Genomic DNA, 101,554 nt, shown 5'->3' on the forward strand with positions numbered 1-101,554 from the left:
GCAACAGGCAAACCCAAATTAACCGGCTACAGATGTAAAAATTAAAAAGGCTTGACAAGGTGTGACAGCCAAGTTTGAATAATGGAAGATTACTCATGGTTTCAACGTCACAAAAGTAATTAAAGCGATAGGATAAACGATTTGCACACTTTCACCCTGTTCAAGAAAATACCGCAAAAGAATGCTTTGATATTAAAACTACGGTTTAACTTGATTTCTGAACGTGTTTTATATTTTACATTTACCGTTTATTTGAAAATGGAGAATATTTTTGAAAAATCAAAGAAAAACATATTTTAGACAAGTAAGAAATTAAGGTAAACTGTAGTGATCATCCAAGAGTATTTGCATTACTTTAGATGTAAGTATCGTGTGCACTGAAATTTGAATCTTGACCTTTTCATTGTGATTTGTATGCAAAACACAAATCATCCTATATACAAAGTGTCCTATTTCAGTGTTATTTGCTGATTTTGTTTATCTTAACATTCTCAACCTTTCAATGCTTTTCTGAATAACAAAACATGGGAGAAAATCAACAACGAAGCTCAACTACACTGTTACATAAGCAAACAATGAAGGATGATTAACACTACATCTGCCATAGACATATAAATAGATTAAGATTACAAATGATATATTTTGTTTGGATTGGACACAACTTATAATTCTGTTTCAATGTTTATTTTGTACCTAGGGTTTTTCAGGGTATATGTTTTGAACATCAATTGACTTAATTGGTCAGTCCTTAGCTTTATGTGTATTGTTTTGAGACCGTTTGCACGTGTTTCATCGTTTTTCTTTTTGGCCATTCCTTGTCCGACTTTTGCTATACTTTTTTGTCCTTTTTGGTTTATAGCTCTTTATCTTTTTAATAAGCTTTGGATTTTCAAATATTTTGGCCTCGAGCATCACTGAAGAGACATTGATTGTCGAAATGCGCATCTGGTGCAGAAAAATTGGTATCGTTTATGTTTTTGGTTTTATAACTCCTTTGGTATCTTCTGTCTCTTTTTGTCCCTTCATAAGTATGATCTCTTTAGAGATCGGTAATCCGCAAAATATGAAGCTTTCTTATTTGTGAACATCGCTTCTGGATATGTAATATATGCTATTCCCCTTTGAAGTATATCAAATTGTGTCCAATAGAACATGCACATACTTTAAATACTTTCCCGAAAACGCAAATAAATTGAAAATATCAATCTTCAAAGGCAATTAATCGTTTAAGCAGTAAATTGGCGATTTTTGTCCTTAATTTATTTGTAGATTATGTCCTGCTGATCATGTTTGATCTTAAGAATTAAACTTTATCTATTAAGGTTATAGTGATAATAGCCAAAATCGAAAAAGGGGAAAATCGTCATTTAATGGAATAATTCCTATAAGGTAAAGTCTGAGTTTTAATCTAATAAATAGTAGGTAGATCTTGACATTCTTTACAATTTTGTCTTGTCAGATTTTCTCTTTCTATTATAATTTTTTTCAAAATAACAATAACAGTTTACAAGATAACAGACCGCTGTGTTCTATTTTTAGCCTTGCAGCGATGATGATTGGTAGGCGGAATCATTGGAAATGTTTTTTTCAAAACTAGATATCCTAAGGATGATTGCGGCAGGTTTGGTTTCATTTGGTCTAAAAGACTACTCAGACAAGATGTTTGTTAAAGTTAACGGCCACCAAATGATAAGAAAAGCACAAACTGGCCCTCTGGGCCATGTAAGCTTAAAACAAATATAGAACTAGTAGTGTATGGTATTTCATTGAAGAAAACATATGGAGTTATACAGGCATATTCGTATCATTTAACACAATGATATAAAAATGATAAGACTACACATTTCGTTCAGTAAATACGTAATTTTATTAAAATTTAACGTCCAACGCCGGAATGTCCTCCTGGACAAAGCTGTGTTTCATCAGCAATAAGGACAACCTTTTGCGAACAACGTCCATCAGGTACCACTTTACACTCAGCAGAATGGCTAGTGATGTACCCGCCAATACTAAAACCGAAAGTAAAGTTTTAAACATGTGAATGGTTTTTGGTGGTTAAGTATATACAAAGAGTGATTGTGCTAGAGAAGGTATATGACATGGGTGGAATTTAGATCGACAAAATTGTTAAAAAAATATATAATGAACAAAAACGGACGAAAGATAAGGTAGTTGTATGTATGTACTAAATGTCAATACTACATTTACCTTGACATATAACTGTAACAATCATCACTCAATTTTATCAAAAATTGAACATTTTTAAGTATTTAAAATCCGTTAAATTTTTATATTTTCGAAAATATTGCGAAATTTAAACCTCGCGAACCAATTGGCAATACCAAATTCGAAAAAATAAGTACACCAGAAAAAGTACATGTACAGTAAATTTTAGTATAGTATATATATTATTTGAAATGAATCCAGTATGATGTAAATAAAAACGACTTACGAGCAGCAACTTAGGGATCCGTTGCTACACCCACAGTCGATACATTCCTTGAAAGATTTATACCTTGTTCCATCTTTTATTATTTGTCCTTTGTAAACACAATCTAAAGAGAACAAATGATTGAATGATAAAATTACTGACGAAGTATTCAACTTATCTAATTCATAATATATCATTTCTTTTTTTAATGTAGTAACTAAGACTTAATTGGAATCAATGACGCCAGGCTTATAACTTTGTACGCTAGAAACGCGTTTCATCTACATAAGACTCGTCTATTGTGCTCAAATCAAACCAGTTGGAAGACCAAACTCAATAACGAAATTAAAGTTCGTTGAAAACAAAAAATTAAGGATGTGCCAACTCTTTGCCTGGGTGCAATAACTTTTATCATCTTATCAACCGTAAATGTACCGAATGTAACATATCAATGATATTTCCAGCCAGGAAAATAGCGCTTTCTCTAAAGTTAATGCATACAATTCGACCAAACCACATGTATTAAGGTAACACAATACCAAATGGCATATCTCCCGATTTTTAAAATGTTTGGTAAACTTGTACCTTGATTCGGGTTACATCGGAATATGAAATATAAAATGGGGGTCACCATTTTTGTTTTTTTGTAATTTTCATAAGAAAACGTCAATTTTGTGGCGGCAAATTTACATTGATATATAGTGAAAATGCCGTGTTTTTTACTTATTTTTCTAGATTGTTGATTGAATGGCTCTGTTCTCATATACGGTTGAAGCCTAAAACCTAATTTAATATCCAAGATTGTATACTGAATCCATGCATGTATAGAAACAAGTATGTCAACATCCTTGTTTTTTAGATAAATTGCTTCAAAGTTGACCGGAATGCTCAGAATTTGACAGAAAACGTGTGACGTTACTGAATACAGAATAACGTTTTTTATTTACTCAGGTGTTGAAAAAATATATAACAAGATCTGAATGGTGTTTGTTTTTTTATTTTCATTTCTCCTGTCATGTTTCGTAAATTTCTTACTATTCTACTGATCAAATTTTATTTCGTCCTAACCGGATGCACATTTAGCTTTTCAAAACTGAATCTGCAACTTAACCCTACTAAACCAGACAAAGTTGATGCCACCACTGCGTCCATGCATAAATGAAGTGCTACTAAAATTTGATTAAGTCAACAGTTATGTTGAAATACAATTTGAATTGATTGACTGGTGGTTGCTTAACGTCCAGTGGCAAATATTTCATACATGTTTAGGACGATACAATACAATTTGAAATAGTTGTGTTTAAAAAACACATATGATGCACCCGTCAAAAAAGTTTAAACATTCGGTTAGCTATGAAAATTACAACCGTCATTAACAAAAATTCTGACAGTATACATACCTTAAGTATATGTACTAACAGCAGGCACACAATTTAGAAAAGTTGGGATGTAAAACATGTAGTGCTAAGAGATTAGCCGTGTAAACCCTATATACCAAGTGCGGAACGGACGGTCGAAAGGACACGGGTAAAACAATATGCTCCCGCCATTTTGTCAAGGGACCAAAATTTATATTAGTGTATATGATTATGTTCTATTTTATAAGGCATTGGTGACAAAATGTATTTTTGAATATTTAGTTCATAGTGGAATGGTAATTGGGAGATCTCAAATGTAGCAATGTAAGCAAGCTAACATGTACGCCATTTGGTCTTTGATAGAAAGTTGTCTCATTGACAATCATACATACCACATCTCCTTATTTCATAATGATTTGAGTGTAATCTTGAAATACAAGAAGTTTAAAGGCTTTAACAAATATGTACAAGGACACTGAAGTATGTTACTGTTATAATTAAAATCTGACTATTGTTGTGAACATGAATGTGATGTTATAATTTGACAGATTTAATACTTACGTTACTAAATACACTTATCAACTTCCTATTTCAAGGGAAGAACGAATTTTTACTAAAACTACAAATTAGCAGTAAAAAAAACTACAAATTAGCAGTAAAAAAGTTCTTGTCTATGCTGCATTAGTCACTTGTTATCTAGACGTCTTTGGTTTTGTTTGTAGTTAATTTGCCAGTTGCTGTCTTATTGTATTTCCCACATCTGCATTTATTCACACAAAGAAATACCAACTCTTTTTTTACATACATACATACTTGTATACTTGTTAAAAAAAACTCCTTATAAGATTGTAAATACCCTCGGGTTTATTCCGACGCCTATGTGAGCAATATGCTCCTCCCTAAAAAAGCATCTTTATTTATCGTATGTGAATCATTTTGTCTCCCCACTTTGTGAATTGGTGTGTTTTTCATCATCAGTACTTGTACATCATGTCCAAACGTTTTTTTTTTCTGGCGACCATTTCAAAACAAAGTGGTCTCTTAACGGAGTTGCATTAATAGTGATACAATTCCCCGTAATTTCACACATTATCCTAGTTTTCTATAATTTGGATTTCTACTTTCAAAACAAAATTTCATTGGAAAACGGCGTGCATCATATTTAAGAATTTATTGCAAAAAAAAACAACCCAGAATAAAAAAAAACATCAGTCTGTTATGCATAATAATAGATATAGATAAATCGTACTAATGCTTACTTGTCAAAAGAAAAGAACATTTAAAAAGGATATATTTAATGTAAAAATGAGGAGAAGAACGAGAGAAAGACGACGAAGCAATCAATGTCAAATAACGTATTGTATTAAAATCTCTCCGCACTCTTCATCAATGCTAAATTACAATCAAAAATATTTTACAAAAAATTATCGTTAACCTCTAGAAACACGACGGAACCTGCTGCATTGAGTGGTATCTAGGAACTTTGTTCAATAACGTCAGGAACAATAAGTATAACGTAACGTCATTCGGTATCGTTTTATCCTAATTATGTTTGTTCAATAATTTAGACAACCTAATATTGTGAGAAAGAAAAAAATTGATAAATATTTTAATAACCTATTTTCTAATCAAATAAATTACTTTCACTTTTTTTAAAACAGACAAAACAATAAATCGTTAAATTACACAGAAGCAATAAATTTCAGTGGTCGGGGTACTCGAAAACTTATAAATTAGTAGATTTAGTAGAAATAAAAGATGCTTAGTACTACCACCAAACACTCTAAAAATTAATATATAGAAATAGCTTAAGATTCTCTGTGTATTCTTATTCCATATTTATTTATAAATATGCCGCAAAGATAAATATGAAAAAAATAGAGTATTAAATATTTGAATTCATTAATCAAAGATCTGAAACAATTACTCAAGGTCCTCAATGGTTTTTTTTTTTACTTTTTTATTAAAGCGTCACTGGCGAATCTTTTGTAGGCGAAACGCGCGTCTGGCGTACAAAATTTCAAGCCCTGTATTTGTGATGAGTTTATTTACTTTTTCCATTGTTTTCGACAATATCTGTGAACACGATACGAAAGCAAGTAATGTACAAATGTGTCCTTTGGTTCATTTTTCATAAGAGCAACAAAATTCGATTAAATTTTCCGTAAACTTTCGTAATAATCAGTTATATAAAAAAAAAAGGCATTTGACCAAAATGAACTTGGCTGATGTTGAAATCTTATTGTATATTCATGTGACAGGCACACCTGATCAGTTGCTGTGCATTTACTCTACTACCAATATTGAATTTGTCAAAAAGAAATTTACCGTATAATAATTACTCGAGGGAAAATTGAAATAGTATACTGTTCAGACAAAGATACATTGAAAAATAAACAATATTATTAAAAAATCTGAATTTTAATTCTAAATTTCTCAATAATTAAGTGACATGGTGATCTGTAAATCAGTGTGATTCAAAATTTATTTGCACACAAGTTGCGTTGCCTCTTTCGCCAACACCATTGGGCTTTAAAGGAGATAATCGGCCAAATGTTTGTGTTTGAGATACAATAAATAATCATTAGTTCTTTAAAAAGATACCATGTGCCCAGAGGGCAAATCGTATCTTTTTTACGAACTAACGCTTATTCATTGTGTCTCGTACTTACACTATTGTTGTGGCGACTTTACCCAATTACAGTTTCTTTTTTAATTATACCGTATTATTTGTAAGCTTAAATAACTACTTAAAATACACTCACATGCATGATTTTAATAGTAAATGAAAATTATTACCAAATCATTGAAATTATTGAATTATTCGAAACACTAGGGATTTTCTACGCCAGGAATAGATTACGATAGCTGTATTTGGTAAAACCTTTCGAAAATTTTGGATTCTCAATGCTCTCCAACTTCGTACTTGATTTGGATTCGAGGGTCACTTGTGAGTCTATTGTAGACGAAACGCTTCAGGCGTACAAATCATATGCTTGGTATCTTTAATAAGTTTTTTTGTTTTTTTCTACGAATATGTGAAATAATGCAGCAGTTGGAAACGGATGAAATTGACAATAAATTTCTCATGAATTACATGAAATGGTTTATAATAATAAAAAAAAAACAAATTATTATTTTTTCTTTTTGCTAAAATATCAATGACCTCACAAATGAAATTTAGGAAAAAAGGGAAATCTGAAATAGGGATTCGAACTATGTCTACAAGTGTTACTCTCAACTCATCCTAACCTTGCGGTTACCAACTTACTCCATACAAACGTCGTTTTTAAATATTTTAAGGCTCAAACCCTGTGAATATAGTGTACCGTATCATATTGATATATGTAAAATCGACAATTGAATATCATCCGATTAGCCAAGTGGTGTCATCGATGTGTTTATGAACAGTGACACATTGGTTATTTCAGGGATGGTGTTCGGACCGCAGTCGCGGCAAATAAAAGTTTACAAAAGTTCAAGGTAACTTTTTAGACTAATTCCAGATATGAACCGAAATCGAAATTCTACAGCTTAAGCCAAACTTCCTAACCAAATATTTGTATCTATGAAAGAATTGAGTACAAGTCTTAATTAATTTGTGATAACGAAATCCCTGACTTGCTAATTTACCAGTTATACATAAACAAAGCAACAAAAAATTACATAGAACACCAAAGACTGGCTGACACCAACCCCACCAAAATCTGGGGATAATATAAGATGATCCGCAAGGGTAATCAGATCCTGTTCTACAAGTGGCACCCATTGTGTGATGTATAATATTAATTGCAGCGTTGCTATAAAAGTATGGAAAATGATATATTTCTTTTTTTGAAGGGTCCCTGCGCTTGCAGAGAAGTCTTAATTACATTGACGAAAATAATTTCAACATATGAAATCCATTTATCAATTATTCATGTGAGTTATACTACAAATTCAAGTTTGAACTGTTTTAAAAGTAAAACGAAAATAGAAACTACAAGATAAATATTCGTTTTGTGTTATGATCAGAATGACCCTCATCATTATGACTAGATAAGAATATAAATTGTTTAAATTTACCTGTTGGTTGCTGTGTAAAACAGTACCCATCTACAGTTGAAGACAGCCCTACGATCAGAAAACACACACACAGTAGAATGTGCACCATGTTGCAAAAACGTTTGAATAGATAATCCAGATGTATGCTGCTATGTATTTATATATCAGAAAAGCTAATTGCTTTAACAAAACTTACTCGACGATTATAAAATTACGTGTTAGTCATCATCAAATTAAGCAGTATTTGAATGGATGTTTATTTCTTCGTACAAACATCCTGGACACATCGCTTTCGATCATTAAGCTATTTATCGTTTAAGGTTGTTACATAATTGATCAAATTTGGCATGCTGAATTGTACTTTTGTAATTCTATACTTTTAATAGTTTTAAACCTTTGTGTTGTATAAACAGAAAAACAGATAACAAGGGTGCAATCAAAAACTATAAGTGGAATAAAATAAAACACTTTTTGTCACGATCGAGCTAAAAGTTTGGATAATGATGTGAAAAATTGAACATAGATGTAGTCAGTGACTCATATATTCCATATTGAATTAGTAAAAAAATTATCTTAACGTCAGAATAAAAAAATTCAGAATATTATCTGTTTTATAGGGTTACTAGTTTTCCTGTTCTTTTATATTTGCATTTGTTTGCAATCCTCATCTTGCAGCACCTCTCCGTAGACAAAAAGAAGATTACTTGATTCGACAATTTGGAACTGCTAATCCATATGGTTGCAATGACAAATTTGATGGTATAGGTTTTCTATCTAGTCCTTCCTGTAAGTCGGTGAATGTGATGAACATTTTCACTCTACTCCTCGACGTAGACGCAGTCATGGTCATCGTCATTATACATCACATAATCTCCAGGATGTCTCTTTTTATGACCTGCTATCATTGAAACAAAAACCGTTAGGTATTTATCACATTCGCACGAAGCTTTCTTCATTACCCCTTTTAAAACTTCATTCGCTGTACAACTTATGTTTGGAAAACACTGTTACAATCCCCCATTCAAACCAATACAAACTTACAGCCATCACCTCGGATATTGCAAGTCACAGACTTTTTAAACCAGTTCGCATTGGAAAAGATGAAAAGGGAACAGATCCTTTCCAAAACATTCCTTCGCCAACAAAGGTCTCGATGCCATCAACTTGGGCAATATCTTTCATCATAAATTAGTTTAATCGAAAATACCAATGCTACATCAATCTTCAAAGACCCAAATGTTGCAAAACACCTGTCCTCCCACCATGACAAATATGTTGTTGTCCCCGCAGATAAAGCCCCAAGCAACATCGTTTTTGTATGTAAATCATATCACATTAACTGTTTGATAAATGAATTAGGTATTGACAATTCACTTGGAAACTCAAAATATACCCGCACGTATGTATGTATGTACTGGTAGATTCCTGCGTTATTCGGAGCACCCTTCAGAGCTGCTAGGGTACAGTGGAATCCGAGTACACTCTCTATCGGGATTAATGAAGATGTGTCACTAACGTATTTACAACAATATTTACATAGACAATCACCACCCCAACACAAAGGGAGTGCTAGAACACCGCGAAGTCTGTTATTATGGTGGAGGAAGCAAAAGTACTCGGAGAGAACCACCGGGACACTAAACGGGAACAGACAAACCGAAGAGATATCAGCAGATTGATCTCCAGGTCAAAGTAGGGGGCAACTTTGACCAACCGAGCTTGGATACCTAAACTACATATTTGTTCTTACAAACAACGTTATATTCCTGGGTCTTCCAAGTGCTCCACGAAACTTCTTTCTGAATTATTAACATCTATTTGATCAGCAATCAAAGCCGAGATGGAAAGTTATTGTGAAACTACCTACTCTAGAGGTGGCGTGAATCAAATGTGGATATTTCATTTGCAATAGTATTAGAACATTTGACTTTTTCTACACTTTCTACAAGTATTCCCCATTCCAAACTAAAAGACAAATTGAAATAGTTTTGAAATAGGTCATGCTTTGTTTCACAAAAAAGAATGGCTTACGTAGATACAAGTTTCTTGTCGTAGGGACGGATAAACTGTACTTTGTAAACCAACACTCAAACTAAAAAAAATCTCTAAAACTAACATAATGAAGATGCTTGATTTCCTCATTTTCAACATAATTGTTACGTTTGGAGGACGCCTTTTTCAACAAACAATCGGCATTCCCATGGGAACCAATGCGCTCCTCTTCTTGTCGACTTGAGCGTCGATTGAAAACAAAACTTTAAGAAAAAAGAGATGATTTTCTATGTAGCAACATTCAAACAGCTTCTGCATACGGAATATATATCTCCCAGTTGATACGATATTCCAGGGCTTTTATTTCTTATCATAATTTCCTTGATAGAGGGTTGCTGCTCACAAGGATATCTATTAAATTAAGAGTTTCAAGTGGTGAAGTTGAAATCATCCCTTCTTAAATTTTAGGGACGCCATCACGAGTTGGTTGACCGTTATGGAATATCTGTTTCACAGATGACGACGAATATAATATGTTCCAATTGTCGAAACTACAATCTCGTCCTCTTCCTCCGAATGTGATCTACCGAATTAGACATATCACTGTTTTTGTAATTACATGAGCAACACGACGGGTGTCACATGTGGAGCAGGATCTGCTTATCCTTCCGGAGCACCTAAGATCCCTCCAGTTTATGGTGGGGTTCGAGTTGCTCAGTTTTTGGTTTTTTTATGTTGTTTTGTGTACTGTTCTTTGTCTGTTTGTCTTTTTATTTTTTAGCCATGACGTTGTCAGTTTATTTTCGACTTATGAGTTTGAATGACCCTTTGATATCCTTCGCCTCTCTTTAAGGGCATTCTGTAATGCCTAATATGATAAAGACGTCAAGACTAAAAACGAACCTAACCTAAGGCTACCTGTCTTATTTGTTTTTCGTTTGTTGGTCATAGATTATATCAGGCTGTTGGTTTTCTCTTTTGGAATGTTTCATGTCATGCCGGGAAATTGATAGATTACTTACGTCATCGGGTTTGCTCATTTTTGAAAACTGCACAGTGTTCAATAGTTTTTTACGTCTTGTCTACAGCGCATCTCCTTGTTACAATATACTAAAGTTATAGCGTCCATTAAATCCGATGCCTTGTGTAAGGTGAGTGTCACACTCAATGCACATTAAAGAACATTTGCAACAATCTTCTGATGGATCATGTTGGATGTTCTGCTTCAAGAGAAAAGTTCTGCTCCTACATATAACTTACTTGCCTTCATTTTCCAGTGGCAGTCCAACTTATCAGCTGTTCAACCCTGTTATCAAAACAAATAACTTTCAATCAATCAATAGTTAGTTCGTGTATATTAAAGTAATATATAAAACCATATATATATATATATCGACAATCTGGTATCTCAAAAATATTATGACTTTGTCCCTCCTAGGAAATTGAGAACCTTGAAACATTTTGGTTTACGAATACTAGTGTGGTCGATTGGATAAAAGTGCTACATTTAAAATAAGTCGAATATGTCTCCTTAATAATGTTGCAGTCTCTCGTCGTAAAGGAGAATGTGCACACAATTTAGTCATGACTGTCTCCGATACGATTTAAAATGCAAAAAGCGGTTTACCATGAAAGGGAATTGGTGTTTTCAAAGCATAGTTACGTTAGTTTCCTAACAACGGTGACTTAGATTTTTTAATTACATATTGATAAAACATAAAACCTAGTGTCTATATAGGTGTAATACCACCAAATCATAGTATGTCACATCCAGTTGCATACGAAAATAGGTCGAAAAAAAATATTCCCTTGAATTTGACAGTTGTAGGTAATTGATCCTACATTTCATTGCAGTAAAACATTTCTTGGTCATAAACATATAGCTTGGGTGTTTCAAAGCACCATTAGGTTTTTATTTGGGGTTTCTATAGAATATTTTGGAAACTTGAGGTTACATGGTTACTAAAGCTTGTACACAGGTTAAAAAAGGGGGAAAATTTGATTGGTTAACCTTCAGTGATGGTTATTTTCTTATATGCAATGAAATGTTATGTGAAATTTTTTCTATAGTACTGGACAGGATAAAACTTTACTCTTGCCAAGTATTTCTTTATTTGAAACAAAGATAAATTCTGCACAATTTTTTGAAAAGTGCAAATTTAACAAAGACTAATAGGGGAAAAACAATGGTGGTATTACACCTATAGTACATTATGATTGTCATTTGTGTTCTAAAATGTGTTGCTTAGAATGATAATTAAGAAATACGTATTTTGTTCTTTCGGGTCAACAAAGAAAACTCGCAATATTTAGGGATTGAACATCAAAAGAAAACACGTCGTGTAAAAATGACTTTGTAACAACCCATATTACCTTTTTAAACATTGCCGTTACAAGAAAACAAGACTTTACATGTACCACTTCATTTTTTATAAAAGAAAAATACGCATTCATGAAAGTTGGAAACTCTTGCAGATTATCATGTGTCTAAGCTATCACAGAAGGTAAAATACTCCTTCTTGTTTAAACAAAAATTTCGGATCGATTCTCGACAAAACTGCGAACTTATCATCGGTCGCAGCTGTTTTCCGTGGTCTATGTCTGTGCAAGAAATGATTAAGAACTGTAAATGAAATGTAGAAACTAATTCAAATTATATCCTGGAAATTGTTCCATATATATACTTCTAACTTTCCTCTTATTTGAATATATGTTACCTTCTTCTGCTTCTCACAGATGTATAGGAACAGTCATTATCCGTTTGTTGGTTCAGCTGATATGATAAGTGTTTTGTTGTTTTTCCAAGGGACTTTGTTCTTACGTATTATACATAAAATAACCTTAAAATTAAGTCCACATTTAATTTATAATTCTTACTACTAGTATTTCACTTTGATATACCAAACCAGATATTTGTTAAGATAGGTATCTAGTGAAATAATTATTTTAACTTTTTAAAGTTTTACGGATGTCTACATGATTTGGTTGAATGTTATTGCATATCCGTGTTATAGATGATCACGGATATGTGTCAATGGTAGCCAAAATCGTAAGAAAATTAAGCTTTTTGTCCAACACATTTAAATTACAATAATGTGCTATTAATGCCAATTCATTCAAGACTTTTATATTGCTTTCCACCTATTTAAAAGGAGCAATGCGTTTTTTACAACTGTCTGTCTCTTTGTGTATATATATATATAGGCATTGCTTGTTGTATAGTTCGCATTTTTGGGCCAAGTGAGCTTTTCTCATCACTTGTCTTCCGTCGTCTGTTACTAGTAACTTTTACAAAAATATTCTCCGCTGAAACAGCTGGGCCAAAAATTAATCAAACTTTACCACAATCTCATTGTGTTATCTGGTTTAAAAACCTGCCTGTCAGCAAAGATGGCCGACGTGGATAAAAATATAACATGTGGGTAAAATAAAGATTTTCTATTTTTTTTAAAACTGCTTTAAATAGAGAATGGCACTGTTTTAACCCTTTTTTATGTTTTGGACTAAAACTAAAGATGGAGAGAAAAAAAATTACCAGGAATACAAGATCAACAAAAAGATAATTTAGTTATGAATTCTTTTCTAGTTTACAATGTTGGAGAGTGACCATTGTTGAAGATGCACATAGACCTAACTGAGCAACACAGTCTCTTTATAGCCTCTTGTTTGAATATTATAATTAAATTTCTAGGAAAAGCATGTCTGTTTTATTAGCACAGTACCTTTTTCTATTACTGAACAAGGCATGGGGTAATCGTAATCAGTACTCGCAATCAGTTCTAATCAATAACATTTTGCAATTTAATCACATGCAGTCAGTAATCTACATAATCTGATTACTATTAATCATTATTTAATCGATTACACTGCAAAGAACATGTGTAATCAGGATTACTTTATACCTAAGAAATACATCGGGATATAGATATCAAAAATTTGTCAAAACCTTTACTAAATTTAATCACAAATATAGGGATTTATTATAACATTATGATTCCAAATGCAGGAACTTTATGAAAAAGTTGTAATGTGCATCCATTGCACGACGGAAATATTTCTAATGAAGCTTACAGATTTAGGAATTGTCCTTCAAATCGATCTATGTTCTCTGTATATTAATAGACTTATTAATAAAGGACCTTAGTAGTTGTTTCATGGTAGCGTACTTGCCTCGACTGCGGAAAGTCGTGGGTTCGATCCCCGCCAGAGTCAAACCAAAGACTTTTTAATTTCTATTTTTTGCTTCTCCAAAAAAGCACGCGGCATTTAGAAGTAAGAGTAAAGCTTGGGAGTCAGAATAAAATAAGGTGAAATTTCTTCCTTCGGATAGTAAGCTTGTGAACTAGCACGTAAAAATCCCACTCAGTGTGTAGATGAAGTACAAAACAGGGCAACATCCATATTGCAATATCAAGTTTTCATCCTGAATCAGGCATGGGGTAATCGTAATCAGTAATCGTTATCAGATGTAATCAATAAAATTTTGCAATGTTATCACATGTATTTAGTAATTATGCAATTTCCGATTACATGTAATCGTAATTTAATCGATGACAATGTAATCGAAAACAGGTGTAATCAGGATTACTTTTAGATTACTTTTACATTACATTCATATGATTACTTGCTGATTACAAATTTTGTATATGAAAATAGTTCATGATATACAATAGATATAGATATAAGAAGATGTGGTATGAGTGCCAATGAGACAACTCTCCATCCAAGTCAAAATTTATAAAAGTAAACATAAAGCATGGATAAAAAAATTATTAAACAGGTATTTACTATATAAAACTAAGGAGATGTGGTATGATTGCCAATGAGACAACTATCCACCAAAGTTCAAATGAAGTGGATGTAAGCAATTTTGAGCAACCGTACGGCCTTCAACAATGAGAAAAACCCATACCGTATGGTCGGTTTTAAAAGGTCCCTACATGAAAAATATGAAATAAATCAATTGAGAAAACTAACGGCCTAATTTATAACAAAACAATTTACGAAAAAAAACAAATATGACAGACATGAACCAACGACAAGCACTGAACTACAAGCTTCTGACTTGGGACAGGCACATAAAGAATGTGGCAGGCCGGGGTTAAACATGTTTGTAAGCGCTCAACCCTCCCCATAACATAGGACAGTGGTGTAACAGTACAACATAAGAACAAACTATAAAAATCAGTTGAAAAAGGCTTAACCCATCAAATGGATACAAATAGAAATACATCTAACAAAAAACAGAGTGGACGTGGACGGGTACTTATAGATCCCCACAACAAAAAGATACTAAGTACAAATCTGAGAGTACTCGTAGTTACTGACAGCTATTGCAAAGCCAATAACAACTTATAAAAAAAATCATGTATCTAAGACGAATATATCAATCAGTACACATCCAACATCAATATGATTGATTCTATCCTCTATATTATAAGTTTAGTATAACCAAGCTTGGGCATGTAGATTGAAAATGTGTGATTTTTTTTTTAAAAAGTTAACTAAATGAATTTACCATCCAGATTAATCATTGTGAGATTGAGCCATTGTGATACCAGAATATGTTTTGAAAAAAATGTGTTTTCCCTAAAGGAACACTTCTGATATCAACTCTAATTTTAGTTTACACAACATTTTGTTATAACTACATGGACATTCAATAGCATAAAACATAAATTTTGGGGATTTGAAATCAATTTGACTTTGATGATCGCCATAAATGAGCCCACCTAATTAAATAATAATGGAATTTAGAACCAAATTCTTTTTTTTTAAAGTTAGTATAAACTTTGTTTTTCCATAAATATTTTCAAGATTATTTTAGATAACATGAATATAGTGATTTAAAAAAAACATAATTTTTCATAAAAAGTAGCTTTTTTATGTAAGGATAAAAAAGTTTTAAAACCAATCTTTAATCATGTTAATATTACAATAGAATCATAAGTAATGCAAAGTAACCATGATTACTTTAAAGAAAAGTAGTCTAAGGTAATCAATTACATTTGAATTTAGGTGTAAGTGTAATGTAATGGATAACATTAAATTAGCAAAGTAATTGTAATTTAATCGATTACATTTTAAAGTAATCGACCCCATCCCTGTCCTGAATATGCATTTAATTTGCCACTGGACGTTAAACAGCCATCAATAGCTGCAATTTTTATGGACATTCCAAGAAAAAGGTTAAAAAAATGAATAGAAAAAAAGTTCATAAATAGCATTCTGCATTAAAAATACATTTTGGACTATTTAAAATGTATCATTCTGTTCCTTACATGTATTTTTGATATCATAAAAACATTCACTTTTCTTTTTTGTTTTCCTTTTTTGCATTGGATGCCTGTTACAAAGAGAACAACCGGGGTATCAAAAACCTACATTTTAATTATTATCAATCATAGTCATAATTATGACCCTTGTCTGACGCATGTGCCAAACTAGAATCAAATTAATCTACTTTATATGAGAGCAAAAACAAAAATCTATGCTACATCATTTTGCATGCATGATTCATTTCTATCACTCAGAGAGATGCCAAGTTTCCAATCTTTGTAATGAAAATTTGTATATTTGCATTATTTAAAGCATTTTTAACAATCTACAACAAATGCATTTCACAAATCTAATAAATGTATTAACTATTCACTTTATAAAAGAACTGAATTTTGTTCAATTTTAATTTTCAGTATTAAAAATAAATAGTCAATTTTACATCTATAGATTGTACTCATTGACATCAATAACTTACTTTTTGTCTGTATTCTGTCAAGCCCCTCCCTCCCTCCCTCCTTCCCTCTCTCCTTTCTGTGTGCTTAAAAAAAACGCAATACATTTCAATTCCAAGAACAAAATATAAGAAAGTAAAAAAAAATTCTAGAAGACAATTTATCAAAAACCAAATTCTGTTCTCTTTATGCTGTATTTCAAGTCAATTTAATACACACATATATATTATTGAACTTTGAAGCTAACACAATGATTGATACAGGTGAGCACTTTTAGAAAGCCAAAAGCATACATAATATCAACCCAAAATAAAGAATGAAATGTTCTTGTCTGGTAAATTATACTTAATCTTCACTCAGTTATGGTTTGCTAATTAATCTGATAACAGTTTGCATCATTGCTGCAGCCATGCATGAGTGAGGCATATGGTTGCCATTCCTTGTTTCTGGTTCCATCGCTGTTATCTTCTATGCCTCGAATGCACAGGAAACTATACTTCCTGTTGCCAACAATGGATTCTAAGACTTGGTTAAACTAGGTTTCAAAACAGCTGATGTTATATTTATGTTAATTCTAGTGGATTCATTTTTGTGGACCGGTCTTTGTGAACCAATTACACCGTAATGAACACTGGGAACGCCTTCTCTGATGCTCTCTCCCTCTTCTGCTTTTAAAGAATGGTGCACCTCTATCCAATTATCTTCTCCAATGTTCATGTTTAACCTATCGCTTTCTTTAGGTGGCCGATTAAAATCTGCCTCCTGATTACGCAGAAGATCTTTACCTTCCTATTTTCCAAAGGTGTCTTATCAGCTTTTTCTCTAAGCTCTATCTCAGTGATTCCTAATTAACGTTCGGGTTTTGTTGCCAAAGTATACTGATCTTGATAAACAATCAACAAAGAAGCATCGAGCACGTAGAAAATAAGTTAGATGATTAATATGATTGAACGATGTTTATCCTTTTTGAATAGTTTCCATTCGCTTTCATTTGTTATTTAAACATTCTCATAACAATTATTAACTGATTTGTTGTATCAATTTTTTTTTCTTTCAGAATCAATAAGCACTATCTACCTTCCAGTGCACGTTTGTTTACCTTTTCTTTCATTACGGTTTTTCCCTCGCCCTCCCGTTGTACGGTTGCCGAAGTTATATCGAGAGTTCTCGTGGCCAAGGTCACTGCATATGAAAAAGCTATCAGCTTAGAATTAGAGTACGTGAAGATAATGATTCAATAACAGTTCATTTCTGAAGAATTTTATAAGATAATGGATTTTCGTATACAGGAAAGTTTTATAGTAAAACTTAGCCATTCAAGCATATAAAACATCTACAACTTTTCTTTTTTTGAAGTATAATATGATTTCAACTAGCTCTTTGCAATTAAGAGTCTATTTTCTTCAAAGCAGAGACTATGTGTATTATCCTTAGATCGTTAAAAAAACTGTATTAACCACAGAAATGCTTGAAATTTTCATATTTTCTTTACCTTTGGAAATATTTGAATAGAAGCATTATAGCTGATGTAAAGATTCTACAAAAGTGTTATGTAGCAAAACTGCCAGTGTCCATGATGATAACACTAGTAATTGATACATGCAAAAAAGAGGGAAGCGAAAAAGTGTGTTTCTAGTCTTTTGAGTTGGTCAATGGTAAAACAAATATTGCGGTAGTTTTACAATATGATGAAGAGAATTTATTAAATATTATTGTTAACGACATTATAACATGTTTGGTTTAAAAGTGTTATTAAAGGGGGATTAATTTTGAAACCATTTCCTTTAATGTATTAAGTTTGCACTTTAAGTATACCCTTGTTTACCATTATTCCTTATCCCGTTCCGTATAGGACAGTACACATATTGAAATACAGATGTTTTTAAACTCCAAGTTTGCCAAAATATTGGTCCATATCATGTTGTACCTTTTTACCTTTTGTATCCCAGCTATGATTTGTTTAGGCTGGTTTCATGTACGTGTCTTCATCTCTAATCATAGACTGTTACAAAAAAGAAAAGAATGTAAGAAGTTGATATCTATTTACATGCTGTTAGTAAGCAGCTAGCCTTTTCAATGTCATTTGATACTTACAATACTATAATAGACCTATCATCTAAAAATTATTGAGAGCATTACAAAAAAACCGGTAATGGGGAAAAATTCACTCCAATTTCATCCATATTATCGTATCAAGGGAGCATTTGCTTTGTCAAAAATATTTATTATAACAGAATAACTGGGTATTTTAGATACATGATATGACATAATAGTATTTTACTTGTACTTTACAGAGTTATTAGGAGACGATTATATACATTGTATTGTGAATTTCAAATATTCCGGTAATTATCTATCATTGTGAGAGGATAATTAATAATAAATAGCTATGCTCATTTTTTGCCGAATTCACGTTACTAGTATCAAATCGTGATGAAATGCAGAAGTCTGACAATTGCTTTATAAAATATGATTAAAAGTATATGTTGGAATACAGAATAACTAGTATTTTAAATACATCATATGACATAAGAGTATCTTTATTGTACTTTACAGAGTTATTAAGAGACGATTATATACATTGTATTGTGAATTTCAAATATTCCTGTAATTATTTATTATTTTGAGAGGATAATTAATAATAAATAGCTATGTTCATTTTTTTCGAATTCAGTTATCAAATCGTGATGAAATGCAGCAATTTGACATTTTGCTTTATAACATTAATTAAAGGTATATGCGGATTATATGTCATTGATAAAGCAACAAACGGTACAGAAAATAACATAACATCTAGAGTTTTTAACACAGTCTCCAACAACAGAAAGGTGCCAATACAATATGTCATTCTCATAGTCGTCCCGATTCTAAAACAGAATAGTTGGGCATGAATGAAACAAAAATTATTCAAGGTCAGCAAAACAGTAACATTTCTATATGACATGAGACAACCACTGACGAGATGAATGTGATAAGCACACGAATGTCTGAATAAACTAGTTTATTGTGTCATTAATGAGTCGTGTGTCTGGCGTACAGCACCTTAAGCTTGGTATCTTTGATGAGTCTTTACAACCTCAGTGTAATGCCACTGATGGTGGACGTTTCGTCCCGACGGTATAGGCAGCCCTGTAGTGAGCACTTCTGTGTTGACATCAAATATCATTAATCGGGCAATTGTATAAATTTGTTGTTTACAAGACTTTGAATTGTTCGAAATACTAAATATTTTCTATCCCAGGCACGGATAATCTTATCTGTACTTGCCCCAGATTTTGTTGGGGTTGGTGTCGCCCAATATTTGGTTTTATATGTAGTTTTTTTGTTGCATTGTTTATGTTTAACTGTTAATTATTAAGTCAGCGATTTCGTTATCACAAATTAATTAAGACTTTTACTTAATTCTTTCAAAGATACAAATATTTGGTTAGGAAGTTTGGCATTAGCTGTTTATTCTAATCAAAAACCAGATATCACATCCTAATTTTAATGGTGATGTTTGTTAACTAAAATAGGATCCATCTAAACTCATCATACTAATTGGTACTTTAGACTGTGTGAACAAGAATTAGTTATTAGTTGTAATTAGTTTTGAACTAGTTTTCAGTAACTGTGAGTACCGTCTTATCAGTGTTTTGTGTGTAATTTCACTGTGATCTCTAACAAAATTGTATTAGCTAACCTCATAAAAAGAAATGTTCGGAGTTTAATCATCCCTTTTAGACGTTGCAATTAAAATTCTACATTTTAAAGCTATATTCTAATTGTCGTAAGAACAATAAATATTTAAAATCACAAAGTTACGTTTAGTGATTGAGAAGACCGAACGTTGCAGATTTATTTTAAAATTTACGTTCTGTTATCAAAGTCAACATGTAAAGAGGACCTTTTCCGATTTAAAAACTATCATCTTCTGATGATTTTAATTAGTTACATTTACGGTCAGATCTTAAAAGGGCATTTGCTAGATTATATTTAATCGTTCCATTTGTATGCTTAATTTCATTATGTTTGAATTGTCAAATTCACTGATTTCGGTTCACATCTGGAATTAGTTTAAAAAGTTACCTTTATCTTTAAGTTGGCGAGAATGGGGTTCGAACACCCTTCCTGAAGTAAAAAATATGTCACTGTTCATAATCACATCGACGAAAGATACCAGAGGGACATTCAAACTCATAGATCGAAAACAAACTGACAACGCCATCCCAAAAATAAAAAGACAAACAGACAAATAATAGTACAGATGACACAACATAGAAAACTAAAGTCTAAGCAATACGATCCCCACCAAAAACTGGGGGAGATCTCAGGTGCTCCGGAAGCGTAAGCAGATCCTGCTCCACATGTGGCACAAATGTCAATTTTACATATATCAATATGATACGGTACACTATATACATACGGTTTGTGCTATAATACATTTCAAAACGACGTTTGTATACAGTGAGTTGTTTACCGCAAGGTTAGAATGAGTTGAAGAGTTAAGGTTGAGAGTAACACTTGTAGACATAGTTCGAATCTCTGTTTTGGCATCCTTTTTCATAAATTTCATTTGCGAGGTCATTGATATTTAAACAATACGAAAAGATATATATTTGTTTTTGTTTGATTATTATCAACCATTTCATGTAACTCATATGAAATTTATTGTTAATTCCATCCGTTTCTGACTGCATTGTTTGAAATATTCGTGGAATTAATAATAACTCACCAAAGATACTTGTGAACGCCTGACGCGTTACATCTACAAAAGGCTCATCTGTGACGCTCGAATCAAAACGCTAAAAGTCAAAATCAAGTACCAAGTTGAAGAGCACTGTCGATCCAAAATATCTGAAAGATTTGGCCAAATACATACAGCTGAGGTAATCTATTCCTGGGGTAGAAATTCCTTAGTTTTCCGAATAATTCAAAGTTTTTCAAGAATTAATTGGAAAGTGTAATTCGAGAAGTGGATTGTAACTATTTTATATTCATTGTTATCATATTTTACTGGAAAACTAGTTTAATTATGCTTTATTTTGTCAATAAAAGAGATACTTCTGAATCATATTCTTTAAACTGTAAGTTCCTACGATTTTGTCTATGTTTTCATTTACTATTAATATCGTAAACGTGACTGTAAATATCTAGTCGAATAGAAGTTTAGAGAATTAAGTGGTTATTTAAGCTTCCAAATAATACTGTATACTTAAGAAAGGAACTGTAATTGGGAAAAGTCACTACAATGATAGTTTAGGTACGAGACACAATGAACAATCGTTAGTACCTAAAAAAGATACAATTTGTCATCCGGGTTCAATTTTTCCTCAAGTAATTCTTATATAGTGAAAATCTATTGACAAATTCATTACGGGTAGTAGAGTCAATAGGTTGGCCGTCACAGCAACTGATCAGGTGAGCTTGTCGCATAAATCTACACCATGATTTGAACATCAACCAAGTTCATTTTGGGTCAAATGTCTATTACTCTTATATAACTGATTATTAAAAAATTTACAGAAAATATAAAATTGATTTTTGTTGCTCTTATGATAAATGAACTAAAGGACACACTTAAACAGTAATTGCTGTCGTAACGTGTTAATGGATATCTGGTCGAGAATAAGGGAAAAAGTGAATAATCTCTTCATAAATTCAGGGCTAATATTGTAAACTCGAGACGCGTTTGTCTACAAAAGACTCATCAGTGACGCTCGAATAAGTCAAGAAGTCCAAATATAGTACTAAATTGAAGAGCATTGAGAACCTTGAGTAACTGTTTTAGATTTTTCTTTAAGGTAATTTCTTTTTAAATATGTATCTTTGCTGTGTATTTATAAATGCATATGGAAAAAAAATACATAGAACATCTTAACTTCTTTCTATATATTAGTTTTTATAGTGTTTGGGGTAGTCCAATTATTCATTTCTACTAAATCTTCTTATTTATAAGTTTTCGAGTACCACGATCCCTGAAACTTTAAATGAATTAGTTGTATTGCTTCTGTGTAATTAAACGATTTATAGTTTTGTCAATTCAACTTTAAAAAAATTGAAAGGAATTAATTTAATTAGAAAAAAGAATATCAAAGTATTTAACTATTTTTTTTCTCACATTAAAAGGTTGTTTAAATTATTGAACAAACATGATTTATACTTGTCGGTTTGTCGATTTGTATGCATTAACTTTATAGAAAGCGCTATTGTTCTGAATGAAATATCATTGATATGTTATTTTCTTCAATAAAATGCCATACAATAATAGATGGTTCTTTTTGTTTTAGCTCACATGGCCCAGAGTCCCGGTTTAGCTTTTCCTATCACTTGGTGTCCGTCGGCTGTCGTCGTTTCTCGTCGACCATTTACTTTTACAAAAATCTTCTCTGAAGAATTTTCTAGGCCAAATAAGACCAAACATACCATAATCATCCTTAGAGTATCTAGCTTAAAAAACATGTACACCGTTTCCGCTTACCAACCATCATTGTTGCAAGGCTAAAAATGGAACATAGGTTTTAATGAAATTCAAGAATTGTCTGTTATCTTGTAAACTGTTATTGTTATCTTGTCAATTATTTTTAGATAGAGCAAATTTGACAAGACGAAAAAGTTTAGAATGTCAAGATCTAATTACCTTTTATTAGAATAAAACCCGGACGTTTTCTTATAGGAGTTATTAAGTAGTGTATGCCTTTATATTTTTACAGTTATGGTTTTTTGCTTTTGAGAGAGCTGTCTACATATTCCATTATACTAATGTTCTATTTCTTTTACTGTATTTTAATTTTTGTGTCATTTGGTCTATTGTGGAGAGTTGTCTCATTGGCAATCATACCACATCTTCTTTTTATACTTAATAAATGAAGTAAAAAAACTTGAAATTATTCAAATAAAGATTTCTTACTGTTGTGCAATACACTGTGCTGTTGCGCAATACTTAGTAAATCTGTTGTCAGACTATATATAAACAATTAAAGTTCAATTAATTCCCAGTCGTATTAGAAATTTATGAAAATGTAAAGGGAGCTTACATCAATAGATATAAACAATTCACCAAAGTTTCATGAGAATTGCTGACAGCATTTTTGAGTTATTATCCGAAAACTGGAAAATCCCCCCTTTTTTAATGAATAAAACCCCATAACTCAGACATGTAAAATGTAAAATTTATAAAATTCTAAACGGAGCTTACATCAATAGATATAAACAATTCACCCCAAAGTTTCATACGAACTGCTGCAAGCATTTTTGATTTTTTGTCCGAAAACTGGAAAATCCCTCCTTTTTTATGAATAAAACCCTGTAACTCGGAAATGTAAAATCTAAAATATATAAAAATCGAAAGGGAGCTCATGTCAATAGATATAAACAATTCACCAAAGTTTTATACAAATTGGTTAAACATGTTGACGACGGACAGACAGACAACGGTTTACCATAATATGTCTCGTAAACGGACGTATAGAAATGACAGGGTGTCATACCACACCAAAACCTTCTGAAGGAAACACTAAGTTGGCAAACAAATTGGTTTTTTTTTCATTGACAACCCTGTATAACCTTGCAGCAGTATCGAGTCTATATGCATTACCTTGTATATTACATGTACATTGAACACCAGCTGGGGCAGTGGGACTTCAGCTCGTCCCATATCAGATAGATGATATTTGCCCGTCCAAAGTGGATGTGCTGCTTCGTTGCTTCTGGAGGTGACTGGGTCCATATAAATCAAGCCTTAATTTGTTCATTTTCTATTTTTCTCTTCATTTAAGTAAGTTTGATCGACCTGTCACATGTTATCTTCTCATATTTGGACAGTTTTCATATTGACCAATCAATACTTGCATTTTAACTTTCACTTTAAAAGAATGTCACATGACCAACAGAAAAAGTAATTTACAATGCATTATGGGAACTGATTTATCCAAATGAACCTTATTCAATAGGAAAACATAATCCATATCAATCGAGCCTCAAGTTGTTCATTTTTCTCTTCATTTAAGTAAGTTTAATCGACCTGCCACTCGTTATTTTCTCATATTTGGACAGTTTTCACATTGACACATCAATACTGGCATTTTAACTTTCACTTTAAAATATTGTGACATGACGAACAGAAAAAGTAATTTACAATGCATTATGGGAGCTGATTTAAGCAAATGATCCTATTCAATAGGAAAACATAATCTAACACCTCGTTCATTTATGATGCAAATAAGCTGAATGGCCGAGTGTGTTCAATTTGAAAATAAGAGTTAAAATGCCGGACTCACAAAACAGACATGGACGTCCGAGTAATCTCGGACTATGAGTATGAGTTTTGGGCAATTTGTAGGGGAGGGGGCGGAGGAGGGTTCAACTTCAACGTCAAGGGAAGCAAATGCTCTTTATATTATGCGTGTTTCAAAAATTAAGGAAAAATTACACAGAGAGTTGAGTCATTTTTTTCAGAAAGTTAAATAATGACTTATGTAGACATTCTAATTCTATAAAAAAAAATTCACAACTACTGCAACTACTGAACACGAACAATGGTACTTTGTCTATGAAACTACACTATGACATCTGATCTGCAAAACCTACAAACAGACACAGTTATATCATCAAATAGTGAAATATAAGATTGATTGCACCTTGTATGGATAGTTCCGACACGTGTAACATGGGGAGCCCGTTTGTTTACAAATAATAATGTCACGTGATCACGCAGTGACGTCACAAATTTTTATCGTCCGCCATTATTCTTATTGCACAATTACTGTAATTACACAATTCACAAATGCATAACCAATTTATCTTGCGGACATGCAATGGGAATGCGCACGGTTATCAAAAACTACAAAAATATTGCATGTACAGTTAATGAAAAAGTTATTTCATCAAATAGATAAGATTTTCACTCATGACACAAATCGACTGGGTTGCCATTCTGTCATCGGGGATAATTGATAAATGGGATTAAATTGACCGCCAAGAAGGTCTAGAGAACTACCTCTGGAGAACCTTAACATTAATAAGTAATACTTACCAAAATTTCTCTATACTAAACGCTATATTCTATTGGAAAATTTCAGGAAGACGCTGATAAACTTATTTGGTGATACAGGTTATTTTCTTGTTTTGGCGCGAAATATTCTTATTCTTAATGCTTGACGCAACAAAATTTGTATAGAATTATATTTAACTAAAGCTCAGCGTAAATATGCAGAAGCATGACAATACATTAATGATTAAATGTGTAAATATTTCTGTAAAAGAATATAATTTTACTTTACCAGTATACTTCACTTAGAATTACATTTGAGCGCAAGAAAATCTCCTTGTGAATCGGCTGAATCCCGGGGTCGAAGGTCAACATATCAACGGAAATTTTTGCGTGTGCTTGCGTTGCTTTACATCGAGGCCACAGCTTTTCAACCAATCGGGAAATGTTTACTTGGGGCAAAAATCTATTTTTACAGCAGGTTTTGACATGTTTATATCGGGATTATAGAAAAATGGAATGTTGTTGATAGATACAAAACAGAAAATGATGAACACTTTTAGCAAAAGATAAATTGGATCGGGGGTCTGTGTATTCACATTATTTGTACAACTCTCCCTACTCTTGGGAAGCGTGTGCTTTACATCGAGACTTGCGTTGCTTTACATCGACGCCATAGTAGTTCATCCAATCGGGGAATGTTTATTTGGGGCAAACATCTATTTTTACTGCAGGTTTTGGCATATTTTAATCGAAATTAGAGAAAAATGGAATGATGTTAGGAGATACAAAACAGAAAATGATAAATACTTTTAGCAAAAGATGAATTGGATCGGGGTTCTGTGTATTCACATTATTTATACAACTCTCATTACTGATGGCAAAAAATGGAATTTCCGTGACCTAAATGGTTCGCAAAAATGAATAGTTTTATATATAGTGTAATAAATAACGATTTTCACCTTTTTCCGATTTTGGCTATTATTCATACAACCATAATAGATAGAGGGAAACTGTGAAAGTCAAAAATGATCAGCAGGACACGATCTACAAATCAATTAATTGCAAAATTCGTCAGTTGACTCCTTAAAGGAGTAATTGCCTTTAAAGGCTGATATTTCTTTTTTTTTGCGTTTTTTCTTGAAAGTATTTGAAATATTCTCATTGTATTGTTTCAACTTCATGTAAAATTAACAGGTGAACAATACAGGCTCATTGGAGCCTCTCGTTTTATTGTCGTGCGGTTTCATTCCTTTCTGCGATTATGTTGTATGGGATAGTCTCAATTGTAATCATTCCATGAATTCTTATTTTAATAAAAAGGTATGATAAGCACTACATCTGAAAGATTAAGATATGAATTCGAAAGCTCAAATCAATATCTAACTATTGAAACAACTCTATAAAGTAAAGAATGGTGAAATGGTTGCATCAACAAGTTATTGCACCATTCCATAAAGGTCTACATGCTTTTTGTGCTCTTGGAAACAATGTGGATATACTTTAAAGGGGAATGGCATATATAACGTATTCAAAAACGATATTCCGAAAAAAGAAAGCTTCGCATTTTGTGGATTATCAATTTCAAAAGAGATCTAACTGACGAAAGGGACAAAAAGAGACAGACGATACCAAAGGAGTAATAAAACCAAAAGACAAAGAATATTGACAACACCATGGCCAGAAAAATGACAACACCATGGCCAAATAGAAAAATGACAACACCATGGTCAATAAGAAAAATAACTACACCATGGCCATTAAGAAAACGAAATGCATGCAATCTGTCTTTAAACAATACATATAAAACTAAGAAATGACCAATTAAGGCGACCGATGCGCACAACATATACCATGAAAAACCCTAGGTACAAAATAAACATTCAAACTTGAAATTAAGAGTTGTGTCCAATGCAAACGAAATATATCATTTGTACTCTTAATCTAATAAAAGTCTTTAACAATGTAGCGCCAATGATCCTCCGTTCTTTGCTCCGTTTTACTCCCATGTTCTCTTATTCGGAAAATGAGAATCATTGAAAGGTTGAAAATGATTAGATAAACAAAATCAGCAAATAACACTGAAACAGGTCTATGGCGATAAGAGAGAGACTAAAGATACCAAAGGGACATCAAACGTATAAGACTAAATTACCTGACTACTCCATGGCTAAATAAAAAAAGACCAACAAACTAACAACAGTTCACAAACATAACATAGAAAACTAAAGAATGAGCAATTCAAAATTTAAGTTAGTGTACGGTTTCATTGCTCTCATATAGTTTGCAAAAACAAAACGCAATGCATTTCATTTCCAATATCAAAATATAAGAAAGAAAAAAATTATTTAGAAGATTAAAAGATATAGGATATAGGCAGCCCAGTAGTCATCACTTCTGTGTTGACATCAAATATTATTGATCGGGCAATTGTATAAATGTATTGCTTACAGAACTTTGAATTCTTCGAATTACTAAAGATTTTCTATCCTAGGCATGGATAACCTTATCCGTATTTGACACAAGGTTAAAAGTTTTGGGTTCTCAATGCTCTTACAATTCGTAATTGATTTGTCTTGAACACTATTCTGATTCGAGGGTCAATGACGAGTTCTCTGAAGACGAAACGCTCGTCTGGTACAAAATTATAAGCTTGGTATATGTGATGTGTTTGGTAATGAAATTTCAATTTGTCCCATTGTCATCTTGATCGATGGACTAACTAGAGTTAGATTTAATAATCCGTTCAGGAAAAGAACAAGCCTCTTAAATAATTGTATAATAATTAAATGCAAACAAAATAACACTATTATTCCATATCAATACATTTATCACAGTGTATGAAGACAAACTCAAATACTTAACCTCTTGTGATACAAAATCATGCCGTTCTACACTCAAATATCGTTTACTGCACTTTGTGGGAGATTTGTCTAGCAACTTAACATATTGGGCGACTTGGTCCTTTGCAATGATACCAATAAACTGTGCGGAATTTTTGTAGCGAAAAAAGCATATGCTGTTAGACAGATAGCTCATTTTACAGTTTTATCAATAACAGAATTTAGTAAAAGGAAGCAAACTTCATTAGATTTCCATCCGTGTCGACGTCAAAGTCTGTAGATTGCCTATGATAGGCAAATTCACTACAATAATAGTTAAGATACATATAACAAAGTATTGATCAATATAGGTGGAGCAACATCTGGCAAAAACATGAGAGATTATACACCTACCTTAATTTTCAGTGTTAGTTTTAGCCATTTACCATATATCATACAAATAAGAGTGAAAATTGTATTTGAACAATTGTTCATTAAGAATGATTCTGGTGATTATGTTATCAAGGGCATTAGATTCCTGGTAGACATTTCGTTTTTTCCACAAATAAAGCAATTTCTGAAAAATAAGAGAGTATTCAAAAAGAAAAGCCTTCCTCGTCGCTAGTGCAAATAAACAAATATGAGAGTTAACCAGATTTATCAGTGTAAAAATGGATAAAGTACATATATATTGTACATTTAAGAATGTGATATTATTTGACGCTTTAATTTAAGGAGATATATAGTAATAAGGAGATGCGATATGACTTTCAATGAAACAACCAACTACAAAACGGTGACCTATAGTTGTTAACATCTATGTCATTTGGTCTCTGGTGGGGAGTTGTATCATTGGCAATCATACAAAATCTTCTTATTTTATATATACAAAGGCCTCAGCCTAACCAAAATGTGAAACATTTCAAAAAAGAAAACCAACAGCGATCTAGAACCAACAAACGAAAAACAAATAAGGCAGACAGCCTTAAGTCAATTCGGTTCGTTTATAGTCTGAGCGTCTTTATTAGGCATTATATAATGCCCTTAACAAATGAAAACATAAAAGAAAAGGATAACTAGCAACTCTATTAAACAGATAATATACTGAATTTGTTTTCAGACTTCAAGATAACTTTTAATACCAATACAATACGGAATATAGGAATCACTAACTACAGATATGTTCAGTTTTTCGTACCACAATCCCCTCCTCTTTTCTCAATCGTGTAAATACTGAACGCAATTTAACAAGCTATCTTTACTTTCCATGAGCAACACAAGGTGTCAATTTTTGGCCCAAATCTTTAGTCCTTACGGAGAATCTATATTCTAACCTATTTTTTTACGAGAGGCTTGTGTTGTCCAAAATCTAGTTTTATTTGTAGTGTTTTATGGATTGTTAGTGTATTCATCTTTTTGTCTTTTGGTTATACTGCTTCTTTTATTCCACTTATAGTTGTTGATTGTCATTTTGATATATTTATAGTCTTATGTTGTACTGTTACACCACTGTCCCAGACTAGGGGGAGGGTTGGCGCTTTCAAACGAGTTTAACCCCGCCACATTCTGTATGTGCCTGTCCCAAGCCAGGAGCCTGTAATTCAGTGGTTGTCATTTGTTGCTGTTTAACATATTTGTTTTTCGTTAATTATTTTGTACATAAATTAGGCTGTTTGTTTTCTCGTTTGAATTGTTTTACATTTGTCATTTCGGGACCTTTCATAGCTGACATTGCAGTACGGGTTTTTATCATTGTTGAATGCCGTACGGTGACCTAAAGTTGTTAATTTCGGTGTCATCTGGTCTCTTGTTGAGAGTTGTCTCATTGACAATCATACCGCATCTTCTTATTTTTATTTTTTGTCATAACACTAATGCTTATGTTTTTGAAACTGACTTTGACCCAAGCGCACAAGGTAAGTGATGGCGACTAGTCTGCATAAAGCACCAAGATACATGAAGAAAGTGCATGTACGATGACAGTGATGAGTTTGTTTAAAAAAAGATAAACTCTTGTCACAAAATGACACGGCAAACCTTTAAAAACTATTGTGTATACAGTAAACTTTCGTAAAGTGTTGAACTTTCTTCAACTTTATTTTAATATAACACCCTCTCCAAAAAATATAGTGTTTATTTAAATAGTTCGGTAACATCGTTTGATTGGAAAAAATATCCTTATGTTATTTCTTTAATCATGAGCTTTTGTTCAATTTGATAAAGGAGATTTTTCGTTTTTACCCTATGATATATATATATATATATATATATATATATATGTTTCATATCATAAAAAAGAGAATGGAAATGGGGAATGTGTCAAAGAGACAACAACCCGACCATAGAGCAGACAACATGTACAGATTCTCTAAATAACCGTGATAATATTTCAAACAAAGAAGAATTGTATGCTAGCATAACTGATCCATTGCACTAGCGTATACGTATAAAATGTGCTTCATTTAATCACCATTCTCTCAAATTTGGATAATTTATAAAATAAACTAAAGAAACTTTATAATATGCTAGAACATTAAACAAACGATCGAAAAGAAATCAACATATGATTCAAAAAGAACGCAAGATGGAGATAGAGTACTAAATAAATAAAATTACAGATGTCTGGTTGACATAGCAAGTCGACTTAATATCAATTATACAACGAGCAAACAAAGTGTTTGATGTCAAATAAGAAAAAACGAAACTTGATCCTTATACCGAGAAGTTAAGTTATAATATAATAGATATAACTACTTCATAGGGAATGTTTGCAATACGCAGGTAAGTTTCTAATTTAATAGCATATGATGTCATACTGGGTGCATATGGACCTCGTCCAATCTGATAAAGTATTACTGTATCTGGTGGATGAGCCTTCCTAAAAAATGCATGTACAGGTTGTTTGGGTGCTTTGCTTTTTATTTGTTTTTATTTTTTTGTTGCATCTTTTTTGTAACAGGTAAACTATATTCCCGGGCTTGTATTTCCTATCATGATTTCCTTGATAGAGGGTTGATGCTCACAAGAAAGCTATTAAACCAAGAGTTCCAAATTGTGAAGTTGAAATCATCCCTCCGTAAATTTTACGGACGCCATCACGAGTTGGTTAACCGTTATGGAATATCCGTTTCACAGATGATAGGGGATATGTTCCTAACGTCGTAACTACAAACCCGTTCCCTTTTCACGAATGTGACATACCGAATTAGACTATTTACCGAGTTTGTACTAACATGAGCAACACGACGGGGGCCACATTTGGAGCACATATGCTTACCCTTCCGGAGCACCTGAGATCACCCCCAGTTTTTGGTGGGGTTCGTGTTGCTTAGTCTTTAGTTTTCTGTGTTGTATTTTGTGTTCTATTGTTTTTCTGTTTGTCTTTTTCTTTTTTGGCAATAGCGTTGTCACTTCATTTTCGATTTATGAGTTTGAATGTCCCTCTGGTATCTTTCGCCCCGCTTTAATAATACTTTCAGCATATGCTAACGTTCTGGTTCAAATTAAAAAAAAATTATCAGTCGAAAAGCAAATTTATCTTTTTGAGAAAAATATTTCGTAATTTAGAATAGCACTTTATCACAATAAAGTATCTTGCAGTCCATTCATAGGTTCATAGTTTAATAGATAGGACGGTAAAAATCGAAGGGCATATGATAAGGTAAACACATATATTCAAACAAATTTCATTGATTTTTTTTGGTTTACATAAACATTGATACCGATAAAAATGCATCTCGATGTTACTTAAGTTGGTTTACATTCTCATTTGAAAACAGTAAATTGTTAAATACATTATTATATATGATGTTTTAGAAAATGGAAAAACAACATGATCAATATAGTACGTCAACGTTCAGATCTTCTCAAATATATTTTTGCTTTGAAGTGCTCGCAGGGTATTTATAACTGTGCTATAGTTATAATTTATCTTGATGTTCAGTATATAACGTACAAAAAAGATAATATTGATAATATTGTAGAGTTGATGAAATTATGTGAATATAAAGAACGTAACTTACTAACGTTCAGTTCTCCTTGAAGACATTTTGGATTTTGATGACTCTGAACAACACCGTCTCATTTCGAAATGTGGAACAAATGGCTGCAAAACTTGTGAAATTTTAATAACAGATGCTCAATTCACTAACAATTTAACTAAAAAGTCTTATTTTACTAGAAGTTACGATCATCTGAATTGTAAATTTATAAATGCCTTCTATGGATTAGAGTGTAACCTTTGCGGATTGGTTTACGTCGGTAAAACGAAAGGAAGGCTAAATAAACGTATGTGCGGCCATAGATCAGATATAAACCTCAAAGCAAACGACATTCTGTACCAGCATTTTAATCATCCTGATCATTCCATCGTCTCTATGACAGTTCGTATTATCGAAAAAATATACTACAAGACTAACAATCCTCAACTTGCAACGCCTCTGCGTAGACAATTGGGAACTGCGACACCATATGGTTACAATGACAAAATTGATGGTATAGGTATTCTATCTAGTCCTTCCTGTAGCTCGGTGAATGGGATGAATATATTCAACTCTACTCCTCGACGTAGACGCAGTCATGGTCATCGTCTTTATACATCACCTACTTTGCATGATGTCTCTATTAATGACTTGCTGCCATTTATACAAAAGCCGTTAGGTATTCATCACATTCGTACGAAACTTTATTCTTTATCCCTTTCAAAACTTCATTCTCTGTTCAATTTATGTTTGGAAACCACTGTTACAAACCCTCATTCAAACCAATACAAACTTACAGCTATCATTTCGGATATTGCAAGTCACAGACTTTTCAAACCAGTTCGCATTGGAAAAGATGAAAAAGAGAAAATATCTTTTCTTAAACTTTCCTTTGCCAACAAAGGTCTCGATGGCGTCAATTTAGGCAATATCCTTCATCATAAATTAGTTCAGTCGAAAATACCTCCTTTTTTTAAAGATCAGTCTGTACCAATAATTTCTTATACCTATACCAAACCAATTGCAACTGAAATTTTCAATTACAAACACGTTTTGCAGGATCTCAACATTGACCTCCTGATTGCACCTGTGCTAGTTTCCCATTCACATATAATCCGGCTGGCCATGTTATTACCGGAGATCTCGACATTGTCTATAACACTTCCCTGCGAAATTTTTTATCCAAAGGTCCGAAATATCGTGAGCCTTAATCCATCAATTGGAAATACAACTTCAAAATACTGATGGATTCAGTCGAGAACTATGCCAGGTAATGGGCTAAACGCGAGAAAGAAGACGTAGATACTCTTTCCGAATGGATTAAGGCTGTGAGGTCGTTGATACAAATTCGAATTAAGAATTTAAATGGGTCTATTAATACCCACGCTACGTCTATTTTTAAAGACCCAAATGTTGCAAAACACTTGTCCTACCTCCATGGCAAATATGTTGTTGTCCCCTCAGATAAAGCCCCAAACAACATCGTTTTGTGTGTAAATATCATTACATAAACTGCTTGATAAATGAATTAGGTATTGACAATTCATTTGGAAACTCAACATATCCCCTCACGAAACTTACAAAAGAGGAAATCATAGATAATCATAGGTCTGTTCTATGTTCCTTTGGAATTTCAACCAAAGATGAAGAACTGGATCTTCCATCACTGTATTGGATACCTAAACTACATAAGTGTCCTTACAAACAACGGTATATTGCTTGGTCTTCCAAGTGCTCCACGAAACCACTTTCTAAATTATTAACATCTCTTTTATCAGCAATCAAAGCCGGGCTTTAAAGTTAATGTGAAACTGCCTATTATAGAGGTGGCGTGAATCAGATGTGGATACTTAAAAATTCCAAAGATCTTTTAGAGTACATACAATCTAAGACTCTCTCATCTTGCAATAGTATTAAAAAATTTGACTTTTCTACACTTTACACAAGTATTCCCCATTCCAAACTAAAAGACAAATTGAAAGAGTTGGTATTACTTTGTTTCATTAAAAAGAATGGCGAACGTAGATACAAGTATCTTGTCTTGGGGAGGGATAAATCCTACTTTGTAAAGAATCACTTTGATTCAAACAAAAAATTCTCTGAAACTGACATTATCAAGATGCTTGATTTCTTGATTGACAACATATTTGTTACGTTTGGAGGACGTGTTTTTCAACAGACTGTCGAAATTCCAATGGGAACCAATTGTGCCCTCTTCTCGTCGACTTGTTTTCTTTATTATTATGAGGCTGACTTTATACAGGAACTTCTTAGGAAGAAAGATAAGAAGATAGCAATATTTTAATTTTACGTTAAAACGCGAGAAAGAAGACGTACATACTCTTTCCGAATGGATTAAGGTTGTGAGGTCGTTGATACAAATTCGAATTAAGAAATTAAATGGGTCTATTAATACCCACGCTACGTCTATTTTTAAAGACCCAAATGTTGCAAAACACTTGTCCTACCTCCATGGCAAATATGTTGTTGTCCCCTCAGATAAAGCCCCAAACAACATCGTTTTGTGTGTAAATATCATTACATAAACTGCTTGATAAATGAATTAGGTATTGACAATTCATTTGGAAACTCAACATATCCCCTCACGACACTTACAAAAGAGGAAATCATAGATAATCATAGGTCTGTTCTATGTTCCTTTGGAATTTCAACCAAAGATGAAGAACTGGATCTTCCATCACTGTATTGGATACCTAAACTACATAAGTGTCCTTACAAACAACGGTATATTGCTTGGTCTTCCAAGTGCTCCACGAAACCACTTTCTAAATTATTAACATCTCTTTTATCAGCAATCAAAGCCGGGCTTTGAAGTTAATGTGAAACTGCCTATTATAGAGGTGGCGTGAATCAGATGTGGATACTTAAAAATTCCAAAGATCTTTTAGAGTACATACAATCTAAGACTCTCTCATCTTGCAATAGTATTAAAAAATTTGACTTTTCTACACTTTACACAAGTATTCCCCATTCCAAACTAAAAGATAAATTGAAAGAGTTGGTATTACTTTGTTTCATTAAAAAGAATGGCGAACGTAGATACAAGTATCTTGTCTTGGAGAGGGATAAATCCTACTTTGTAAAGAATCACTTTGATTCAAACAAAACATTCTCTGAAACTGACATTATCAAGATGCTTGATTTCTTGATTGACAACATATTTGTTACGTTTGGAGGACGTGTTTTTCAACAGACTGTCGAAATTCCAATGGGAACCAATTGTGCCCTCTTCTCGTCGACTTGTTTTCTTTATTATTATGAGGCTGACTTCATACAGGAACTTCTTAGGAAGAAAGATAAGAAGATAGCAATATTTTAATTTTACGTTAAAACGCGAGAAAGAAGACGTAGATACTCTTTCCGAATGGATTAAGGTTGTGAGGTCGTTGATACAAATTCGAATTAAGAAATTAAATGGGTCTATTTATACCCACGCTACGTCAATTTTTAAAGACCCAAATGTTGCAAAACACTTGTCCTACCTCCATAACAAATATGTTGTTGTCCCCTCAGATAAAGCCCCAAACAACATCGTTTTGTGTGTTAATATCATTACATAAACTGCTTGATAAATGAATTAGGTATTGACAATTCATTTGGAAACTCAACATATCCCCTCACGACACTTACAAAAGAGGAAATCATGGATAATCATAGGTCTGTTCTATGTTCCTTTGGAATTTCAACCAAAGATGAAGAACTGGATCTTCCATCACTGTATTGGATACCTAAACTACATAAGTGTCCTTACAAACAACGGTATATTGCTTGGTCTTCCAAGTGCTCCACGAAACCACTTTCTAAATTATTAACATCTCTTTTATCAGCAATCAAAGCCGGGCTTTAAAGTTAATGTGAAACTGCCTATTATAGAGGTGGCGTGAATCAGATATGGATACTTAAAAATTCCAAAGATCTTTTAGAGTACATACAATTTAAGACTCTCTCATCTTGCAATAGTATTAAAAAATTTGACTTTTCTACACTTTACACAAGTATTCCCCATTCCAAACTAAAAGACAAATTGAAAGAGTTGGTATTACTTTGTTTCATTAAAAAGAATGGCGAACGTAGATACAAGTATCTTGTCTTGGGGAGGGATAAATCCTACTTTGTAAAGAATCACTTTGATTCAAACAAAAAATTCTCTGAAACTGACATTATCAAGATGCTTGATTTCTTGATTGACAACATATTTGTTACGTTTGGAGGACGTGTTTTTCAACAGACTGTCGAAATTCCAATGGGAACCAATTGTGCCCTCTTCTCGTCGACTTGTTTTCTTTATTATTATGAGGCTGACTTCATACAGGAACTTCTTAGGAAGAAAGATAAGAAGATAGCAATATCCTTTAATTTTACGTTAAAACGCGAGAAAGAAGACGTACATACTCTTTCCGAATGGATTAAGGTTGTGAGGTCGTTGATACAAATTCGAATCAAGAAATTAAATGGGTCTATTTATACCCACGCTACGTCAATTTTTAAAGACCCAAATGTTGCAAAACACTTGTCCTACCTCCATAACAAATATGTTGTTGTCCCCTCAGATAAAGCCCCAAACAACATCGTTTTGTGTGTAAATATCATTACATAAACTGCTTGATAAATGAATTAGGTATTGACAATTCTTTTGGAAACTCAACATATCCCCTCACGACACTTACAAAAGAGGAAATCATGGATAATCATAGGTCTGTTCTATGTTCCTTTGGAATTTCAACCAAAGATGAAGAACTGGATCTTCCATCACTGTATTGGATACCTAAACTACATAAGTGTCCTTACAAACAACGGTATATTGCTTGGTCTTCCAAGTGCTCCACGAAACCTCTTTCTAAATTATTAACATCTCTTTTATCAGCAATCAAAGCCGGGCTCCAAAGTTATTGTGAAACTGCCTATTATAGAGGTGGCGTGAATCAGATGTGGATACTAAAAAATTCCAAAGATCTTTTAGAGTACATACAATCTAAAACTCTCTCATCTTCCAATAGTATTAAAAAATTTGACTTTTCTACACTTTACACAAGTATTCCCCATTCCAAACTAAAAGACAAATTGAAAGAGTTGGTATTACTTTGTTTCATTAAAAAGAATGGCGAACGTAGATACAAGTATCTTGTCTTGGGGGGGATAAATCCTACTTTGTAAAGAATCACTTTGATTCAAACAAAAAATTCTCTGAAACTGACATTATCAAGATGCTTGATTTCTTGATTGACAACATATTTGTTACGTTTGGAGGACGTTTTTCAACAGACTGTCGAAATTCCAATGGGAACCAATTGTGCCCCTCTTCTTGTCGACTTGTTTCTTTATTATTATGAGGCTGACTTCATACAGGAACTTCTTAGGAAGAAAGATAAGAAGTTAGCAATATCCTTTAATTTTACGTTCCGCTATATAGATGATGTTCTCTCACTAAATAATACAAAATTTGGTGACTATGTTGAACGAATCTATCCCATCGAACTAGAGATAAAGGATACTACAGATACAGTTAAATATGCCTCATATCTTGACTTACATCTAGAAATTGACAATGAGGGTCGGTTGAAAACAAAACTTTATACTTCACAACTCGTCCGCTATGCCCGTGTCTGTTGTGACGTTTTTGATTTTAACGAACGTAATCTATGTATTACTGGTAAATTATTAAGCCAGGGATTTCGTTACCACAAATTACTTAAAACCTTTACTAAATTCTTCAACAGATATAAAGATTTGGTTTTGAAGTTTGGTTGTACCTGTAGAAAACTTATTTCAAACGGGATTGCACATCCTCATTTTTACGGCAATATTTTTTACCGTGCCCGGAAATTTAGAAACGATCCTGGTAAACTTATCGATCCTTTAAATAAACTTATTCTAAAAGGTTACCAATTCAACACTGTAATTGTATCATTAAATATTGTTTTTATTGGTACTAATATTGATTTTGTTTTCAGTAAAAACGGACTGCAATAAATTTTGATTCACTGCAATTTTCATTCTCATAATGGATTGTTTTGAATCATTGCAAAATGGCTAAAAGTTTATGTTTTTTCGCTAAAAACCTGTGTTTTAAATTTAATGTATGATTACTTACATATATCTTTTTAAATAACCATTTCATAAAAAGAAACAATTCGCATCCATGTTGAAAAACCTTAATTTCTTTTGTGCCAGAGAAACTGCATTCAGCTTTTCAATAATTCAGCTGAATACAATTTATCTATTAAAGAAATAAGATAAGAAAATTCCGAACTGGTTTAGTATCATCCTGCAATAAAAAGAAAAGAAATAACATCTTTGCTATAAATTTAGCATTCCCTTTTTATATATAATACACAATACATTTATATATTAAAACTAAATTTTTAGCCTACCGAAAATTTTAATTCAAAACTCTTACGGCTAAAATTTTAGCTGCCAAAAAAAAAGATTCAATTTATGAAACTAAAATTTTAGCATTCTTCGAAATTTGAACAAGTTCTTATAATATTAAAGTTACATGATATAAAATGCTAAAGTTTTAGTTTTTTACGAAATTGTATGATGATACAGTAAATGTAAAATATTTCACATATGAGGTACGTGTTATGTATATTATGTCTCAGGGGCAGATTAGGGAGGGGGGTAGATTCCTGGAACTTATGCTTTGACCCCCGTTCCCCCTTATGAAAATGGCTGGATCTGCCCCTGTATCTTGATTTAAGAATACTAAGTAACACAGGTACTTATTTACATGTAGGTTTCAAAGAAACACAATAGCTGCATTTGCATATTTGTGACACGGTATTATCGCTAAATGTTTGTTATCATCCTCCTTTTGTATACTTCAAATTCATATTGTATACTAGGCAGTACTGTTTATTATATGTTGTGTCCACATATATTATACGTCGTTTAAAAACAATATATAAACCATTAAGATTAAGTCAAGACAAGACAAACCTAACGAGGAGTCAGTTTGGCTTTGGACAGGCGATTGAAGATGTCCAAAATATGAATAAAAGAATACTTGAAAAAAATGTATAATAATCAACAATTGACTGAGCTGTTTGAACATATATATCAGCTATAGAACTTGTACATGAGCATATGGGTCCAGTAGATACTTTGTTTACATTTTCTCATACAAACAGATAGATAAACAAGTCAAATATAAGGAAATACTCACGTAAAAGATTCCTGATGTTTCCTCCTGTTTTGGTATGATTCTTTCTCTAAATAAAATTCTCATTGCAATTTATAAAACAGACAAATTTGATGTTTTTGCCATTTAACTATAAATAAAATATAAATTTGCGCCATTTTGAAGTCTTCAAAATTCTTTATCTTTCAAACGCTTTAGACAAAGGATAAATCAAGGACTTTTCAAACGTTCAGGTGAGTTCAGCATTAAAAGCGCCTTTATGTTTTGACTTTTGTCTCCTAAATGCTTGAATAATTGTATGACCTTTATATTATTTGTTTTTAAATGGTGTTTCAACAAAGGAAGCAATTATAATATATTTCCAATTTAATTTTTAATAACTGTTCTGATGTTAATACTTGATTTATTTCACTTGACTGGCGGTGTTTTACCGGTTTGCTCATCATGGACCAGTCCGTACATATACAGGTGTTTTTTTGGATAAATTCATCAATTAGTGTTCAGCTATTTGTCCCATACTAGTATCATACCGTCAGCTCTTTTGTATATCCGTTTTGTGACACTGATAAGTGATTAGAAATCAATTATAATTGTAACGGAAATCATCCTTATTGCACACATCTTCAAAAAGACTGTCCATATGCAAATTAAAGCGTAAGATCAGTTGAAATTACATTGGTAATAACATATATTATATCGACTTTTTTTATAAACCATGCCAGCAAAAAAAGGAGTTTTGATTCTGCAGTTCCTTCAAATTCTCTTCAATTGTCCAATTATAAATATTTAAATAAAAAAAACCTAAGATTTCAAGTCCACCAGGTGCAGCTGACCGTCAACTATGTTGTCTTATTTTTTTGTTCTTTTGGTCGAATAGCTCTTCAACTGTTTCTGTTGTTTTTTTTTTTACATCTTCGTCTTTCAAATATAAGGCTCTGAGCGTAAATGATTAAGATCAACCCGGAATAGCGCTTTGGACGCATGCGATATATACCTTATTTTCATTTTTTCTAACTATTGCAGAGATTTTTGTTGTCAACGGTTATCTTAGTCTGACCTCAGTCACAAACTGTTTTTATAAGTGCTGTAATATGAAATATATGACACAACGCAGAAGAGGATATAAGGTAAACTTTGTTTGGCAAAAGAGGGGCGAAAGATACTAGAGGGACAGTCAAACTCATAGATCGAAAATAAACTGACAACGCAATGGCTAAAAACGAAAAAGACAAACAGACAAACAATAGTACACAAGACACAACATAGAAAACTAAAGACTAAGCAACACAAACCCCACCAAAAACTGGGGGGTCTCATGTGCTCCGGAAGGGTACGCAGATCCTGCTCCACATGTGGCACCCGTCGTGTTGCTTATGTTATTTCAACAAACCTGGTAAATAGTCTCATTCGGTAGGTCACATTCATGAAAAGGGAAGGGGATTGTAGTAACCACGTAAGGAACATATCTGATATCATCTGTGAAACTGTTCATCCATAGCGGTTATTAACCAGCTCTTGATATCGTATCAATTTGGAGATATATACTCCGTATGCAGGCGCTGCTGGAATGTTGCTACTTAGACCCTCATTGTCAATGTGTAGATGTAAGTCAATATATGAGGCCGACTTAACTGTATCTGTTGTATCCTTTATCTCGTGTTCGATGGGATGGATGCGTTCAACATAGTCACAATAGCAATTGCAATAGTGGACAAAATGATACAGTAGTATGTGTTAACTCGTGCAAAGTCGTGATTTTTGGAAGGAAATACCGATGCTTCCGAATGTATATATAATATGCATGATTATTTATTTGTAATTCCGATTCTTCCACTTAAGCATGTTAAGCTCACTTTCTCATTCATTGGTGTAGGAAGAATGTCAACCATTAGAGAAAAGTCCGAAACAAAACAAAAAAAATAAGTCGACATTTCAAAATCAGAGATCAAGCAGAAGCCGCTGAAGAAGCATCCACAAAAGCACTCCAAAGACGCATTGTTTATGAAATGTAATGCAAGTTCTCCATGCTATCAATGCTAACAAACCCTTCAATTTTCGGCGAATGCTTATAATTTTGTGTTAAGGTTTGTAAAGGGAGCTGATGTTTAATGCTAGTACCATATGGCTTATTCACTCGTTGAAATTTCTAGAGAACACTTGTATTGATGACAGAAATTATAGGGTTCTGATATTTTGTGTGATTTGATATGCTAGAATCTTATTCAACATTTACACTAAACTTGATCTCTGCTTTTGAATAATCTCTTTGAACTGTTTCTGAGGCTAAATGTTATTTTTATTGTTTGATTAGATTTATGACTATTGAACAGCGGTATACTACTGTTGCTTTAAATACAATCAAAGAGTTTTTTCATGATAAAGGCTATACTGTAATATTCATATCCTTGTGTCTTTGGCTGGAACATTATAGTAGAACATTGGCAATCATGAAACCTAATTACCTAAACATAAAAGTTATTCCATGTCTATGGTTAATTACTTTGTAAGGAGGAAAATAAGAAAAAAACTGTTACGTTGAGAAACTTTAAAATACTCTAACAGTTTTTGTTTGCAGCCTTGATTTGTTTTCTTTTTATCGAATTATGACTGTTGAACATTGGTTGCCTATATTTGGAAATTTATTAAAAAATTAAAAAAACAAATTCCCATGAAATATTAAATAATCAATAGACCTTGAGACCTTAAATGCCACAATATTTTGAATGTTCATTCAAAATATGGCCTCTTCAAATCTTTTTTTTCTGTTTATTATTTTTCAGTATGTTTCGTCTATGAATAAATCAACAACTACTAGTAACTTATATATGATTAAAATAAAGACAAATGATATTCAATTGTGTACTAATCATTTATTAGCATAATAAACAAATAACAATGTGAAAGATGTAATACATGTAAACTATGGAATAACAGAATAACATTATCCAGGTCTGCCACCTGTTAATCGTTGTTGTCCTACTGGTAAATTACGGAAAGGGCTATTTGTAATAGGACCATGGTAAGGTGTTGCATAGGTACATTCTGAAAGCTGATTAAGTCTTTCATGTCTATATTCAGTGCATCTCAAACAAATGCAAACTGGTAAAATGTGCACTAAATAATGAGCATGACAGGTTTTAAGTTCGTGCAATAACCTCATAAAATCTTCTGCACTTATATGTCCCTGTGAATTTACTCCATGTAAATTAAGTAAATAAAACTCATTAATGACAGAACGATACATTGGTTTGATATAAAGTGAATGAATGGCAACAGCATTTTTTGCTCTGATTTTTCGTGGCAGAAGCAGTTTAACAAAGTCTGTTTCAAGTTTGAACTTTTCAATCAGTGGAACAAGATGAGCTGTTTTGCCCTCTCTACATCTTTTTACTTCATTATTGTCATTTAATAATTGTTTAAATAAAAAGCCTAATGTAAAATTGCGATTATACTCTGATAAAATAATTTCTATTTCTACAATATCATTTTCATTTTGCATTTGCATATAATTATTAACAACATCTAATAAAAACTCACTCCTTTTTAGTGCTAAATTAACTTTGGTCTAGGGCACAATGGTAACCACACTGGGTTCACCATCATGACCAAAGTTTAAATGAAGAATTAGCTTATTCATGATAGAATTGCAATATCCTTTTTCCTTTTTTCCCAACTATTTAATTATAGTTCCTTATTAAGAATTATATTCTTACCCACCCCAAAAAGGAAAAAGGATAAAAGCAGATATGTTTTCAAGATGCTTCTACACCATAGCAAACCTTCAGACAATCATGTGGATTTTGTTTTCAAAACACTCTTTGAATGTCCAAACATTTGGTCTTTACCCTTAAGGGTTAATCAATAATCAACAAGAGACAATTTGGAGCATAACCTCTTCATCCTGGCTGAACGCTAACAGTATGAAGATCGTTACACACCAATATTTGTCTTTTATTCAATTCAATAATTGGACAACTTGTATATCCGAGCAGAATGATTAGGTAAAAAGATTATCTCTATATACATTATGGTACATATTATGCAAAGAAAAAGAAAATTAAAGATGCATGATGCATGAATATTTTGACATTTATGTTGCAAAAGATTATCCACAAATTCTGAAGGTTCACAAAAAAGCTGATAATGTAACAGAATAAATAAAGACACAAATTATTAACAAAAAACTTAACATATTGTTTAAGCAAACAACAACAATAAAATATTAAAGTCACAAGATAGACTTTATTTATATATCATTATCCTCAAATCATAACTAAAATTAACTATAAGATTCCATCTCTATCAATCAATCTAGAATGCACTTCCTTTTTTTATAACTATAATAACTCAATCCAATTGGAGCAAAACCTCTTCATCCTGGCTGAACGCTAACAGTATGAAGATCGTTACACACCAATATTTGTCTTTTATTCAATTCAATAATTGGACAACTTGTATATCCGAGGAGCATGATTAAGTAAAAGTATTATATCTATATATAGTATAATGTAAAAATCAAGTTCATATTTGACTTGAACTTCTTTATATATATATAATAATTTCTTGCTGAAAAAATCCGGCTCAAGCAAAACTTTACAGAATTTGAACTTTTTTCTCAAGTTTCTTGGCCAATATACTTGATATAGGAGGGTAAACATTACACAGTTATAAAAACAATACTTATAGTTATGACTTTTTTTGTGCATAAATGAATACACATGACCTTAATGGAAAGAACTGTGCAATACACTCTTTTGTTTGTATTGCAGACTCATTTACTTGATGGAAAAAAATTTAACATTGAAAAATATTAGTGTAGAAAATTTGCAGACATGACATACATTAACACTATTGAAAAACTTTAGATAAATAATCAAGTCCCACAGAATTAATACACAACAATGTGTTCTCTTTCCTGATTTCTATTATTTGCTTAGCATTTGGTCATACTTATATTTAAGTTGCTACTATAACATAAAACAAGTTCTGCTGTCATAGAACTGCATGACTAAGCTAAAGGTCAAGATTTTCTTGAAGGGATTTTGTTATATATTAATATATTTACACTTTTTTCCTTATTCTATTACTGATTTTCATAAATTAGACAAAAAATATTTACAACTTTTTGAAATATCATAGTTTTATCATAAAAGTAGATATCCATTCAACTTATTTGAAATATGACACAAAGTATCCTGAATTTGTTGTTTCATATCAGATGAACTTATTTAAAACTTAACATATTACATATATTATTTTACAAGTTCTTTAGACATATCTTTCTTCTTTTTCTTTTTTTCTCTGTCTTATCAACATATGTTTTCAAGTTTTTAATAGTACCAATATCAGTCAGTCTTACTGTGCACTTCTTGGATTCTGTTGCATCCACTTTTTCATTTTTTGAAGAACAACTTGTTCTTTTTCTTCCTAGAAAGATAAATTTATTATATTAGCAAAAAAACTTTTATATTGCTTAAATCACATGACACATCAGGAACAGATAACTTTTCTTACTTTGTAAATACTTGGAAACTATATCATATATTCAGATCAACTTATACTTAGATTATCCAATTACAGTTCAAAACAACAACTTGTTTTTAATGAAACAAATATATTGTCCAAGGCATATAAAATATATTTTGGATCTTTCACTTTGATCTGCATTAGGATGCCAAAAACACAAATTCAGTCATTCAAACTGACAAAAAATTATTTCTGATTACCTTAAAAGAAAAGACAGCATTCCAATACCTTAGAAGAGATAGACAAGGTGTCATCACAATGTGTATGCTGTCTCTTACATTTGTATAAATGAATTATGGTCAACTATGCCCTTCAGTTCTTTTATATGTTTTGGATAATAATAGTGTGGCGTCGATTTTCACTGCACTAGTACACATTTTTTATAAGTTGCCAGCTAAAGGTGTTGGATTTTCTCTCTGTGTTGAAGACCCAAAGGGGGTCTTCATATGTTTCTGCTCTTTGGTTGGATTATTGCTTTTTTACACATTCCCAATTTCCATTATCAATTTTGTCATTATTTCAACTTCTTTAAATTTTGCATTATGAAGCTGAAATTTGTTTTCACACACCTTAAATCAGTTTAATCAGTTATCATTCATTTCAAAAATAACTATCAAAATAACAGCAAAGCACCTGAGAAAGATTGTTGCATAAGGAAACTAAACTATCACATTCATAAAACATCTGCCCTATGGTAAAGTAAATATCAGTGAGATGCAAACAATCTCTATTGGGTCCATTGTATTAAATACTAAGAGATATTATAAAACCTTCAGCCTTACACAATCTTCCAATTTTAAGTATATGGTGGCCATCTCAAAAATTTGAAGAGAAGCCACAGTCACCAATACAACCTTTGACTGATTTGATATTGTAAAAACTTCAGAATATTTACCATTTTCAGTAGTTTCACTAATCTTTCCACCTTGTCCAGTAGTTTCACCTATCTTTTCACTATCTCCAGTAATTTCACTAATCTTTTCACATTGTCCAGTAGTTTCACTAATCTTTTCACCTTGTCCAGTAGTTTCACTAATCTTTTCACCTTGTCCAGTAGTTTCACTAATCTTTTCACCTTGTCCAGTAGTTTCACTTATCTTTTCACCGTCTCCAGTAATTTCACTGGTCTTTTCTAAAATTGGGCACACATCTATAGCATCATTTAAATCTGAAAAAGTAAACATTTCATATGGTTAATTATCCATTTTTAGATGGTGACATTCCTTTTTCACCATCTTATGGTGTTTATATTTCAACTTTTACAATTTCGCTTGTGTATGTAACAATGTACTAGATTTTAGCGAAAGAAATCTATGTTTTTCTGAAAAATAATTACACAAGGGTTTTAGATATCATAAACTAGTCAAAACATTTACTAAATCTTATCATAAGTACAAGGTCATCATTCATAAATAGAAATCAGCATGCAGACTTCGTATACTTTCTAGTGTTTCAAATCCAATACGGTTAAATTATTTACAAACGCAAAAAAATGTCAGCTTTCAACTCAAAATCTTTAAAAAGACCTATTAAAAAAGGGATATATTTATGATTCTGTTTTCATGTTATTAAAGATGGCAAATTTTAGCTTTAATATTGATTCACTAATGGGGGTCATTGCAAGTGACAGGGTTATGTACTTCTCATATATTTTATGATGTAATGATACTTAATCACTAACAGGAGGAATTGAGATTGATATTCATATGATGAAGACATTAACTTTCAGTCAGTTTAATCCAAGTTTTGAGCTGGCCTGTCAGTAAATGCTAGTATTACTTTGTTAATTTATGTACCATTGTCATTTTTTTAGTTTCTTTTGTTACCTATTCTTTTACTGTGCATATTGCTGTGTGTTTGTATTTTCTGTATTGGCAAGAGGCATATGGGATATCTCAAAATAACATGTTTAACCAATCCCATTTTTGCACCTGTCCTAAGTTAGAAGCCTCTGGCCTTTGTTCATCTTGATTGATTTTTAAGTTTAGTTCATTAATATACTTCAGAGTTTAGATTGACATCAGTTATCACTAGACTAGTACACATTTTTTTTTAGGGCCCAGCTGTATTGAAGACCAATTGTGGCCTTTGGCTGTTTTCTGCTCTTCGGTCATGTTTTTGTCTGTTTGACACATTCCCTATTTCCATTCTCAATTTTACTTTGAATAAAATAACAATCTTAACCAATTGTTCAGAGACTTATATAGGTCTTTACATTCTTAATTACAAGTGGTATTAGTTGAAAAGAAACATAAGAAAGGTGAAAAGTAGACAATGAAGGTGTCAAAAAACAGTTAATCTTACCCTGATACTGAAAATATATGGTTTCTATGTATTTTCATTAAAAGCCCAGAAAAAAATTTGTCACATTAATTTAATCCGGATGTTAAAAATGTCTAGTTAAAATTCATACTCACCATATGTTGCTTTTACTGGAGAACTTTCCGCACTTGGTAAAATATTCAAATTTCTTCTCCCTACTAAAATCATTATCCAATAAAGTCCTTCAAACATATGTATACAGTATACTATATATTTATATGATTATTTTCAAAACTTTGCTCTGAATACTGTCAGTTGGTCATAAACAACCTTCTTTTCAAATTTCATAAAATTTCATGAAGGTTTGACACAATGTTTGATTTCTCAAAAGACTGTAACCACAGATTGAACCTTAAAGAGGGGCGAAAGATTCCAGAGGGACAGTCAAACTCATAAATTGAAAATAAACTGACAATGCTATGGTTAAAAACAATAAACAGCTGCGCCATGAGCGCATGACACGCCCGACGTCTTGTGTGAAAGTTTTATGCAATAATCATAAATAGTTTCTGAGAAAGTTTTAAGCAATAACCATTTATTGTTTTTGAGACACGACGGGACATGTGAAACCCCCCCACTCTGTTTTTTTTTTTACAAATATCACTAAAATAAAATTTTGTATGAAACCAAAGAGTATACAGGTCTTAAGATTAATATAACAAAGAAGTGTGTACAGTTTCAAGCAATAATCATAAATTGCTTTTGAGATACGGCGCGACATGTTAAAAAAAACCATCCCTTTTTTACAAAATACTCAATAACTCAAAAATAAAATTTTGAGTCATCACCAAAAAGTTTACAGATCTTCAGTTTAATATAACAAAGAAGTGTGTAAAGTTTTAAGAAATAATCTTAAATCGTTTTTGAGATACAGCGCGACATGTGAAAAAAAACACACCCCTGTTTTAGTTACAAAGTGCCCTAACTCAAAAAGTTTAAATCTTATTTTCACGAAAAAGTATACAGATCATTTGACCATCATAAAAAACAACTATATTAAGTTTCATGAAATTTAGATAAGTCGTTCTCAAGTTACGGTGCGACATGTTTACGCCGGACAGACAGACGGACAGACAGACAGACAGACGGACGGACGGACGGACGGACACCTGACATTTGTATACCATAATACGTCCCGTCAAAATTTGACGGGCGTATAAAAATGACAAACAGACAAACAATAGTACACAAGACACAACATAGAAAACTAAGCTAAGCAACACAAACCCCACCAAAAACTGAGGGTGATCTCAGGTGCTCTGGAAGGGTAAGCAGATCCATATAACTGTTGACAACGAAGTCAATAAAGCATGTATAGGATCACTTTGTTCTATAAACTAAACTTCAATCTAGTATCTGACATGCCTTATATTAATTCTTTTTCTTTGAAGTAGGCTAGACACATAGTTATATCTAGGACAACATAAAGCTGTAAATATACATACTGAAATAAGAAAATATACCTACCATCTGTTGCTTTTAATGGAGATCTGTCGTCACTTGTTGAGGATTTTTTTTCTGTTTTTCCTACAAATAGGTCATAACTTTAATCTTCATTACCTATAAATTATTATGAAACAAGACAACTACAGAAAAAAATTAGGCTTCAGGTTTCCAAATGGTTTAACAATTCTTTGGTCTTAAGGACAGCCATTTATATGGATATAAGAATAAGTCATAGTTTCAACTTACATTGTCCCTATGAGTAAGGTGAGCTAAATATTGTTTTTTTCTAAAATAAAGTTAATTTGAATATAACATTTTTTTACTCACTCACCTTCCATTGCTTTTAGTGGAGAACTGTCTTCACTTGTGAAGGAATATACATTTCTTTTTCCTATAAAGTAATCAATTATTAAGGGTTAAATGCGACTGTGCTGAAGAAACTGACTAGTCACACCATTACATTAGGGGCTCAATTGTAATACAATATATTCTAAAAATAAGTATCTTATCACCAAATACTTCAGATGTAACTTGACTTAGCTAGCACATCTAATAATTGTAGCTCATTGTGACCCAAATATTCTAACACAAGTAAAATAAAATTTACCTTACCCAACAACAAATTAAACACATGACCTGCTAATGACTTGTTGATCCTTTTAAAAAGTATTGGTTTTATCAAATACTATGCTCATTCATGGTAAGCTTTTGTGTACAATACTGACTGTGTAAATATATTGCTAGAAATTTAGAAAGCAAAACTTTATCCCATATTTTGCTAAGCATAACCCACTCATTATTCAAAGTAGTTGACAACATGAAAATGCGCTCGAACTAGATGAATGAGTTTTATTTCGTTGTACTGGAGAAATAAGTAATAAAAACATTGAAGTTCAAACATCAAACTGAAAAATTCAAAGTATCTGCAAACAGGCAGTGGATGTCTGTCAGATACAATTATCAAAGAGCTGGGCCATGAGGGCATGATATACACCTCACCACCCTTTCAGCTCTTCATTATCATTATGCTTTAATGAAATGATCCGCTAGAAATACTTTGAGCACTGCTTAAATAGACTTCGGCCCCCAACATGGTAAATTGTGAGACATGAAAACACAGTGGTATCCATTTCATATCAGAAATTTATATTGAAAAAAGGGTGGTTATACATGTAATCAAGTCACCAGGAAAACTGCTCAAAGTGTTTTGTGTAAGAGTTAGAAAACTTGAAAATCCCTCCTATTTTATGAATAAAATCCCAGTACTCCTTTTAAACATAAGATCAACAAAATTTAAAATAAGAAAAGGGAAGGTATGTCAATGCAAATAAACAACTCACCAAAGTTTAGTTTACACATATTTATTTATAGTGGATTGGGAATCAAGTTTTGCAACTTATATTAATTTCTTTCCACTTTGCGGGTACGAGTGCTGCTCTGTTTCGAAATCTCCAAGGGTGTCTCTTACATGCAAGAGCTATGGCTCTCTCTTAACACCGGTCAGCCATTTATTGTCCCCTTCCAACGGACTATCATCGTTTTCTCAAGACCATACTCGCAAATGGTGTCAAGGGAGAGCTGACAATTCAGTTTCTGAAATTTTCATCCCAACTGGGAATTGAACCAGGAAACTTTGTGATAGTAGTCCGATGCACTCACCACTACACCACCGCTCACCAAAGTTTCATGGAAATCCCTCAAAGCATTTTTGAGTTTTAATCAGAATTCTCTCAAATTTTTATGAATAAATTCCCATAAATCAAAAACGTAAAATCAACAATATATAAAACTTGAGGCTCTTAAGAGCAGGTTTTTAATTACATATGATTGACACCAAATAAATGGTAATACCCAAAATGACCTTTCAACCAACGAAGGACAGTTAGGTATTTGATTTTTCCTTTTTTTTCCTTCTTGAAAGAATTAATTACCTGAATCAATCTGGTCTGATTTCTTTTTTGAACACTTTTTAAATATTCTTCCTACAATAAATTTATAAACTGTTTGATCCTGAATTCAATAATAAAGTTTACAAAGTGAAATTTTTAAATATTTTTTTTAATGCTACAAATGTTGTTAACAAGAATCATACATGAATTTGCAATTTATATCATATATAATAACTATTGTTGACCATCAAAACTGGTTCACGGATTCAGACAAAGCCAAAGCTTGGTCATATTTTAAACACAATGACATTCTTTAAATGGAATTAGAATATACTAATTGTCTTAGTAACATGCTAAATCATGGTTCACTATCTCAACCATGGTATTTGCTCAAATTATACTTCTTTTCCCACTTCACAATGATGCTTAATCAATAGCTTGCTTTATTAATTGTGACTTTTTTTTTAGTAATGCCTTGAAGAGAAAGAACAATTGAAATCAATAGCAAATGTTTCACTTTCCCATCTGTATTAATGTTATGTGTTATTAAGCAGAAATATCAGCAGGGTTTCAAGCGAAAAATATCTTTCTTTTTTCATTGGCAAAATAGCCCTTCAGAACATGCTATATCTAATCAGAATGAGATAACTTGTATGGTTGTTTTTATAGTCACGTCATTGATTTGATGAAAAGGTTTCTAATTTGTTCTTGACAAATAGAATACCAATATTTTTATTGTTGAGGTCTCTTAAACTTTGAATACTCAAGAAGGCATAGGTTTTTCTTATTTTCTTATTGTTGAAGACCGTACAATGGTCTGTTTGTTTAAAACTTGTTTAATGGGCTTTTCTGAATGGTTGTCTCATTGACTATAACACATCATGTCCTTATATTTATATTTCTTTTCAAAATGATTTTTTTAATGACCAACCTTTAGCTGATCCTATTAAAGCTTTGCCTTTTCTTGTCCGAGATGGAGAAATCATATCATATTTCTTCTGAGTGTTAACAATATACATATCTAAAACATAAAAAAGTAATGAAAATAATCTAATTGAAGGTTCTTTTTAAAAATAACACTATAGTATAAAATCATTTAAAAAAAAACCTAGTCATTCAAATAAGTTTTGAAACTGTGAATATCTGCATCATACTCTGATATTTGCTATTAAATGTTTTTCCTATGAAAATCAATGCTTCCTTTTCACATGTGACATGATATTCTCAAGAGCTAAACATGCTTAAGTAAAGGAGATCCCAGAAACATAGGTCTGTTTAATATCTTGGTTGATATTATTTTGAATTTTTTTCCAATGTTCTTTGCTTTATGGTGGTTTTTTTTACTACCTTTCTGTACCTTTCAATATATTTTCAACCATTTAGATTAAACCTTTTATATCATTTGAAAAATCAGTTCCAAGGGAATGTGTCAATGCCATATTATAGATATTCAGACTGATTACCTTCTAATACTTTGAGAGTATTTAAAACAAGCTGCCATGCATCTGTACTAAAGTATGGCTCTGCTGCAGTTTGTGTTTCTGGACACAACAACACATCAGTATAACTGAAAAACTGTTCTGGCTTTGTCTCCACCTCTTCTTCTTCAATTAAGGACATTCCTGATTCTGCTCTTAAAACAGCATCTGAATCAGCCATGTGATGTAAAAACCCTTGAACAATATCATTCAAGTTTATAGGTGAACATTTATAAAACTGTCATTTTAAATTATTCATTTACAATGTAGAAAAGAGTGGCCTTCCATAGTATGTTTTACTTCTAGGCATCTATACACAACACTTACTTATTCAAGAGAAAAGTGTGGTAATACCAAGTTTTCCAAATAAATAAATAAAAATGTTGATATGACATTAAAAGTAATCCAAATGTTGAAATTAATGTAGCAATACTTCTGCAAAATATTTAAAGTCAATGAACCATGACCAAAAGTGCAATATGCCATTTCATCTCAGTGAAGATGAGATAACCCAAAGTTAAAACAAGTGAAACTGTGAGCTACTGGAAAATGTTAATAGTGTAAAAATATGTAAGTGTTCAGTGAACAGGAAGTTGTTGAGTGATAAATTTGAAAACGCAGCACACGGTAAAGCTGACTCATATCAACCAAATTTCAGAAATCCTTGTAATGTAGTTACTGAAAATTGTGATGAAAATTTTCAACTTGGATGTCATGTAATAACTTGAAATGATGCAAGTGTTTGGTAGATGGGAATTTTTGGCTTATGAATCTAACAACACATCACATGGTATAGCTGACTCATATAACCCTGAAACCAAATTTCAGAAATCCTTGCAGTTGTAAAGCAGTTCCTGAGAAAATTCAAGGAAAAAATATTCATGGGAATGACCGACAGACAGAGAGAGGGAAAAAAAATTGAAAACAACACGTATCCCTTAACTTTTTTAAAGCAGGAGTATAACAACTGCATACTAAAATCTTGCCATAAGTGGTTCCCAGTAAACTTGACTAATAAAAAAAATTAAAAATATTTCAAAACATGTCAAGTTAGTTTTTATGTGTTAAAAATATTTTCACTTCAATCGCGTAGTGGAATTAACTATTTGTGGATTCTTATAAGTTCTATATAACTTTTGGACTATTTTATATCTTGGTCTATTTCTGAAATTTATTCTTGCATACTTTTGATTTTTTAACCCTGTATGCTAACATTGCATATGTGAAATTTTAAAATTGTTTGTATGTACATTGAAGACAAATATATGTGACGTATAAAATTTTCTGACGTCAGACATGCAAATCAATGAATGTGTTTGTAGATAGATGTTTTTGTGTTCTGTTAAATTGTTCCTTTTAAAATTGTTACATGAGGATGACTGCTGTACCCATATTTTGACTATTTTATTGATTGTGTGTCTGTTTAGTTAACGCATCATTGTAAATATAAGGGAATTTGATGAGACTGTCATCAAAGTGAGAGGTTTGGCACTATAAAACCAGGTTTAATCCACCATTTTCTCCATTTAAAAATGTCTGTACCAAGTCAGGAATATGACAGTTCTTGTCAATTCGCTTTTGATGCGTTTTGTTATTTGATTTTGCCATGTGATTATGGACTTTCCGAATTGATCTTCCTCAAAGTTCAGTATTTTTGTGATTTTACTTTTTACACACAATTGAAAAGAAAGCCATGGTTGTGTAACTGTAATATTTTTAAAAGTGAATCTTGCAAGAATAATTTTACAAAACTTACCACTTAGTTTCATTGAAAATGATATACCCAGGGAACTTTTGCTACCTGCAATTACAGAACTGTGTATAATAATAGGGATAATATTGTAAGCCTGTCATAAGGAAATGTTTCTCCATAAAAAATAATAATAACATTGCATCTTGTCTGTCTGCAGAATTTTAGATACAGCAAATTTGATAGACAGCATCACTGCTTATTAATTAAAATCACTGTACCATGACTAGGACAGAGCCATAACATAGTCATCATTTTGATATGTACTGATAGCAGTGGCGGTTCTTCAATTAAGGACATTCCTGATTCTGCTCTTAAAACAGCATCTGAATCAGCCATGTGATGTAAAAACCCTTGAACAATATCATTCAAGTTTATAGGTGAACATTTATAAAACTGTCATTTCAAATTATTCATTTACAATGTAGAAAAGAGTGGCCTTCCATAGTATGTTTTACTTCTAGGCATCTATACACAACACTTACTTATTCAAGAGAAAAGTGTGGTAATACCAAGTTTTCCAAATAAATAAATAAAAATGTTGATATGACATTAAAAGTAATCCAAATGTTGAAATTAATGTAGCAATACTTCTGCAAAATATTTAAAGTCAATGAACCATGACCAAAAGTGCAATATGCCATTTCATCTCAGTGAAGATGAGATAACCCAAAGTTAAAACAAGTGAAACTGTGAGCTACTGGAAAATGTTAATAGTGTAAAAATATGTAAGTGTTCAGTGAACAGGAAGTTGTTGAGTGATAAATTTGAAAACGCAGCACACGGTAAAGCTGACTCATATCAACCAAATTTCAGAAATCCTTGTAATGTAGTTACTGAAAATTGTGATGAAAATTTTCAACTTGGATGTCATGTAATAACTTGAAATGATGCAAGTGTTTGGTAGATGGGAATTTTTGGCTTATGAATCTAACAACACATCACATGGTATAGCTGACTCATATAACCCTGAAACCAAATTTCAGAAATCCTTGCAGTTGTAAAGCAGTTCCTGAGAAAATTCAAGGAAAAAATATTCATGGGAATGACCGACAGACAGAGAGAGGGAAAAAAAATTGAAAACAACACGTATCCCTTAACTTTTTTAAAGCAGGAGTATAACAACTGCATACTAAAATCTTGCCATAAGTGGTTCCCAGTAAACTTGACTAATAAAAAAAATTAAAAATATTTCAAAACATGTCAAGTTAGTTTTTATGTGTTAAAAATATTTTCACTTCAATCGCGTAGTGGAATTAACTATTTGTGGATTCTTATAAGTTCTATATAACTTTTGGACTATTTTATATCTTGGTCTATTTCTGAAATTTATTCTTGCATACTTTTGATTTTTTAACCCTGTATGCTAACATTGCATATGTGAAATTTTAAAATTGTTTGTATGTACATTGAAGACAAATATATGTGACGTATAAAATTTTCTGACGTCAGACATGCAAATCAATGAATGTGTTTGTAGATAGATGTTTTTGTGTTCTGTTAAATTGTTCCTTTTAAAATTGTTACATGAGGATGACTGCTGTACCCATATTTTGACTATTTTATTGATTGTGTGTCTGTTTAGTTAACGCATCATTGTAAATATAAGGGAATTTGATGAGACTGTCATCAAAGTGAGAGGTTTGGCACTATAAAACCAGGTTTAATCCACCATTTTCTCCATTTAAAAATGTCTGTACCAAGTCAGGAATATGACAGTTCTTGTCAATTCGCTTTTGATGCGTTTTGTTATTTGATTTTGCCATGTGATTATGGACTTTCCGAATTGATCTTCCTCAAAGTTCAGTATTTTTGTGATTTTACTTTTTACACACAATTGAAAAGAAAGCCATGGTTGTGTAACTGTAATATTTTTAAAAGTGAATCTTGCAAGAATAATTTTACAAAACTTACCACTTAGTTTCATTGAAAATGATATACCCAGGGAACTTTTGCTACCTGCAATTACAGAACTGTGTATAATAATAGGGATAATATTGTAAGCCTGTCATAAGGAAATGTTTCTCCATAAAAAATAATAATAACATTGCATCTTGTCTGTCTGCAGAATTTTAGATACAGCAAATTTGATAGACAGCATCACTGCTTATTAATTAAAATCACTGTACCATGACTAGGACAGAGCCATAACATAGTCATCATTTTGATATGTACTGATAGCAGTGGCGGATCCAGAAATTTTTGTAAGGGGGCCTGCTGACTGACCTAAAAAGGGGGGGGGCTCCAGTCATGATCCAGTAATGGATCTGCCTATGCATAGTAATAGATGTACCACTTAAAACTATGCAAAATATCATTTATTTTATCAGTAGTTCCTATCAAACTGACTTCAAAATCAGTGGACCATATACTAAGCAGCAGGGCCTCTAAAAAAATTGCAAAACTGATATTTTCTGATAGACATGCAACTTTATACAAAGTATCATTGATCTTTCACAAGAAGATCCTGTCAAACTGACTAAAGCAGAAAACTTTACACTGAAAATTTATACTTAATTCAAAGTCACTTAACAAGAACCTTCAATTGATGGCATGGCCTTGAAATAATCTTCAATCTGAGGTGTACTAATAGTCATGCAAATTCAAAAAAAAATCATTGATGTATCTAAAGTTACTCTTATCAAAATGACTATAAGACAGAAAACTTTACAATGACCTAAGGGCAGGGCCTGGAATAGTGTACTGCTATGTACTGATAGTAATACAACTATTAGATAATAACATTGATCTTTCAGAAGAAGTTCCTTTCAAGCTTACTTAAGCAGAAAACTTATCACTGAAAATTTTGCATTAATTGAAAGTCTATTTTCTTCAAAATACAGCAATAGACTCCTATAGAAAGAGAGAGAAAAACAGAGCTCACAACCTTTTAAATTAATTAATTCAACTTTATATACAATAACTTTACTTAATGAGAAGCAGTTCTTATCTTACTAACTTTGTTTCAGGTGCGACAATTATCATAATCACTAAAAATAAAGTGTTCCTAAAAAGTGATGACTAAGTAAAAATAAAATATAGGGTTTAAAAATCCCATTTATCAAAAAAGAAATTGTTACTCTGTTTTTAATATTTAAAAATTTAAAAATTAGAACATTTCACACATGCATGTTAACTTGATCACATACAAAAAGATTATATTTGATATTGGGAACTCTAAATTAATGCTAATATACTGGGTGATAAGTGTGGGCACAAAAAATAGAAGGCTTTCCTGGAACAAAACAGTTTTCTTCATGAAGTATTTCAATTTACGTGGCCAGGCATGTTGAAAAATAAGAGTGAAATATAAAATAGCAGACTTAAAAAAAATTGCAAACTGTTTTGAAATGTGTTAATACTGAAATTTTTTTTCTAAAGGGTGTAAAGAGGAGTACAGGTAGAATACACAATAACAGTATATAAATATTAAAACATTAAAACATTAAAACAAAAAGTTGTCCTTGATTACTGTTTATAACCTACGACATCCTTGTCTTCAGTCGATTAAGAGCAACATTAAGAAGTTACATCAAACATTTAATTGGTGTGGTTTGAGGGGAAATTTTACTATTTACCAATGAGTTTGTCGTGTAAAGAAAATATAAAGCAGTATATTTCCCCTAAGAATTGTACAGATCTAATGTTTGATGTTACTTCTTTACTTTTATCTTAATTGACCGAGTACTTGGATGTCGTAGGTAACCTGTCGAACAATAATATAAACCAGTCAAAAGTCGGTAATATGAAAATAGTATATTGTCTTACATACCATTAGATGAAAAACTTGTAGTTCCCGGAAGCGAAGTTGTAGCTGCTAAAATAGAACATATTTCAGTATATAAACGTGTCTATAACCACCAACTGACAAATCATTTTTATAGTTCATTTTTATGTTGCACTGTTACACCACTGTCCCCGGTTAGGGGGAGGAATGGCATCGGACTAACATATTAAACCCCACCACATTCTGTTCAATGTTTTTTTACATTAATTAGGCAGTTAGTATTCTAGTTTTGATTATTTTACATTTGTAATTTTGTGATTTTTTTTTTATAGCTGATTATACGATATGCGATTTGCTCATTGTTGAAGGCTGTACAGTGACATATAGCTGTTAATTTCTGTGTCATTTGGTTTCTTGTGGAGAATTGTCTCATTAGCCATCATACCACATCTTCTTTATTTTATAAATATATTGTTCAAAAGTTTCAAAGTAAATTTTAGAAGTACAATGTATTACAACTTGGGATGGCATCTAAAGGGAAATGATATATGCCAACCCAAGAAAAATGCATATCATATATTGACTTACATTTAGTGATATACTCCTTAAATTGACTTACTGCAAATTTTCACAACTGTTGAAAAGCCAACGACAGATAACAATATCAGCATGCCATAGTTTGACTTCAGTGACATTTATTGTAAGTGAGACAAAACTTACCACATTCTGCTCCTGTCAAAAATTGATCTGTTGAATCATGTGAATCAAGGTCTGAAGAAAAAAAAAACCTATGTTTTTAAAATAACAAGTAAAAAGATATGCAAACAAACTTTTTTTTTAAATTACTAAGGATTTCATTTTAATGAAGGAGATTAATCATTTAGCAGCAATATATGATATGGCACATTTCTGCAATCAACATTTTTGGTGTGTTCAAATCTCTCTATTTCTTTAATATTCAATGAACAGTTAACATATTATTCTGTTAAGAAAGTGAATCCTCCCAATAGAGATCAATTTTACATATAATTAGGTAGCAATGAGAACAAACTTTTTTGAATACTGATGTGATTCTTTTTAACTGATTGTTAATGAGTTTGTTCTATCCTTTCAACGTTACACCAAGTTAGGAGGGGTGTCAAGTGCTTACAAACATGTTAAACCCTGTCACATTGTTTAAGTGCCTCTCCGGAATTCAAGAGCCTGTAATCCAGTGAATTTCATTGGATGCCATCTACAAAAACTGGTTTTTTTTTCTTCTGTTTATTGCTATAACCCTTACTCTGGTTGCTTGTTATCTATTCTAATCACAAAATTTACCACTGCTTCTTTGAGATGAGAATCTATCCAAAAAATCTTGTTCATCTGAAAAGCACATTACATTTCTTTTAATTACTAATTGTTCATATACTCAAAATTAAAAATTAAATAAAAATGTTTCCATGCTCCCACTTATAATTACAGCAAACTCTGCAATTTAGTATTTACAATGGAACATAACACAAGAACAGCAAAAAAGACCCCACCAAATATCAAACTTTGTCTGCATTTGGTTGAAGGAAACTTAAAAGTTAAAGAACTGAAATAACTTTTGGGACAGACAGACTTACAGAGGAACAATGGTAAATATAAAAGATCTATCAAATAATCATTATTCTCTTGTCTTTCCCTAAATCTTAGCTGAACAAAAATACAGCCATCAGTATTATATCAATTTTTTAGGGTTAATATGGAATTGTAAGAAAAAAAACTGATTTAAAAAAAAAATGTCTTTTCATTGTTTTCTCTTGTTAATAAAACTTACCATCCAAATTTGGAGTTGAAGAAATAGGAAGCCTCTTGTCTTTTGATGCTGAAAAAAATAAAATAATGATAATCAATCAATTTCAATTAACTGTTAAAAGATGTCATAGATCAATATGTCAATGCTTTAGGCTATAGTTCTAATTATGTCAATATTTCTTTATGCCACAGATCTATATGCCAATGCTCTATGTCATAGATCTATATGCCAATGCTCTATGTCATAGATCTATATGCCAATGCTCTATGCCACAGATCTATATGCCAATGCTCTATGTCATAGATCTATATGCCAATGTTTTAGGTCAGAGATTTATATTTCAATTTTTATTATAAAGAAATAATGACATGCAGCAGAAGAGATAACACAGGAAGTACAAAAAAAGCAGTACTAACACTAGAATAAAATTTGAATGGCCAATCATTTGATTGTCTTGCAGCAATCAGCAGCATGTATAAATACAGTGGACAAAATCAGATCTTTTACACTGCACATGTTGTGTATTTGTTCCGGACCATATGAGTATTTGGACCATACGCGTATGGTCATGACCATATGGGTATATACTCATATGGTCCGACCATACGCGTATGGTCTGACCGTACGCGTATGGTCGGGGTAATTAACACTCTGTTTCAGGCTACTTTGAATACTTCTAAACTCTTCATATGGTATGACCGTTCCTGAAAAATACGCTATCATATAGGTAATTTTATTATCATATCATAATAAAGAGATTAACTGAATAAAAATTAGAAGTTTCACATCGTTAATTTTACTACCTAGTCAAAACTATACTGACCAACTTTAGAAACGCAACACTAGATTATATTTGTGTTATTTTTTAATGAATGTGTCCCCGTCAAAAGCGATGACTGCATGTTACAAAAGCCAAAATAATTGTCAGAATGGTCAACAAATTCTGTCTGACATGTTTCGGGTTCTCTTTTACATCATCTGGTTTTGCATTTGTTCAACCCATTAATTGGTTTTGGCAATTATGCGGTTGGAACTTGAGGGCTTTTAAGGTTTTCCTTCAGTCGACTCTTTGGCAAATCAGTTGATGGTAAACATTTATGGCATGAATCTGTATTCAATTGCACTCGGCAATTTGATTAGCAGTTGACGTTGCGACCGTTAACATGTCTGGCAAATGACGTTGCGTAATCAAATTCTGTAGACATGTCATTGTCACTAAACGTTTATCTGTTCATTGATGGCCAGCAACTAATCTTGTCTACTTGTATCCTTGTCGGAAGGACAGTAAGACGAGTTTCTGAAGTCATACAGTATGGTTGCAGCAAGCTTATGTTTTAATGTTTGCAGTATTCTTAAGGGCTAATTCAGTTTTTTGTTTCTCAGTCTTGGCAACATGGAGATGCAACATTTTTAAGCTGGTTTAAGTGAGGCAAAGGATTGAAAGGACTGCTTCACAAAGCAAAAAAAATGAAACAATCTTTCATGGGTCCAAAATTTCGCTTTAAGAAAATTCGTGCGACTTCAAAAATTCGGTATGTTCAATAACCACAGGTAAGTCAGATTTTGATTTTTTTTGTACGGAAAAAGAAGTATGATAAGCATGCAAAGTAGTTGTAAGAAAATCAAACAAGATTTGGTAAAAAAAATCAACAAAATGAGTGTTGCGTTTCTAAAGTCGTTCAGTATATAATAAAACATTTTATACCCATGTCCATTACCGATTTGTTATTACGAGTGAATAGCAATATGTCGACTTGAAAAGATAACTTCCAAAAATTGCTCAATAAACTGTTACAAAAGAAGTCACTTCCAAAGAACATATTTTATTTACGTTGTTTTGTGAATATGGTGTACCGTAGTCATATTACGATATTTGAAATCTAGAGCTTCATAAACACCGTAGACACATCGGAATAACCCAAAACCTCGGCATCACTGCATGCAGCTGCAAAGAAGGCTATCTTTTCATTTGCAAACAAAAGGTGTAACTGATTAGGATCGTGCACAGCCATGACGTGCAAATTCGAAAAAAGTTATGTTACCGCGCGTGTAGAAGTAAATGTTACAATAAGCCTACATGCAAGAATGTAATAAACGATGAAAATTAACTTTGGCATCAATATTTAATTTTAACGTAGCCTTTGAATTAATACATTGTTATGTTACCATAATTGTTTTTTTAGATAAAGTTTATTGTATTATTGAAACGGTGTAATGCATATTTGAAAAAAATACCTATATGGTCAAAATACTCATATGGTCCGGGCCGTTAATAACCATACGAGTATATACTCATATGGTCCGACCATACGCGTACGGTCGGACCATACGCGTATGGTCGGACCATATGAGTATACGCATATGGTCATGACCATACGCGTATGGTCCAAATACTCATATGGTCCGGAACATATTTAAATTGAAGAAAAGTATTATTCAACAAATGATTCTTATAGAAAAAAAATACAAAACTTTCGAATTTTATTTTTTTCAATGAATATGCAGAAAAGGAGACATATTTGGAGTTCGCCTGATTTTCGATTGAAAAATTGTACCATATTAAAGGACCTAATTGCCAAAGTTTTGTCCAGAAAATCAGTAGCATTTGGAAAGTGTTTAAAACTACTTATCATTAAAAAACAAAAACAAATATTTAAAAAAATAAAGAAAAAACTTACAAAACACCAGCCTTTCCATTTCTTTATCAGTTAAGATAATCTGCTTGTTATTACAATCAGTGAAATGAAACCAGGTGTAATTCCCTGCAAGTTGTTTCTGTCCAACAAAACCCTGAGTACACTTTGTTTGGAACTTTATATTTAGTGTTACATCTTTCCTCAACTGAAAAAATGACAGACATAAACTAAAAATTGAATGTTTAACATAATTTTAATCTGTTGTTAGTATTCTATTTCAGGTTTAGGGGTCATTAACAATATACACACCAATAGATCATACTCAATTTAATTGCAAACTTTCCTTTTCTATGTAGCAAAAAGTAAAATCACAAAAATACTGAGCTCCCAGGAAAATTCAAAACGGAAAGTCCCCAATTAAATGGCAAAATCAAAAGCTCAAACACATCAAATAAATGAATAAAAATGTCATATTCCTGACTTGGTACAGGCCTTTACTTACGTAGAAAACATTCCAGCATGCATATGGAGCATATATCTCCTAGTTGATATAATATTCCAGGGCTTGTTTTTCCTATCATGAGTTGCTGCACTATTTAACTAAGAGTTCAAAATGGTGAAGTTGGAATTATTCTGTTGTAAATTGTATGGATGCCATCAAGATTTAATTGACTGTTATTGAATTTTTGTTTCACAGATGATGACAGATTTGTTCCAATTATTGTATTAACCCTAATCCTGTCCTTTTTTCCCTAGAAATGTTGACTGCATGTACAGGTTTACTGAAATAATTCGTTATGCATAAACTATGCTGCATCTTACTACATTCTAAAGTTTTAAAAAATACCTTTTTTTGGCTTTGATTGCTTGCTTTGACACAAGTAGTTAAATTTCTGCCAATCTTTTCTTTGAAGGTTGCTACTTGAGAGATTGATGAGACAAAATAATGCATCTTCTTCCTTCAAACCCTTTATTCCATCAAATTTTGATGCCGGAACCTTTCCAGTGCTTTTTGAGCATATATTCTTAAACAGTTCATAGCATTGATAGGAAAGTCCAGTTGCAAGGAACCTCAGCATGCTTTTGCTGTCTACTGCTTTTTTCTGTGAAAATACAGAACAGTCATTGTAGTTAATTACAAATGATTTCATATATAATTTTTTCTCATGGCAGTTTCGTAAATTCATGCATGGAGAAGGCACTTCAGAATTTAAATATTGGGGAGTGTTTTCATACAGTTAAATGCTAAAAAATTATAAAATTGCTTCTTCAGATGTTTACTCCATTTTGAAAGTACCTTCCTGGGTACCATGCATGATTTATGGAGCAGACTTCAGTAGAGTAGTCACCTTCTTTTTTAAACAAAACAGAACAAAATTTGAAACATTTTAAGTTTTCAGTTGATACCTTCACGATGTTCACTATTCTTCTAAGATACACAATGTTAAACATCTATAGGTAAAGCAGACACATGCAGGAATTGCTAATTATTTTTTTCTGATCAAATATAAAAAAAAGTGTCAACTATAAGACAAGTATGTTTAAGCAAACATAATCTTATAATATAAACATAAATTGTTTACTGACTAGGTTACATGTAATTTTAAATAGTAATATAAATTATAGACTCATGCTTTCTAAAAAATGTTCTGGACATAAATTGTAACCTACACAAATTTCAACTTGTGATACTTGTTTAAATTGGTGTTGTTTTTGATTGAAAATCTGATGACAGAGAGATTTGTCTTGCCTGTATGTAGTATTGCATGTATTGAGTAGTTTTATGTTTAAAGTTTAAAACTTTGATTTGATTTGGCTTGATTTTAGACAATTTTGTTGATTTCTTTTAAGGCAGATTACTTCAATTGTTAACATTTCCCCATCAACTTTGTTTGGTCAAATAGAGCATAAAGATTTTCTGCATGCACATAAACCAGATTCATTCACATTTCTTACTTCAACTTTTAAAAGATCTATATAGATGCAATTAACTGTTACTTACACCTTGCAAGTTAAGTAGAGTGATAAATACATCCTTAAATTCTTTAGGAACTGTAGGTGGATCAGCGTGGTCTGGTGTGCCTGTCATGGAATACAATCGACGCCTCAGTACATCAACCTTCTGAAAATCAGAGAACTTCACAAACGATTCAGTGTCCTCATTTCTGCTGATTCCAAGCAGAATTGCTTCATTTTCTGTTAAACCACAGTATATGAAACTCCACGATGCCTGAACAGTTCGTCTTTTGTCTGTATGTATGCCTCTTTTTGTGCTTTAATACTGTGGTTCCCATCCACTATATATACCTCATATTTAGAAAAGTTTTCTTCTTGGTAATCAACCTTATTTATGTCAATAAGGCCAATTATATTTGGAGCATTATCAACACTTACAGAATTTTTTTCAACCATTACTTTCGCTATTTTTTCAACAAAGTTTTCATCAGCTTCTCTGACTTTGAACCTTTTTGGTGGATCTTTTAAATTAAATATGTCTACGAATTTGAACCCAATTGCCTTTAAACTAATACTTTTCATCAACTGTCTTCTGTTCAACCTTGTGGACTCATCAGTTAAGCTTTCATCCTTTTTTTTTGATTCTTGAGAAAAATTGTCTTCAGCATGTTGAACATCCAAATGTTTTATACTGATAGCTCTTTCTGGTAAAATTTGTGACAGTTGTGTAACAAAGGGGTTGTCTTCATTTGAAAGGTTATCAATGTTCTGGACCGGCTCATTGTAATACTCATCCTCTCCTTCTGATTGCTCACCACTAGAAGAAGATTCTTGAACATATCTTTCCCTAAAACACACTCAGACATATATAGGAAACAAATAAGGCTGAAATACACCAAAAACATGGATAACTGTGAAACAGTGAAACCAGTAGGAAACTATGGAAAACATTTTTTGAACAATTTGATGTTTTAATAGACAAAATGTGAATATTCATATTGAATATAAATATATCATGCATGTTCAGCCTTTTAAGTGCAAAAATCAAGCTTTTGGTTACCAGATGTAAATGACAAGGAAAAGTAACACCCTTCCACCAAATGGTTCATTTTTGTCAAGCTTAGGTGGTCAAGTGGTCTAGACCACCAGGCATAGACCATTGCAGTTTGGTGCCACGATATCTCAGTAGCATGAATTGGAATCCCAGCCAGGGAAGAACAAAAATTTGCCTCCACTAATTTACAGATCTAACATTGTTGGGCTATTATTTAGACGAATACTATATGGCAGATTCCATATAAGAAAATGAAACAACTCCCATAAGCATGTTAGGCAAAAGTCATAAGCAATGAACCTCTGGTTTTTAATACATGCTTTACTAATAAAGATAAACACAATTCGACCAAAAAAAATTATAAGCATCGTCCTTTTTAAATAAACAAAGCCTTAAATATTATGTTTCTGATATTAGATTTGACAGACTTTATTGTTTCTAACATAAGACTTGATAGACTTTATTTTTTCTGACATAAGATTTGACAGACTTTATTTTTTCTAACATAAGATTTGAAAGATAAATTGAGTTTGTTTAAGCAGTCAACATGAGCATGATGGCTATTTTGAAAATTCTAACACTGGATGTCACAGCTGGACATGGTAATCTATTAAATCTAGAACAGCATAGCAACTTTAATTGTGTTCTGGTTAGCAGTTGCAGTGTTACAGACAAGACATGATTTGTAACATAAACTTGGAAGCACAGATGGATTCTTGAAGCCCTTATAATTTGTTTCTTGTTAAAAGACTAAAAATTAGGAGTCAACTTCTTCATTGTCAAAGAATGGTGCGCACAACTATTTATTTTAAGAGATTATATATATATCAAAATAATAATAATTATAATAACCTGTCTTTAAAGAATTCTCCAGTGTCGAGCCAGAACTTCAGCAGTTTCTTTGTATCATTTATCATGAGACCAAACAAAGTTGTTCCTGTGAATTTCTTTTTATTAAGCTTTAATACTGATGTCCCAAAATTCACCTAAAATCATATTGTAAATTGCTAATTTAATCAGTTTACTGTTAATGCCTACTCATGAAAATAAATAACAGGATGATCACAAGAGCCTGAATTTGCTCACCTGTTATTTCTATTATCTTTCATCAATATAATAAAAATAAGAAGTTGTGGTATGATTGCCAATGAAATAAACTTCTACAAGAGACTAAATGACACAGAAATTAAAGGCTATATGTCACTGTACAGCCTTCAACTATGAGTAAAATAATGATAGCATAGTTTTACATATCTATAGAATATTGATACTTGTATATATGTTTAAATTTCCATCATATGTTTCTATCCATTACAGATTTTTGGTAAATCAAACTAAGAAATTAGCTTAAAATCATCTTTTAAAGGCAAAAACTCTAATATAAGGGTGAGTTTCAGTCATTTGACTTATATCTGTAGATCTGAGGTAGCAATACACAATTAGGTGTGTAGTTTCACATTATGGCCCCTGTGCATTTTATGAAAACTTTTCGTCACACAAACTTTTTGGTTCAATTTTAATCTTATTATCCAACTGTTTATTGTATATAAACCTTACTTTGCCGTACAGTCCTGCAATTAACACTTTAGCTCAATCTTTAAAATAAAAACCAAAGACTGATTTTCATAAAAAAATAATCATAATGAATACTTGGCCTAGCAGATGTGCTTAAATAGTTATTTCTTAATTTAAGAAGCATTAAGACATGCACATTTTAATGGAGAATTTTGTTTTTGAAAACAGTACATCATGATCATATTTCACGATGACAAATTAGTGAGTGGTTTTCTTTAAAATCAAAATTGTCAATATAAAATGTACCTGTATTTTCTTTATATCGTCTGTACATTCTGATATACATGTTATATGCTGTACATGTGTTTGTAAATTAGTAAGAGACTGATCTGAAATTTAAAATATATGTGTTATAAATCAAAATAACATTATTTTTATTGACATGATAAGAAAACATTATTCTTTAAAAAAATACTTTTAACACTGTTATATTACATGTATATATAGATTCTACCACTGCATCGAGTGTAATACGATATTTATCCACTCGAGACAGTTAAATTTTCAAATTTAAAACGCGAGGTATTACACGAGATTTTGTGCCAATGGTGGTGGAATCTGTTTCTCTAATGATTTTCTAACATTATGCAGGTAAACTTATTCCTTGTTTTCAAGAATGATCTGCAAAAAGATGTGGTCTTTCTATGTGACGTCATCAGGCATGGTCGCCTTTTTTCATGCCGTCACAATAGGAATTTCAGAGGAAAGCAAGAAATTTCGACGTCATACATGTCATAATCGGATTTTAACCATGTTAACCAATGAAGTTCTAAGATCAAACGAACCACATGTTGATTAAATTCTTTTTATACAATGGGTGCAGAAAGGGATAAATTGACGAAGAATTAGAGAAAAAAGGTTATCAATTCAACACAATGATTAGATCATTGAATAATGTCTTATTGGTATAATATTGATTTTGTTATCAGTAAATTAAAAGGAGACTAAATATTATTGTTGTATACATATATACATTCATAGATCTACAATCTGTTCATACCTGTATTTTGCTCGGTATTTTGGCATTGCACAAGGTCATGTTTTTCTTTGTCACTGTTTATTACCTCTTTACACTAAATCCATTGGATGCTGGAAATTGTACCTAACTGCAATATGTTTACAGTGGCGGATCCAGGGGAGGGGGTTCTTGGGGTTGGAACCCCCTTTTTAGACGATCAATGCATGATTTGAACATGTTGAATGGGGACATGTGGTTGAAACACCCCCTTTTTTAAATAGCTGGATCCGCCCCTCACGGCCCTGGTCTCTGTTCTGCCTTCTATATAGTAAACGGCAATTCATTTAAATAATCTCCAGAAATACAGAATAGGAGTCCAAAGATTATCAACGGGGAATGTGTCAAGGAGAGTCCGAGACAACCCGACCAGGACTCAGGAGCAAAAAACGGAAGATTGACCTGAGTGTAACCGGAGCTAGTTATCCTGTCTTGTTTTTCATGTAATTTCTGAATTGTTTATTTGTAAATGTTGATGTCTTGTTTTAGTACGGTATGATTGTTCAAGGAGATCAACCTAAATAATATATTGGAAGATTCAAACCACCAAAAACCAAAAAAGAACAACCAGAATTATTGACAATGACTAAAACAACCAAAATAATATGAACGGTGTCATGTTAATGACTAAACCTTTAAAACAGGGTATATCTAAGCTCTAGGTTCTGTTGTAGTTCGATCCTGAGTCTTTGACTCCTCTTGGTAGCTTATTTAAATAAAGACAATCAAGTTCACATAGTTTAATGATGTTATAACGAAAAATCTACATGTCAGAATTTAATATAAATATACATCAAATCAACACTTCACCTATAAAGCACAGTGTAATGAAAATTGGGCAAAGTTATCTCCCCTTTTCTAAAATAATATTGAAAAACCTTAATTTCCTACTTACTTAACACTAGTTACCTAAACTTGTTTTATAAAATAAACAGGCTACTTAATTTAATTTGGGAAGGGAAAAACCAGACGTGGAAGCTTAACAGTTTGAAAAGTTTTGCCAAAGTTTTGTCTTACAACAAGCCAAAATTGTAAGTCGTAACTAACGCATCAGCCAAGTTGCTAATAGTCAAAGACTAACGCTGGCTAGTAGAAAACATTCCTAATTTAATAGGCACCTACCTTAAGAGTCTGTTACAGACAAGTGGCTCTTGCATAAAAAGCAATGATATTAAGAATATGTGGGCCTTATATACTAATTAAGTTCTAATTATAGAAACTATATCTAAATTTATAAACCCAATAAGAAATATCAACACATAAGTTAAACCAATGAAATTTACTATTAAAAACTTGTTATGCCTCGATTTAGAAAAACACACAGAGAAAGATCTCCGAACGCACCCAATTGAAAAATCTAGAGAGATAATAATTTTCGGAACTCCTCTAATAAAAAGCATGGCTAAATTCAAGGAAAATATAACAGTTTGGGATTTAAAAATTACTTAATGACAAATTTTTAAGGTAACATCAATATTTAAAGTTCAAAGAACGTTTCCCAAGTGTAAATACTATATTTTAAAATTAACCAGGTTGAAAGTCCCATGACATTGCACAATTTACGTTTTAAAACAAGGCTCCACGGCCACACTCCCCCCCCCCCCCCCCCCCCCCCATCTAGACCATTGCAAATACCAATAAATGGTCTATACAAGCCAATATAAATTAACAGATGAAATACACAATACATGAAAATAAATTTAACAAAATGAATTAATTTAAATGTTCAAAATAAAAAGTCTTTCTTTGGTACCAGTTTCATAACCATTTCCCCATTTTCCTCCGCCAACTCATATTCCATATCCCTCGGGACGCCCTCATCGTGTTGTACGTATTCATGTGGTTGTATGTATTCCTGCGCGTCTACATACACCTCCTCCTCTTCTTGAACCATAGCTACCTCTATGTTCCTACTGTCCTCCCATAGCGGCGGTAAACATTTCCCTGGGTTTACATAGTTTAAATTTATGGTGATTTTAGACTGTAGGGATGGCAGGATGAGGATGGCATGACGTGATGAAAAATGATGAAAGTTCATTAAATGCTCCTTGACATGGTGCCTGCGTGGAAATGAGTCATTACAACCAACACAACTAAATTCCTTTATATGGCGAACATGTTTGCTATGCCAGTGTCACTGGTATTGACGGAATCCATTAAATGGACCCCGTCCACATGTTGCTACTGGACAATTATATCCCTTTTTAATCACAGGTCTTTCTTCTGCCATACTGTAATATAATACATATTATAAATAATTTGTTAAGATAAATGAACAGTTAATATATAAGGTACTCATGTACACACATAAGAGTAATAATGCTACATTGTCAACAAACATACATTATGTAAATAGTAAATGAATAAAACAAATGTGTGACAGCCTTTTTCTTAGGTATAATATGTGAAACTTTAAAAATCCATACGCACAATTTCCTATCAACGTTTGATAAACTCTTTAAATGAGTAACTGGAAAAATGTGACTATTATGTGAAAACAATATGAACTCTTCTGTTATTTAATAAATAAAAACAGCCTTTTTAATAGGTCTACGAAGCGAACATATAAAAATACATTACATATATTTTATGATATAACTTAAGCATGTTAAGTCTCAACATATATGTCAATACATTGCTCTATCCTTCACTAATGCTTGTATAACAACATAAATTAAAATCTGCTATGCATAAATTACACCCTTATAAAAACATATCAAATATTCTTATTTTTATTCTAATCCTCAAACTAAATTCAGATATGAAAAGTACATACCTTATTCCATCTGCTTACCATTCTCAGTATTATTACTTTTACCGCACCAATATAATTTAAAAATATGCAAACTTGAATTTTTCAACTTTTCTTTTTTTTTTTTAAACTAAGTACTGATTTCAGTACAAACATTATAAGCAAAAAAATTTAAAACTATATACACGGTGAATACTTTGTTGGCTTTTTCACTGTTCTTCCACATCTGGTTCTTTGTGGGCTAGGGGTACAGGGGGTTACATCCATATTAAGGGGAATATCATTTTCAGTTTCATCAAATGACAAGTGAAAATCAAATGACGGGGGTTCTATATCGGACTCATCAGACTGGATTTCATCCTCTATTTCAGGTGGTAACCGTGTGACAGGGACATTCCCAAAATGGGATTTTAAAGGATCCACATGAACTACTATGTCCTTTGCAGTAGGGGTTTCTTGAATTCTGTAAGTCACATCAGAAAGTTTGGCTTTCACTTTATATGGACCTCTCCAACCTAACCCTAATTTAATTCCTGCAGTAGGGGGATACCATCTATAGACAAAATCATTCACTTCATATTGACGAGGTTTAAGTCCCCTATCATAACTTTTCTTTTGCCTAGTAGCGGACTTTGACAACTTATCCCTAGCAAAATTAAATGTTTTCCTGAAAGAATAATTCAGCCACTGTACATATTCTACTGGGCATTGGGTATGTACAGTTGAAGGGTTTCCAGCCATAATATCTAACGGATAAACCATTTCCCTACCAGTCAACATTTTATGGGGACTAACACCAGTTGAATCATTTTCCGTGGCCCTGTAAGCCACTAGAAAGTAAGGCAATAAATCATCCCAATTATTTCTGAATTTATTGACAAACATGGACAACATTTTCTGTAAAGTTCTGTTGAAACGTTCAACAAGACCATCACTCTGTGGCCGATAGGGTGTTGTTCTAGTTTTATCGATTCCCAACTTATCACAAACTGCTTGAAATAGAATGGATTCAAATTCCCTGCCCTGATCACTGTGTATTTGTAGGGGCATTCCAAAGCGACAAAATATTTCAGAAACTAGTTTATCAGCTACTGTTAAAGCATTATGGTTCTTAACTGCAAAAGCCTCAGTCCATTTTGTAAAGTAGTCTTGTACTACAATTAAATACTCATTCTCATTTTCAGTAATGGGACATGGGCCTACAATGTCAACCCCAATCCTATCGAATGGACAACCCACTAAAGACTGTTGTAAAGGAAATCTACCTATACCTGGGCCAGGTTTAGCTTTAGCACAAACAATGCACTCACGAACCCATGAACTTATATCAGAAGTCATTCCAGGCCAATAAAACCTATTTTTAATTGCTCTAATTGTTCGATCTCTACCTAAGTGACCAGATATTACTGAATTATGAAATTCTTTCATAATTTGATTCCTAATTTCTGCTGGGGCTACCAAAACAAGATTTTCATCATTATCCGTTTCAATCCTATAATACAGTAAGCCATTTTCTATTGACAAAGACTCCCATACACTCCATAAATTTCTAATTCCGTATGAACAACCGGAAACTACTTCCTTGTCAGGTTTTTCATCAAACTCTCCTAACATATTTACAATTTTTGAAATATCAGGGTCATTATCCTGCCAAGAGACTTTCTCTTCACTTGTCCAAACTCTTAACCAATTCGAAATTTGGGGCAAATCAAATTCACCTTCGTTATCACTATCATCTTCAACATAGGGAATTGTTTCATCTAAATCACTATTTCCAGGCCTAATGGGTGCTAGAAGACATTTATCGGGGTTATCACAACTCTGACCTACTTGATTCTTATCACACGCAGGACAATCAGAGCGTTTACACAACCTATACGGTTTTCTGGACAAAACATCAGCATTCGTATGCTGAGTACCTTTTCGATATTCAATCTCATAATCATAGGTATCCAAGACAGAAATCCACCTAGCAACCATACCTTCTGGGTGTTTAAAATTCTTCAACCAAATTAAAGATGCATGATCTGTGCGAATCCTAAATTTTTGACCTAACAGGTAGTGGCGAAAATATTTGACAAAGGTAATTACCGCTAAAAGTTCCCGGTACGTAGTACAATATTTTTGTTGGGTATCACTCAACATTCGACTAGCATAGGCAATAACCTTTTCCTCACCATCCTGTACCTGTGAAAGGACAGCAACTATTGCATAACCACTAGCATCCGTATCCAGAATAAATTCACCATCCCCTATAGGGTAACTTAAAATGGGAGCAGAAATAAGTTTCTCTTTCAAAACTTCAAAAGCATTTTGACAATCTTGATCCCACAAAAATTTCAAGCCCTTTTTCGTCAAATTTGTCATTGGCGATGCTATTTCTGAAAAACTAGGGATAAACCTCCTATAATACCCTGCCAAGCCGAGAAAACTGCGGACTTCATTTACATTTTTAGGGACTGGCCAATCACTAACACTTTCAATTTTTACTGGGTCACAAGCTATTCCCTTATCACTAACTAAATGTCCTAAATATAACACCTGGTGTTGAAAAAGAAAGCATTTCTTAGGTTTAAGCTTAAGATTAGCCTTTCTTAATCTTTCAAAAACAAGGTCAAAATTCTCTAGAGCCTTCTCAAAAGTAGGGCCAAAAATAATGACATCATCTAGGTAACACATACACCTTTCCCACTGATAACCCTTTAGAACAATGTCCATCAACCTTTCAAAACAACTGGGCGCATTACACAACCCAAATGGCATCACTTTGAACTGAAATAACCCCTTGTGGCAAGAAAAGGCAGTTTAAGGCCTATCTTTTTCATCAACGAGTACCTGCCAATAACCGGAAGCTAAATCGATAGTGCTAAACCACTTATTGTTCCCTAGGGAGTCAAGAGAAGAGTCTATACGGGGCAAGGGGTACGAATCCTTTAAAGTATGTAAGTTCAAAACCCTGTAATCAATACAGAAGCGCCATGTTGAGTCTTTCTTTAAGCAAAGTGTGACTGGGGCACTCCAAGGACTACAACTTGGTTCAATTACATCATTTTGTAACATTTTCTCTAACTCTTGTTCAATTATTTCCCTTTGTTTAATGGGTACCCTCCTGGGAGGTATCTTAACAGGCTTTGTGTTCCCAGTATCTATTGTATGCCTGACAATATCTGTTTTTCCAAGTTTTCCGTCGGGACCCAAAAAAATATCCTGATATTTTATCACCAGTTTACTTAAATCCTGTTTTTGACTCTCAGTCATTTTTGAAGACACCCTATCAATCAGACCTGTTAAATGTTCTGGAAGTTCAGATAAATTGTTCAACTCATTTGCACTAACTGAATCAGAAATTGTTTTAACTGTTTGTATACTACCAACAACTTTATTTCTTTTTAAAGTTACATCTCGATCCCTACAATTTATTGCAGAAATGGCAACCTTACGTTTAGTTGTATTTACTAAAGCAGTAGAAATCAAAATTCCATTTCTAATTAATCTTGCATTTGGTTCGACAAGCATGTCTTCTTCCTTAATGTTTTTAGGAACTTTAATTTGAAATACTGACTCAGTATTAGCTGGTAAAACAAGTCTATCTGAGAGTCTAATTAAGGCACAATGTTTATTTTGTTGCTTATGAAGCTTTATGGTACTATCATCTGGCATGATCAATAAAGACTTAGTAATGTTTATTTGAGCTTCATTGGCTTCTAAAAAATCTATGCCTAATATTCCCTCAAGATCATCTAGTTCAGCTATGACAAAGTCATGTGTAAAAGGAATGCCTTGAATAAAGAACTCTAAGGTAACTTGTCCATGTACTTTTAACTCTTGGCCTCCTGCCGTAGTTAACGAAGTTAAAATATCTTGAACTTTCAGTTCATCAATGTTAAATTCATCAAGCTTTGCTTTAGAGACACAACTAACAACTGCGCCTGTGTCTTAAAGAAAACTACCCTTATTTAATCCTACTTTCACAGAAGCAAATAGACCATTTTGTTTAATATGGTTTACTTTTATACTGGGCCTTATTTCTGTTCCGCAGCCTGGGTTTCTGACCCTGAACTCAGGCTTCCCTTGTTTAAATCTTGATTTGGATTGTTTTGTCTCTTATTTGACCTTGGAGCCTTACAATCTTTGCTAACATGTCCTACTTTTTGACAATTATAACAAGTTGGAACCCTACAATCCTTAACTACGTGACCTAACCTTTTACATTTAGTACATTGTAGGGGAATAGTTTTATTTATCTCCTCAATTTTTTGGGATAACTGTTCAAAACAATTCATAATAGTTCGGGTAACTTCAGACAGATCTGACTGAGCTTTAACATTCTCAGTGTTTCCCTTATCATTCTTATCGGACCGTTTTACAGCTTGTATAGCAGCTGCATGTTCTTCAGTCTGTTCTTTTGGTTTACGGACTTCAGTTGACATAGAACCAACAAACGCTTCATACTCAATGGCTAATACGATCGCGCTTTCTAAAGTAGTAGGATGTGAGAACTGGACGCGTTTCTGAACGTCAAAATTTCCTAATCCTCGTATAAATTGGTCAATGGCTAAGTCTTCAGTTTTTTCCAAATCTGGATAGGCTAAACGTACAAGCCTTCGAAGAGCGTAACCGTAGTCTTGAATCGACTCGCTTTTTCTACGTATCCTACTATTAAACTCGCATCTATAAGCGGTTATTCTTTCCTTCGGAGCAAATCGTCTGCTCAACATATCTTTGAGTGAAGTATAATCTGCCAATACGTTTGACTTTGCATCTCCAAGTAACTTCTGTGCGGTGCCACGTAAACACATACACAATTGTTGTGCTTTCGACTCGTCATCCCAATCATTCCATTGAGCAGTTTGTTCAAAGTGAACTATATAGTCTTGCCAATCAACGCTTTTACCATCGAACTTATCCGGTTCTCTTTCTCTCCGTAATATACGCGGTTTAGGATGATTAAAGCTAACATGCCTCAGTGCAGGCGGCTGTACATTGGTTTGTACAAGATTTGTACTGGCCATATTACTTGGTACAGATTTAGGTGTAACTAATAATGGAGCTCGAGACGGCACGCTAGTCCCTACTGAAGAGGTTTTTCTGATTTGAGGGGTGACTTCACAGTTGTTTTGATCAACAAATCCATCACTCGGTACCTCGTTGGTTTGTCGGCTTATGTAATACAAGCCTTCGCGACTTTGGTATGAGGAAGACTCCTCATCACCATCGTATCCCGGACGGGACCTCTTAAAATCAGTTTCAGACGCTCTGGTCGATTCGGCTCTCTGTTCTTCATTTCCATAATTTATAGGACGTGGTAAACCCAAAGGGCTAATCAAAGACAGATCTGATCTGGAGTTTTGTTCCCTACTTTGTGAAATATCTACTCCTAAGTTTTCAATTTGAACTTGTAATTGACCTATCATTTGTTGACATTGGTCTCTAAATTCACTTATATTTGCCATTATATTCTTATATTTATAAATCCTATTTATAAAGTCTTAATAAGTTCTTTATTTAAACAAAATAATTAATTAATCACCAGTTTAAAGAGGGGCCAAAATTTTTACAGCAGGATCCCACCGCTGCCACCAAAATGTAACCGGAGCTAGTTATCCTGTCTTGTTTTTCATGTAATTTCTGAATTGTTTATTTGTAAATGTTGATGTCTTGTTTTAGTACGGTATGATTGTTCAAGGAGATCAACCTAAATAATATATTGGAAGATTCAAACCACCAAAAACCAAAAAGGAACAACCAGATTTATTGACAATGACTAAAACAACCAAAATAATATGAACGGTGTCATGTTAATGACTAAACCTTTAAAACAGGGTATATCTAAGCTCTAGGTTCTGTTGTAGTTCGATCCTGAGTCTTTGACTCCTCTTGGTAGCTTATTTAAATAAAGACAATCAAGTTCACATAGTTTAAAGATGTTATAACGAAAAATCTACATGTCAGAATTTAATATAAATATACATCAAATCAACACTTCACCTATAAAGCACAGTGTAATGAAAATTGGGCAAAGTTACCTCCCCTTTTCTAAAATAATATTGAAAAACCTTAATTTCCTACTTACTTAACACTAGTTACCTAAACTTGTTTTATAAAATAAACAGGCTACTTAATTAAATTTGGGAAGGGAAAAACCAGACGTGGAAGCTTAACAGTTTGAAAAGTTTTGCCAAAGTTTTGTCTTACAACAAGCCAAAATTGTAAGTCGTAACTAACGCATCAGCCAAGTTGCTAATAGTCAAAGACTAACGCTGGCTAGTAGAAAACATTCCTAATTTAATAGGCACCTACCTTAAGAGTCTGTTACAGACAAGTGGCTCTTGCATAAAAAGCAATGATATTAAGAATATGTGGGCCTTATATACTAATTAAGTTCTAATTATAGAAACTATATCTAAATTTATAAACCCAATAAGAAATATCAACACATAAGTTAAACCAATGAAATTTACTATTAAAAACTTGTTATGCCTCGATTTAGAAAAACACACAGAGAAAGATCTCCGAACGCACCCAATTGAAAAATCTAGAGAGATAATAATTTTCGGAACTCCTCTAATAAAAAGCATGGCTAAATTCAAGGAAAATATAACAGTTTGGGATTTAAAAATTACTTAATGACAAATTTTTAAGGTAACATCAATATTTAAAGTTCAAAGAACGTTTCCCAAGTGTAAATACTATATTTTAAAATTAACCAGGTTGAAAGTCCCCGGGCATGACATTGCACAATTTACGTTTTAAAACAAGGCTCCACGGCCACATGAGTAGCACTCAGAGTACAAGCTTGTGTTAACATATTTAAAACATAAATTAGCACAAATATAGTACTTAAGACAGTGACAGGTCGTCTTTTGAAGATGAAATACATTTAGATTTCACCGAGCAACGAACATCTGTAGTTATAGAACACTATAATAGTTCGGGGGAGAGAAACCAACTTTCTGATCCTTTTTGTATACTATGATGACTCGCCCCACACCGATTCGCCCCACTTTTTCACCAACTCGCCCACTTTCTAAAAGGCACCCGGCACCCAAAACTTAGGAAAAGGATTAAAATACCGCTGAATAATGGTCTGCGATTTCATCCCACCTAGTATGAAAAATACTAAAGAAATAGACGATGAACTTAAATTTACGATCTTAAACATGCCAACTAACCCCACTTTAAATATCAGTGAAAAAAAAAAAAAGAAAATGTGGTATGATTGCCTATGAGACAACTATCCACAAAAGACAAAATGACACAAACATTAACAACTATAGGTCACCGTACGGCCTTCAACAATGAGCAAAGCCCATACCGCATAGTCAGCTATAAAAGGCCCCGATAAGACAATGTAAAACAATTCAAACGAGAAAACTAACGGCCTTATTTATGTAAAAAAAATGAACGAAAAACAAATATGTAACACATAAACAAACGACAACCACTGAATTACAGGCTCCTGACTTGGGACAGGTACATACATAAATAATGTGGCGGGGTTAAACATGTTAGTGGGATCCCAACCCCCCCCCCCCCCCCCCTCATCAGATGGACAAAAAAAAACAAGTGGACGTTGTGAAGTTCGATTCTATTGACTATAGCAGAGACATATGTAATATGTTTCTGACTATAGTAACTGTTTATGACGTTTGTTTTCAGCTTTTCTGTTAAATATTTTATAATCCGACTGTTAATCAAGATTACGGTTGGTATAAAAATGGGGTTCGCTCCACAGATGATCACAGATGCACATTCATTACGTGCAAAACAACAAAACAATTTCGATTGTGAAGAAATAACACGTATTTACATTTAACTAGACGCCTCTCAAAAGGGAGACCGTAATTTTTTTTGCCATTTGCACATTGTTTCACATGCTCTAGGGGGAAAGACCCTTCTCTATTATTTTTTTTTTCATAACAAATTCCAAAATATATTATTTCATCTTATTTTCACTTATTGTATAAAGTGCTCTTTGTTTTGTCAATACGATATTATAATAACAGTGGATATGTACATTTACTGTCTTTTGGTGTTGTAAATATGTTGTTTTATTGACTTTTGAAAAACTGATGTTCACTGAGACCAACGGCCGAAGTTTATATTATTTTCAAAATTCAACCACAAATTTATCAAAGCAAAAGACAGTAACTCTTTTATTACATATTCCGAGAGAAAACAATATTTGTTATGACAAATATTTTAAAAAACAAAATATTTGTACATCAATCATTTTACTAAAACATTACATGTAAAAATCACCTTGACGATAAACGCTGTGATCGTCTCTATACCCGGTGAAAAAATGTTATAAATTTAAAAATCAAATAGAGAAACCTTCTAAAATGATACCGATATGGAATAAATATTTTTATTTTACGGAAAAAGTGGGTCCATTCCCAAATAGCATGTGCTTTGACAATTGTAATTGATTTTTAACTTTCCTGTAATGAGTTCAAAAGAATTGACTTTATGCATGTTAAAAAAACACAATTAAATTGCTAAATTTGAAAATAAAATCATGTTAACGTTTACTTTTAGAACAACATCTTCGTAATACTGTGTATTTGAAATGCTGAATAGTTTTCTTTTTGTTTAAAAAATCTTTCGAAAGTATTTGCGCTTTCAATTTGCGCTGCTCCAAAAACGAAATTAAAAGTTTAAAACTGAACATACTTATTTTACCATATAAAACGTACCTGCAAAGTACTGCCCAACATCTTTTGAATCTAAAAACAGATGAAGTTCAATTTCATTAATAAGTTGAATCGTCCAATGTTTATACGTCGGCATATCTTTCGTGTTGAAATTGCGCAATCACGCTTGCAACACTCTAATTCATAAGTTGCAAGAAAAGATTTAACAATAACTAAATTATTAGCTTTTATACTCGACGCTGTTTCACAAAAAGTAATTTGATAATAATTGGATTATTAACACACGCCCAGTTGCTGATCAAGCACATTTTTAGCTAACATAAATCTTCATGAAGTAACTTTAAAATGATGTCATTACAGGAATGATACCATATGGCGTTTACAAAACAAAGAAGAAAAAATAACCTCAAAAATAGTGACTCAAATTCTCCATGTATATATATGTTACAAATAGCAAACGCCTTAACGGGATGAAATAAACATATTATTTTTTCAAAACATATCAAAATTGTCCTTTTTAAAAAATGGTATTGAATGATAGTACTATATATTTTTTCATCACACGCTTTAGGTTTCAATAGCTTCTATACCTTCTATAAATATAGTTTAAACATATTTCATTGTCCAAAAACATTTATGTACAAATTAAAATTGTTTAACCATAAGAAAATATTATTATTTTAATGTATTCTCACAAAGAACCTCCTCCTTTTTTAATCGAATTATGACATTACAGCACAGTTATGTGTTCAAACAAAATGTTCTACTTCTTTGTATACTTCAGTGTGTCATGACAAATAAAAGTATGAATTTGTTGATTAATAATAAAATAATTAGTTTTAAGTTCGCCGTGATGTGTTATAGATATAGATATACTTACCTACTAAATAAAGTTTTGCTGTTAATTTTCTTCAGTGAAGCTTTTTAAGGAGAAATTCAAGGATGTTCGCTAAGTTCTCTGTTTAAACAAGAGTGCACACACTGAAATGTCTCGCCTTCTTTGCTAATAATTGATATTATGTTGATAGTCCTAAGTATAAAGCTTTATTAAAACTGTCATATAAACTTAACATTAACCAAGATAACTAAACAAAGACCAATGAACCATGAAAATGAGGTCAAAGTCAGACGAACAATGCAAGGCAGACATGTACAGCTAACAATGCTTCCATACAACAAATATAGTTGACCTATAATTTATAGTTTAAGAAAAATAGACCAAAACACAAAAACTTAACACTGAGCAATGAACCGTGAAAATGAGGTCGAGGTCAAATAAAACCTGCACGACTGACATATAGATCATAAAATATTTTCATACACCAAATATAGTTGACCTATGGCATATAGTATTAGATAAAAAGACCAAAACTCAAAAACTTAACTTTGACCACTCAACCATGAAAATGAGGTCAAAAGTCAGATAACATCTGCCCGCTAGACATGTACACCTTACAATCATTCCATACAACAAATATAGTAGATCTATTGCATAAAGTATGAGAGAAACAGACCAAAACACAATAACTTAACTATAACCACTGAACCATGAAAATGAGGTCAAGGTCAGATGACACCTGTCAGTTGGACATGTACACCTTACAGTCCTTCCATACACCAAATATACTAGCCCTATTGCTTATAGTATCTGAGATATGGACTTGACCACCAAAACTTAACCTTGTTCACTGATCCATGAAATGAGGTCGAGGTCAAGTGAAAACTGTCTGACGGGTATGAGGACCTTGCAAGGTACGCACATACCATATATAATTATCCTATTACTTATAATAAGAGAGAATTCAACATTACAAAAAATCTGAACTTTTTTTTCAAGTGGTCACTGAACCATGAAAATGAGGTCAAGGATATTTGACATGTGACTGACAAAAACTTCGTAACACGAGGCATCTATATACAAAGTATGAAGCATCCAGGTCTTCCACCTTCTAAAATATAAAGCTTTTAAGAAGTTAGCTAACGCCGCCGCCGCCGGATCACTATCCCTATGTCGAGCTTTCTGCAACAAAAGTTGCAGGCTCGACAAAAAACCCAAGCGTTTTAAAAGACTTATAATTGATAGTTGATAAATAACAGAACTAAAAAAAGGGGAGAAAAAAAGAACGGGCCGTGTCCTTGTTTTTAAGATATAAGCTATTAAAACTTTGGCAGGTAATGATTCTCTCTAGGTTTTTCGTCAAACTGTCATTGGTACCTGTTTGCTTTCAAAAACTATGAAAAAATAGCAAAGATTTTATAAGAGTTTCCGTAATATGGCTTCTTAAAATATATGTAACAAAATTAGGAAAAAGTATGGGTTTGCGGGCAAAATATTATATTGGCAATACATAGATAAAACCGGATAGAATTACGAATATCTGACAAAAAATAAAAAAAAAACAAGTTTTGGCTTTCTAAAAAGCTGTGAACTGCTTCGCTCTACCAACAAATGGAAGTTTTTAACGACCTTTACCCTAATTTAAGGTATAGATATGTGTGATTGTGGTTATTGATAATTATAATTATTAATGTGGTATTTTTATATATTGATTGATAAAAAATGAATGTACTTTAAGAGTATGCGTTTTACACCCATGCTTTTAAAAAATCTAAATTTCTAGTTGAAAAATAAAACAGATTATAAATAAACATGACTTTTGAGGTGGGCCTTTCTGGAAGTTTGCCTAGATTGTCAGAAGTTATAAACTTCAGATAATGCATTTTTGTAAACATATTGTATATGAACAGTGTTTAGCAAAGCAAATCGTGCAAATTGCAGAGTAACAAAGCAAATAAACACGTATTAATAATTGATATTTAAATATTGAATTTATCTGTGAAATATATGCATAATGAAACGAACATGCATTAATGACAGTTGATCGGAACTGAAATACACAGACAATTTTCCGGCATTTGATGTCAAATTTTGAACTTGTTGCCTTTTGTTGGCTGTTGTTCGTGTGATTCTTTGTCAATTGTGTTCTCCAATTTTTTTATATTGTAGTCCTGTGGTGTTGTGTTGTCATTTTGATGTTATATTTCACATGGCCGTAAAAGTGCGAGGTTTGGCATGCCACAAAACCAGGTTCAACCCACCATTTTTTCCTTTAACAATGCCCTGTACCAAGTCAGGAATATGGCCATTGTTATATTATAGTTCGTTTCTGTGTGTAATACATTTTAACGTTGTGTCGTTTGTTTTCTCTTATTTTTGAGTGTAAATTCACATTGCGATAAGACGTGTCACGGTACTTGTCTATCCCAAATTCATGTATTCGGTTTTGATGTTATATTTGTTATTCTCGTGGGATTTTGTCTGATGCTCGGTCCGTTTCTGTGTGTGTTACATTTTAGTGTTATGTCGTTGTTCTCCTCTTATATTTAATGCGTTTCCCTCGGTTTTAGTTTGTTACCCCGATTTTTTTTTGTCCATGGATTTATGAGTTTTGAACAGCGGTATACTACTGTTGCCTTTATTTATCCTGTCCGCGAAAAGTCTGTAATTCTTTATCTATTTTAAGCCAATAGCTGTTGCTGTATCTCAGCCGCATCCAATCAGAATATATACGTGATAAGTAATTTACTCAAGATGGCGTTACAACGCAAACATAGGAAGAAAAATGAAAAAAAAATGTGTGGCGCTAATATGAATACGCTTCCGTATTATACTCTTTAACACTGACATTTAATGTGGAACAGTACACTAATGTTAATGACCGAACATATCGTATTTAAATTGGAACGCGGCCGGAAGCAATATTTTTAGTGCGGAACAAATGCATATATATATTCCGTGCGCATACTTTATAAATATATTTATACTTTTGTTTGTGGTCACATATGTAGAAAAAAGGAGATGTGGTATGAGTGCATCCTTGAAGTCACAATGTGAAAAAAGTCAAAGTCAAAGTGCAGCCTTCATTATCTGTAACAAAGTACAAAGGATTTCAGATAACCTTTTAAGTTGGCTGATTCCCAACAGCAAGCTTTAAAGAACACAAAAATGACTAGTGTAAAACAATTCAAACAAGAAAAGAGACGGTCTTATTTATTTAAAAAAAGAGTAACGAGAATCATTTACGAACTACACCAACAAAGGTCCGAACAATAGATTCCTGACTTAGGACACGCACGTGCAAACAAATGCACGTAATAAGTAATTACAGTAACACCATTGTTTTTGTGCGTGTGCGCTATTTGTGTGTGTGTTTGTTATCTCTATTAAACACTTTATGTATCCCAATTGATACGATAGTCCCGTGCTTATATTTCCTATCATGATTTTCATGATAGAGGGTTGATGCTCACAAGGAAGCTATTAAACCAAGAGTTCCAAATCATCACTTCGTAAATTTTACGGACGCCATCACGAGTTGGTTGACCGTTATGGAATAACCGTTTCATAGATAATATCGGATATGTTCCTTACGTTGTAACTACAATCCCCTTCCATTTCATGAATGTGACCTACCTAATTAGACTATTTACCGGGTTTTTAATAACATGAGCAACAAGACGGGTGCCACATGTGGAGCAGGATCTACTTACCCTTCCGGAACACCTGAGATCAACCCCCAGTTTTTGGTGGGGTTCGTGTTGCTTAGTCTTTAGTTTTCTATGTTGTGTCATGTGTACTATTATTTGCTTGTTTGTCTTTTTCATTTTTAGCTATGGCGTTGTCAGTTTATTTTTCGATTTATGAGTTTGACTGTTCCTCTGGTATCTTTCGCCCCTCTTTTATGCATACATCCATACAATTGAGAATGGAAATGGAGAATGCGTCAAAGAGACAACAACCCGACCAAAGAGCTATATAAACAGCAAGCATAAGACAACCATGCGATTCAAAAGGTTTTCAACAGAGCGAGAAAACCCCATACCCGCATTCTATAGGAATGATCTCTAATTAACCTTCTCTTAGTTAAATGATCAAGATTGATAAACCTCGAAACAAATATCAAGTCAAAACCTTGGTTATAGTCGTCATATCGACTATTTTGTTGTTGTTGCTTTTTTAAGAGAATTTATGGAAGATCGCTCCATCAGATTTGATGACTACTTTTTACACCCGCTTGAACTAGTGGGCGGTTGTTTAACAGTACAGAATATCGGAAGATGGATTCTTAACGCATGTGTTTTATTTTTATTTTTTTCTGTTAGATTGCTGTCTCAGTGATAAATTCGTTACATCTTTTATTTCTAAAAAGTATCATAATTTTTGAATGGATTTCAAGCGACGTACCATTATGACAGCTTCTTTTTTCCAGAGAAAAGACAACCGAATAGGTTTCAGAAAATTAAATATACAAGTATACGTTTCAAAAAAATAAAGTGAGTAACAAATTTAAAAGGAAATTTCACTTTGCTGAATAAGCATTTGACATTTCACACACATCAACAAGGGATATGCACCTATTTTAAGTTCTATCATATTTTTGTTCACCTTATTTGTTATGGTAATTCAATGTGTCAGTTTTAATAAAGAAACGGCCGTATGGTACGCCAATTTCTAAAATTATATAATTAAAATGCCTTTATTGCGTAGTAAAACACTAATCAATTTTGACAGACAAGTGCATGGCTTGCAGAATATGGAATTTACAAACAAATATATTGGGTCGATGTAATTTTAATGTTATAAAATGACTAAGAATGTGGTACATACATCCGTTGAACTTAAAACAAATTACACTAAATGTTGCTTTCAACGCTTTGTAATTTCGAAGCGAACTCTAGAAAGTTTCTCTAACAATCCACAGTGACCCTGTCTTTTTCAAAAGATCAAAAGATTGACTTTAATTGCTCTCTTTTTCGTTTAACTATAACACGGAACAATATATTATGTCCTAGCTGTAGCCCATAAGGCTTCGACTCTTACTTCTATCGAACATCTTTCAAACGTCCGTAAAATTTTCATTTTTATTTTCAACGGCCTATATCATTATATTCGTTAATTTTGAAATACGAAACACATAAAAAAAATCTGCTCAAGAAAGCTTCAACATGAACATGTATAGGAGACGGTATGTAAAAACGTGAAGACACCACAGTACAAACAGTGACAGATGGGATTGATATATAAGTGTATAATGTTCAGTGGCAAATATTGCATACAAAATAGAACAAAACCTGATAGAAAGATATAGAAAATGTGGAATAATAGTCAAATTGCCGACTCACGGGATTCTCAATTTAGTTAAACACACCCGTAGAAGTAGATAGCTGTCAATGATCGAGGCAATTATCAAGCAGAGATCAAATGATATGAATTTAAAACAACTATAGGTTACCATACGACCTTCTACGAAGAGCAATAAAAAAAACAATGAAAACAAACTGATGCACGATAAAGCCTCGCGAAAAATTAAGCCGGCTTAGTTTAAAGTGATTATGAAATTTTCTACCCCCCCCCCCCCCACCCCCTAAAAAAAATCACCGAATATCAAATGGTCGTCCTAAAAAAAATTGCTATGTCTGAGGCTGTCACTGAACATAATTATACACCCCTTACCATAGAGTCAGAATTTAAGTCGTGTATATTTCTATATAATTTGTCTAAAAAAAAATATACAACACTGAAAAATATTATTATTTCAATTATGAAATCCAAAGAGGGATGTTTTTTATATGCATTTAGTGTTCCATAGAAATGCGCTACGTGAGGGGGAGGGGGGGTCGATACACATAGTGTGTCCCTCTTACCCATCCTTCTTTTATTTTTCCTCTTTGTTGTCCTCTATACTAGTTCATATCCCATCTTTTTACAATCTACTTTTTGTAACCCCCTATATCCCACTTAAAGATCTTCCAAAGAGCGTGTAAATCCCTTCAATTGAGTTCTCGGGCTACTTAATTGCAAGTTTCATTTTCTGAGTATAATTAAATTCTATTGGGTTGGCATGACTTTGTAAAGCCCCCGTTCTTTAAAGGCCTTTCTCAATTACTCTTCTGTGATACTTTTTATACGGCTATTTTTTCGAATTGTAGTTATCTGGTGAATTACCCTTTAATTCCCCTTTCCCTCATAATTTCAATTATTTTTGAATCACTTTTATAAAATTAAATCTTTCTTATAAGTTCATACTATCGTATTTGAATATCAAATTCTAAAACTGGATAAAGTGCAAGAAAATCGGTACCGTTAATTTTATTATCACGAAATCTGATTTCAACATCTGTGATCAGATTACACGCGACCTCTGGTGCTTCTCAAGATATTAATATTGCACGCACTTCCACACGCACATAAAATGGCATGTGCACGTACTTAAATAGCCGGACAGATAGTCCTCACACTCTTCGTACGGCTATAGCCGTACAAATAGCCACTCTTGGCCACGGAGGATTTTTCAAATATGAAAGTAATTGTGCAATTAAATTCATTTTTAGAAAGCTAAAGATCAATTAAGCCTTCAAAGTGTGTTTATAAGAACATCAAGATTATTTTTCACCCGTTTTATGGGTTATTTTCTGTTTGAATGTCCGTATTTTCCGTAGGCTCAGAAATTATTTTAGTGAAAAATATGAAGATGGGTATAATTGCAACGAGACAACTCTCCACAAGACACCAAAAATGACACGGAAATTAACAACTAGTATAGGTCACCATAGGAAGAAGGACCCGTATGTACTGCTAAGGAACGGCCACGAAATTGGAGCGCCCGAAAAATAGAATATTACGTTGGATTTTGGTAGTGATTCTGAATGAATTAGTTGAGAGGTATTTAATATTATGATTGTTCGTGTAAAGGCATTTCAAATTTATCAAAAAAATAAAGGTAAACGTGAAGAATTTGAAATTCTTCTCTGAGCGAGATCTTCAATTTGACGACGCTAACGTTGCAACTCACCAATAGTATCCTATTGTTCTAAAGATGTGTCTCAATATGGCGCCTTAGAAACGGTACCTCAATATAGATTTATATACATACTTGCTGTTTACCTGAATTTGAGACTTTTTCATAAAAAAAAAAATATGTCTCAATACTGTTTTAACACCAAAACTGCTACGATTCTTGACAGTTTATTACAAGTTGTGCAAGATCTCCAGCATCGATTTGTCTTTGAACAGCAAATGGAGAAGATAACTGTTATGCCATCCACGGTTTTACTCGTCGAAAAAGTTAAATATGTTGAAAAGCACCTCGAATGTGCAATGAATAGAAGCAATGAAATTGAGGGGAGCGTTGAAAACATTGGTCGTGTAATGCACAAAGAAGTAGATCGATGTAAAGACAACATTTCAAACATAAGGGACGACATCAAAAGTTCAATGTAGGATAAACAAGTGAAACTGCGAGCTACTGCTCACTGATGATACCCCCGCCGCAAGTGGATATTAATATTAATAGTGTAAAAAATATGCAAGTGTTCGGTAAACAGGAAGTTGTCGAGTGATGAATCTGAAAACGCATCACACGGTATAGCTGACTTATATAAATCCTGAAACCAAATTTCAGAAATCCTTGTATTGTAGTTCCTGAGAAAAATGTGACGAAAATTTTCAACTTGGCTATCATGTGTAAAACCATACAAGTGTTCGGTAAACAGGAAGTTGTCAAGTGATCAATCTGAAAACGCATCACACGGTATAGCTGACTTAGATAAACCCTGAAACCAAATTTCAGAAATCCTTGTATTGTAGTTCCTGAGAAAAATGCGACGAAAAATATTCATGGGACGGACGGACTGACTGACGGACTGACGGAAGGACAGACAGAGGTAAAACAGTATACCCCCCCTTTTTTTAAAGCGGGGGTATATAAACTTAATTCACATAGTTTTTTCACTGACCCCCACACCCCCCTCTTAACTTAATTAGGGAAAAATTGGGATATATAGGGACATATGTAAAAATCGATTTTAGATATACAAAACTTGCAGAATTTTGACCCCCCACCCACCCCCAAACTATTTGATTTTAGTTTTTTATCCTACATCGATCTTTTGATGTTGTCCCTAACAACCTTGGAAACAACAATATTACAACATAAAGATCATAGTGAAAAAGATAGATTCTAAATTGCGTAATATGGAAGATGATGCGACATAGCTCAATTGGCGCTATATGAAAACCAACCTCATCTTTACTGGCATCCAATTTCACCCAGAAGAAAACACTGAGGATAAACTTAATTCTTTTATCAAACAAAAGTTGAATATTGACAAAAGAGTCAACTTCGTATGCGTCCATCGATTCGGAAAAGAGGTCGCAGAGGTAATCGTCCGATATTAGCAAAATTGTATCAATTAAGGACAAAGAAATTGTGCTAAAAAATGGATACAAATTAAAAGAGACACATTTCGGAGTTAAAACAATATCCAAAAGAAATCGAACAACAACGAAAAACTGTATACCCAGTTGCAAAGCAGGCAAGAAACGAAAAAAGAAAAGTACGTATGGTAAGAGACAAATTGTACATTGATTGTGATTTGTACAAACCAAACACTGAAGGAGATGGAAATGAAAATGTACATGATGTTTTGAGTTTTATACAGCGGCGAAATATAGCACAACAATACGAAAGATCAACAAATGAACCTCAAATATCGCAGCTTGAAAGGTTTCCACGTGTTCAAACAAGATTTGACTACCAAACAATAAGGCAGTGGCTATTTGACCGGCACCGGCTAAATAGCAAATTTGCTATTTGACCGGCACCGGCAAAATAGCAAATTTGCTATTTAGCCGACACTGAATAAAACTGTTCATTGATATGATTAGCAGAGAATAAAAAAAACTTAATAATAATTTAAAATCATTTTATCACAATATCAAGCATTAAAAATATAATGAGTACAATAAAAAAAATATTATTGAATATGTTCATAAAAAAATAATTTATAACTTTATAATATTAACTAAAAGCATGAACATGATGAAAACACATTTGTATATACATTTTTAAACATATACTTTTCAAAAATATTTACAAAAAAGTTGATGTCCAAATTTGTGTAAAATCTATCATGGTTTAAATTAATATCCTGTCATGCTATAAAAATAGTGTTATGTAAAACTACGTACTGTAACATCTTAAAAAAGACAATATTAAAAGTTATTTGCTACGAATTTCAAAAGGACAAATGAATTAACATTTTAAATTGTTACAAAACCAGTTCTTTGCCTTTGAAAGTTGTTTTAATCTAGCACAAGATAAATGTTGCCACTCCAGACAGGAACTACACTGTTACTCTAGCTTCCTTTGAATCTGCATCATGTGTGCATAGGGTTCTTTTATTTCTCTTTATAAACGCTCTTAATAGCTTCCCATACATCTTTTTTAATTAAATCAATATTTACAATTGAGTCCAAACAAGAGACAGTTAAAAGTTCAGGTCTTGCTTCAACTTGTTCCTCGGTTATTAAAATGTTGTTATTAGCAGCATGTTTTGCTAAATAGATTCCAACAAACCGTCTAATAAAAAAAATCTTTTTTATTCAGTGCCGGTCAAATAGCAAATTTGCAATTTAGCCGGTGCCGGTCAAATAGCCACTGCCAAACAATAAAGAACGCAGACGATTCTGGAAGAAATACCCAACAATTAACAGTGTTTTAAACATGAAACCAAGTTATTCTACTTTAAAGAGAAAAGGGAACATTATTTCTTTAAATTATTGCTTTGCTATTAATCATTTTTAAGGCAATCTGGTACATGTTTAAATGTTTCTATGAAAACCTCTTGTTTCACCATCGCTGTGACAGAGGGTTACTTTGTTGTTATTGTTTTCTGTTATACCATTGTATCCACAAAGGTTTTTTGGAATAAACTTACTTTCTGCATACGGCAAAAAAATTGAGAATGGAAATGGGGACATTGGGGCAAAGATTCAACAACCTGACCATAGAGAGAAAATAGCCAAAGCCCACCAATGGGTCAACTCAGCGAAAAATTTCGAAACAGGATGCGGGCTTCAACTGGCTCTAAATAAAAATGTGTACTGGTTCTTTGAAAATGGACGTAATCTAAACTCCAAAACATAAATGAACAAAGATATAAAAAAAAAGCATACAAGACTAACAAGAGTCAGAGGCTCCTGACCTGGGACTGGCACATAATGCGTCGGGCCCAAATGTTTACAAACACTATTTTTTCACACGATCCTTTTGACGCAATTTTACAAAAATAAAATTTGTAAGGGTTCCGCGGAACCCAGTGTCTCGCCTACGTTTGCTGTAAATCGCAGGCTCAACAAAAATGAGGAAAAAACTCAATAAAAATATTCCTCTTGATACAATCTTCTGATTGTAAGAAGCTTCTGTCCAAGTTTGGTTAAAATCCAGGATAGTTTATGAATCTAATAAATGTTTTAAAAACAACTGCAGACTGTACATGTTGGTATGGTTAACTGGAAGAAAATCTAAGTCCATTTAAAAGTAAAATACAGAAAAAATGGTTTTATTTTTTTACAAAATTTACTTCTGGATACTATTTTATGATCATAGTTAAGCTTCTGTCCAAGTTTGGTACAAACCCAGGATAGTTTAAGAAAGTTATTAAAATTTTAAAACGTTAACCACAGGGTAAATGTAATATTTCCAGGCAGATAAACTAAGTCCATTTAAAAGTAAAATATGGAAAAAATGGATTTATTTTTTTACAAAATTTACTTCTGGATACTATCTTATGATCATAAACAAGCTAATCTGTTCAAGTTTGGTACAAACCCAGGATAGTTTAAGAAAGTTATTAAAATTCTGAAAACTTTAACCACAGAGTGAATGTAATGTTTCCCTGTAGAAAAACTAAGTCCATTTATAAGTAATATTCGGAAAAAATGGAATTTTATTTTTACAAAATTTACTTCTGGATACTATCTTATAATCATAAACAAGCTTCTGTCCAAGTTTGGTAACAATCCAGTATAGTTTAAGAAAGTTATTAAAATTTCAAAAACTTTTAACCACAGAGTGAATATTTGTTGACGCCGCCGACGACACCGACGACGACGGAATGTAGTCTCGCTTAGTCTCGCTTTTTCGACTTAAGTCGAAGGCTCGACAAAAATGAGACAAACGACAAATATTTTTTTATTGGATCTCTTGATAGATATATATGTAAACAGTTTCAGACAAGGTATCACTCCAAAGTATTGAAAGTCTACTTTTGACCAAATTTGGGGGTATATATCACATCTTTACCTCCATTTTTGCAATATATTTTATCAAAAACATGTAGGTTGTTACCGTGGATACGCTAAAAAGAAATTGTCTTTAACCAACCAACTTCTGGATATCAAATCTATGAAAAATACTGAAGAGACCCAAATATATGCACATATATGAAATAAACAGTAAGTAATGTCACTGCTGCTGGAGATTTATTTCCCCGAGGGTATCACCAGCCCAGTAGTCAGCACTTTTATATAAAAAAGAAGATGTGGTATGATTGCCAATGAGACAACTTTTGTCTTTTTAACTTTTTTGGATTCGAGCGTCACTGATGAGTCTTTTGTAGACGAAACGCGCGTCTGGCGTATGTACAAAATTTAGTCCTGGTATCTATTATGAGTTTATTTATATAAATTTCTATCTAACATAAGTACCAATCTGGTGACGAATCTCAGTTGGTGGTGTCATTTTCAAGAAAAGAGCAGTGAAAACTACCATAACATATCAACGTCCACTCAGAGGAAGTTTTTATAACCATGGGGATCTTCTTTGTTGATCTCCTTCAAGTATCTCACTCTGCCCATACAGTTGTCGCCGTGTCAGCCACTGTCTCACCTAGATTTCTTGGCTCACGTTGCTGTCTACGCCTTCTTTTTCGTCTTCTACGCTCCCTTTAAGTTCCGTCACAGCTATGAATCTTGCCTTGCCAACAAATCCATTTAGATTATTAAGACGTACATATATATATATATATATATTCATGTGCTCTACGAGTTATATGTTTTAGTCTAGTAGTACCTATTGTAAGAACCGGTTTGAATTTCGCGTGTATAGTATATAAGAAAAGGATCTCGTTTTCTTTTCAGTTATCGAGGTTAGGCGGTGACCACATTGCTTACTACAGTGTAGACATATTTACAGTTGTGTATAATTGTAATGAAAATCAGAGATCACTTTGACGTGTACTAATAATAATATTTAAAATTGAGAATGGAAATGGAGAATGTGTCAACGAGACAACAACCCGACCAAAGAGCAGACATAAACCGAAGGCCACCAATGGGTCTCCAATGCAGCGAGAAACTCCCGCAACCGGATGCGTGCTTCAGCTGGCCTCTTTGCAATAAACTGCTTCGCTGAGCGCAGCTGGATACGCCCGCAGAGGTCTAACCCTGAACAGTTGGGTCAAAAATGGACACCATATTCCTCTCAATATTCAAGCTTGATACAGGTCTGAATTTGGATTGTAAAAATTATATATTTGACATATTATAGGGTTTTGAATAAATGAATAAAAAGAACTTGAAATTGGTTATATGAATTGAATTTATATTCACTTTAAAGATTTCTTGCTGTTATGCAATACACTGTGCTGTTGCGCAATACTTAGTAAATCTGTTGTCAGACTATAAACAAATAAAGTTCAATTAATTCTCAAAGTCATATTAGAAATTTATGAAAATCAAAAGGGAGCTTACATCAATAGATATAAACAATTCACCAAACTTTCATGAGAATTGCTGACAGCATTTTTGAGTTATTGGCCGAAAACTGGAAAATCACCCCTTTTTCATGAATAAAACCCCACAACTCAGAAATGTAAAATGTAAATTTATAAAATTCTAAAGGGAGCTTACACCAATAGATATAAACAATTCACAAAAGTTTCATAAGAACTACTGAAAGCTTTTTTGAGTTTTTGTCCGAAAACTGGAAAATCTCCCTTTTTTATGAATAAAACACTGTATCTCGGAAATGTAAAATCTAAAATTAATAAAAATCAAAATGGAGCTCATGTCAATAGATATACACAATTCACAATTTATTGCAAGTTGGTGAAAGCATTCTTGAGTTATTGTCCGAAAACTGGAAAATTCCCCTTTTTTTAATGAATAAAACCCCATTACTCGGAAAAGTAAAATCTAAAATTTATAAAAAACGAAAGGGAGCTAACGTCAATAGATATAAACAATTCACCAAAGTTTAATGCAAATTGGTTAGAGCGTTTTTTGAGTTAATGTCCGACATGTTGACGACGGACGGACAGACGGAAAACGGTATACCATAATACGTCCCTTAAATGTACGTATAAAAATGAATAAAATATATGAGAACATAACCCGTTTCATGCCAACAACTGATTTTAGAATACATGTGTTTATTTCTGATGCAAAGATCCTATAAGTGAATCAATATTAAAGCCAAATTATGCAATCTTTAATGACCTGACAACAGTATCATAAATATATCCCTTCTTAATAAGTCTGTTTAAAGGTTTTGTTAGCTTTTGAGGTAAATGTCGACACTTTTGTGCTTTGTAAAGAATATTACCATAAAAATTGGATGTGAAATACCGGAATGTTCTAGTATAAGAAGTCTGCGTGTTGAATTATATTTACGAATGATGTCCTTGTACCGATGATAAAATTTAGTAAATGTTTTGACTAGTTTGTGATATTGAAAACCCTTGTGTAATAATTTTTCAGTAATAAACAAATTTCTCTGTCTAGAGATTTTTAGATATTCTGTCTGCAGTGTATTTAGTGTACGTTATTTCATGCGGCATATGTAGTGAATCCAATGTTTTTGTAGACGGTGAAAATGATGCTTTTTTTTGTGTTTTAAACATGAAACCAAGTTATTCTACTTTAAAGAGAAAAGGGAACATTATTTCTTTAAATTATTGCTTTGCTATTAATCATTTTTAAGGCAATCTGGTACATGTTTAAATGTTTCTATGAAAACCTCATGTTTCACCATCGCTGTGACAGAGTGTTACTTTGTTGTTATTGTTTTCTGTTATACCATTGTATCCACAAAGGTTTTTTGGAATAAACTTACTTTCTGCATACGGCAAAAAAAATGAGAATGGAAATGGGGACATTGGGGCAAAGATTCAACAACCTGACCATAGAGAGAAAATAGCCAAAGCCCACCAATGGGTCAACTCAGCGAAAAATTTCGAAACAGGATGCGGGCTTCAACTGGCTCTAAATAAAAATGTGTACTGGTTCTTTGAAAATGGACGTAATCTAAACTCCAAAACATATAAATGAACAAAGATATAAAAAAAAAAGCATACAAGACTAACAAGAGTCAGAGGCTCCTGACCTGGGACTGGCACATAATGCGGCGGGCCCAAATGTTTACAAACACTATTTTTTCACACGATCCTTTTGACGCAATTTTACAAAAATAAAATTTGTAAGGGTTCCGCGGAACCCAGTGTCTTGCCTTCGTTTGCTGTAAATCGCAGGCTCAACAAAAATGAGGAAAAAACTCAATAAAAATATTCCTCTTGATACAATCTTCTGATTGTAAGAAGCTTCTGTCCAAGTTTGGTTAAAATCCAGGATAGTTTATGAATCTAATAAATGTTTTAAAAACAACTGCAGACTGTACATGTTGGTATGGTTAACTGGAAGAAAATCTAAGTCCATTTAAAAGTAAAATACAGAAAAAATGGTTTTATTTTTTTACAAAATTTACTTCTGGATACTATTTTATGATCATAGTTAAGCTTCTGTCCAAGTTTGGTACAAACCCAGGATAGTTTAAGAAAGTTATTAAAATTTTAAAAACGTTAACCACAGGGTGAATGTAATATTTCCAGGCAGATAAACTAAGTCCATTTAAAAGTAAAATATGGAAAAAATGGATTTATTTTTTTACAAAATTTACTTCTGGATACTATCTTATGATCATAAACAAGCTAATCTGTTCAAGTTTGGTACAAACCCAGGATAGTTTAAGAAAGTTATTAAAATTCTGAAAACTTTAACCACAGAGTGAATGTAATGTTTCCCTGTAGAAAAACTAAGTCCATTTATAAGTAATATTCGGAAAAAATGGAATTTTATTTTACAAAATTTACTTCTGGATACTATCTTATAATCATAAACAAGCTTCTGTCCAAGTTTGGTAACAATCCAGTATAGTTTAAGAAAGTTATTAAAATTTCAAAAACTTTTAACCACAGAGTGAATATTTGTTGACGCCGCCGACGACACCGACGACGACGGAATGTAGTCTCGCTTAGTCTCGCTTTTTCGACTTAAGTCGAAGGCTCGACAAAAATGAGACAAACGACAAATATTTTTTTATTGGATCTCTTGATAGATATATATGTAAACAGTTTCAGACAAGGTATCACTCCAAAGTATTGAAAGTCTACTTTTGACCAAATTTGGGGGTATATATCACATCTTTACCTCCATTTTTGCAATATATTTTATCAAAAACATGTAGGTTGTTACCGTGGATACGCTAAAAAGAAATTGTCTTTAACCAACCAACTTCTGGATATCAAATCTATGAAAAATACTGAAGAGACCCAAATATATGCACATATATGAAATAAACAGTAAGTAATGTCACTGCTGCTGGAGATTTATTTCCCCGAGGGTATCACCAGCCCAGTAGTCAGCACTTTTATATAAAAAAGAAGATGTGGTATGATTGCCAATGAGACAACTTTTGTCTTTTTAACTTTTTTGGATTCGAGCGTCACTGATGAGTCTTTTGTAGACGAAACGCGCGTCTGGCGTATGTACAAAATTTAGTCCTGGTATCTATTATGAGTTTATTTATATAAATTTCTATCTAACATAAGTACCAATCTGGTGACGAATCTCAGTTGGTGGTGTCATTTTCAAGAAAAGAGCAGTGAAAACTACCATAACATATCAACGTCCACTCAGAGGAAGTTTTTATAACCATGGGGATCTTCTTTGTTGATCTCCTTCAATTATCTCACTCTGCCCATACAGTTGTCGCCGTGTCAGCCACTGTCTCACCTAGATTTCTTGGCTCACGTTGCTGTCTACGCCTTCTTTTTCGTCTTCTACGCTCCCTTTAAGTTCCGTCACAGCTATGAATCTTGCCTTGCCAACAAATCCATTTAGATTATTAAGACGTACATATATATATATATATATATTCATGTGCTCTACGAGTTATATGTTTTAGTCTAGTAGTACCTATTGTAAGAACCGGTTTGAATTTCGCGTGTATAGTATATAAGAAAAGGATCTCGTTTTCTTTTCAGTTATCGAGGTTAGGCGGTGACCACATTGCTTACTACAGTGTAGACATATTTACAGTTGTGTATAATTGTAATGAAAATCAGAGATCAATTTGACGTGTACTAATAATAATATTTAAAATTGAGAATGGAAATGGAGAATGTGTCAACGAGACAACAACCCGACCAAAGAGCAGACATAAACCGAAGGCCACCAATGGGTCTCCAATGCAGCGAGAAACTCCCGCAACCGGATGCGTGCTTCAGCTGGCCTCTTTGCAATAAACTGCTTCGCTGAGCGCAGCTGGATACGCCCGCAGAGGTCTAACCCTGAACAGTTGGGTCAAAAATGGACACCATATTCCTCTCAATATTCAAGCTTGATACAGGTCTGAATTTGGATTGTAAAAATTATATATTTGACATATTATAGGGTTTTGAATAAATGAATAAAAAGAACTTGAAATTGGTTATATGAATTGAATTTATATTCAATTAAAGATTTCTTGCTGTTATGCAATACACTGTGCTGTTGCGCAATACTTAGTAAATCTGTTGTCAGACTATAAACAAATAAAGTTCAATTAATTCTCAAAGTCATATTAGAAATTTATGAAAATCAAAAGGGAGCTTACATCAATAGATATAAACAATTCACCAAACTTTCATGAGAATTGCTGACAGCATTTTTGAGTTATTGGCCGAAAACTGGAAAATCACCCCTTTTTCATGAATAAAACCCCACAACTCAGAAATGTAAAATGTAAATTTATAAAATTCTAAAGGGAGCTTACACCAATAGATATAAACAATTCACAAAAGTTTCATAAGAACTACTGAAAGCTTTTTTGAGTTTTTGTCCGAAAACTGGAAAATCTCCCTTTTTTATGAATAAAACACTGTATCTCGGAAATGTAAAATCTAAAATTAATAAAAATCAAAATGGAGCTCATGTCAATAGATATACACAATTCACAATTTATTGCAAGTTGGTGAAAGCATTCTTGAGTTATTGTCCGAAAACTGGAAAATTCCCCTTTTTTTAATGAATAAAACCCCATTACTCGGAAAAGTAAAATCTAAAATTTATAAAAAACGAAAGGGAGCTAACGTCAATAGATATAAACAATTCACCAAAGTTTAATGCAAATTGGTTAGAGCGTTTTTTGAGTTAATGTCCGACATGTTGACGACGGACGGACAGACGGAAAACGGTATACCATAATACGTCCCTTAAATGTACGTATAAAAATGAATAAAATATATGAGAACATAACCCGTTTCATGCCAACAACTGATTTTAGAATACATGTGTTTATTTCTGATGCAAAGATCCTATAAGTGAATCAATATTAAAGCCAAATTATGCAATCTTTAATGACCTGACAACAGTATCATAAATATATCCCTTCTTAATAAGTCTGTTTAAAGGTTTTGTTAGCTTTTGAGGTAAATGTCGACACTTTTGTGCTTTGTAAAGAATATTACCATAAAAATTGGATGTGAAATACCGGAATGTTCTAGTATAAGAAGTCTGCGTGTTGAATTATATTTACGAATGATGTCCTTGTACCGATGATAAAATTTAGTAAATGTTTTGACTAGTTTGTGATATTGAAAACCCTTGTGTAATAATTTTTCAGTAATAAACAAATTTCTCTGTCTAGAGATTTTTAGATATTCTGTCTGCAGTGTATTTAGTGTACGTTATGTTATTTCATGCGGCATATGTAGTGAATCCAATGTTTTTGTAGACAGTGAAAATGATGCTTGAATTAGCTTGTATAATGTTTAATTAAATTACATAGTCACCATGCTGGACAATTTCAGATATGTGATTCTTATTTTATATTAAGAATGATAAGAGTATACAGTTTGGGTTTGAAGTACCGGTAGGTTTCAGAAATTAATTAGCGATGTGCACATATATTCTTACAGTTCGTTTGAACAAGTGAATTAGAACATAATTAAATTTCTGATTTTACTCAGACCTTCTGTGAACTACTGAATATAACCAAATAATGGATATAATGCCCCTGCTTACATAACATTAGAAAGGAGGGTCATTACTCAAGAACGATAAAAGTGATGCCATCAAAAAAAGAATTTTCCAAGTCAAAGGACCATAACTCTGCACGAAATCATCAGACCTGAACAAAATTCAAACTTGATCTGTAACTTGTCATGATAAAACTGTATACCAAAAAAAACAAATCAATATTTTGAAGAATGACAAAAAAAAGTGCGGAAAACTGATTATTTTAGTGCATTTTCTAAGTCAAAGGACCATAACTATGCACAAAATCATCAGACCGGAACAAAATTCGAACTTGGTCTGTAACTTGTCATGATAAAACTATATACCAAATATCAAATCAATATCTTCAAGCGTTTTACCCCTATGTTCTATTTTTAGCCATGGTGGCCATGTTTCTTGATGAAAATGAATAAAAATCACAAAATTTATACTAGATACCCTAAGGATCATTTTTCTTGGGTTTGGTTGAAATTAGTTCAGCAGTTTCAGAGAAGAAGATCTTTGAAAAAGTTTACAACAGACAACGACAGATGCCAAGTGATGGCAAAAGCTTACATGTCCTTTTAGGCCAGGTGAACTAAAAAGTGAAATCAGAACTTTTAATTTTCTCAACTTGTCAATTTTGTAAACCACTGTAAAGACATTTTCGGGTTCTGATTTGTATTTTTGAAGCTAATGTCCCTACATGCTTATGTAAAATACATAAAAAAAGTCTATCAAGCAAATAAAACAAGTGAAACTGCGAGCTACTGCTCACTGATGATACCCCCGCCGCAAGTGGATAATATTAATAGTGTAAAAATATGCAAGTGTTCGGTAAACAGGAAGTTGTCGAGTGATGAATCTGAAAACACATCACACGGTAAAGCTGACTTATATAAATCCTGAAACCAAATTTCAGAAATCCTTGTATTGTAGTTCCTGAGAAAAATGTGACGAAAATTTTCAACTTGGCTATCATGTGTAAAATCATACAAGTGTTCGGTAAACAGGAAGTTGTCAAGTGATCAATCTGAAAACGCATCACACGGTATAGCTGACTTAGATAAACCCTGAAACCAAATTTCAGAAATCCTTGTATTGTAGTTCCTGAGAAAAATGCAACGAAAAATATTCATGGGACGGACGGACTGACTGACGGACTGACGGAAGGACAGACAGAGGTAAAACAGTATACCCCCCCTTTTTTAAAGCGGGGGTATAAATATTTGAATGCAACTGAAATAAGTTAATAAGATATGGAGGAACTGTGAGTGTCCTTACTGCAATACGCCTTTGTAATGAAATTGAGTCTACTTATATCATTATGATCATGTTATTAATGATTTTATTATATCAAATTTCATATATTCATATATATATAAATATATGCCAATAAATTGCATGTACATTGAGATAACATTATTGTTTAAAAACTTCAAAGTAGAAAAATAATGCAATGGACTGACATGGATTGATACTTGATAAGTAAAATAAAAATTATATATAAATACAATGTTTGACGACAGAATCAACATTAAAAAAATTCCAACAAATATTATCAAATAAAAGCTGAAATACAATGAAATAATAAAATCATTGTTTTAAACATAGTCGTTAAAAACAGGTTCAATATAAATTATAACAGTGTGTATACACCTTTTGTTTATGTATTTACATGTGATTAAATTCATGAAATTTTTTAATTTAAACTATACAACATACTACCATTTTTCAAACTTAAAGAAGTCTGTAATATCTGATAAGGTACAAAATAAATCCAGAAATTCACATGTTGATGGAAATGACATCAATGATTATTTACAACTGGCACCATTTTGTCATCAATATATGAATTCAGTGTATGTAATTGTGTACTTTTCATGAACAAAATTATTTTGATTTTCTAAACTACATCTACTGAAAATCTACCTCAATTTGGCAAAAATCTTGCTTTGAAAAGATTTTATAAAATATCACCATAGAATGTTGAATGATCAGATTTGGAAAATAAAAGGCTATGTAATATGTGTCCTTTTTTAAGAAAAAAGTAGTATGAGAGTCATCCTGAAGAGAAAATCAAAGGATAATAAAATACATTTTTTAAAAGAAGTCACTGAACAATGAAAATGAGGAAAAAAACAATGGGCATATATGCCAGATGGAGATTTAGACCATAACTTGCATAAGACATCTGTATACCAAGCTCCTATTCCTTCTGAAATACAAAGCTTTATTACAAGGAGCTAACATCACTTCTACCAAATTTTCATCCCAATGTATCGCATTGGCAGAACAAACATAAATCATTTATTATTATAGAAAATATGTAAGTGTTATGCAAAATTACAAGCTAACAACCTCGACATGTGGTTTCCTGAAGATGAACCAGGCTTAGTGAAAAGTTCAAAACACAATATTTTATAAGAATTTTTACCCTAAAAAAATCAGACCTACATTTGTACTTACCAGGGTATACTATAATTTTTAGGAGAGTTTGTTTGGCTTTTCTTCATATGAAAGAGATAGACTTATAACTTTAAAGAACCTTTAGTGAGCCAGCTCACATACCCCATGCCCAAGATAAAGAGGAAAAGCTAATATTGACCTGATGGCAGTTTTTTTCTTCTTTGCATTAAAATATGATTTTGGTTTATGATTTCAGACAGTAATATTGTGTTACACAATTCCATATTTATTAACTTTGACCTTGGTGACTTACAAATCAATAGGGATCTTCCTCTTATTATATGTGACCATATATCCAAGTTAGGTTGCAATCCCATATACCGGTATATGAAGCATCCTGAAACTTCTTTTCTGCACAAATTTCAGAATTTCTGTAGTAACTATGACCTTGACTTTAGACATAGTAACCTCAAAATCAACAGAGACCTTACTCTCATTATATGCGACCATATATCAAAGTATGGTTGCAATCAGGCCTGGGGCCATTACATTGCAATGTAAAAAGAAATTGATAAATATTAGCAGGGTATATGTACATATATATATAGTGTTAGAGCATAGATTTCAAATACTGGTTAATCAACATGTCCATTGCACTTTATCATCATAAGTGTTTCAAACGTGCTGTCATTAAGAGAACAGCGATCAGGTCTGTACACCTTTCTAGCATTACTAAAAAGCCTTTCTAAAGGAGTTGATGTGGAGGAAATGGCTAAATACTTGATAGATGTATTAGCCAAAGAAGAAAGGTGCACTGAATTTGACATCAAGTATTCCAGTGGATTGATTGACATTTCTTTACATGGCTCAGACAAGTAAATGTCAACATCATGTACTGCACCAGACCTGTGTCTTCTCTGTGATGGAGTAGTAGG

The 101,554-nt window shown here is 32.6% G+C and overlaps 1 protein-coding gene and 1 long non-coding RNA gene across 8 annotated transcripts; both read right to left on the minus strand.

The window, feature by feature from the left end:
* Positions 1 to 1,843: 1,843 nt before the first annotated feature.
* LOC127728794 (uncharacterized) lies at positions 1,844 to 8,114 on the minus strand. Its single transcript, XR_007994376.1, has 3 exons — positions 7,855 to 8,114; positions 2,453 to 2,555; positions 1,844 to 2,009 (listed from the first exon to the last, which is right to left on the minus strand). It is a non-coding gene; the product is annotated as an uncharacterized LOC127728794 (long non-coding RNA).
* A 35,551-nt stretch (positions 8,115 to 43,665) lies between these two features.
* Positions 43,666 to 79,975, minus strand: LOC127730048 (uncharacterized). Of its 7 annotated transcripts, none has more exons than XM_052238091.1 (19): positions 79,097 to 79,975; positions 66,877 to 66,959; positions 65,908 to 66,041; positions 64,048 to 64,848; positions 62,893 to 63,148; positions 62,088 to 62,250; positions 59,431 to 59,478; positions 58,947 to 58,991; positions 58,347 to 58,397; positions 57,672 to 57,716; positions 55,814 to 55,858; positions 52,135 to 52,344; positions 51,603 to 51,692; positions 50,714 to 50,764; positions 49,114 to 49,173; positions 48,804 to 48,863; positions 47,432 to 47,491; positions 45,910 to 46,182; positions 43,666 to 44,915 (listed from the first exon to the last, which is right to left on the minus strand). In XM_052238091.1, the coding sequence occupies exons 5-19, from the start codon at positions 62,995 to 62,997 to the stop codon at positions 44,746 to 44,748; spliced, it is 1,476 nt and encodes a 491-aa protein (XP_052094051.1). In that variant the 5' UTR covers positions 62,998 to 63,148; positions 64,048 to 64,848; positions 65,908 to 66,041; positions 66,877 to 66,959; positions 79,097 to 79,975; the 3' UTR covers positions 43,666 to 44,745. The 7 variants fall into 7 exon arrangements, with proteins under 7 accessions (XP_052094051.1, XP_052094052.1, XP_052094050.1 ...); XM_052238092.1 differs by lacking the exon at positions 79,097 to 79,975 and having other exon boundaries at positions 45,910 to 46,029; positions 46,060 to 46,182; positions 66,877 to 67,707; XM_052238090.1 differs by lacking the exons at positions 55,814 to 55,858; positions 79,097 to 79,975 and adding an exon at positions 53,906 to 53,950 and having other exon boundaries at positions 66,877 to 67,707.
* Positions 79,976 to 101,554: the final 21,579 nt, after the last annotated feature.

The sequence above is a fragment of the Mytilus californianus genome, unplaced genomic scaffold (assembly GCF_021869535.1).
Source record: "Mytilus californianus isolate M0D057914Y unplaced genomic scaffold, xbMytCali1.0.p SCAF_2, whole genome shotgun sequence".
NCBI classification, from domain to species: domain Eukaryota; kingdom Metazoa; phylum Mollusca; class Bivalvia; order Mytilida; family Mytilidae; genus Mytilus; species Mytilus californianus.

Excerpts from the sequence above, each read along its gene's own strand:
- LOC127730048 (XM_052238091.1), bottom strand. The coding sequence starts at position 62,997 with ATGCATTATTTTGTCTCATCAATCTCTCAAGTAGCAACCTTCAAAGAA. Across the intron at positions 57,717-58,346 it reads TTTGACAGGAGCAGAATGTG|CAGCTACAACTTCGCTTCCG; the intron begins GTAAGTTTTGTC and ends GTTCTATTTTAG. Across the intron at positions 48,864-49,113 it reads TCCACTAAAAGCAATGGAAG|GAAAAACAGAAAAAAAATCC; the intron begins GTGAGTGAGTAA and ends ACCTATTTGTAG.